General features: G+C 37.8%; 10 protein-coding genes and 8 long non-coding RNA genes across 48 annotated transcripts in view; 8 read left to right on the top strand and 10 right to left on the bottom strand.

The window, feature by feature from the left end:
* Positions 1 to 4,812, bottom strand: part of LOC124341752 (mast/stem cell growth factor receptor-related protein Kit-like) — a 5,431-nt gene extending 619 nt beyond the window's left edge. Inside the window, exons 1-21 of one of the 2 annotated variants that reach the window (XM_046794685.1) lie at positions 4,396 to 4,812; positions 4,013 to 4,216; positions 3,786 to 3,945; positions 3,619 to 3,718; positions 3,480 to 3,556; positions 3,318 to 3,400; positions 3,155 to 3,228; positions 2,902 to 3,087; positions 2,703 to 2,837; positions 2,494 to 2,641; positions 2,187 to 2,408; positions 1,962 to 2,120; positions 1,791 to 1,894; positions 1,478 to 1,726; positions 1,275 to 1,404; positions 976 to 1,203; positions 756 to 906; positions 615 to 670; positions 385 to 527; positions 205 to 324; positions 8 to 137 (exon numbers count right to left, since the gene is read on the bottom strand). In XM_046794685.1, coding sequence (XP_046650641.1) covers positions 8 to 137; positions 205 to 324; positions 385 to 527; positions 615 to 670; positions 756 to 906; positions 976 to 1,203; positions 1,275 to 1,404; positions 1,478 to 1,726; positions 1,791 to 1,894; positions 1,962 to 2,120; positions 2,187 to 2,408; positions 2,494 to 2,641; positions 2,703 to 2,837; positions 2,902 to 3,087; positions 3,155 to 3,228; positions 3,318 to 3,400; positions 3,480 to 3,556; positions 3,619 to 3,718; positions 3,786 to 3,945; positions 4,013 to 4,216; positions 4,396 to 4,480 — 2,944 coding nt within the window. In that variant the 5' untranslated portion in view covers positions 4,481 to 4,812. The remainder of the gene's footprint in view (positions 1 to 7; positions 138 to 204; positions 325 to 384; positions 528 to 614; positions 671 to 755; positions 907 to 975; positions 1,204 to 1,274; positions 1,405 to 1,477; positions 1,727 to 1,790; positions 1,895 to 1,961; positions 2,121 to 2,186; positions 2,409 to 2,493; positions 2,642 to 2,702; positions 2,838 to 2,901; positions 3,088 to 3,154; positions 3,229 to 3,317; positions 3,401 to 3,479; positions 3,557 to 3,618; positions 3,719 to 3,785; positions 3,946 to 4,012; positions 4,217 to 4,395) is intronic. The other variant, XM_046794686.1, reaches the window with a different exon arrangement.
* Positions 4,813 to 9,497: 4,685 nt separating this feature from the next.
* Positions 9,498 to 12,200, top strand: LOC124344341. Of its 3 annotated transcripts, none has more exons than XR_006919702.1 (7): positions 9,498 to 9,557; positions 9,620 to 9,682; positions 9,754 to 9,863; positions 9,928 to 10,693; positions 10,761 to 10,852; positions 10,920 to 11,339; positions 11,606 to 12,200. It is a non-coding gene; the product is annotated as an uncharacterized LOC124344341 (long non-coding RNA). The 3 variants fall into 3 exon arrangements; XR_006919703.1 differs by having other exon boundaries at positions 9,620 to 9,863; positions 10,920 to 11,132; positions 11,257 to 11,339; XR_006919701.1 differs by having other exon boundaries at positions 9,620 to 9,863.
* A 32-nt stretch (positions 12,201 to 12,232) lies between these two features.
* Positions 12,233 to 17,090, bottom strand: LOC124344338. 5 transcript variants are annotated; one of them, XR_006919684.1, is made up of 8 exons: positions 17,076 to 17,090; positions 16,869 to 16,957; positions 15,179 to 15,475; positions 14,569 to 14,641; positions 13,908 to 14,370; positions 12,624 to 12,702; positions 12,441 to 12,552; positions 12,233 to 12,374 (listed from the first exon to the last, which is right to left on the bottom strand). It is a non-coding gene; the product is annotated as an uncharacterized LOC124344338 (long non-coding RNA). The 5 variants fall into 5 exon arrangements; XR_006919683.1 differs by having other exon boundaries at positions 15,179 to 16,957; XR_006919685.1 differs by lacking the exons at positions 15,179 to 15,475; positions 16,869 to 16,957; positions 17,076 to 17,090 and adding an exon at positions 14,711 to 15,168.
* Positions 17,091 to 18,678: 1,588 nt separating this feature from the next.
* On the top strand, positions 18,679 to 20,733 carry LOC124344334. 2 transcript variants are annotated; one of them, XM_046797850.1, is made up of 5 exons: positions 18,679 to 19,515; positions 19,594 to 19,677; positions 19,748 to 19,789; positions 19,894 to 20,049; positions 20,115 to 20,733. In XM_046797850.1, exons 1-5 carry the CDS (start codon positions 18,705 to 18,707, stop codon positions 20,561 to 20,563), a joined length of 1,542 nt encoding a protein of 513 aa, XP_046653806.1. In that variant the 5' UTR covers positions 18,679 to 18,704; the 3' UTR covers positions 20,564 to 20,733. The 2 variants fall into 2 exon arrangements, with proteins under 2 accessions (XP_046653806.1, XP_046653807.1); XM_046797851.1 differs by lacking the exon at positions 19,748 to 19,789.
* A 2,070-nt stretch (positions 20,734 to 22,803) lies between these two features.
* On the bottom strand, positions 22,804 to 28,010 carry LOC124344344. The gene is made up of 4 exons (XR_006919707.1): positions 27,939 to 28,010; positions 26,247 to 26,546; positions 24,894 to 24,954; positions 22,804 to 23,297 (listed from the first exon to the last, which is right to left on the bottom strand). It is a non-coding gene; the product is annotated as an uncharacterized LOC124344344 (long non-coding RNA).
* Positions 28,011 to 29,960: 1,950 nt separating this feature from the next.
* Positions 29,961 to 34,818, bottom strand: LOC124344340. Of its 6 annotated transcripts, none has more exons than XR_006919697.1 (8): positions 34,804 to 34,818; positions 34,597 to 34,685; positions 32,907 to 33,400; positions 32,297 to 32,369; positions 31,636 to 32,098; positions 30,352 to 30,430; positions 30,169 to 30,280; positions 29,961 to 30,102 (listed from the first exon to the last, which is right to left on the bottom strand). It is a non-coding gene; the product is annotated as an uncharacterized LOC124344340 (long non-coding RNA). The 6 variants fall into 6 exon arrangements; XR_006919698.1 differs by having other exon boundaries at positions 32,907 to 33,203; XR_006919696.1 differs by lacking the exons at positions 34,597 to 34,685; positions 34,804 to 34,818 and having other exon boundaries at positions 32,907 to 34,133.
* Positions 34,819 to 35,723: 905 nt separating this feature from the next.
* Positions 35,724 to 38,461, top strand: LOC124342079. Its single transcript, XM_046795051.1, has 6 exons — positions 35,724 to 35,809; positions 35,878 to 37,243; positions 37,322 to 37,405; positions 37,476 to 37,517; positions 37,622 to 37,777; positions 37,843 to 38,461. Exons 2-6 carry the CDS (start codon positions 35,896 to 35,898, stop codon positions 38,289 to 38,291), a joined length of 2,079 nt encoding a protein of 692 aa, XP_046651007.1. The 5' UTR covers positions 35,724 to 35,809; positions 35,878 to 35,895; the 3' UTR covers positions 38,292 to 38,461.
* Positions 38,462 to 40,543: 2,082 nt separating this feature from the next.
* LOC124344345 lies at positions 40,544 to 45,738 on the bottom strand. The gene is made up of 4 exons (XR_006919708.1): positions 45,667 to 45,738; positions 43,975 to 44,274; positions 42,622 to 42,682; positions 40,544 to 41,025 (listed from the first exon to the last, which is right to left on the bottom strand). It is a non-coding gene; the product is annotated as an uncharacterized LOC124344345 (long non-coding RNA).
* Positions 45,739 to 49,566: 3,828 nt separating this feature from the next.
* Positions 49,567 to 52,037, top strand: LOC124342078. The gene is made up of 3 exons (XM_046795050.1): positions 49,567 to 51,103; positions 51,174 to 51,290; positions 51,595 to 52,037. Exons 1-3 carry the CDS (start codon positions 49,567 to 49,569, stop codon positions 52,035 to 52,037), a joined length of 2,097 nt encoding a protein of 698 aa, XP_046651006.1.
* Positions 52,038 to 56,158: 4,121 nt separating this feature from the next.
* Positions 56,159 to 58,629, bottom strand: LOC124342077. The gene is made up of 3 exons (XM_046795049.1): positions 57,093 to 58,629; positions 56,906 to 57,022; positions 56,159 to 56,601 (listed from the first exon to the last, which is right to left on the bottom strand). The coding sequence occupies exons 1-3, from the start codon at positions 58,627 to 58,629 to the stop codon at positions 56,159 to 56,161; spliced, it is 2,097 nt and encodes a 698-aa protein (XP_046651005.1).
* A 3,885-nt stretch (positions 58,630 to 62,514) lies between these two features.
* LOC124344339 lies at positions 62,515 to 78,235 on the top strand. Of its 8 annotated transcripts, XR_006919689.1 has the most exons (13): positions 62,515 to 62,529; positions 63,922 to 64,221; positions 65,514 to 65,574; positions 67,171 to 67,259; positions 68,219 to 68,351; positions 69,307 to 69,391; positions 73,511 to 73,599; positions 74,796 to 75,289; positions 75,827 to 75,899; positions 76,098 to 76,560; positions 77,766 to 77,844; positions 77,916 to 78,027; positions 78,094 to 78,235. It is a non-coding gene; the product is annotated as an uncharacterized LOC124344339 (long non-coding RNA). The 8 variants fall into 8 exon arrangements; XR_006919692.1 differs by lacking the exons at positions 62,515 to 62,529; positions 63,922 to 64,221; positions 65,514 to 65,574; ... (1 more) ...; positions 68,219 to 68,351; positions 69,307 to 69,391 and adding an exon at positions 73,378 to 73,392 and having other exon boundaries at positions 74,993 to 75,289; XR_006919690.1 differs by lacking the exons at positions 62,515 to 62,529; positions 63,922 to 64,221; positions 65,514 to 65,574; ... (1 more) ...; positions 68,219 to 68,351; positions 69,307 to 69,391 and adding an exon at positions 72,389 to 73,045 and having other exon boundaries at positions 73,511 to 75,289.
* On the bottom strand, positions 69,737 to 72,472 carry LOC124344330. Of its 2 annotated transcripts, XM_046797845.1 has the most exons (6): positions 72,387 to 72,472; positions 70,953 to 72,318; positions 70,791 to 70,874; positions 70,679 to 70,720; positions 70,419 to 70,574; positions 69,737 to 70,353 (listed from the first exon to the last, which is right to left on the bottom strand). In XM_046797845.1, the coding sequence occupies exons 2-6, from the start codon at positions 72,298 to 72,300 to the stop codon at positions 69,905 to 69,907; spliced, it is 2,079 nt and encodes a 692-aa protein (XP_046653801.1). In that variant the 5' UTR covers positions 72,301 to 72,318; positions 72,387 to 72,472; the 3' UTR covers positions 69,737 to 69,904. The 2 variants fall into 2 exon arrangements, with proteins under 2 accessions (XP_046653801.1, XP_046653802.1); XM_046797846.1 differs by lacking the exon at positions 70,679 to 70,720.
* A 32-nt stretch (positions 78,236 to 78,267) lies between the features above and the next one.
* On the bottom strand, positions 78,268 to 80,970 carry LOC124344342. Of its 3 annotated transcripts, none has more exons than XR_006919706.1 (7): positions 80,911 to 80,970; positions 80,605 to 80,848; positions 79,775 to 80,540; positions 79,616 to 79,707; positions 79,336 to 79,548; positions 79,129 to 79,211; positions 78,268 to 78,862 (listed from the first exon to the last, which is right to left on the bottom strand). It is a non-coding gene; the product is annotated as an uncharacterized LOC124344342 (long non-coding RNA). The 3 variants fall into 3 exon arrangements; XR_006919705.1 differs by having other exon boundaries at positions 79,129 to 79,548; positions 80,605 to 80,714; positions 80,786 to 80,848; XR_006919704.1 differs by having other exon boundaries at positions 79,129 to 79,548.
* Positions 80,971 to 85,655: 4,685 nt separating this feature from the next.
* Positions 85,656 to 91,086, top strand: LOC124344329 (mast/stem cell growth factor receptor-related protein Kit-like). Of its 2 annotated transcripts, none has more exons than XM_046797843.1 (22): positions 85,656 to 86,072; positions 86,252 to 86,455; positions 86,523 to 86,682; positions 86,750 to 86,849; positions 86,912 to 86,988; positions 87,068 to 87,150; positions 87,240 to 87,313; positions 87,381 to 87,566; positions 87,631 to 87,765; positions 87,827 to 87,974; positions 88,060 to 88,281; positions 88,348 to 88,506; positions 88,574 to 88,677; positions 88,742 to 88,990; positions 89,064 to 89,193; positions 89,265 to 89,492; positions 89,562 to 89,712; positions 89,798 to 89,853; positions 89,941 to 90,083; positions 90,144 to 90,263; positions 90,331 to 90,460; positions 90,538 to 91,086. In XM_046797843.1, the coding sequence occupies exons 1-22, from the start codon at positions 85,988 to 85,990 to the stop codon at positions 90,897 to 90,899; spliced, it is 3,306 nt and encodes a 1,101-aa protein (XP_046653799.1). In that variant the 5' UTR covers positions 85,656 to 85,987; the 3' UTR covers positions 90,900 to 91,086. The 2 variants fall into 2 exon arrangements, with proteins under 2 accessions (XP_046653799.1, XP_046653800.1); XM_046797844.1 differs by having other exon boundaries at positions 85,974 to 86,068.
* Positions 91,087 to 98,680: 7,594 nt separating this feature from the next.
* On the top strand, positions 98,681 to 100,919 carry LOC124344335 (glutathione synthetase-like). Of its 2 annotated transcripts, none has more exons than XM_046797853.1 (11): positions 98,681 to 98,862; positions 98,940 to 99,123; positions 99,192 to 99,267; positions 99,334 to 99,488; positions 99,561 to 99,603; positions 99,673 to 99,746; positions 99,817 to 99,987; positions 100,051 to 100,321; positions 100,383 to 100,487; positions 100,553 to 100,648; positions 100,795 to 100,919. In XM_046797853.1, exons 1-11 carry the CDS (start codon positions 98,766 to 98,768, stop codon positions 100,798 to 100,800), a joined length of 1,278 nt encoding a protein of 425 aa, XP_046653809.1. In that variant the 5' UTR covers positions 98,681 to 98,765; the 3' UTR covers positions 100,801 to 100,919. The 2 variants fall into 2 exon arrangements, with proteins under 2 accessions (XP_046653809.1, XP_046653808.1); XM_046797852.1 differs by having other exon boundaries at positions 100,553 to 100,719; positions 100,795 to 100,916.
* A 181-nt stretch (positions 100,920 to 101,100) lies between these two features.
* On the top strand, positions 101,101 to 101,779 carry LOC124342075 (glutathione-specific gamma-glutamylcyclotransferase 1-like). The gene is made up of 5 exons (XM_046795048.1): positions 101,101 to 101,115; positions 101,293 to 101,331; positions 101,403 to 101,579; positions 101,622 to 101,696; positions 101,762 to 101,779. Exons 1-5 carry the CDS (start codon positions 101,101 to 101,103, stop codon positions 101,777 to 101,779), a joined length of 324 nt encoding a protein of 107 aa, XP_046651004.1.
* A 27,327-nt stretch (positions 101,780 to 129,106) lies between these two features.
* Positions 129,107 to 131,026, bottom strand: LOC124344336. 6 transcript variants are annotated; one of them, XR_006919680.1, is made up of 7 exons: positions 131,008 to 131,026; positions 130,667 to 130,748; positions 130,487 to 130,596; positions 130,157 to 130,396; positions 129,846 to 130,092; positions 129,397 to 129,781; positions 129,107 to 129,337 (listed from the first exon to the last, which is right to left on the bottom strand). It is a non-coding gene; the product is annotated as an uncharacterized LOC124344336 (long non-coding RNA). The 6 variants fall into 6 exon arrangements; XR_006919677.1 differs by having other exon boundaries at positions 129,107 to 129,591; positions 129,656 to 129,781; XR_006919678.1 differs by having other exon boundaries at positions 129,107 to 129,781; positions 130,458 to 130,596.
* Positions 131,027 to 131,887: 861 nt separating this feature from the next.
* Positions 131,888 to 133,609, bottom strand: LOC124342074 (protein fem-1 homolog CG6966-like). The gene is made up of 2 exons (XM_046795047.1): positions 132,805 to 133,609; positions 131,888 to 132,732 (listed from the first exon to the last, which is right to left on the bottom strand). Exons 1-2 carry the CDS (start codon positions 133,607 to 133,609, stop codon positions 131,888 to 131,890), a joined length of 1,650 nt encoding a protein of 549 aa, XP_046651003.1.
* Between the last annotated feature and the right edge of the window lie 5,901 nt (positions 133,610 to 139,510).

The raw sequence follows: 139,510 nt of genomic DNA, 5'->3' as shown, positions 1-139,510 counted from the left end.
TTCCCACCTGGATATGGAACTTTGCCAAGGGAAAAGATTTCCCATAAGAGAATCCCGTAGGACCAGACATCCGATTGGCTGGAAAAAACGTGATCCGTCAGGGATTCGATTGCCATCCATTTAACAGGCAATAATTCCTGTCATTAAACCAATAAATAATTATTACAAAATCTTTTGATTATTTCTGTAAGTTAGTAAGCCTACATCTCCCTGTTTCTTGTAATCGTAATCCTTCATTTGCCTCGCCATTCCGAAATCGGCGACTTTGACGATTCCGCCGTCGGCTAAAAGGATATTGCGGGCCGCCAAATCTCCGTGCAGAACCTGTTGAGGAACAATAATTTTCAAGTTAAAATTTCGCATTTAACAGTCCCACTTTGCCACCTTTTTGCTGGCTAAGAATTCCATCCCTCGAGCGATTTGCAACGACCATGAAATTAAATCGCTCGTTTTAATAATTTGATTGAAAGTTGCATTCGAGTCTTCTCCGCAATTTTGGGTCTGTCTCGGTTCTGGCGTATTTTCAACTATTTTGTGAAAACGTCTCGTTAATTTGTTTTTTAAAAATGCGAAAATGTATTATTAAGGTGAAAAGAATTTTGGGTTAAACTCACGCTGATTTTCCGGAATTGCATTGGTAGCATTGGTTAATTCATTTGCAACTTTTTCACTAATAAATTTAAAAAAAACGAATCAGTCCTTGCTCCCTAACTATCAGTCGTAAACCTTTTTTGGATTCATTGTTTATTTATTACTTTCTAGTGGCTTTGTCCATTTCCGTCGTTTCATTTTCGGATTGCAAATCTCCTGAATCGCTCAACTGGTTCACGAAATTGTCGCGGTGGTTAATCAAATAAGATTTCAAATTGCCGAACTCGCAAAAGTCGATAATGACCAGAATTTCTCCTATTCAAAATTGAAAGAACGAAATTTATAATTTTCTGTTTTGTCTTTTTTCGTGGCATTTGATTTTACTTTTGATGTTGGTTTTGGTGCAGGCCCCCAGTAAATTGACGACATTCAAGTGTTCCCCTAAATAGATCATAATTTTTAATTCTCTTACGAGAGCGTCCAAAGCTTCATTAGAATTGGCCGTCGGTTTGATCATTTTAACGGCCACGGTCGAAGTTTCGTTGGCGTCTTGGATGCCCACGGCCTCGGCTTGAACAACTCGACCGAAACATCCGGATCCGAGTTCTCGACCTTTTGGAAATTGAAAGTTTTTAATTGTTTGCTTTTCTTAGTTTAAGTTAATCTGATGAGGAACAACAAACCGAGTCTGAGCCGTTTCCTCGGAAATTCCCATTTCCTATCGTAGGGAAGGAATTCCGATTGGTATTCCATCGGCATTTCCGGGTCGATTTTACTTGGATCTCCATTCAGCATTTTATGAAATTCCCTTTTCTTTTTTAAAAAAATTGTTTAATTTGAAATTTTAGTAAATTGATCCGCATTTTGTATCAATTTGTTTTCTTACTTTGTCGAGGTAAAATTTAATCCCGATTCCTATTCCTAATACAAGAAATCCAATAACAGTTGCCGATACGATGATGATATTTGTGTTATCAATGAACGAGAGGCTGGCGGTGAAGTTTCTCTGTCTTGCCTCTCCTCTGCTGTTGCTCCATCGACATTCGTACGTTCCCAATTCATTTGCTTTTCCATCTAGTGTCAAAACAGACGCGGTTTTATTCTCGTAGACTGGACCGGTGTATTTCTTTCCATCCTAGATGTTAGACCATTTAAATTGATACTGAGATGATACCATAGAAAATTAAGTAAATATTCACCTTGAGCCATTGAACAGGAACATGAGACAATCGATTGCAAGTCAAATTCTGGACTTCCCCTTTGTTTAGCGCAATTGCATTAGACACTGGGTCGTTGTTTAGTTCTTTAGAATGAAATGTATTCATTACTCTTATGTTTTTAATCGCATCATCATTCGATTTCATTAATACCTTGAACTGTGAATGAAATCTCTTTAACCGTGTCGTTTATTTCGCATTTGAATTTTGTATAGGGCGTATCCATGGTTACGTTTTTCAAGTCGAGGGTGCTGTTATAGACATAGAAATCTTTGCTGATATCGTAAGATCCTTCTGTCTTTATTTGAATGTCTGCATGAATAAAGTAAAATTAAATATTAAAATTTGAATAACATTTTATGGATATTTTGGTGAAACCTTTGTTTGGTTGCTCAGAGATTTGAATCGCAGCTTCTGGAATCAACTTCAAGCTTGTATTGGTGAAAGTTAGTGGGTGATAGTCCCCACTGCTGTTCTGATAGAACCACTTTGGAGGATAAGGACAATCATACCCTTCAATGTAACAATTTAAAATGACGTTGGATCCTTCCACTGGATTCTCAGGTTCTCCCACTTTTTTAATTTTCATTTTGACCTTTTCTAATTTTGTAATGGTAAATTAGTAATCGATCGAAATGCCATATCCGATATTGGAATTGTCGGATGCTGGTCCGCTTTTTATCACCTTGTTTATCTATGTAAGCTGCTTTGAATGCGGAATTAATGGCTCTCAATAATGGGTATTTGACGTTGGAACATTCTGGCAGGAAATCGTCGGTATCTATAGACCAGATCATTAGTCCAGCAAGTCCTTGATCAAACGCGTAGCGAGCCTATTAGTTACAAACATGGAATTGTAATTATTCATTTGACTTCAATCATTTGATGGCGTACCTTCACGGCAACACTTTTCTCGTTGTCATATGAAACCCATTTGTTGCCGTTGTACATGTAAGGGACTTGAGCAACATCGTCCCATTGTTCAACCCACTTATCACCTTCTTGAATTTTAGTGAGCTCTTTGCAGATCTATTCATTTGATGTTAAAATTTAGTTTCTTTAAATATTTAATGAGATTGCCTGGTGTACATACCTCATTGTATCCAAGTAATCCATCTTCAGTAGTGTACGGTCCTTGAAATCCAGATCCATTCGATGCAAAACCGATTTCGTGCAAGTTTCTATCGACAAGATTGAATGTTCTCCCGAAAAATGGAACGCCGATTACCAATTTTTCCGGTGTTGCACCAAGTTTCTGCAGATATTTGACTGTGTCCTCCTACATTTGAATAAGTGGGTTGGAAATTAGCACCTTTTAATGATTAAACTTTGCAATATTTACTTACTACACTGCGACGAAGATTGGGTTCTATCACACTGCTGCTGACTGGCGACCTGAGCGGGGCATTGTGTCCCGTTTCTAAGTAACAAAAAATTATAAAGTTCCTCCTCCACTCCATCGGTACGAAAAATCTACTTCGTTGTAGATGAAAAGGCAAATTAGCTTACGATTATTCCACTGTCCGTTGTAGTCGAATGCCTTGACGTGAATGAAGTGAAGATGTTGGCTAACTGCTGGAACATCGTAACCACTTGATAAGATTCATGAAACATTCAACAACGCTTTAAGTAATGGTTAATTATTTCGCAATTTATTAATAAACTTAATACAGATCGATGACTTCAAGTTTCGCACTTATCCCCGCTGTTAAAAGTAGTCCGCTTTTATCGAATTCTGCTCGCATTTCCTAATTATTAGTAGAACTGTAACTAAAGAAAGTTTATTTATTTTTTCAGATAACAAAAATACTTGAAGTAGGAGTGCGAAATTCTCTTTATCTTGTACGCGGGATCCTTCCCGGCTTCCAGGATACATCCAATCCATATCCAATCCATCAAAACCATGTTTCCTTAATGAGAAGAGGTAATTTTTTTTTTAAATTTTGAAAGAGAAGATGTTGTGACACAGTGACTTACTTGATAAAAGCTAAAACACTTTGAATGAAAGCTTTACGGGTTTCAGGCGTCTGGGCCATGTCGGAATATTTCCCAGATCCTTCATTCCATCCACCAATGGCAATAGAAACTTTGAGTTTTGGCTGCTTTTGCTTGAAGCTCACGACTTTTTTGTACTGTGCTGAATGCCCAAAATAGAAACACATTTTACAAAAATGAAATTCTTTATTGAAAATTGCGCATGTCACCTCTGCCACCAGTTTCTTCTGTATCAAGATAAGTGTCGGGACTATAAATTGAATGGCTGACATTATTCATGACAGCAAATGCGTAGATGATGTGTGTGCACAACATGGGGTCAATATTATTAGCAACAAATTCACCATTAGCAGATCTCCATGCAGACCATCCTGCTACGTAGCAAACGACAACTTTGTTGTGGGAGTTGACATCTGTAAATGGTCAAATATATTAAGTTAGACTATTTTCCAAAAAAGGACAGATATTTTATATAGAAATAGAGAAATGGTGAAGAGGAAAGAGATAGAAAATTTTGTCTGACTGAACTTGTTTTGATTCATTTTGACCATAATTTGAATAAAAATGTCTATACTAACATGGTCTGACTTACTTGCCTCAAGGTCCGAAGTCTCCAAACCTGCAGCGCAGGAGAACGCAAGAATAACGCACAGAAATAATGCTGAGGTTTGAAACATCTTTAATCTTTTCCAAATAATGCCGGTGTAAGACTTGCCTTTGCCTGTTTCAACTTTGAAAATTGCCCCCACCGTTCAAACACAAAACAACAATTTCGCGTTTTAATTCCAACTATTTTCCTAGATAATGTTGCGGAAATGGATCGAAACGGAAGCCATCGTCAAAAATCGTGTTCCAACACTTGCACTTGTCTGTTGCCAACTAAAATCCCCGAAAAGTTCTTCACACAACCAGCAAACTCGCTTTGACTTGAATCGCCCACGGCTAGTGATGCAAAAGAGAGTGGACGGAATTTCCAACGCATTTTTTAGCTTTTTTGATTTTTGAGTTTTTTTTCTCTCCTATTTTCAAGGTGAGCAACTCCTTCCATTTCAAGCTGTTTAAGGCACCACACAGTTTTCACGTTTCCATTAATGGGCGATGTGCGTCTGGCGGGCGAGATCTCTGCTATATATTTTTTTCACGCACAGTGTTGGACTTGTCTAACTCAATCTGAAGCATTTCTTTGATTTGTCTGGCTTCTATTGGGTTTGAAAAAATTTCCTGTTGATTACATTTCATGCAATTAATATGGGCCACTATTATTCTTGGCTTTCATAACGGATGTTTGGCATGCCGCATCCGCTCACAAGACTTTTTTTCTTTCTGTATAAAAATGATAGGAAGGTTAATGAGCAATCAGATTGGCATGGAGGAAAGGAAGTGGTTGAAAACGAGGAAATCAGCAATTTATTTGCCCTAAATACGATCAAATGACATAATAACCATTTGGCTGCATCTACTTTTTTTTTTAAGAGTTTTTTTTGTTACTGAAATTATTTTTCTCATTTCCCTTTCGAATTCCGCACGTCCATCGATGGGGATTGTTCTAATATTTTGATTTGTTTTCATAAATAGTCGCCGTGATATGTTTGACTACGTCTAGCCAGCTTATCCAGCCACTGGTCGTGTTTCCTACTGTGCCGCAAGAAAAAGAAATGATTTCGGGTAATCCTTGTCTAATTTTTAGCTTAAATTGTTCAATATTTTTAAAATTGACGCCAAAACTAACGCAGCGCCGTGTAGTGATCAAGTGATGAACTCGTTAAACGCAGACGACGATAAAAGTCTCAAAAGTGAAAAGTCGATAACCAACCGGAAACGTAAACGTATCGCTCTTTTGCCAATCTGCAATCTCCCTTGACATTTGTAGAAGCCTGTGTCAGGGTATCTGATGTCTTTTAAAGTCATCGTCGAGATTAAGTGCTTTTCGTTCCTAAAATTGGTTACCTTTACTCTAATATCCTAATTGAGTATTTGATACAATCGAGAAATTAAAACCCATGGCTACGTCATCGACTTGAAAGGAAATCAATGTATAATTTACTTGATTTAGATTCGTTATAACGGGAACTATCCATTTGACGTGAAATTCTTGATTGAGATGATTTGTTTGATCTTGGATGCAAGTGAGTGTCAGGGTCGAACCTCCTTCAATCACTTACTCGTCGTTTTCCGCTTCCGGTAATATTTTAATTAAAGCAGATTGAACTGTGATCGGAATTGCCAACAAGATAAATGACATAACCAACAAAAGTCTTGCTGATATGGAATACATTTAACTTGAAAATCAAGTCGCACTTTTCTGTCTGACAAAAACAACACTCGGAATTTGATTTTGCGTTTAATCGTTTTGATCTCAAAAGAAGACTTAACTTGAATCTGAAAATCCAATCGCGGTATTAAATTCCTGGCTGAAAAATCAAACGGAAAACGGATGTCGAGGTTTGGCATTCCACAGGAAACAATTTTTTTTTAAATCAGAAAAGGGGAATTTGATTTATTTAAGTTCGTCGGTCGACTCTAGCACATCTGTTTTTGTTTTTGACTTATTTATACAGAACTCCGGCCGCTTTCTAGCCGCATCTTGACGACGTGTTCGGACATGGAAGGACATGGGAGTGGAGAGGTGGTCGCCGGTGGTCTGGAATCCGTTTTCATCTGCCACCCAATTGACTGTGAGGACGACGCCATCAGGGGTCCAATTCCGAACGTTGATTTAGACTAAACTTAGACTAAACTAAGGCGTTTTTCGGACTAAACTTTGGGATTTCCCTAAACTTAGCGAAAAATCCAATTCCGAACCAAAAATCCTTAGTTTAGTTTTGAACTTACACTAAAAATGTTAGCAAAGTCTTGTCGAATAGTTAGCTTAAGTGCTGACTAAAAAAAGTACCTTTTTAGGTACTTTTTTTAGTCTAGTTCCCCTAGTTAGACTAAAAATTGCGGAGATATTAGGCAGTGGCGCTCTTGTTTGTTTACAAAATGCAGACAGATTTCGATGAAATCTTTATTTCTTTTTGATTTTGGTAAATTAAACAGGGAATTTTAGCATATTAATTTCCATAGTGACTTAATATCTCACTTTACGTATTACATAATCGTTTTTTAGTTTTTACCATATTAATTAATACGTTAATAAGTGTAATATTTACAAAAAAAACTTTATGAAAAAAATAAAAATAATCTCCAAAGTTATGCAATTTAAAATAAAAATAGGCCCTATAAAGCTTAAAATTGATTAAACTGACGCAAGTTATTGTTTTTTTCATTCAGTAAAGACTTTATTATGTGTGAATATGTCTTTAACTTTTATTTTATCAGTTACTTACGCAAGTAACTACTTTGAAAATGATAGTATATATATTTATTATAATGTTATTTAACAGTACTGTTGTTAAAATATCATCTCAAGTAATGTATTTACATGCCATTATATAAATACTATCAATTTATTACATTACTGCATTAATTAAAATGTATCGATCTGATTGAACGAATCGATTGCAAATAGAACTTAAGATTTCTCTTTAGTCCACACGTGGGGTTAGTTGAGTCTACTATTTTAGTCTAGACTTCCTTCAGTAAGCCCCTCTGTGATTGGATCTTTCGGTTCTTTAGACTAGTTTAAAATAAAAATCAAGTTTAGCAAAGTAAGTTAAAGTCTAGGACACATTTGGGTTCGGAATCGGACTTGAAAATAGTTTTGACTTTCGATCGAAACTAGACTAGGCTTGTACTTAACTAAACTTATCTAAAGTCGAAAACTAAACTAACCTAAGTCAACTGTTCGGAATTGGACCCCAGGAGTCGTGAACGGATAAGATCCTTTGGAAATTGTGCCGGTCTTCTCCGAGTTTGGATCCTGGTGTATGGGGATATTGGAAAATGGTGTTATTGTGATTTGAATCAGCAGAAGCTGATTTTTATTATAAATTAATTATTCTTACCTTTCTGTGAAAAAACCTCTACAGTTGCCGGAATCCGCATGATGTGATGGTGCGTGCGGAAGTAGTAGTTGCTTCGGCCCGTGGGAGCCTATGCTCTTTATCGCACTTATGTATCGTTTCCATATGTAATCGCCTCTACAAGTTTGTTAAAGAAATAGGAATATTGATTGCAAGTTTCTGGTTTGAAAATCATTTCAAATTTGTCTCTTCCAGTCCCGTGTGAGCAACAGAATAGAAGTCACGTTAGTTGCTGATTTTTCGAATGCATTTACTCCATAAAAAATAAAATATTAAATTTAAATATTTTTAATGATGTTTATTTGTATAATAAACGGGTTTTGTACATCAAATTTTCTTTGGTTTATAGTTTTATTCCTTGTGATTTAACCTAAGATTCAAGACGAGAAAGAATATTTAGCAACCTCATTTTAAATATTTAGCAACCTCATTTTAAAATAGTAAACAATAAATTTGCAACTTTTCCAAGACCAAGAATTCAAAACGAACCACAATTTCAAAAATAAGATGCTGTTTACTAATTTGTTTAAGCTTTTATCTGCCAGCAGACCGCAGCAGACTAAACAACAAACTGTCAAACCCGTCAAACCGTTACTCTGCCTGCTCTGGATATATACATCTGATTCGTGAGTGTTGTGAAACGGTTGTGAAACGGTTGTGAAACGGTTGTGAAACAGCCTAATTGTAAAGAAAAGAAAGTGTTAAAGACCCATAAAATCAAGTAAAAATTATTCTCTTGGGCAAAGATTTGTCACATGTTAAACAAAACAGAAGTGAACCCAAACACCATCCTCTAGGAGCTTGAAGAGGGTGGACGACATTCAGGCCCAGTCATTCAGGCCCGCTCCATTCAGGCCCAGGGCCTGAATGTCGCAACACATGGGCCTGAAATGTCAAATAAAAAAAAATATTTTATCAACGATGGCACTATCTAGTCTCACTTTTGGCTCCTTTGTTGCACTTACAACCAGTCCATACCCCCCAACGTACTTCACACATTGAAAGTCAAAGGGTTTATTATTTTATTTCATTAAAACGTAGTCCGTGCTGGATAAAGCCACGGTAAAAATTCTTGGCAGCCCAATTTCCCGTGAATGGGACTCCCTGCCATTCCCGACAGGGACAACCTTGGGTCAATTACTTAGCTGGTTTCTTACAAGTACATTACATGCATATTGTGAAGATGGTCATCGCGGTGGACTATACCAAATAACGCAATAAAGTTTAATTTCATCAGTATGGGGAAGCGTTGAATTTTTGAGCCGACTGACGAATTGGTAAGAACTTGCCTTTTTCTTCCTGCTGCTTCCCAGTAGACTACTGGCAAAAAATCGTTTTCTTGCTCAAATGCACGATGATCTTAAACTTCAAAGTAGCAGGAGTAAAAAAAGTCCAACTGTAAAGAATCAAGTGAAAGATGGAACCAACGACGCTTCCCCATTCTACGTTACCCTGCCTGAAAGTATACTTTTTATGTACTGGAGTAATAGTGCCTATAGTATTTGAAAAACATAAAATGTTAAAAATTAAAATGGGATAGGAAACCTAAGGCTACAAGTAGTTAGTGATCATCAGAGTGAGTGAGACGAGTGAGTGAGTGAGACATAGATAGCACACCATCGTTGATAAAATATTTTTTTTTATTTGACATTTCAGGCCCATGTGTTGCGACATTCAGGCCCTGGGCCTGAATGGAGCGGGCCTGAATGACTGGGCCTGAATGTCGTACATCCCTTGAAGACATTGTTTTATAAGATTTTCTAAAAAAAGGATTTGAGAGAAACAATTGGTATTTGCAGAATCTTATTCTACTTGCATTCTTTCCATTAAATTTTATTTCCCCTCTCGTAGTGCTGTGCAGTGCCTGGGAAACCAAGATATAAATTTCGTATCATCTTCAGTCCAGTTGGATAGGTACATTTCAGAATGTTTTTTGTTTAAGAGAGAGATTAGTATCATTATACCATCTCTCTCTGGTTCCAAAGTTGCTTCACATTTGCTGATTTCAGTTTAACACATTGCTGTGTGTTGGCACCGAAATGACACACTTGTATCAGGATACTTTGGAGGACAACTTTGTTTTGGGAATTTTTCTGTAAGTCCTCTTTGTTTCAAATGAAGCCTAGTTTCTTAATCAGAACTTATCTTTATTATTTCAGGGAGGTGACAGCCGAAGACGTGTTCTCAGTTATTGATTCACTATTGTTCCATCCCTAGTGAAAGGCTGCTTGTCAGAGCCACCTGCCAGCCTTGTTTTCTGTTATTAGGATATTTCCCAATATTTTACCAAATGCAGCTAATGAAAAGCAAACTCGCGGATGAGAATCTGCAGGTCTTCTGCAATGTCGACAGTCGTACTCTGAACACGAACTAATCGCAGTCTTCAAGAACAGGAGATTAAGATTCCTCCTGGCAAAGTGGAGCTTCACTCGATCAAGATGCACGAATGAGAATTCAGCTTCTCAGTCGATACATTGAAAATATGTAGCGCTTTTGCCGTTCTTGTCTGGAAATGACTCGCAACGGCGTCGAGTCCATCGATTTCAGCAAATCCGACGCCTTCTGTAGGATCCGATACTGTCTTGGCCGCTGATGAATCCTATCGTCTACGTCTTCGAATCCTACCGTCTACGCCAGTTGACCTCCCACATTCTAGTCATCATCAATCTGACGATCTTGCCATGCCACCAATAATCGTGAAGCAGGAGCATGAGCCGGGAACAGCAACAGGGGTCCAATCCTTGAAAGTGATTTGAAGTTCCAAAGCAGATGTCGAATTGCCGTGAGATTGCGAGCTTATTCGCCCATTCAATACCTCCGATTCACCAATTATTTGTTTTGCCCTTTGCGTCTCATTGTGCTTCAACATGACCGCGATACTCCGACGCAATTTTGTTGCCGGAAGGATTCCACATTCCCCATTCGGTAAATTTCAATTGCAAATATAGAGTTTGTGGGTTTAATTAATTATTTTATTTTTGCTTTCTTACAGGAAATTGAGCCTTAATTAGAATGGCACCACCAATCAATCCGGTCAAACAGATTGATCCACAGCCGGGAACTTCGATTACCTCATTGAAATTGGTGGGAATCCAAATACGTCTAACTATGGGATTTTGAAAAAAAATTAATTTTTTTTTTTCTACTTTAGAATTTACTGATTTGAAATTTAAGGAAATTTAGATTGAATCCAAGTTTAGATCGAATTCTTTCGAATGCTAGCGATGTTCTACTTCACACCGGACTGCCGCATTCTCCACTGGCATAGACTTTAAAACCAATGAGATCCTTTCCGACTAATCACTTGACAAATCCACATCGGAAGCCGCTGCTCCTGTCAATCTTGAAAAGGGATAGTTTACCGGTAAGGATCATTTGTGCTTATGGTAATATGGAGGTGACGTCTTTTGATGGGGCACCTGGAGTCACATTTTCGGCCTCAGCGGCAGACAATGCCATCAGTAGTAGTAGCTACGTATCGTCCGTAGGCCTCTAATGATCTTCACAGCATCCGCCGTTGGAGAGCCAGAAGACTTTGAAAGAGCTCGTTCTTTCGATTCGACGAGTCTAGGTAATTTCTTTTTTATTTGTTGAACTGATTTACATAAGGTAGCTTCTTTGTGTATTGTATTTCGATTTTTCTGCGAATCAGAACTTAATACTTTACGCAAAGGTTGTTGTTCAGGGATAGCAAATTAATTTGCTTCATTTGACTAGTTTCATTCAAATTGCAATTAATTTGCGAAACATTAAAACTCCTTTTTCAGTAGGTTGTTGTTGCCCATAGTACTGCCGCTACACTTTTAACTTACACACTAATCATTTTTACTTTAACAGGACTTGACATCAGAGATTGACGACGAGAGAACACCAAACTGGATGGAAGAAGAATAAGATCCAGGAAGCAAAGAAAATAACTGGACAGACTGCTTCAAAACGCTGAACGGAAGAAGATTGCGAGCAAGACCGACATCAAATAGATTTATTATATTTTAAAAATTTGAAGTGCATATTTGGGCTCCCTTCTTTCCAATGCCCCGTTTCCCCTGTGACTGAATATATTTGCCCTTGTTGTGTCACTCCATCGCTGTGAGGTTGGGAGGGCTCTGCTCGAACGGAGACCATGTGGAAGTCCTGCTCCAGATCCGAGCAGGGATCCGGGGCTAGCCATGCACCTCCTAGTAAGAATATTCGCTCCCGTAAAACTTACCTCGAAACTCTTGGTTAATTTCGGTTTAGTCTTAACCAAGTGCCACCCAGGCAATTACAGAAGTCGGCCCTCTACTCAAAGTAGTGGTCACCCCCCCACTATTTTGATGGGACGCAACTAAAATTGAACTTTGGTCTTGAACCGGACGCTCTTTTTATTGAATTAAAACGACATTTTTGTAAAACAAAGCCATAGTAATAAATTTAACCAGTTTTTTTTTAATTAATTATTTATTAAATATTTCTTCTCATTGAAATGTTTTCATGTGTTTTATTTTTCAACTTAGTTTTTACACAATACATAAATATTTATCAATCACACTTAAAATTTATAAAAGCTTGACATGAAGCAAAATAGAATGGGTGTGTTAATTTGTAGCTTCGGTTTTTCTCCACCCTGAAAAGAAATTTGTAAAATGTAAATTAATTTCAGTTTTCCAAAAAAATTTTTTACATCAATTACCTTGTAAGGAAGACTTTTCCATTTTGTCTTCAAGGTAGATTGGATAAGTCTGCATTGGTTTTTTTTGTTGTTAACGAAACTGCACATCAAAACCTTCTTCACTTTTTTTAGTCTGAAATTGAAAAAAACAAAATGAAGATGTTTGATTTAAGGAATACTGTCACAGTTACAAAATAATCTCACTTGTTTGAGGCAATTTCTTCCTACTTCACGCTCTTCTTTTGCCATCGTTGGTATCCGCTTGTGAATCTTCAGCTAAGTTCTGTCAATTGCAATAAAAACTGTTTAATTTCTTTTACCTTTTCACACAAAAAATTGATTCATTAAAAAATGAGTGTCATAACATACGCCTAGACTCAATCAACGAGAAAAAAATATTTCTAGCCAAAAACTAGTTTTGGGGAAAATCCCAATCACCGCAAGAATTCCATCGAAAGCGAAATGTGTTCGATTAAACGGCCTAGATAATCAAATTGGAAATAACTAAAATGAAATATAAACATTAGCACTTGTAAAAAGAAAATATAACATCCCCTCTTCCTAATGTCGCTCTTAAACTAAGGGAAAACGTGAAAAAAATCTGATCCAACCCACTCAACATCATCCTAAGACTGAACACCAAGCCAACTTGTTCCTCCCCACAGTGACACAATGAAATAAAAGTAAACATTCAACATATGACGGGACCACAAAAATATAAACGCAGCGACTTAGACGGCGTTTCTGGTGTAACGATGCGCTACGATCCTGGCCCCCCCCCCCCCTTCTTTCGACTCCCACTAGATATTTCCATTAAAGTGCAAGAATCACGCAAAAGATAAGGTTAAAATCCACATGACTATCGAGGATCACACAAATAACTCTACACTGAAAATATCGTGAAAAATTGCCTTCCTTTCTTGGTGACGGTCTACCTCCTTGCGACCTCGTAGAATTTGAAAAGGCCAGACATAGTTAACGGTGATGGGAAGCATTGTAATCAATTAGACACCAAAAGTCAAGGGTCGTCCCTGAAAAAATGGAGAAACAAAATCTCTCGGAATTTGGCGTAAATCCAGCAATGATCACACGAGAAAAATTGTAAGAAATCACCATACAAGTTGAAAAGAATTGATAGTCACTGCAAAGCGAAGTAGAAACGTGTGGTGCCTCGGCGAGAACGCCCAGTACTGACGGAATGTTGGTTTCAAAAAGAAGGGAACGGTGAGCAAATGGGCACGGCCGCCATCATGGATTTTTTCATCTCCCTTACCCCATAATAGGAAGAAAGACAAAATAAAAAATAAATTCTTTACAAAAAGTCCTACACCGCACTCGCAAAAAAGAACCAGACAGGAAATTCCCCAAACCTGCAACTTAACGCTGAACCAATTATTCTTTAAAAATCAGTCTAAGAATGGAGCCAAAAATTGCACAGCAGAGCAAGAAATAAAATGGCGTGGCCAAAAATGAAACGAGGCAACTCACGTTTGTGATGCGCTGTGAAACATTTCATTGCTTCGTCTTGCTCAGAACGCTGGACTTTGTAGCTTTGTCTTTTCTTCTAACTTGTGCAGAATGCTGGAACCACGATCGCAGTTCCACGTTCCTTGGATGAGGAATGACTTGGTGAAGGGATAAGCGTCTGAATCTGCTGGGCAGTCAAACTAGAGGCGATGCTTCTACACTTAGATTAGCGATTTGGGATGGGGTTGGTGCCGAATAGGACGTGGCAGCAGCAACTGCATAGGGCGTCGCTGTTGGATTTGCTTGTTGAATCAGTCCATCAGCGACTAGCTTTTCAACTGGAGGCTGATGCTGCTTTCCTGTCGTACCTGGTCGATCATGTTGCTATCTGTTTGGCCTTGTTGATTACAACTTTGGACTGTAAAAGGATTGACCCTTGTCTTCGGTCCTGGCTATCTGGAAGCACAGCACCTGAAAGTGATGACTCAACAGTAATAAAAAATAAGACTTAGTCATTGCATAGATTGAGAAGGAGAACAGTGACACAAACATTGAGGCAATGAATTAAATTTAATTATGAAAACTAAAACATGCAAGGCTGGATGGAACTTTTCCAAATGAGGATAACACGAATTTAAAGCTAAGTTAAAATATATCAAGGTGAGATTAACTCAAGCAATACCAGATTCCACAATGATCATGGTGAATCCCATAGGTTGAATCAAATAGCTCTAGCCAACACGCTTGTTTAAAACCTGAATAAAAAAACCACTCTGTATAATACTATAGACGAGCGAGTACTTTGTTTTTATGTCTTGAAAAACCGTTATTCCACGTAAAACCATTAATGTCAAGGCGAGCTGCCAATGGAACAGAACAGAAAAATGACCAAAACCTTGGTCTCTCTCATCATTGGAAGCGGGCAGAAAAACAGTTAGATTAGAATAATGCTAGTTACGGGATTAAAATTTAAAAGGACGTGAATGAAAGAGGAAAAAAATGAAAATGAATTTCCACCAATACACCACAGATCAGTTATCAGAGAAAAATGTAGTGCAGACGAAACCCTTTGTGGTTGGGGAGAAATAGGGTTAAGCAACTTGTTTTCCTTCACACATTTCTTCTTTAAACGTCACACATTATTTGCTTATTTCTACAGAAAGAAATAGAACTCATTTTCTTTTTTAAATAAGGACGTCACAGTTGGAAGCACAAAGTCCTTTGTGTCGCACTCTATTATACTCGGTTAGAAACTAAAGATTAAGATGAAACATTGAGTTTTAAGCAGTTACCATACATTTCAGTATCCAGTCTCTTTATTTGGATGTAGTTCATTTGCTCTGTTCGCTGGATCAAGCGGATGCCGCTGGTAATTCCGATACTCTGATTTTGCTAACTTTGCTTCCGTCGACCGGACATCACTTGGTTTCTCCAGCCGCGTCGTAACTAGAAAGAAAATTTAAAAATTTAAATGGATGGAGAACGAGATAAAAATAAGAGGTAGTAGCTAGATTCCTTATTTTTCCAAGGGGATCCATGATCGAGGGAAGAGTATTTCTTACATCCCTTAGTTTTGACGGTATCTAGTGCTGCTAGTCGTTTTCATGTCCGCCATCATTCGACAGTGAGCATTCGACAGCCAATCGGCATCCAGAGTAGAGAGTAGAAATTTTTATAAGCCAAATAAAAATGAAACACAAATTGACACTTGCTAAAGCAGGAAGTTTTGACAGTTAACGGCTAGAGGCACGGTGTATGCTGGATGTAGCCTAAATAAGGAATAAAACTAACGGAATGACGTCATTTGCAATTAACTTTCTCATTTTTAGAACATTTAAAAAACAAATCATTATTTCCAATGCAATTGAGCAATGCTTGCATCAGAATAACGACTACGAAAAATTATGTAACGTAATCGTGCAATTACTGAGTCAATAACTTTTTGACGGGAAATAATCGGAGGAGATTCACCATCGTTTCTTTTAACTTTAACTACTCTGCGTATAAATTCATTGCTGAACATCCTTAACATTAGGGGAGTAGAAGTGTCTCTCTATTCCCCTGTGCTGATGCTGATTGATGATTAATAGGTGGTGGGTATCGAGAGACAAAAATTAAAATTATATTAAAGTTAACACTTATATCAAACAAACTGTGGTTAGGTTCAAACAAGTGATTGGAGATGAAGATTAGAGACGAGAAATTAAATCTAGAGGAAAGCCCGTGTCGGTCCGTTTGTAGGTAAGATATCAACCAAATTAAATTGTATTAAAATTGTCGGATTCGATAGATTCTAATGATAAATTCCACTTCAGGATACAGGAATAGAATTCCAGAACGGTCGGCCAAATGATAGGAATTGATAATGGATACCAAACAATGGAAAAACCGGAATTCGTCCTGATTAAATGGATTAAGGGTCCTCACTGTACCTCCAATGGTCTAATATTCTAGGATGGAAACAAAATTACTCTGGCCAAGTCTACGACAACAAAGCCCCGCCCCCGCCCACCTTTTTTCAAATTACTAGGAAAATGGAAATGGAGGATGGAAATTTAAAGTGAAATGAAAATTACGAAATGCCAATGGAGTAACAGCAGAGGAGAGGCGAAAAACAAGAAATTCGTATTCCTGTTTATTCGATGAAACAAACAAACATAATTATGCCCACAACTTAAATCGGATTACTCGCAGTAGTAATGGGAATAAAAATGTATCTGAAATGGCGGAAAGTGAAAAAAAAGTTAATAGAAATCGAGACAAATTCGACCCAGAAGTCCCAATAGTAAATCAAATTAGGACATTCCAGCCCTACGATAAAAAATTAACAAAGAAAAGATTTCGTTTCGATTTGCTGATCTTTGGTGGTATACCCGGAAGACATCAGATATCAGAATGAGCCGTAAACTTAACAACGACAGACCATAATTAGGCGAGGCATCAGACCCGATTGAAACCACAAGAAAATTAAATTTCACATACCCCAAAAATGGATTAAGTCTGGGCTGATTCCATCGTCCGTTCCGTCTCCAAGGTGATTGCGCCCAAATTTGTTGGACAGCCAATGAAACCTAAACAGATTCAAATGATACAATAAGATTAACTTTTTCATGGTCAATAGAAAACTGCCTTCGTATTTTCACTATCAGCAAGTATGCCAACGTCAAGTCAAGTCGCTGCATTAAACACCTTCGTATTTTGCCAAAGAAATTGATGCCAACTAGCAGTTGTCAATGCGCATTAGCCTACAATGCTCAATGCTTTATAATATATGATCTTGCAAACGCAGGTAGTCAACCGTTAGAGGTATGATAGCAGATGGCAAGTAACGGAATAGTAGTCTTTTTCATTTAATTTTCTAATTTTTTAAAACTTTAAAATCACAAATTAGTTATTTCTAATGCATTTAAGCAATACTTGTGTCAAATCAGCGTACAGGATTAAGTCTTACGTCAAGTGTGTAATAAAAGACAGACCTCAAAGCTCAATAAATCCAGCGCTTTAACTAAAATACGAATAATATTAGGAAGACTTACTTCTGCTTGTGTGCCAGCAGTTATCCGCTTTCACGTTTATCAGTTATCGCCGTTTCACGTCAAGATAATTCAAAGATTAGAAGTAGAATCACTCAACTGCTTGTTCCTAGACATGGCCAGAAGCCGACACCCACCAACTTATTAACAAATAAAACTGACTACAGAGTTGTAATTTAAAAATTCCGTCCCTTACCTAGGTATTAGTGTGGGCCGCGTTTATACTTCGGTCAAAAATGAAAAATATAAAGAGGGAGATTTGAAAACCGAACAAACAAATTCAAATCTACCGCTTTTAAAAAATGAAAGATCGTATAATATGTGGCCAACGTGTGGAACTATCGGATTAAAGTTGCGTTGGAGGCGGGTTAATCTGCGTCGGAAAATGTTGAAATCTACCGTTCTCGACTTCCAAAATTAAGTAATTTGAGATGAAACTCGTAAATTTACGATACAATTATCCTGTAAAACTGTCTTCTTTGCTGTAGAGCCGAAAACTATCTCAACTTGTTAAATACATTATCAGCTCCTATTCACTGCGTAGGTTTAACAGACTACATCTATTTAAAGGCGCTGGGAAAAACTGCATCAGTTAGTCAACTTCGGGTGGAAGGCAAATTACAGAACAGGACAATTGAACTTGGACACGAAACAAATCGGCGGTAAAGTAAAACACATTTTACCGTATCTATATTTTTTTAAGTAATTAAAGTCCAACTATAAATGTCAGGAGGTCTACTTCTTGAAAATGAGTCCAAAATCGCTGATTGCGTTGCTTCTACTTTGTGTTGGTGTCAACTGCCAATCAGACGAGTCGTCATCTTCATCCTGGGCCAAACTCCAAATTTCACCCAGCGAATTGTGTTCAATGCCCTACGGTAATTTCAGAGTCAACATTTACGAGCACGCGAATAATAACAAGGCGACGACGACCAATGCAATCAACAAAAAATATTTCTACGCTCCAATCGCTTTACTCAATCACAGAAGCGCACATAGTTTCTTCAACAACGTCACACAAGAGTCCGAGGTCCGTTTCCGCATTGAAATGTGGAACACCAAAGTCGAGAACAAAGTCGTCAGTTATTTGACGAAATATCTAAATATGACCATCGAAGACAATCAAGTACAAGTCATTCCTTTAGAGAAAGTTGCTCTGGTCAGCACGAAATCTTCAACCGTCTTCTCGCTGCCAACCGATTGGCTGTTGTATCAACAGCACCAGTCGGTCAAATTTACTCTGTCATGTTTCGTCAAGAAAGATTGTGACCAAATAGCGGCGGATATGCGCAGCAATCCCCAACAATTCGATCAATTCAAATTGCTTTTCAGTTTGTCTTCGCAGAGTACGCAGACCAGACAGACGGTCATCCGCATCGACAACATCGTCAAAGGACAAATGATGACGCAACTCATGCAGAAATTCAATGAAAGCACCAAAGACGCTCTGCTAACGGCCAGCGACGAGAAGAAACTCTTGACGGAATCGACGACCAACGTCTTGATCGACACGTTCGACGACTCGGACGTCGTTTCCCAAAATTCAGAGTCGCATGTTTACAACATGTTGGAGAGTTTACTCGTCTCATCAAGGACGATCATCAGGGATCAAAGCGATAAAATGTGGGATTCGGTATTTTGGAACGAGGACAACTATCGACCGGACAAAACAACAAAAACTCTGAACGACATTTACAGGAAATTGGACAAGGAAGACCAGAAGAAGTTGATCAACACGTTCCAAAATACAAATTCCTTTGAGTACGGGGCTGGAGGAAGTGTCGTGGGGATTGGCTCGTTCGAAACGAGATTCAAAACTGAAATTTCCCGTCACGGTTCGACAACGAAGGAAGACATCAACAAATTGTTCCAGGAAAGTAAAGATCACGGCCAGTGGGACGGAGAGAAATTTGTTCCAAAACCTTTGAAACTCAGCAGAATCAATTTGTCGAAATTGCGAGACACCCAATCCTTACAGGATCGCAAAGTGAACGTCAAATACTCGACCGCCGTCCTATCGATGCCCATCCATTTCGTACAAAATTCTGACCTGACAGTCACAGACGAGTGGCAAGATTTGAAAGACGAATTGAAAAGTAATTTACTTATATAAAATCAAGTTTCCATTAATTGTGGTTGAATGATTGAAAATTGGTTAATTAATTAATACGCAGAAACACAAGAACGTTTGTCTTACGCTTTAAAATTGTTGGTGAAAAGGCGCATCACCTTTGAAAATTTAGAAAAGAAGCTAAACGGTAACAAAGATAGATGCGTTTAGGAATTTTCGAAAATTTAAATTATACTTAAACTGATATTTCTTTGCAGACACCACCTCAACCGTTTTGAACTTAAACAAGGAGATGAACGGTACACCACATTTGACTCGGTTGACTTCAAAACTATAACAAAACTCGATATCACAGCAAAAGTATTTCGGAAAGTTAAATGAAATTTTTCGTTTATTGAATCAGAGAGAACGAGCGTCATTGCGGATATTGGTCATAGGCCCACGTCCTGTGATGACCTCAGACGAATCGGACACATCAAAAGCGGATTCTATTCCGTCATGAGCCAGAGTAAAATCCAAACTGTTTATTGCTATTTCTCTCGGAAGTCAAACGTGCAAAGTAATAGAAAAATGTTACAGGATTTTTAAAATTACAAATTTCAACAAATCAAATTTTTCATTTAGATTTACAGAATACGATTGGCTATGTCGACGTTAAATCAGGGCCAGTTTACTTCTACGCCCAGAAAACGGCGAGCTACTTTCGTGTCAACACAATTATCCCATTCGAAAATCAACAAATGAATGTGGGCTATGCCATGAGCTACAGTGGAATTTTTACCGCTCCTAAACCTGGCAAATATTTCTTTTCTTTTTCGGCAATTTGTGAGCTAAAGACTAATTGTCGAGTTAACTTACAAATGAAGACTAAAACATCCGACTGGTTTAAAATCGCACAAGGCTATGGTGAATCAGCTTTTCATACTTTAACGCTCCAGTCCATCATACAACTGAATAAAGGCGACCAAATTAGTTCAATGTTGAGGGAAGGGGCAATTAATGAGAGTTCTAATAAAAATAACGGCCCATTTACGCATTTTGTTGGATGGATGATAGAGGAGGATATCTTTTGAATAGATTCAGATTGAATCTTAAAATTGCTAGTTGAATTAACGGATTAAGAAATTTTAGTGAACTATTCACAAAACCTCATGTCACGTATACAAGAGGATAAAAAATTATTTCAAGTGGCTAGTTATACCTGGTATGATATGCTGATTTAGGTCATAAAGTTAATAATAAAATAGATAATCAAAAGTATTGCCTCTTCTTCCTGTACAATCGATCGGCGATAACGCGAAACAAAATATTAAAAATGGTAAAAAATACATCGTTTTATCTATGGTAGCGATAAGCAAAAAGAACAGCAAAAGGCGCATGAATTGATGCGACTAGTTGAAATAGTAAAAACAATCAATGAAAGTATCGCAATCAGGGATACTTAACGTCAATTAAGCCGACAAGCAGTGAGTTGGGACGCAAACTTAAACATTGAACATGTTATAGAACGACTCACGATCGTCAATCATCTTCAACAAAAAAATAAATCTAGCGCTTTTTATAATGAATTTTTTTGGACAACTTACTTCTGTTTTTGACTGTGCTGACGTTATTCACAAATTCGCACATTCGTCTTTCTGGCTGCAGGTAGTCGCCATAGAGTTTTGGTTCCTGTGAAAACAAAAACACGGAAACAATAAATTGATAAGTGAAACCATTATCCGATACACGACGAGAACAATTTATTTCTACAATCGACTCGCCAGTAAATCAGAATTTGATTAGTTTTCGGAAAATTATATTATACATGAAGGAGGCTTGATAGTGAGGAAATAACAGGACTTAATATCCTGACCGAGTACCTGATGTGTCCTCAATTTTTGAAGTTATGTCACGTTCAGGGTTCTTTCAAATGAAAAATGATTGCTGTCAGCTTTCACTGCTTTGCCATGACATGTTTGATGTGAGATGCAGTAACTAACATTCTAGGTTTAGATCGCTTAAGGAAAATGAGGAATCCAAACTTCATCAATATAAACATTTTTGGTTTTCACTTGGATAACACGTAAACTGTAGCCTACCTTATTGACAACTGTACCCTTTTATTGTTTTTTTCTCAAAACTATACTTGCTCAAATGAATTGATTTTATTGTTTGCCTAGCTATCTGTTGACTTGGCATCTTTGACTAAATAACTTGGTAAATAACTAAATAAACTTGAGATCTTACACTGCGTCTTGACAGCAACAAAGAAGCAAGACAAAAAAAAGTCTTAGATTCCATTAAGACAAATGAAAAAAAGGCAACGAAATGAATACCAAGACAAAAGAAATCTACTTTTTCTGTGATCGATGGTTGACGACTATATTTGTTTACTTTCAGTTTACACTCCCAACCACCCCCCCCCCCCCTTTTTTTCTCGATTGTTCTTGGTCGATGGGGCAAAAGTCGGCCATCATGGATTCTATAGGGGGAGGATAGGGAAATGGTTTCGGCAACTTGTGCTTAGGAAGTTTGAGTAGCCAGCGATGGACATCTTACATCTACCTAGGGCTGTGGCCCGGAACATGTAAACCCAGGTCCAACAAGCAAGGTGAATAAAATAAAAAGTGTACGATTGACTTACTCAGTACCGAAAGGATCAAACGGCTGGTAACTGCATGACTATTGTTGGCAGGCAGATGGAAAAGCGCCGTCTTCACTTTCTCATCACAATGAGAGCCTGGAATACTTTGTCAAGTCCATCGTTCGAAACCTTCCTATATGATAATGGAAAAACGTTAAGTCAGTCAGAAATCAAGTTTATTCATTTGATTCAAGTTAAAATGTTACGGCAGCCAATTCTGGGGTATCAAACTTTATCAGGTCTTGCAGCCTACGTAAGTAAAATGAAACAATTGACGAAAATATTGGCAGCGAAATTAACAAAAATTCAAAAAACTTGAAACACAAAACGCAAATTCTTCTAGAATGTTTTACCGTCTACTGACTGACTGATGAGCAGTTACACTTTGATATGCACGCCAATCTTCTGATGTTGGGGTTTGTTGATATTCGTCATCCTCTGTTTATTCAATGAAACGAACCACCATACATACTACAACTTAAATCGGATTACTCGGAAGTAGTAATGGGAATAAAACTTTATCTCGCCGAATTAAGAAACAAATTATACTGATACTCAATATTCTGTCCTTCACTTCGTCATGAGTACAAACTTTTATAGAATAGGTACAATAATTTTTTTTAAGGAAAAGGCGGAAAGTGAAAAATAGTTGATAGAAATCGAAACAAATTCGACCCAGTGTATTTTTCCAGCCCTACGATAAAAAAATTAACAAAGAAAAGATTTCGCTTCGATTTGCTGTGCTGATCTTTGGTGGTATACCCCGGAAGACGACAGAATGGGTCGTTACCTTAACAACGACGGAAAAGGGAAAAAACCGTGGCTATTTTTCATGTTTCTAAGTGTTTGTATTCCCTTATCTAACAACAATATTTATTTTGATCTTGTCGAACGGAAACTGCATTACATAAACGCAGAGCTGAGTTAATTTTGGAATTATGATTTATTTGGTGTGGCATCGCACTTAATTGTCGTTCAAATTGTCAAAGGTCAAAACGAAAGCCACGAAAAATTCAAAAAATCGATGAAGCACAATTTATGCAAAGAAATCTCAACACACAGCAACACGCAAGAAAATGAAACTGCACTTACCCCAAACGTTTAAGTCTTGGCTGATTCCATCGTCCGTCCATTCCGTTCCCACGGTGATTGCGCCAAATTTGTAGATCAGCCAATTAAACCTAAACAGATTCAAGTTATACCTTTAGATTAAGTTTTTCATGGTCAATAAAAACCACCCCTTGTATTCGTCTTTTGTATTGTAACTGTCTACAATATTATGTCAAGTCGCGTAATATGATCTTACAAACGCAGGTAGTCAACCGTTAGAGGTATGATAGCAGATGGCAAGTAACGGAAATAGTCCTTTTCACTTAATTTTCTAATTTTTTATAACTTTAAAATCACAAATTAGTTATTTCTAATGCATTGAAGCAATACTTGCGTCAAATCAGCGAACCGGATAAACTGTTACGTCAAGTGTCTCTCTCCAGTCCCCATTGGCAATGCTGGGTATCGAGAAAAGCATATCAAAATATAAAAAGGAAGGAAGGAAGCCAAAGTGAGAATGAGCAGCAAATCATATGCTTTTGGTAACGAGAGACGAACGTATAAAACCAAACAACACAAAATTCCAAAAACAAAAACATAAAGAAGTCGGTGCAAAAATAAAGAAATGACGCAGAGAACTTACATCTGCTGGTTGTAGCTTGACAGAGACATGTGGGAACAAACAAGCCATTGTACTTGGAGTATCACGAAAGAAGCTTCTGTTGTTTAAATCACTTGTTACAGACCACGCTACCATAGTGCTTTACGATGTCTCGGTTAACTTACTAACTATCAAAAGTTAACTACTATTAAGTAATATGACAAAAGAATGGAAACAAAACACCAATGAGAGAATAAAATTAGCGCTCATGTCGTCAATGAAATCAATCAAAGAACTAAAAACGAAGAGTCCCACGCCCACCCAAAGAGTAACCGACACTGCTTATCTAAGGAAATCGTAAATGGCATTGGAGAGAAATAAAAACACATGAGCAATACTTGAATGAAAGTAACGAACAAGATCAATTTTAACGCAATCTGCAAATATTGAGCTAATATTTCTTTTTACAAAAAAATGATGAGATGCTTCTCACCATCATGATTTTCGACCACTGCTTGCGAGATGTAAGACTTGGTTAAACTAACTGTAATTGGCGAAGCTAACTGACGAGAGGAAAAGTCATTTCTTCCTACTCCTCTTTCACCCTTGTGGTCGAAAGAGAAGAGTATGAAAGAGACGACGATTCCTTAGTTAGTAAGCTTTGCTTTTTAGACTCATTTCTCTGTTGGCAAGCAAAACAATTATTCAAAATAAAGACTAACTTTGATGAAATTTAGGAAAATTAAAGCCCTCATTTACTCGTTTTTTAAAACGCTTCTCTATTTTCTTATTCTAGCAAAAGATTTATTTATTGCGTTGATGGATTTTCCCAGAGACAGATTATTAAAAAAAAAATTTAAGTTTATAATTGTAGAATCATCTGCAATAGTTCAGTTTCACCCCGTTAGCTTTTGACAAACCGACCCCAAACTGAGAGAATTAGTCTTAGAATGAAAAAGGTGATATCGATGAATCGTACGCAATAGCCCCAAGTCAGAAGACGTTCAAATCGACGAGGCACTAGAAAGCTACGAGATGGAGTGAAAAGGTTTAAAGGGAACTGTTTCCTAATTCATTTTTGTAAAGAAAGTCAAGACGCAAGAACTAGTGCTACGAGGAATCTTACCGACAGGCGAGGGAAAATGCCAAGGACAATCGTCTTTGGTAGATGAATATCGCTCGGAATCCTGAATCAAGAGAAAATCGTTTCGTTAGTTTAAATTGTTATCAAACCAAAATCAAAACAAAAAGATGGCAAAAAAAAAATATGTTAACTTAAAAATATACAAATTAAAAAAAATAGTAAATCCCAAATTGGCATAATCCTTTAATTGCAGGAAGTCGACCGCTAGAGGCATGCTGCAACAGATGGAATGTGACGGAAATGCCGTTTAATTTTATTTTCTTATAAAAAAAAATCAAATTAAATTTCTCAAATAAATGAGCGGTACTTGTACCATAATTGAAAAACAGGATATATTATAGGTCATTCGTGCAAATATTGAGTTTATATTTTTTGACGGATTATAATCCGACGAGATTCACAATTGGTGTTGTCTACCACTGATTAGAGTATTAATTCTTGGCTGAACACTACTAGTATGGGAATAGATGCTACAACTATTCCTACCTTCGTTCTTCTTCAAAACAAATAAGATATTCCATAGATTGAAAATTTCTATAAATTACAGGGTGAACGACGGACAGCAGGAAGGAAATGTTATGGTGTTGGGAGTGGCCACCCCCCGTTAACAAAAAGTAAATTTGACGTGAATGAGCTGCAATATCCGATTGGTCTAGACTAATCACTCGACTGGGTGAAATATTAATCTGGCCATTAATCAAATTAAAGATTAGAGTTGTATGGCTTCGTTCATGTAAATGGTCAGGTGCGACATTGTCTTCTTCTGTTAAATTTAGGAAAGGAACCCTACCCCCTTTTTTATTGTTTTTCTTTACAGTTAGAAATATTAAAATAACAAATAATTTTAACTCGTAAAAAATAACGACAGCAAGAAAAATTGGTGGGTTGCTCAAACTGCAGGTGGTGTTACAGCTTTTAAAAAATGAAAAGATGGCAGATAGAAAGTGACATCTTGCAAGGCTTGAATGTTTGCGATTTAACAGAAAACCAAAACATTTAGAGCAAAGCAATTGCAAGCAGATGGGGAAGCAACACACTTTAAAAGGAAAGACAATCTTAGGTCTCCATTTACAAAAAGGATTCTTTGATTTAAATTTGAGACTTCAATAATTACATGCCCCTCTATTGAGCTCTCTATTGAGCGAAACTACAATAGCCCACCGCTTGGGATGTTATCCCCTGTATATGTCTACTCAAGTCGGAGGAAAAAAAACAGTTGGGATCTGTCGTCGAGAAAATATGAAAAAGAAATCGGTTGGCAAATACGACCGCGAATTCAAGTTATCGCAATTAAATTTAGCGGATCAGAAATTAAAAGCAAAAACTAATATTTACCGCTTACGTAAACAACGATGATTTAGAACCGCAACCTTTTTGTGGTCGTTACAACGTCAATACCTCCGTAGAGCCACCGAGTTTCGCGGTTCGTTGTTCACTTTGGCAGTCCGAGTTCATCAAAGGAAGGAGATGACGCGAGAATTCCACGCAACTCTTCTCCCTGTTTTTGGGTTGCGACGATGGAAATTCAAGCTCAGACGACTATATGTCAAAAAAACAACCGGCCTAGCGTATAATAAGACGGAATGCTTGTTGTGATACCAGGTTGAACCATTGGCGGATGTGGTCGAACATTTCCTGTTGATATACGAGACAAGATTTTAGAAAATGATACGATCTGAGATGAGTTGAGAAATGCGAAGATATTGACTACACTGATGGATCACTATGTAACTTATTGTCCGCTGATTTCAACGGTCGCAATGAAATTAAAATGTACATGCAAATGGCCAGCCTGATTTCATCGCCATCGCCGACTACACGGTGATTAGCTCAACGAAATCGCATTGCCAATCAAACTGCAAAAAGAGTTATCAAATTATAGCTTGAATAGCAATCCTTGTTACATCAATAATCTCGAGTTACCAAGTCTGATGAGAAGGGTGGACAAAGTCTCCTGGCTTTCAGCTTGACGACATAACTGCGGTCAGCATAACAATCACTCACGCTTTGTAAAATTAAAAATTCAGCAAGTCATTTCAACATACAGGACAACGCTAAATGGCAAACTATCAAGAAAACCACACGTTAAGTAACACTAAGCTTAAAACTGTACTCTAAACTGCTGGACTAGCGAAAATATGGTGGAATTGAACGGGCTACAGTTAACTGAGCCGAGAATCAGCTGGAAAAGGCTAACGTATAAAAGTTCAAAGTAAAACAACGCCCAAAAGCTACGCAAATTGACGAGAGGAGAATAATCGAATCCAAAAACTTTTCAAGGTTCAAAGATAAAATCACAAAATGACTGCAGAAAATAGCAACCTAGATGCATACACGACGCTTAATCCAGCAATGTTTCAAACTCACTCCATCATTATTCATCCTAGTTCCTGGAAGACTTATCCTTTTTGAAAGGCAATAACAATAAAAACAAAGTTGAAGTTCTGCATCTCACATAATTAATTTTGGTTGATTACTCGGCCTCATCTGAAGTTCATTTTTGTTTCCTTTTAAAAATTCTGTAAATGAATTGCAACCCACGATCAACAAAAGAACCAAGAAACAAGCATTTCTGTTGATGGGACTGTTAAACTTATGGAAAATGATTTGCTGGTGCAACCCATTAAAATTATTACAAAATTTGACATCACAATTATGATCCAACGGGATCCAACAAAACAGATAGCTTCTACCACCCGAACCAGCAATAATCAGAGAGCTGCAATCTACATTGCCTACATTTCACGTTGCTCTGAATAAACATTACTTGACAATAAGTTCAATTACTTTATACAAGTGAAACAGAATAAGAATTGAAATTTGAATGCAATTTACAAAGCCCTGGAATAGAATAAGATCACGTTGACTTGAGGGAAGTCATTCGTATCGAGCATTTGATGCATAGAAAAGCAAACAGTGTGATAATACTAAAATTCTCCGAAAATAGTAAGAAATTTTCATACTACAAAAAATGTGGATTCCTCCATAAACTGAAACAACAGGTAAAAAAAACTCACTCGTTCTTACGGTAAAATTGTCTGTGGTTGAAGTGGAAACTCGAGTCTGCCAAATTCACAAGCAGTCGTAACTGCCATCGTGCTGCCATCCATCTTTAACAGTAGTGTCTGCTAGGTTTACACTGTTACCATGGCAAAGAGAATGGCGCCAAATGAACGGGATCAAAAAATACGTGTTGGATGAAAGTTATAAATTGAAAAACAATTTAAAAATTACATTGGTTGATTACATAGGGTATTGTTTCTAATTCGGGACACTTTTTGGCTATTGCCGTTTCGCATGCTTTAGTATAGGCCGAACACCTTCCTAAGTCGGGACACCGATAAAAAGTATGGGACAAAGAAACCAAATGCGGGACAGTCGCCAGCGCCATCTACCTTTGGTTTTGTAGTAACAATCACTTTTTGACAGTAATGAAAATAGGAATCAAAACACATAATTGGTCTAATGGATAGCATGTTGAGCTACCATACCATCGTGCATCAAGATACGGGTTCGAGTCCCTTCATATCAATTTGTAATATTATACATAGGGATAATAATTATCCAAAAATTTTAACAGTTAGAATCGAAGAATCCCTCTTATTCCACGTTGCACCACTATTGTTAATAGTATTATACATAATTCATAAAAGTTCGTCTTCGGCAGTGTCTCATGGCACGGTGGATTGAGAGACAGATAACAAATTAGATTATCGTTTTTTGTTCATGTTTCAAATCCCAGGAACGGCATTTTGAAAATTATTTAGAAAATTGTCTGAGGGCTGTCCCGAATTTATAACACAGTAAGGATACCCGTAGAATAAATTTGACGGCCACTTCCCTTTATTTTTCATCATCTGTTGAAGAGTTCATAACAGAATAATGTATTCCGATGGCACAGTGGGTTAGTCGCTGGCTGAGAACCACGGTATACTTTTGATTATTGGTTCAAATCCCAGGATAGGTATTTTTGAAATTATTTCAAAAATCGCCTTAGGGCTGTCCCGAATTTATAACACGGTGAAGATACCCGTAAAATTAATTCTGTGGTCATATCTCTTTGGTCTGCATCATCAGGTGAAGAGGTCGATAGTGGAAGACATATTCCGATGGGACAGTGGGTTCAGACTCCGCCTGGGAGCTCGTTTATCTTTATTGGTCTTTGGTTCAAATCCCAGCAGATGCATTTTTGAAATTATTTCGAAAAACGCCTGAGGGCTGTCCCGAATTTATAACACAGTAAGGATACCCGTAAAATTAATTCGACGGCCACTTCCCTTTGGTTTTCATCATCTGTTGAAGAGTTCATAACAGATTGATGTATTCCGATGGCACTGTGGGTTCAGTCGCTAGCTGGAAACCACGTTACACTTTTGATTATTGGTTCAAATCCCAGCAGATGCATTTTTGAAATTATTTCGAAAAACGCCTCAGGGCTGTCCCGAATTTATAACACAGTAAGGATACCCGTAAAATAAATTCGAAAGAATAAATACGGCGTTTTCAAAAATTTACAAAAAATACTAAAAATCAAGCTAAAATCTTTTTCTTTGTGCCAAAAGAAGCAGAATTCTTCACTCTATACAAATATAAAGAATGATTTACAATAAAACCAACTCAGAGAACCCTTCCCTATACCCTAAAGTTTTCCACTTCAAAATTTAGCAAAATTTGGCGCCCTCTGCTGGCGAAAGTGCAAGTTTGTTGTAAAAAGTACAAATTTTGAAGTGGAAAACTTTGAGGTATAGGGAAGGGTTCTCTGAGTTGGTTTTATTGTAAATCATTCTTTATATTTGTATAGAGTTAGTCTTTACCACGGTTTAGTCTTAACCAAGTGCCACCCAGGCAATTACAGAAGTCGGCCCTCTACTCAAAGTAGTGGTCACCCCCCCACTATTTTGATGGGACGCAACTAAAATTGAACTTTGGTCTTGAACCGGACGCTCTTTTTATTGAATTAAAACGACATTTTTGTAAAACAAAGCCATAGTAATAAATTTAACCAGTTTTTTTTTAATTAATTATTTATTAAATATTTCTTCTCATTGAAATGTTTTCATGTGTTTTATTTTTCAACTTAGTTTTTACACAATACATAAATATTTATCAATCACACTTAAAATTTATAAAAGCTTGACATGAAGCAAAATAGAATGGGTGTGTTAATTTGTAGCTTCGGTTTTTCTCCACCCTGAAAAGAAATTTGTAAAATGTAAATTAATTTCAGTTTTCCAAAAAAATTTTTTACATCAATTACCTTGTAAGGAAGACTTTTCCATTTTGTCTTCAAGGTAGATTGGATAAGTCTGCATTGGTTTTTTTTGTTGTTAACGAAACTGCACATCAAAACCTTCTTCACTTTTTTTAGTCTGAAATTGAAAAAAACAAAATGAAGATGTTTGATTTAAGGAATACTGTCACAGTTACAAAATAATCTCACTTGTTTGAGGCAATTTCTTCCTACTTCACGCTCTTCTTTTGCCATCGTTGGTATCCGCTTGTGAATCTTCAGCTAAGTTCTGTCAATTGCAATAAAAACTGTTTAATTTCTTTTACCTTTTCACACAAAAAATTGATTCATTAAAAAATGAGTGTCATAACATACGCCTAGACTCAATCAACGAGAAAAAAATATTTCTAGCCAAAAACTAGTTTTGGGGAAAATCCCAATCACCGCAAGAATTCCATCGAAAGCGAAATGTGTTCGATTAAACGGCCTAGATAATCAAATTGGAAATAACTAAAATGAAATATAAACATTAGCACTTGTAAAAAGAAAATATAACATCCCCTCTTCCTAATGTCGCTCTTAAACTAAGGGAAAACGTGAAAAAAATCTGATCCAACCCACTCAACATCATCCTAAGACTGAACACCAAGCCAACTTGTTCCTCCCCACAGTGACACAATGAAATAAAAGTAAACATTCAACATATGACGGGACCACAAAAATATAAACGCAGCGACTTAGACGGCGTTTCTGGTGTAACGATGCGCTACGATCCTGGCCCCCCCCCCCCCTTCTTTCGACTCCCACTAGATATTTCCATTAAAGTGCAAGAATCACGCAAAAGATAAGGTTAAAATCCACATGACTATCGAGGATCACACAAATAACTCTACACTGAAAATATCGTGAAAAATTGCCTTCCTTTCTTGGTGACGGTCTACCTCCTTGCGACCTCGTAGAATTTGAAAAGGCCAGACATAGTTAACGGTGATGGGAAGCATTGTAATCAATTAGACACCAAAAGTCAAGGGTCGTCCCTGAAAAAATGGAGAAACAAAATCTCTCGGAATTTGGCGTAAATCCAGCAATGATCACACGAGAAAAATTGTAAGAAATCACCATACAAGTTGAAAAGAATTGATAGTCACTGCAAAGCGAAGTAGAAACGTGTGGTGCCTCGGCGAGAACGCCCAGTACTGACGGAATGTTGGTTTCAAAAAGAAGGGAACGGTGAGCAAATGGGCACGGCCGCCATCATGGATTTTTTCATCTCCCTTACCCCATAATAGGAAGAAAGACAAAATAAAAAATAAATTCTTTACAAAAAGTCCTACACCGCACTCGCAAAAAAGAACCAGACAGGAAATTCCCCAAACCTGCAACTTAACGCTGAACCAATTATTCTTTAAAAATCAGTCTAAGAATGGAGCCAAAAATTGCACAGCAGAGCAAGAAATAAAATGGCGTGGCCAAAAATGAAACGAGGCAACTCACGTTTGTGATGCGCTGTGAAACATTTCATTGCTTCGTCTTGCTCAGAACGCTGGACTTTGTAGCTTTGTCTTTTCTTCTAACTTGTGCAGAATGCTGGAACCACGATCGCAGTTCCACGTTCCTTGGATGAGGAATGACTTGGTGAAGGGATAAGCGTCTGAATCTGCTGGGCAGTCAAACTAGAGGCGATGCTTCTACACTTAGATTAGCGATTTGGGATGGGGTTGGTGCCGAATAGGACGTGGCAGCAGCAACTGCATAGGGCGTCGCTGTTGGATTTGCTTGTTGAATCAGTCCATCAGCGACTAGCTTTTCAACTGGAGGCTGATGCTGCTTTCCTGTCGTACCTGGTCGATCATGTTGCTATCTGTTTGGCCTTGTTGATTACAACTTTGGACTGTAAAAGGATTGACCCTTGTCTTCGGTCCTGGCTATCTGGAAGCACAGCACCTGAAAGTGATGACTCAACAGTAATAAAAAATAAGACTTAGTCATTGCATAGATTGAGAAGGAGAACAGTGACACAAACATTGAGGCAATGAATTAAATTTAATTATGAAAACTAAAACATGCAAGGCTGGATGGAACTTTTCCAAATGAGGATAACACGAATTTAAAGCTAAGTTAAAATATATCAAGGTGAGATTAACTCAAGCAATACCAGATTCCACAATGATCATGGTGAATCCCATAGGTTGAATCAAATAGCTCTAGCCAACACGCTTGTTTAAAACCTGAATAAAAAAACCACTCTGTATAATACTATAGACGAGCGAGTACTTTGTTTTTATGTCTTGAAAAACCGTTATTCCACGTAAAACCATTAATGTCAAGGCGAGCTGCCAATGGAACAGAACAGAAAAATGACCAAAACCTTGGTCTCTCTCATCATTGGAAGCGGGCAGAAAAACAGTTAGATTAGAATAATGCTAGTTACGGGATTAAAATTTAAAAGGACGTGAATGAAAGAGGAAAAAAATGAAAATGAATTTCCACCAATACACCACAGATCAGTTATCAGAGAAAAATGTAGTGCAGACGAAACCCTTTGTGGTTGGGGAGAAATAGGGTTAAGCAACTTGTTTTCCTTCACACATTTCTTCTTTAAACGTCACACATTATTTGCTTATTTCTACAGAAAGAAATAGAACTCATTTTCTTTTTTAAATAAGGACGTCACAGTTGGAAGCACAAAGTCCTTTGTGTCGCACTCTATTATACTCGGTTAGAAACTAAAGATTAAGATGAAACATTGAGTTTTAAGCAGTTACCATACATTTCAGTATCCAGTCTCTTTATTTGGATGTAGTTCATTTGCTCTGTTCGCTGGATCAAGCGGATGCCGCTGGTAATTCCGATACTCTGATTTTGCTAACTTTGCTTCCGTCGACCGGACATCACTTGGTTTCTCCAGCCGCGTCGTAACTAGAAAGAAAATTTAAAAATTTAAATGGATGGAGAACGAGATAAAAATAAGAGGTAGTAGCTAGATTCCTTATTTTTCCAAGGGGATCCATGATCGAGGGAAGAGTATTTCTTACATCCCTTAGTTTTGACGGTATCTAGTGCTGCTAGTCGTTTTCATGTCCGCCATCATTCGACAGTGAGCATTCGACAGCCAATCGGCATCCAGAGTAGAGAGTAGAAATTTTTATAAGCCAAATAAAAATGAAACACAAATTGACACTTGCTAAAGCAGGAAGTTTTGACAGTTAACGGCTAGAGGCACGGTGTATGCTGGATGTAGCCTAAATAAGGAATAAAACTAACGGAATGACGTCATTTGCAATTAACTTTCTCATTTTTAGAACATTTAAAAAACAAATCATTATTTCCAATGCAATTGAGCAATGCTTGCATCAGAATAACGACTACGAAAAATTATGTAACGTAATCGTGCAATTACTGAGTCAATAACTTTTTGACGGGAAATAATCGGAGGAGATTCACCATCGTTTCTTTTAACTTTAACTACTCTGCGTATAAATTCATTGCTGAACATCCTTAACATTAGGGGAGTAGAAGTGTCTCTCTATTCCCCTGTGCTGATGCTGATTGATGATTAATAGGTGGTGGGTATCGAGAGACAAAAATTAAAATTATATTAAAGTTAACACTTATATCAAACAAACTGTGGTTAGGTTCAAACAAGTGATTGGAGATGAAGATTAGAGACGAGAAATTAAATCTAGAGGAAAGCCCGTGTCGGTCCGTTTGTAGGTAAGATATCAACCAAATTAAATTGTATTAAAATTGTCGGATTCGATAGATTCTAATGATAAATTCCACTTCAGGATACAGGAATAGAATTCCAGAACGGTCGGCCAAATGATAGGAATTGATAATGGATACCAAACAATGGAAAAACCGGAATTCGTCCTGATTAAATGGATTAAGGGTCCTCACTGTACCTCCAATGGTCTAATATTCTAGGATGGAAACAAAATTACTCTGGCCAAGTCTACGACAACAAAGCCCCGCCCCCGCCCACCTTTTTTCAAATTACTAGGAAAATGGAAATGGAGGATGGAAATTTAAAGTGAAATGAAAATTACGAAATGCCAATGGAGTAACAGCAGAGGAGAGGCGAAAAACAAGAAATTCGTATTCCTGTTTATTCGATGAAACAAACAAACATAATTATGCCCACAACTTAAATCGGATTACTCGCAGTAGTAATGGGAATAAAAATGTATCTGAAATGGCGGAAAGTGAAAAAAAAGTTAATAGAAATCGAGACAAATTCGACCCAGAAGTCCCAATAGTAAATCAAATTAGGACATTCCAGCCCTACGATAAAAAATTAACAAAGAAAAGATTTCGTTTCGATTTGCTGATCTTTGGTGGTATACCCGGAAGACATCAGATATCAGAATGAGCCGTAAACTTAACAACGACAGACCATAATTAGGCGAGGCATCAGACCCGATTGAAACCACAAGAAAATTAAATTTCACATACCCCAAAAATGGATTAAGTCTGGGCTGATTCCATCGTCCGTTCCGTCTCCAAGGTGATTGCGCCCAAATTTGTTGGACAGCCAATGAAACCTAAACAGATTCAAATGATACAATAAGATTAACTTTTTCATGGTCAATAGAAAACTGCCTTCGTATTTTCACTATCAGCAAGTATGCCAACGTCAAGTCAAGTCGCTGCATTAAACACCTTCGTATTTTGCCAAAGAAATTGATGCCAACTAGCAGTTGTCAATGCGCATTAGCCTACAATGCTCAATGCTTTATAATATATGATCTTGCAAACGCAGGTAGTCAACCGTTAGAGGTATGATAGCAGATGGCAAGTAACGGAATAGTAGTCTTTTTCATTTAATTTTCTAATTTTTTAAAACTTTAAAATCACAAATTAGTTATTTCTAATGCATTTAAGCAATACTTGTGTCAAATCAGCGTACAGGATTAAGTCTTACGTCAAGTGTGTAATAAAAGACAGACCTCAAAGCTCAATAAATCCAGCGCTTTAACTAAAATACGAATAATATTAGGAAGACTTACTTCTGCTTGTGTGCCAGCAGTTATCCGCTTTCACGTTTATCAGTTATCGCCGTTTCACGTCAAGATAATTCAAAGATTAGAAGTAGAATCACTCAACTGCTTGTTCCTAGACATGGCCAGAAGCCGACACCCACCAACTTATTAACAAATAAAACTGACTACAGAGTTGTAATTTAAAAATTCCGTCCCTTACCTAGGTATTAGTGTGGGCCGCGTTTATACTTCGGTCAAAAATGAAAAATATAAAGAGGGAGATTTGAAAACCGAACAAACAAATTCAAATCTACCGCTTTTAAAAAATGAAAGATCGTATAATATGTGGCCAACGTGTGGAACTATCGGATTAAAGTTGCGTTGGAGGCGGGTTAATCTGCGTCGGAAAATGTTGAAATCTACCGTTCTCGACTTCCAAAATTAAGTAATTTGAGATGAAACTCGTAAATTTACGATACAATTATCCTGTAAAACTGTCTTCTTTGCTGTAGAGCCGAAAACTATCTCAACTTGTTAAATACATTATCAGCTCCTATTCACTGCGTAGGTTTAACAGACTACATCTATTTAAAGGCGCTGGGAAAAACTGCATCAGTTAGTCAACTTCGGGTGGAAGGCAAATTACAGAACAGGACAATTGAACTTGGACACGAAACAAATCGGCGGTAAAGTAAAACACATTTTACCGTATCTATATTTTTTTAAGTAATTAAAGTCCAACTATAAATGTCAGGAGGTCTACTTCTTGAAAATGAGTCCAAAATCGCTGATTGCGTTGCTTCTACTTTGTGTTGGTGTCAACTGCCAATCAGACGAGTCGTCATCTTCATCCTGGGCCAAACTCCAAATTTCACCCAGCGAATTGTGTTCAATGCCCTACGGTAATTTCAGAGTCAACATTTACGAGCACGCGAATAATAACAAGGCGACGACGACCAATGCAATCAACAAAAAATATTTCTACGCTCCAATCGCTTTACTCAATCACAGAAGCGCACATAGTTTCTTCAACAACGTCACACAAGAGTCCGAGGTCCGTTTCCGCATTGAAATGTGGAACACCAAAGTCGAGAACAAAGTCGTCAGTTATTTGACGAAATATCTAAATATGACCATCGAAGACAATCAAGTACAAGTCATTCCTTTAGAGAAAGTTGCTCTGGTCAGCACGAAATCTTCAACCGTCTTCTCGCTGCCAACCGATTGGCTGTTGTATCAACAGCACCAGTCGGTCAAATTTACTCTGTCATGTTTCGTCAAGAAAGATTGTGACCAAATAGCGGCGGATATGCGCAGCAATCCCCAACAATTCGATCAATTCAAATTGCTTTTCAGTTTGTCTTCGCAGAGTACGCAGACCAGACAGACGGTCATCCGCATCGACAACATCGTCAAAGGACAAATGATGACGCAACTCATGCAGAAATTCAATGAAAGCACCAAAGACGCTCTGCTAACGGCCAGCGACGAGAAGAAACTCTTGACGGAATCGACGACCAACGTCTTGATCGACACGTTCGACGACTCGGACGTCGTTTCCCAAAATTCAGAGTCGCATGTTTACAACATGTTGGAGAGTTTACTCGTCTCATCAAGGACGATCATCAGGGATCAAAGCGATAAAATGTGGGATTCGGTATTTTGGAACGAGGACAACTATCGACCGGACAAAACAACAAAAACTCTGAACGACATTTACAGGAAATTGGACAAGGAAGACCAGAAGAAGTTGATCAACACGTTCCAAAATACAAATTCCTTTGAGTACGGGGCTGGAGGAAGTGTCGTGGGGATTGGCTCGTTCGAAACGAGATTCAAAACTGAAATTTCCCGTCACGGTTCGACAACGAAGGAAGACATCAACAAATTGTTCCAGGAAAGTAAAGATCACGGCCAGTGGGACGGAGAGAAATTTGTTCCAAAACCTTTGAAACTCAGCAGAATCAATTTGTCGAAATTGCGAGACACCCAATCCTTACAGGATCGCAAAGTGAACGTCAAATACTCGACCGCCGTCCTATCGATGCCCATCCATTTCGTACAAAATTCTGACCTGACAGTCACAGACGAGTGGCAAGATTTGAAAGACGAATTGAAAAGTAATTTACTTATATAAAATCAAGTTTCCATTAATTGTGGTTGAATGATTGAAAATTGGTTAATTAATTAATACGCAGAAACACAAGAACGTTTGTCTTACGCTTTAAAATTGTTGGTGAAAAGGCGCATCACCTTTGAAAATTTAGAAAAGAAGCTAAACGGTAACAAAGATAGATGCGTTTAGGAATTTTCGAAAATTTAAATTATACTTAAACTGATATTTCTTTGCAGACACCACCTCAACCGTTTTGAACTTAAACAAGGAGATGAACGGTACACCACATTTGACTCGGTTGACTTCAAAACTATAACAAAACTCGATATCACAGCAAAAGTATTTCGGAAAGTTAAATGAAATTTTTCGTTTATTGAATCAGAGAGAACGAGCGTCATTGCGGATATTGGTCATAGGCCCACGTCCTGTGATGACCTCAGACGAATCGGACACATCAAAAGCGGATTCTATTCCGTCATGAGCCAGAGTAAAATCCAAACTGTTTATTGCTATTTCTCTCGGAAGTCAAACGTGCAAAGTAATAGAAAAATGTTACAGGATTTTTAAAATTACAAATTTCAACAAATCAAATTTTTCATTTAGATTTACAGAATACGATTGGCTATGTCGACGTTAAATCAGGGCCAGTTTACTTCTACGCCCAGAAAACGGCGAGCTACTTTCGTGTCAACACAATTATCCCATTCGAAAATCAACAAATGAATGTGGGCTATGCCATGAGCTACAGTGGAATTTTTACCGCTCCTAAACCTGGCAAATATTTCTTTTCTTTTTCGGCAATTTGTGAGCTAAAGACTAATTGTCGAGTTAACTTACAAATGAAGACTAAAACATCCGACTGGTTTAAAATCGCACAAGGCTATGGTGAATCAGCTTTTCATACTTTAACGCTCCAGTCCATCATACAACTGAATAAAGGCGACCAAATTAGTTCAATGTTGAGGGAAGGGGCAATTAATGAGAGTTCTAATAAAAATAACGGCCCATTTACGCATTTTGTTGGATGGATGATAGAGGAGGATATCTTTTGAATAGATTCAGATTGAATCTTAAAATTGCTAGTTGAATTAACGGATTAAGAAATTTTAGTGAACTATTCACAAAACCTCATGTCACGTATACAAGAGGATAAAAAATTATTTCAAGTGGCTAGTTATACCTGGTATGATATGCTGATTTAGGTCATAAAGTTAATAATAAAATAGATAATCAAAAGTATTGCCTCTTCTTCCTGTACAATCGATCGGCGATAACGCGAAACAAAATATTAAAAATGGTAAAAAATACATCGTTTTATCTATGGTAGCGATAAGCAAAAAGAACAGCAAAAGGCGCATGAATTGATGCGACTAGTTGAAATAGTAAAAACAATCAATGAAAGTATCGCAATCAGGGATACTTAACGTCAATTAAGCCGACAAGCAGTGAGTTGGGACGCAAACTTAAACATTGAACATGTTATAGAACGACTCACGATCGTCAATCATCTTCAACAAAAAAATAAATCTAGCGCTTTTTATAATGAATTTTTTTGGACAACTTACTTCTGTTTTTGACTGTGCTGACGTTATTCACAAATTCGCACATTCGTCTTTCTGGCTGCAGGTAGTCGCCATAGAGTTTTGGTTCCTGTGAAAACAAAAACACGGAAACAATAAATTGATAAGTGAAACCATTATCCGATACACGACGAGAACAATTTATTTCTACAATCGACTCGCCAGTAAATCAGAATTTGATTAGTTTTCGGAAAATTATATTATACATGAAGGAGGCTTGATAGTGAGGAAATAACAGGACTTAATATCCTGACCGAGTACCTGATGTGTCCTCAATTTTTGAAGTTATGTCACGTTCAGGGTTCTTTCAAATGAAAAATGATTGCTGTCAGCTTTCACTGCTTTGCCATGACATGTTTGATGTGAGATGCAGTAACTAACATTCTAGGTTTAGATCGCTTAAGGAAAATGAGGAATCCAAACTTCATCAATATAAACATTTTTGGTTTTCACTTGGATAACACGTAAACTGTAGCCTACCTTATTGACAACTGTACCCTTTTATTGTTTTTTTCTCAAAACTATACTTGCTCAAATGAATTGATTTTATTGTTTGCCTAGCTATCTGTTGACTTGGCATCTTTGACTAAATAACTTGGTAAATAACTAAATAAACTTGAGATCTTACACTGCGTCTTGACAGCAACAAAGAAGCAAGACAAAAAAAAGTCTTAGATTCCATTAAGACAAATGAAAAAAAGGCAACGAAATGAATACCAAGACAAAAGAAATCTACTTTTTCTGTGATCGATGGTTGACGACTATATTTGTTTACTTTCAGTTTACACTCCCAACCACCCCCCCCCCCCCTTTTTTTCTCGATTGTTCTTGGTCGATGGGGCAAAAGTCGGCCATCATGGATTCTATAGGGGGAGGATAGGGAAATGGTTTCGGCAACTTGTGCTTAGGAAGTTTGAGTAGCCAGCGATGGACATCTTACATCTACCTAGGGCTGTGGCCCGGAACATGTAAACCCAGGTCCAACAAGCAAGGTGAATAAAATAAAAAGTGTACGATTGACTTACTCAGTACCGAAAGGATCAAACGGCTGGTAACTGCATGACTATTGTTGGCAGGCAGATGGAAAAGCGCCGTCTTCACTTTCTCATCACAATGAGAGCCTGGAATACTTTGTCAAGTCCATCGTTCGAAACCTTCCTATATGATAATGGAAAAACGTTAAGTCAGTCAGAAATCAAGTTTATTCATTTGATTCAAGTTAAAATGTTACGGCAGCCAATTCTGGGGTATCAAACTTTATCAGGTCTTGCAGCCTACGTAAGTAAAATGAAACAATTGACGAAAATATTGGCAGCGAAATTAACAAAAATTCAAAAAACTTGAAACACAAAACGCAAATTCTTCTAGAATGTTTTACCGTCTACTGACTGACTGATGAGCAGTTACACTTTGATATGCACGCCAATCTTCTGATGTTGGGGTTTGTTGATATTCGTCATCCTCTGTTTATTCAATGAAACGAACCACCATACATACTACAACTTAAATCGGATTACTCGGAAGTAGTAATGGGAATAAAACTTTATCTCGCCGAATTAAGAAACAAATTATACTGATACTCAATATTCTGTCCTTCACTTCGTCATGAGTACAAACTTTTATAGAATAGGTACAATAATTTTTTTTAAGGAAAAGGCGGAAAGTGAAAAATAGTTGATAGAAATCGAAACAAATTCGACCCAGTGTATTTTTCCAGCCCTACGATAAAAAAATTAACAAAGAAAAGATTTCGCTTCGATTTGCTGTGCTGATCTTTGGTGGTATACCCCGGAAGACGACAGAATGGGTCGTTACCTTAACAACGACGGAAAAGGGAAAAAACCGTGGCTATTTTTCATGTTTCTAAGTGTTTGTATTCCCTTATCTAACAACAATATTTATTTTGATCTTGTCGAACGGAAACTGCATTACATAAACGCAGAGCTGAGTTAATTTTGGAATTATGATTTATTTGGTGTGGCATCGCACTTAATTGTCGTTCAAATTGTCAAAGGTCAAAACGAAAGCCACGAAAAATTCAAAAAATCGATGAAGCACAATTTATGCAAAGAAATCTCAACACACAGCAACACGCAAGAAAATGAAACTGCACTTACCCCAAACGTTTAAGTCTTGGCTGATTCCATCGTCCGTCCATTCCGTTCCCACGGTGATTGCGCCAAATTTGTAGATCAGCCAATTAAACCTAAACAGATTCAAGTTATACCTTTAGATTAAGTTTTTCATGGTCAATAAAAACCACCCCTTGTATTCGTCTTTTGTATTGTAACTGTCTACAATATTATGTCAAGTCGCGTAATATGATCTTACAAACGCAGGTAGTCAACCGTTAGAGGTATGATAGCAGATGGCAAGTAACGGAAATAGTCCTTTTCACTTAATTTTCTAATTTTTTATAACTTTAAAATCACAAATTAGTTATTTCTAATGCATTGAAGCAATACTTGCGTCAAATCAGCGAACCGGATAAACTGTTACGTCAAGTGTCTCTCTCCAGTCCCCATTGGCAATGCTGGGTATCGAGAAAAGCATATCAAAATATAAAAAGGAAGGAAGGAAGCCAAAGTGAGAATGAGCAGCAAATCATATGCTTTTGGTAACGAGAGACGAACGTATAAAACCAAACAACACAAAATTCCAAAAACAAAAACATAAAGAAGTCGGTGCAAAAATAAAGAAATGACGCAGAGAACTTACATCTGCTGGTTGTAGCTTGACAGAGACATGTGGGAACAAACAAGCCATTGTACTTGGAGTATCACGAAAGAAGCTTCTGTTGTTTAAATCACTTGTTACAGACCACGCTACCATAGTGCTTTACGATGTCTCGGTTAACTTACTAACTATCAAAAGTTAACTACTATTAAGTAATATGACAAAAGAATGGAAACAAAACACCAATGAGAGAATAAAATTAGCGCTCATGTCGTCAATGAAATCAATCAAAGAACTAAAAACGAAGAGTCCCACGCCCACCCAAAGAGTAACCGACACTGCTTATCTAAGGAAATCGTAAATGGCATTGGAGAGAAATAAAAACACATGAGCAATACTTGAATGAAAGTAACGAACAAGATCAATTTTAACGCAATCTGCAAATATTGAGCTAATATTTCTTTTTACAAAAAAATGATGAGATGCTTCTCACCATCATGATTTTCGACCACTGCTTGCGAGATGTAAGACTTGGTTAAACTAACTGTAATTGGCGAAGCTAACTGACGAGAGGAAAAGTCATTTCTTCCTACTCCTCTTTCACCCTTGTGGTCGAAAGAGAAGAGTATGAAAGAGACGACGATTCCTTAGTTAGTAAGCTTTGCTTTTTAGACTCATTTCTCTGTTGGCAAGCAAAACAATTATTCAAAATAAAGACTAACTTTGATGAAATTTAGGAAAATTAAAGCCCTCATTTACTCGTTTTTTAAAACGCTTCTCTATTTTCTTATTCTAGCAAAAGATTTATTTATTGCGTTGATGGATTTTCCCAGAGACAGATTATTAAAAAAAAAATTTAAGTTTATAATTGTAGAATCATCTGCAATAGTTCAGTTTCACCCCGTTAGCTTTTGACAAACCGACCCCAAACTGAGAGAATTAGTCTTAGAATGAAAAAGGTGATATCGATGAATCGTACGCAATAGCCCCAAGTCAGAAGACGTTCAAATCGACGAGGCACTAGAAAGCTACGAGATGGAGTGAAAAGGTTTAAAGGGAACTGTTTCCTAATTCATTTTTGTAAAGAAAGTCAAGACGCAAGAACTAGTGCTACGAGGAATCTTACCGACAGGCGAGGGAAAATGCCAAGGACAATCGTCTTTGGTAGATGAATATCGCTCGGAATCCTGAATCAAGAGAAAATCGTTTCGTTAGTTTAAATTGTTATCAAACCAAAATCAAAACAAAAAGATGGCAAAAAAAAAATATGTTAACTTAAAAATATACAAATTAAAAAAAATAGTAAATCCCAAATTGGCATAATCCTTTAATTGCAGGAAGTCGACCGCTAGAGGCATGCTGCAACAGATGGAATGTGACGGAAATGCCGTTTAATTTTATTTTCTTATAAAAAAAAATCAAATTAAATTTCTCAAATAAATGAGCGGTACTTGTACCATAATTGAAAAACAGGATATATTATAGGTCATTCGTGCAAATATTGAGTTTATATTTTTTGACGGATTATAATCCGACGAGATTCACAATTGGTGTTGTCTACCACTGATTAGAGTATTAATTCTTGGCTGAACACTACTAGTATGGGAATAGATGCTACAACTATTCCTACCTTCGTTCTTCTTCAAAACAAATAAGATATTCCATAGATTGAAAATTTCTATAAATTACAGGGTGAACGACGGACAGCAGGAAGGAAATGTTATGGTGTTGGGAGTGGCCACCCCCCGTTAACAAAAAGTAAATTTGACGTGAATGAGCTGCAATATCCGATTGGTCTAGACTAATCACTCGACTGGGTGAAATATTAATCTGGCCATTAATCAAATTAAAGATTAGAGTTGTATGGCTTCGTTCATGTAAATGGTCAGGTGCGACATTGTCTTCTTCTGTTAAATTTAGGAAAGGAACCCTACCCCCTTTTTTATTGTTTTTCTTTACAGTTAGAAATATTAAAATAACAAATAATTTTAACTCGTAAAAAATAACGACAGCAAGAAAAATTGGTGGGTTGCTCAAACTGCAGGTGGTGTTACAGCTTTTAAAAAATGAAAAGATGGCAGATAGAAAGTGACATCTTGCAAGGCTTGAATGTTTGCGATTTAACAGAAAACCAAAACATTTAGAGCAAAGCAATTGCAAGCAGATGGGGAAGCAACACACTTTAAAAGGAAAGACAATCTTAGGTCTCCATTTACAAAAAGGATTCTTTGATTTAAATTTGAGACTTCAATAATTACATGCCCCTCTATTGAGCTCTCTATTGAGCGAAACTACAATAGCCCACCGCTTGGGATGTTATCCCCTGTATATGTCTACTCAAGTCGGAGGAAAAAAAACAGTTGGGATCTGTCGTCGAGAAAATATGAAAAAGAAATCGGTTGGCAAATACGACCGCGAATTCAAGTTATCGCAATTAAATTTAGCGGATCAGAAATTAAAAGCAAAAACTAATATTTACCGCTTACGTAAACAACGATGATTTAGAACCGCAACCTTTTTGTGGTCGTTACAACGTCAATACCTCCGTAGAGCCACCGAGTTTCGCGGTTCGTTGTTCACTTTGGCAGTCCGAGTTCATCAAAGGAAGGAGATGACGCGAGAATTCCACGCAACTCTTCTCCCTGTTTTTGGGTTGCGACGATGGAAATTCAAGCTCAGACGACTATATGTCAAAAAAACAACCGGCCTAGCGTATAATAAGACGGAATGCTTGTTGTGATACCAGGTTGAACCATTGGCGGATGTGGTCGAACATTTCCTGTTGATATACGAGACAAGATTTTAGAAAATGATACGATCTGAGATGAGTTGAGAAATGCGAAGATATTGACTACACTGATGGATCACTATGTAACTTATTGTCCGCTGATTTCAACGGTCGCAATGAAATTAAAATGTACATGCAAATGGCCAGCCTGATTTCATCGCCATCGCCGACTACACGGTGATTAGCTCAACGAAATCGCATTGCCAATCAAACTGCAAAAAGAGTTATCAAATTATAGCTTGAATAGCAATCCTTGTTACATCAATAATCTCGAGTTACCAAGTCTGATGAGAAGGGTGGACAAAGTCTCCTGGCTTTCAGCTTGACGACATAACTGCGGTCAGCATAACAATCACTCACGCTTTGTAAAATTAAAAATTCAGCAAGTCATTTCAACATACAGGACAACGCTAAATGGCAAACTATCAAGAAAACCACACGTTAAGTAACACTAAGCTTAAAACTGTACTCTAAACTGCTGGACTAGCGAAAATATGGTGGAATTGAACGGGCTACAGTTAACTGAGCCGAGAATCAGCTGGAAAAGGCTAACGTATAAAAGTTCAAAGTAAAACAACGCCCAAAAGCTACGCAAATTGACGAGAGGAGAATAATCGAATCCAAAAACTTTTCAAGGTTCAAAGATAAAATCACAAAATGACTGCAGAAAATAGCAACCTAGATGCATACACGACGCTTAATCCAGCAATGTTTCAAACTCACTCCATCATTATTCATCCTAGTTCCTGGAAGACTTATCCTTTTTGAAAGGCAATAACAATAAAAACAAAGTTGAAGTTCTGCATCTCACATAATTAATTTTGGTTGATTACTCGGCCTCATCTGAAGTTCATTTTTGTTTCCTTTTAAAAATTCTGTAAATGAATTGCAACCCACGATCAACAAAAGAACCAAGAAACAAGCATTTCTGTTGATGGGACTGTTAAACTTATGGAAAATGATTTGCTGGTGCAACCCATTAAAATTATTACAAAATTTGACATCACAATTATGATCCAACGGGATCCAACAAAACAGATAGCTTCTACCACCCGAACCAGCAATAATCAGAGAGCTGCAATCTACATTGCCTACATTTCACGTTGCTCTGAATAAACATTACTTGACAATAAGTTCAATTACTTTATACAAGTGAAACAGAATAAGAATTGAAATTTGAATGCAATTTACAAAGCCCTGGAATAGAATAAGATCACGTTGACTTGAGGGAAGTCATTCGTATCGAGCATTTGATGCATAGAAAAGCAAACAGTGTGATAATACTAAAATTCTCCGAAAATAGTAAGAAATTTTCATACTACAAAAAATGTGGATTCCTCCATAAACTGAAACAACAGGTAAAAAAAACTCACTCGTTCTTACGGTAAAATTGTCTGTGGTTGAAGTGGAAACTCGAGTCTGCCAAATTCACAAGCAGTCGTAACTGCCATCGTGCTGCCATCCATCTTTAACAGTAGTGTCTGCTAGGTTTACACTGTTACCATGGCAAAGAGAATGGCGCCAAATGAACGGGATCAAAAAATACGTGTTGGATGAAAGTTATAAATTGAAAAACAATTTAAAAATTACATTGGTTGATTACATAGGGTATTGTTTCTAATTCGGGACACTTTTTGGCTATTGCCGTTTCGCATGCTTTAGTATAGGCCGAACACCTTCCTAAGTCGGGACACCGATAAAAAGTATGGGACAAAGAAACCAAATGCGGGACAGTCGCCAGCGCCATCTACCTTTGGTTTTGTAGTAACAATCACTTTTTGACAGTAATGAAAATAGGAATCAAAACACATAATTGGTCTAATGGATAGCATGTTGAGCTACCATACCATCGTGCATCAAGATACGGGTTCGAGTCCCTTCATATCAATTTGTAATATTATACATAGGGATAATAATTATCCAAAAATTTTAACAGTTAGAATCGAAGAATCCCTCTTATTCCACGTTGCACCACTATTGTTAATAGTATTATACATAATTCATAAAAGTTCGTCTTCGGCAGTGTCTCATGGCACGGTGGATTGAGAGACAGATAACAAATTAGATTATCGTTTTTTGTTCATGTTTCAAATCCCAGGAACGGCATTTTGAAAATTATTTAGAAAATTGTCTGAGGGCTGTCCCGAATTTATAACACAGTAAGGATACCCGTAGAATAAATTTGACGGCCACTTCCCTTTATTTTTCATCATCTGTTGAAGAGTTCATAACAGAATAATGTATTCCGATGGCACAGTGGGTTAGTCGCTGGCTGAGAACCACGGTATACTTTTGATTATTGGTTCAAATCCCAGGATAGGTATTTTTGAAATTATTTCAAAAATCGCCTTAGGGCTGTCCCGAATTTATAACACGGTGAAGATACCCGTAAAATTAATTCTGTGGTCATATCTCTTTGGTCTGCATCATCAGGTGAAGAGGTCGATAGTGGAAGACATATTCCGATGGGACAGTGGGTTCAGACTCCGCCTGGGAGCTCGTTTATCTTTATTGGTCTTTGGTTCAAATCCCAGCAGATGCATTTTTGAAATTATTTCGAAAAACGCCTGAGGGCTGTCCCGAATTTATAACACAGTAAGGATACCCGTAAAATTAATTCGACGGCCACTTCCCTTTGGTTTTCATCATCTGTTGAAGAGTTCATAACAGATTGATGTATTCCGATGGCACTGTGGGTTCAGTCGCTAGCTGGAAACCACGTTACACTTTTGATTATTGGTTCAAATCCCAGCAGATGCATTTTTGAAATTATTTCGAAAAACGCCTCAGGGCTGTCCCGAATTTATAACACAGTAAGGATACCCGTAAAATAAATTCGAAAGAATAAATACGGCGTTTTCAAAAATTTACAAAAAATACTAAAAATCAAGCTAAAATCTTTTTCTTTGTGCCAAAAGAAGCAGAATTCTTCACTCTATACAAATATAAAGAATGATTTACAATAAAACCAACTCAGAGAACCCTTCCCTATACCCTAAAGTTTTCCACTTCAAAATTTAGCAAAATTTGGCGCCCTCTGCTGGCGAAAGTGCAAGTTTGTTGTAAAAAGTACAAATTTTGAAGTGGAAAACTTTGAGGTATAGGGAAGGGTTCTCTGAGTTGGTTTTATTGTAAATCATTCTTTATATTTGTATAGAGTGAAGAATTCTGCTTCTTTTGGCACAAAGAAAAAGATTTTAGCTTGATTTTTAGTATTTTTTGTAAATTTTTGAAAACGCCGTATTTAACACGGCGCATATGGGGGGAAAACGGGTGTACCTAATAAACTGAACGATACCGTAGCGCCGTGGGGGTTAATCCTACGACAATTTTGTGTGTGTAAAAAATGTAGATCATCATTAGATCTACTCAGGGCCAAAAGGAAAAAAATCTAGCCCAAGCGGTTCAAGAGTTATTGCATTTTTCTAGGACACGTAGTGCCATAAGAATGCACTGAAAATAGGGGGGTGTACCTAATAGTTTGGTGGGTACTGTAAATGTCCATCCGAACCTACGGGACACCCAATGTCCCAATCCTTTAAGGATCGCAGAAAAGAGACTGTTTATTTGTCTGCCCGCGTTGCCAGATTGAAAATAAAATTGGTGGGAATTTTTTAATGTTCCCAACTTCCCACTTTGGCGGTTCGGCCACCACCAATTTTTCGATTGATAACTTGTACGATTGGCCTTCAGTCATTAGTTTAAATTATAAAGAGAAAGTAAATAAGCCCTCACATTCGACGACCAGCCGAATTTGGATTTTCACCAAAGCACAAAATCTTTCCTACTATTATAATATGAATATTGAGAGTGACACTATTCACTGGGATATTTTGAATACACAATGGACAGACGAATGACGGACAGAATAACGGTGTTTTTTTTTCTAAGATTTTATTAACTGACTGTGTGGTAAACGTTAACTGCTGCACGTTAACTGTATGTTATGCAAAGTGAAGGATTGAATAAATATAGTTTTCAAAAGGAATTGCGAGTCCGATTACTCATTCAAGGCGCGTATTGACTGAAGTTATGAAAATTTGTGACAATTAAACACCGCTTGAATCGCGAATGAAAAATGACTAAGAGTATTAGAGGAAATGCGGTATTGAGAATAAGAAAAGTTGGCGACCAATTTTACTTGCCAAATTTGTACAAAACAGACGAAAATTCAATTGAATTGATGGCGCTATGTTAAACTACAGTGAATGTCGCCTGCCATCCATATGTTGTGTTGGAAGATTGGTCACCACGTACCTAAGATGGAGAGATCTAGGGGAAAACCCAGGGAAAAACCCTTGGAAAAAAAAACCCCTCAGATGTTCCGCGGTCTGGTTTGATTCTTTGTCTGCGGGAAACCAGAAAATTGTGAAATCAACAATATTATAGGCTAAAATGATGAACAGGTTACGGGTCGCAGCTTGCTGCCTTGTTTGTCTCTTAGTCATTTGGTTCAAAAAGTGAAAGGATATGGTAATTAAATGACGGTTCTTCATAACCAAGTATAGAGTTATCGATTTCTAATTTCTCGAAATTCAGCAAAAAGCTGATTCGCATCAGTTGTAGTACACATAAGTTATAACAACCGGTGATTTAATTTTAAAACAATTAACAATCAACCCCCACCCTTTTTTGTAGTTTCTTGGGAATATTTGCTGGATGGATATGAAGATGACAACTATTAAAAAGCAACACTTGTCTTTCACTCAAATTATTGCAACATTATTTACCGAACATAATTGAACTTTTGTCTTTGGGAAACTGAAAGAAAAAAGTTGTCGCGACCGGTTCTTCATGTAAGGAAGTCCAACCAACGCGCGCGCACTTCTCCTTTTAAGGATCGCGGATATCGATCAACAACTTTAGTCGTTGGTCAAATAATTGAACTCACGATATATAAATAAAACTTTCATCGTCAGTCAAGGTAGTCGTTTCGAATCGTTCGAAACCAAACAGTTCAATCAGGAGGCGACGACCCCATCATCAAACACGTCTGAAACTCGGCTGCAAAGTGTAAATGACGGAAGAACAAACATCAAAAAAGTAAAACTAATCTTGTTTTTTGCAAAATCTTAATATTTATGTATAACCTATGTAGATGTAGCCTATATCTTGTATTCACGTGTTATGTCCACACATCCGTTTTCAAAAAAGGAACAATAATCAGTTAAAAATTAAACTTAAATAATTTAAAATTCAACTATTCCGCTGATAACGTTTTTTTTCACGTTTTCCGATGTCAACTATAATGAAAAAATATTTTTACAATACAGGCTGTCTAGAATGACTCCAAATGCATTTTCAATTGCATCTCCGAAATGGAAAGTGACACATTATGCAATACTTGTACTATTTATCGCAGTTATCGCAGTCACTACTGTTCTAATCCTCGCGTTCACAACTGACATTTTCCACCACGGTTCGTCTTCAAAGGAGGAAACGGGAGAAACTCAACAAACCGATAAAGATGATAGCCAGCAGCAGAGGGATGAAGAGAAAATTGAACCCAAACCAGGGAACTCACCAGTCCAGATCGGGCCCTCATCTTCGTCATGGGCTCAACTTCAAATCTCGACTACTGTATTTGATTCAATGCCCTACGGTGGATTCAGAGTCAAAATTTACGAACAAAAGAATAATGAAAACACAACAACGACCAATGCAATCGACAAAAAATATTTCTACATGCCCATCACCATTCTGAACCATCAAAGTGCCGTCTCTTCCATCAACAATTCCACCAAACAGCCCGAGGTCAATTTCCGCATCGAAATGTGGAATAATGAGGTCCAGAGCCAAGTCGTCAATTATTTGAAGGAATCTCTCAGTCAACCAATCAAAGCCAATCAAGTACAAGTCATCCCTTTAGAGAATGTTGCTCTGGTCAGCACGAAATCTTCAACCGTCTTCTCGCTGCCAACCGATTGGCTGTTGTATCAACAGCACCAGTCGGTCAAATTTACTCTGTCATGTTTCGTCAAGAAAGATTGTGACCAAATAGCGGCGGATATGCGCAGCAATCCCCAACAATTCGATCAATTCAAATTGCTTTTCAGTTTGTCTTCGCAGAGTACGCAGACCAGACAGACGGTCATCCGCATCGACAACATCGTCAAAGGACAAATGATGACGCAACTCATGCAGAAATTCAATGAAAGCACCAAAGACGCTCTGCTAACGGCCAGCGACGAGAAGAAACTCTTGACGGAATCGACGACCAACGTCTTGATCGACACGTTCGACGACTCGGACGTCGTTTCCCAAAATTCAGAGTCGCATGTTTACAACATGTTGGAGAGTTTACTCGTCTCATCAAGGACGATCATCAGGGATCAAAGCGATAAAATGTGGGATTCGGTATTTTGGAACGAGGACAACTATCGACCGGACAAAACAACAAAAACTCTGAACGACATTTACAATAAATTGGAGAACCAAGACCAGAAAAAGTTCATCAACTCATTCCAAAATACAGACAAAAATGGTTTTAGCATAGGAGGAGGTATCGAGACGATTGGAACGTTCGAAACAAAATTCGAAAATGAAATTTCTCGTCACGGCTCGACAACGAAAGAAGCCATAAACAAACTTTTGAAGGAAAGCAAAGATAATGCACAGTGGGACGGAGAGAAATTTGTTCCCAAACCTTTGCAGCTCAGCAAAATCAACTTAGCGAACCTACGGGACACCCAATCCTTTAAGGATCGCAGAGTGAGCGTCAAATACTCGACTGCCGTCCTGTCAACTCCTATAAATTTTCAACAAAATTCCAACTTGATATTCACTGACGAATGGCAAAATCTCAAGAATGAATTGAAAGGTAATAATTCCTCGAGTGCGTGCGAAGCAAAATGCAATTAATTTGGAAAAGCAAAATTTTTTTTTGGTAGAGATAAAGAGTAACTCGGAAAATTTGAAAAAAGAACTTAACATCGCTACTAAATATGCGAATGTCACGTTTGCAAAGATCAACAGAGAATCGGAGAATTTGAAAAAGGAACTGAACGGTAATATCTCAAATTCTGTAACTTTTCTTCTCCAAATGTGAAAACGCTTCCTAATGAAATTTCGATTCAATTAAATGTTATAATAGAGAGAACGAGCGCAATAGTAGATATCGGACGAATGCCAACATCCTGTGTGGATCTCCACCAAATGGGAAATAAACTGAGCGGATTTTTTTCCATCATGGAAGAAAATAAAATTCAAACTGTTCACTGCAACTTTAAAAAACAAAACACCGATGGTAGCTAAGACAAACACGTTTGTAAATCTTCCAAATTCAATCGTTACGTTGATTTTGTTTTGCAGATTTCCAGAAAACGATCGGCTACGTCGATGTGAAATCGTCCCCGGTTTACTTCCACGCCAATAGACACGTGAACTTTGATGAAGTCAACGCAGTCATTCCATTTCCTGAGTTAAGACTAAATGTGGGCAATGCCATGAGCACCAACGGAGTTTTTGAAGCTCCCGAACCGGGCATATATTTCTTTTCTTTTTCGGGACTAAGTAATTACAGAAGTTTAGGACGAGTTGATTTACAAATGTTGAATACGAGCGGTTGGTCAAAAATCGGACAAGCCTACGGTGAACCAAATTACGAAACTTTGACCGTCAAGTCCATCATACACCTGAATAAAGGCGACCAAATTAGATTAATGTTGAGAGAAGGAGTAATTCACGAAGGCCAAAACGTAGATGGCCCATTTACACATTTTGTTGGCTGGTTAATAGAGGAAGACATCTTTTAAATAAATTCTAATTTAATCTCTGCATGCAACATATCACAGAAGAAGAGAAAATTAATTTGTTAGCGCTGTGTTCAGTTCCCTTTGATGATGGTGATTGCCTCAAAGTGAATATGTAATATGAATAATACAAGCACTGCCTCAACAGCCAATTAATAAGATTGATCGACCTTTACTTCATTTAAACACTCTAGCAATAACATGATTCAAATTAATAGAAATAAGATGAAGCAATTATCTTACGGAACTGGGGTGTATCCCTTTTCAGGTGTTAATCAGGTAAAACGTGACGGCATATAGAACGCCCATTAAACGTCTAGAATATTAAGACGAATGAAAATGTTTAATAACTTACTTCTGCCAAGAAGTATTTCCGTTACTTTCGCCAAATTCTTGTCCGTCCAGCCGCAATTTTCTTAGGTAGAAAGATAGCAACGTCCATCATTTGCCATTGCTGCAGTTGAACGTCGATCAAACTTTGATTCGTGGCCCGTAACTTCGTTTTTTTTTCTAGTTTTGAAAAATATTTGAGAAAAAAAATAGTTGATTTAACATCATAGCTGTAACTATATGTTGTCTAGCAATGCCAGTCTCATCTTTGCATTATTAGCCATAAACGAGAGCAAATCAGTATTAATAAGGTTTTAGTCAATACACGCTGCGGCGCTGCGAAAGAAGCATGCGATGCCATAACGCGATGAACGGTACTAGGAAAATAAAAGAGACGGGAGAAAAACAATCAAATACCGGCTAAGAGAAATCAAAAAAAGGAAAAAGACACTTCTTTAACCTTCTATCATTCTCACAAGCTTTCTTATTCATGTGTTTTCTTTGACCCCGCAACTTTAGATTTTTTCTCTTCGCGCACACCACAGAAGAATCACCGACACACGACTCAACCACAACCACGCCCGCTACTCATACGATAGATGCAACACATCACGCCCGTCACTAGGTCGGCTTTCGCCTGCGGCTTAGGATCGACTGACTCATGTCCAACCACTGTTCACATGAAACCCTTCTCCGCGTCAGTCCTCCAGGATCCCTCTGGAGTATTTGCTACTACCACCAAGATCTGCACCGACGGCGGCTCCGGGCAGGCTCACGCCCACAACCCTTCTACGCTCACCGTCGCGACCCCCCTACTCGTCGGGGCCTCAGCGCCGTCGCTCTCTTCGAGCTGACACGGACTTTATTCGCTCTGCCGACCGACGGCCCGGTATAGGCACGACGCTATAGCGCCTCCCATTTTAAGGGCTAGTTGCTTCGGCAGGTGAGTTGTTACACACTCCTGAGCGGATTCCGACCTCCATGGCCACCGTCCTGCTGTCTTTAGCAACCAACTCCTTTTCGTGGGATCCGAAATGTGCGTCGTTTAGGCGCCTTAACCGGGCGTTTGGTTCATCCCACAGCGCCAGTTCTGCTTACCAAAAATGGCCCACTGGGCGCTCAGATTCAAATCAATTGCCGCGGCCTCAATCAAGGAAAAAGGCCGGGCTTCTCACCCATTGAAAGTTTGAGAATAGGTTGAGGTCGTTTCGACCCCAAGGCCTCTAATCATTCGCTTTACCGGATGAAACTCCGTTTGTTCTCTTTGCGAGCACCAGCTATCCTGAGGGAAACTTCGGGGGTAACCAGCTACTAGATGGTTCGATTAGTCTTTCGCCCCTATACCCAACTCCGACGATCGATTTGCACGTCAGAATCGCTGCGGACCTCCACCAGGGTTTCCCCTGGCTTCGTCCTGGCCAGGCATAGGTCACCATCTTTCGGGTCCCAACGTGTGCGCTCTGGGTTCGTCCGGCCGACTCGACCAAACCCTTTTAAGGGGGAAAGATCTCGCGAGTATTCGGACGCCCTGGGGATGCGCCCGCTCTGTTCGAGACGGGATCACCCCTCGCGGATGCACCCTCATCGGGGCCGCTTCACTTTCATTGCGCCTCGCGAGTTTAGTTTGATAATTTCTCGACGACTTGCGCACATGTTAGACTCCTTGGTCCGTGTTTCAAGACGGGTCGGGTGGGACCCGACTTCTACTCTCCGCTCTGGGCCTCCACAGGTTGAGCACCGCAACTTTTTCTCTTTTACAAAAAAAAGCTACGACACCTCCCGGGAGGAGACAGGTCACGACCGGGCAGTACTGTTGGGAAACGCCGCGCTCGTCATCGCGGCACCCGCGAAGGTAACCACGAAACTCGCTAACGGACGCCCCGTGTAACAGACACCCAGTCGGTCGCGGAGTCCTACTAGGCCCCCCACTTGCGGACCTTGGCGTGGCTATTGCGATCGCAGAACGACTTATGCAAGAGAGCCGCCAATTCAGGCAGTCTCCACGCAGCGTTAAGGGCATACAACCAAGTGCCGGGAGCGGGGACTTGTTCGACCTTCGAGGGCCCACCCGTTTAACCCCCTGAACGGTTTCACGCACTCTTGAACTCTCTCTTCAAAGTTCTTTTCAACTTTCCCTCGCGGTACTTGTTCGCTATCGGTCTCGTGGCGATATTTAGCCTTAGAAGGAGTTTACCTCCCGCTTAGGGCTGCACGCTCAAGCAACCCGACTCTTGGGAAGGGATCCGATGCACGGTCTCGGCTCGTCTTATCTACGGGCCTGACACCCTCTGTGGGTTGCTCGCCCCGTTCATGGAGACTTGGACGATTGGAGTTTCTTAATGACTGTGGTCAGCAGTAGTCACGTCGTCGAAAGTTTAACTAGTTGATGAAAACTTGTATTTTTTATTTCCCGATTCTAATCTATAGGATTAAATTACAAGGTTGATTAACTTAAAGAACTTGAATTCGCAGCAGTTGGTTTATAGTTTAAAGTTATTTCAAATAAAAGTTGCCGAAACCGATTTCCTATCCTCCCTCTATGAAATTCATGATGGCCGACTTTTGTGCCACCGACCAATCAGAATCGAAGGGAAAAGAAGAGGTTAGGAGTGTAAAGTCTCCTGTGTCGACAAAAACTTCTCTCTCCATTTGATTTCTCCAGTTTTGATGTGGCGTTTTACGGATATTTTATATTTCTCTGCCGTACAGGTAATATAAAGGTTTCAATAATAAGAATTTTGTAATAAATCTTAGTGTCTGTACGTCTTTATCACATAAAGGAAGCGCGTAAGTTGTAACTTGTAAGGGTATTCTCGTTCAGTGTTTGTTATCCAGTTCATTTGTCAAGGATTCAAGAATTTGTTTACACAGGAATATTCAATTGAAAATATTCATCTGAACATCCCATCTCACCTCATGTTAACAAATCAGTAGCACAGCCGATGAGAAGCAGAAACTCTGGTATTTCCTTCATTGGCTTTATTTATAATTATTAATTCAATCTCTGCCCAGCCTTTTTTTGTTGTTTCTTTTAGATATGTCAGTGCTCATCCTTTGGATAACAGGTCCACACACTGGAATATCCAATACTTAAAAGCTGCGTAAATCAAATTTTTAAACAATTTGCTTTTGGTGTTACCTTGTATTGACTAAAACCTTATTAATACTGATTTGCTCTCGTTTATGGCTAATAATGCAAAGATGAGACTGGCATTGCTAGACAACATATAGTTACAGCTATGATGTTAAATCAACTATTTTTTTTCTCAAATATTTTTCAAAACTAGAAAAAAAAACGAAGTTACGGGCCACGAATCAAAGTTTGATCGACGTTCAACTGCAGCAATGGCAAATGATGGACGTTGCTATCTTTCTACCTAAGAAAATTGCGGCTGGACGGACAAGAATTTGGCGAAAGTAACGGAAATACTTCTTGGCAGAAGTAAGTTATTAAACATTTTCATTCGTCTTAATATTCTAGACGTTTAATGGGCGTTCTATATGCCGTCACGTTTTACCTGATTAACACCTGAAAAGGGATACACCCCAGTTCCGTAAGATAATTGCTTCATCTTATTTCTATTAATTTGAATCATGTTATTGCTAGAGTGTTTAAATGAAGTAAAGGTCGATCAATCTTATTAATTGGCTGTTGAGGCAGTGCTTGTATTATTCATATTACATATTCACTTTGAGGCAATCACCATCATCAAAGGGAACTGAACACAGCGCTAACAAATTAATTTTCTCTTCTTCTGTGATATGTTGCATGCAGAGATTAAATTAGAATTTATTTAAAAGATGTCTTCCTCTATTAACCAGCCAACAAAATGTGTAAATGGGCCATCTACGTTTTGGCCTTCGTGAATTACTCCTTCTCTCAACATTAATCTAATTTGGTCGCCTTTATTCAGGTGTATGATGGACTTGACGGTCAAAGTTTCGTAATTTGGTTCACCGTAGGCTTGTCCGATTTTTGACCAACCGCTCGTATTCAACATTTGTAAATCAACTCGTCCTAAACTTCTGTAATTACTTAGTCCCGAAAAAGAAAAGAAATATATGCCCGGTTCGGGAGCTTCAAAAACTCCGTTGGTGCTCATGGCATTGCCCACATTTAGTCTTAACTCAGGAAATGGAATGACTGCGTTGACTTCATCAAAGTTCACGTGTCTATTGGCGTGGAAGTAAACCGGGGACGATTTCACATCGACGTAGCCGATCGTTTTCTGGAAATCTGCAAAACAAAATCAACGTAACGATTGAATTTGGAAGATTTACAAACGTGTTTGTCTTAGCTACCATCGGTGTTTTGTTTTTTAAAGTTGCAGTGAACAGTTTGAATTTTATTTTCTTCCATGATGGAAAAAAATCCGCTCAGTTTATTTCCCATTTGGTGGAGATCCACACAGGATGTTGGCATTCGTCCGATATCTACTATTGCGCTCGTTCTCTCTATTATAACATTTAATTGAATCGAAATTTCATTAGGAAGCGTTTTCACATTTGGAGAAGAAAAGTTACAGAATTTGAGATATTACCGTTCAGTTCCTTTTTCAAATTCTCCGATTCTCTGTTGATCTTTGCAAACGTGACATTCGCATATTTAGTAGCGATGTTAAGTTCTTTTTTCAAATTTTCCGAGTTACTCTTTATCTCTACCAAAAAAAAATTTTGCTTTTCCAAATTAATTGCATTTTGCTTCGCACGCACTCGAGGAATTATTACCTTTCAATTCATTCTTGAGATTTTGCCATTCGTCAGTGAATATCAAGTTGGAATTTTGTTGAAAATTTATAGGAGTTGACAGGACGGCAGTCGAGTATTTGACGCTCACTCTGCGATCCTTAAAGGATTGGGTGTCCCGTAGGTTCGCTAAGTTGATTTTGCTGAGCTGCAAAGGTTTGGGAACAAATTTCTCTCCGTCCCACTGTGCATTATCTTTGCTTTCCTTCAAAAGTTTGTTTATGGCTTCTTTCGTTGTCGAGCCGTGACGAGAAATTTCATTTTCGAATTTTGTTTCGAACGTTCCAATCGTCTCGATACCTCCTCCTATGCTAAAACCATTTTTGTCTGTATTTTGGAATGAGTTGATGAACTTTTTCTGGTCTTGGTTCTCCAATTTATTGTAAATGTCGTTCAGAGTTTTTGTTGTTTTGTCCGGTCGATAGTTGTCCTCGTTCCAAAATACCGAATCCCACATTTTATCGCTTTGATCCCTGATGATCGTCCTTGATGAGACGAGTAAACTCTCCAACATGTTGTAAACATGCGACTCTGAATTTTGGGAAACGACGTCCGAGTCGTCGAACGTGTCGATCAAGACGTTGGTCGTCGATTCCGTCAAGAGTTTCTTCTCGTCGCTGGCCGTTAGCAGAGCGTCTTTGGTGCTTTCATTGAATTTCTGCATGAGTTGCGTCATCATTTGTCCTTTGACGATGTTGTCGATGCGGATGACCGTCTGTCTGGTCTGCGTACTCTGCGAAGACAAACTGAAAAGCAATTTGAATTGATCGAATTGTTGGGGATTGCTGCGCATATCCGCCGCTATTTGGTCACAATCTTTCTTGACGAAACATGACAGAGTAAATTTGACCGACTGGTGCTGTTGATACAACAGCCAATCGGTTGGCAGCGAGAAGACGGTTGAAGATTTCGTGCTGACCAGAGCAACATTCTCTAAAGGGATGACTTGTACTTGATTGGCTTTGATTGGTTGACTGAGAGATTCCTTCAAATAATTGACGACTTGGCTCTGGACCTCATTATTCCACATTTCGATGCGGAAATTGACCTCGGGCTGTTTGGTGGAATTGTTGATGGAAGAGACGGCACTTTGATGGTTCAGAATGGTGATGGGCATGTAGAAATATTTTTTGTCGATTGCATTGGTCGTTGTTGTGTTTTCATTATTCTTTTGTTCGTAAATTTTGACTCTGAATCCACCGTAGGGCATTGAATCAAATACAGTAGTCGAGATTTGAAGTTGAGCCCATGACGAAGATGAGGGCCCGATCTGGACTGGTGAGTTCCCTGGTTTGGGTTCAATTTTCTCTTCATCCCTCTGCTGCTGGCTATCATCTTTATCGGTTTGTTGAGTTTCTCCCGTTTCCTCCTTTGAAGACGAACCGTGGTGGAAAATGTCAGTTGTGAACGCGAGGATTAGAACAGTAGTGACTGCGATAACTGCGATAAATAGTACAAGTATTGCATAATGTGTCACTTTCCATTTCGGAGATGCAATTGAAAATGCATTTGGAGTCATTCTAGACAGCCTGTATTGTAAAAATATTTTTTCATTATAGTTGACATCGGAAAACGTGAAAAAAAACGTTATCAGCGGAATAGTTGAATTTTAAATTATTTAAGTTTAATTTTTAACTGATTATTGTTCCTTTTTTGAAAACGGATGTGTGGACATAACACGTGAATACAAGATATAGGCTACATCTACATAGGTTATACATAAATATTAAGATTTTGCAAAAAACAAGATTAGTTTTACTTTTTTGATGTTTGTTCTTCCGTCATTTACACTTTGCAGCCGAGTTTCAGACGTGTTTGATGATGGGGTCGTCGCCTCCTGATTGAACTGTTTGGTTTCGAACGATTCGAAACGACTACCTTGACTGACGATGAAAGTTTTATTTATATATCGTGAGTTCAATTATTTGACCAACGACTAAAGTTGTTGATCGATATCCGCGATCCTTAAAAGGAGAAGTGCGCGCGCGTTGGTTGGACTTCCTTACATGAAGAACCGGTCGCGACAACTTTTTTCTTTCAGTTTCCCAAAGACAAAAGTTCAATTATGTTCGGTAAATAATGTTGCAATAATTTGAGTGAAAGACAAGTGTTGCTTTTTAATAGTTGTCATCTTCATATCCATCCAGCAAATATTCCCAAGAAACTACAAAAAAGGGTGGGGGTTGATTGTTAATTGTTTTAAAATTAAATCACCGGTTGTTATAACTTATGTGTACTACAACTGATGCGAATCAGCTTTTTGCTGAATTTCGAGAAATTAGAAATCGATAACTCTATACTTGGTTATGAAGAACCGTCATTTAATTACCATATCCTTTCACTTTTTGAACCAAATGACTAAGAGACAAACAAGGCAGCAAGCTGCGACCCGTAACCTGTTCATCATTTTAGCCTATAATATTGTTGATTTCACAATTTTCTGGTTTCCCGCAGACAAAGAATCAAACCAGACCGCGGAACATCTGAGGGGGTTTTTTTTCCAAGGGTTTTTCCCTGGGTTTTCCCCTAGATCTCTCCATCTTAGGTACGTGGTGACCAATCTTCCAACACAACATATGGATGGCAGGCGACATTCACTGTAGTTTAACATAGCGCCATCAATTCAATTGAATTTTCGTCTGTTTTGTACAAATTTGGCAAGTAAAATTGGTCGCCAACTTTTCTTATTCTCAATACCGCATTTCCTCTAATACTCTTAGTCATTTTTCATTCGCGATTCAAGCGGTGTTTAATTGTCACAAATTTTCATAACTTCAGTCAATACGCGCCTTGAATGAGTAATCGGACTCGCAATTCCTTTTGAAAACTATATTTATTCAATCCTTCACTTTGCATAACATACAGTTAACGTGCAGCAGTTAACGTTTACCACACAGTCAGTTAATAAAATCTTAGAAAAAAAAACACCGTTATTCTGTCCGTCATTCGTCTGTCCATTGTGTATTCAAAATATCCCAGTGAATAGTGTCACTCTCAATATTCATATTATAATAGTAGGAAAGATTTTGTGCTTTGGTGAAAATCCAAATTCGGCTGGTCGTCGAATGTGAGGGCTTATTTACTTTCTCTTTATAATTTAAACTAATGACTGAAGGCCAATCGTACAAGTTATCAATCGAAAAATTGGTGGTGGCCGAACCGCCAAAGTGGGAAGTTGGGAACATTAAAAAATTCCCACCAATTTTATTTTCAATCTGGCAACGCGGGCAGACAAATAAACAGTCTCTTTTCTGCGATCCTTAAAGGATTGGGACATTGGGTGTCCCGTAGGTTCGGATGGACATTTACAGTACCCACCAAACTATTAGGTACACCCCCCTATTTTCAGTGCATTCTTATGGCACTACGTGTCCTAGAAAAATGCAATAACTCTTGAACCGCTTGGGCTAGATTTTTTTCCTTTTGGCCCTGAGTAGATCTAATGATGATCTACATTTTTTACACACACAAAATTGTCGTAGGATTAACCCCCACGGCGCTACGGTATCGTTCAGTTTATTAGGTACACCCGTTTTCCCCCCATATGCGCCGTGTTAAATACGGCGTTTTCAAAAATTTACAAAAAATACTAAAAATCAAGCTAAAATCTTTTTCTTTGTGCCAAAAGAAGCAGAATTCTTCACTCTATACAAATATAAAGAATGATTTACAATAAAACCAACTCAGAGAACCCTTCCCTATACCTCAAAGTTTTCCACTTCAAAATTTGTACTTTTTACAACAAACTTGCACTTTCGCCAGCAGAGGGCGCCAAATTTTGCTAAATTTTGAAGTGGAAAACTTTAGGGTATAGGGAAGGGTTCTCTGAGTTGGTTTTATTGTAAATCATTCTTTATATTTGTATAGAGTGAAGAATTCTGCTTCTTTTGGCACAAAGAAAAAGATTTTAGCTTGATTTTTAGTATTTTTTGTAAATTTTTGAAAACGCCGTATTTATTCTTTCGAATTTATTTTACGGGTATCCTTACTGTGTTATAAATTCGGGACAGCCCTGAGGCGTTTTTCGAAATAATTTCAAAAATGCATCTGCTGGGATTTGAACCAATAATCAAAAGTGTAACGTGGTTTCCAGCTAGCGACTGAACCCACAGTGCCATCGGAATACATCAATCTGTTATGAACTCTTCAACAGATGATGAAAACCAAAGGGAAGTGGCCGTCGAATTAATTTTACGGGTATCCTTACTGTGTTATAAATTCGGGACAGCCCTCAGGCGTTTTTCGAAATAATTTCAAAAATGCATCTGCTGGGATTTGAACCAAAGACCAATAAAGATAAACGAGCTCCCAGGCGGAGTCTGAACCCACTGTCCCATCGGAATATGTCTTCCACTATCGACCTCTTCACCTGATGATGCAGACCAAAGAGATATGACCACAGAATTAATTTTACGGGTATCTTCACCGTGTTATAAATTCGGGACAGCCCTAAGGCGATTTTTGAAATAATTTCAAAAATACCTATCCTGGGATTTGAACCAATAATCAAAAGTATACCGTGGTTCTCAGCCAGCGACTAACCCACTGTGCCATCGGAATACATTATTCTGTTATGAACTCTTCAACAGATGATGAAAAATAAAGGGAAGTGGCCGTCAAATTTATTCTACGGGTATCCTTACTGTGTTATAAATTCGGGACAGCCCTCAGACAATTTTCTAAATAATTTTCAAAATGCCGTTCCTGGGATTTGAAACATGAACAAAAAACGATAATCTAATTTGTTATCTGTCTCTCAATCCACCGTGCCATGAGACACTGCCGAAGACGAACTTTTATGAATTATGTATAATACTATTAACAATAGTGGTGCAACGTGGAATAAGAGGGATTCTTCGATTCTAACTGTTAAAATTTTTGGATAATTATTATCCCTATGTATAATATTACAAATTGATATGAAGGGACTCGAACCCGTATCTTGATGCACGATGGTATGGTAGCTCAACATGCTATCCATTAGACCAATTATGTGTTTTGATTCCTATTTTCATTACTGTCAAAAAGTGATTGTTACTACAAAACCAAAGGTAGATGGCGCTGGCGACTGTCCCGCATTTGGTTTCTTTGTCCCATACTTTTTATCGGTGTCCCGACTTAGGAAGGTGTTCGGCCTATACTAAAGCATGCGAAACGGCAATAGCCAAAAAGTGTCCCGAATTAGAAACAATACCCTATGTAATCAACCAATGTAATTTTTAAATTGTTTTTCAATTTATAACTTTCATCCAACACGTATTTTTTGATCCCGTTCATTTGGCGCCATTCTCTTTGCCATGGTAACAGTGTAAACCTAGCAGACACTACTGTTAAAGATGGATGGCAGCACGATGGCAGTTACGACTGCTTGTGAATTTGGCAGACTCGAGTTTCCACTTCAACCACAGACAATTTTACCGTAAGAACGAGTGAGTTTTTTTTACCTGTTGTTTCAGTTTATGGAGGAATCCACATTTTTTGTAGTATGAAAATTTCTTACTATTTTCGGAGAATTTTAGTATTATCACACTGTTTGCTTTTCTATGCATCAAATGCTCGATACGAATGACTTCCCTCAAGTCAACGTGATCTTATTCTATTCCAGGGCTTTGTAAATTGCATTCAAATTTCAATTCTTATTCTGTTTCACTTGTATAAAGTAATTGAACTTATTGTCAAGTAATGTTTATTCAGAGCAACGTGAAATGTAGGCAATGTAGATTGCAGCTCTCTGATTATTGCTGGTTCGGGTGGTAGAAGCTATCTGTTTTGTTGGATCCCGTTGGATCATAATTGTGATGTCAAATTTTGTAATAATTTTAATGGGTTGCACCAGCAAATCATTTTCCATAAGTTTAACAGTCCCATCAACAGAAATGCTTGTTTCTTGGTTCTTTTGTTGATCGTGGGTTGCAATTCATTTACAGAATTTTTAAAAGGAAACAAAAATGAACTTCAGATGAGGCCGAGTAATCAACCAAAATTAATTATGTGAGATGCAGAACTTCAACTTTGTTTTTATTGTTATTGCCTTTCAAAAAGGATAAGTCTTCCAGGAACTAGGATGAATAATGATGGAGTGAGTTTGAAACATTGCTGGATTAAGCGTCGTGTATGCATCTAGGTTGCTATTTTCTGCAGTCATTTTGTGATTTTATCTTTGAACCTTGAAAAGTTTTTGGATTCGATTATTCTCCTCTCGTCAATTTGCGTAGCTTTTGGGCGTTGTTTTACTTTGAACTTTTATACGTTAGCCTTTTCCAGCTGATTCTCGGCTCAGTTAACTGTAGCCCGTTCAATTCCACCATATTTTCGCTAGTCCAGCAGTTTAGAGTACAGTTTTAAGCTTAGTGTTACTTAACGTGTGGTTTTCTTGATAGTTTGCCATTTAGCGTTGTCCTGTATGTTGAAATGACTTGCTGAATTTTTAATTTTACAAAGCGTGAGTGATTGTTATGCTGACCGCAGTTATGTCGTCAAGCTGAAAGCCAGGAGACTTTGTCCACCCTTCTCATCAGACTTGGTAACTCGAGATTATTGATGTAACAAGGATTGCTATTCAAGCTATAATTTGATAACTCTTTTTGCAGTTTGATTGGCAATGCGATTTCGTTGAGCTAATCACCGTGTAGTCGGCGATGGCGATGAAATCAGGCTGGCCATTTGCATGTACATTTTAATTTCATTGCGACCGTTGAAATCAGCGGACAATAAGTTACATAGTGATCCATCAGTGTAGTCAATATCTTCGCATTTCTCAACTCATCTCAGATCGTATCATTTTCTAAAATCTTGTCTCGTATATCAACAGGAAATGTTCGACCACATCCGCCAATGGTTCAACCTGGTATCACAACAAGCATTCCGTCTTATTATACGCTAGGCCGGTTGTTTTTTTGACATATAGTCGTCTGAGCTTGAATTTCCATCGTCGCAACCCAAAAACAGGGAGAAGAGTTGCGTGGAATTCTCGCGTCATCTCCTTCCTTTGATGAACTCGGACTGCCAAAGTGAACAACGAACCGCGAAACTCGGTGGCTCTACGGAGGTATTGACGTTGTAACGACCACAAAAAGGTTGCGGTTCTAAATCATCGTTGTTTACGTAAGCGGTAAATATTAGTTTTTGCTTTTAATTTCTGATCCGCTAAATTTAATTGCGATAACTTGAATTCGCGGTCGTATTTGCCAACCGATTTCTTTTTCATATTTTCTCGACGACAGATCCCAACTGTTTTTTTTCCTCCGACTTGAGTAGACATATACAGGGGATAACATCCCAAGCGGTGGGCTATTGTAGTTTCGCTCAATAGAGAGCTCAATAGAGGGGCATGTAATTATTGAAGTCTCAAATTTAAATCAAAGAATCCTTTTTGTAAATGGAGACCTAAGATTGTCTTTCCTTTTAAAGTGTGTTGCTTCCCCATCTGCTTGCAATTGCTTTGCTCTAAATGTTTTGGTTTTCTGTTAAATCGCAAACATTCAAGCCTTGCAAGATGTCACTTTCTATCTGCCATCTTTTCATTTTTTAAAAGCTGTAACACCACCTGCAGTTTGAGCAACCCACCAATTTTTCTTGCTGTCGTTATTTTTTACGAGTTAAAATTATTTGTTATTTTAATATTTCTAACTGTAAAGAAAAACAATAAAAAAGGGGGTAGGGTTCCTTTCCTAAATTTAACAGAAGAAGACAATGTCGCACCTGACCATTTACATGAACGAAGCCATACAACTCTAATCTTTAATTTGATTAATGGCCAGATTAATATTTCACCCAGTCGAGTGATTAGTCTAGACCAATCGGATATTGCAGCTCATTCACGTCAAATTTACTTTTTGTTAACGGGGGGTGGCCACTCCCAACACCATAACATTTCCTTCCTGCTGTCCGTCGTTCACCCTGTAATTTATAGAAATTTTCAATCTATGGAATATCTTATTTGTTTTGAAGAAGAACGAAGGTAGGAATAGTTGTAGCATCTATTCCCATACTAGTAGTGTTCAGCCAAGAATTAATACTCTAATCAGTGGTAGACAACACCAATTGTGAATCTCGTCGGATTATAATCCGTCAAAAAATATAAACTCAATATTTGCACGAATGACCTATAATATATCCTGTTTTTCAATTATGGTACAAGTACCGCTCATTTATTTGAGAAATTTAATTTGATTTTTTTTTATAAGAAAATAAAATTAAACGGCATTTCCGTCACATTCCATCTGTTGCAGCATGCCTCTAGCGGTCGACTTCCTGCAATTAAAGGATTATGCCAATTTGGGATTTACTATTTTTTTTAATTTGTATATTTTTAAGTTAACATATTTTTTTTTTGCCATCTTTTTGTTTTGATTTTGGTTTGATAACAATTTAAACTAACGAAACGATTTTCTCTTGATTCAGGATTCCGAGCGATATTCATCTACCAAAGACGATTGTCCTTGGCATTTTCCCTCGCCTGTCGGTAAGATTCCTCGTAGCACTAGTTCTTGCGTCTTGACTTTCTTTACAAAAATGAATTAGGAAACAGTTCCCTTTAAACCTTTTCACTCCATCTCGTAGCTTTCTAGTGCCTCGTCGATTTGAACGTCTTCTGACTTGGGGCTATTGCGTACGATTCATCGATATCACCTTTTTCATTCTAAGACTAATTCTCTCAGTTTGGGGTCGGTTTGTCAAAAGCTAACGGGGTGAAACTGAACTATTGCAGATGATTCTACAATTATAAACTTAAATTTTTTTTTTAATAATCTGTCTCTGGGAAAATCCATCAACGCAATAAATAAATCTTTTGCTAGAATAAGAAAATAGAGAAGCGTTTTAAAAAACGAGTAAATGAGGGCTTTAATTTTCCTAAATTTCATCAAAGTTAGTCTTTATTTTGAATAATTGTTTTGCTTGCCAACAGAGAAATGAGTCTAAAAAGCAAAGCTTACTAACTAAGGAATCGTCGTCTCTTTCATACTCTTCTCTTTCGACCACAAGGGTGAAAGAGGAGTAGGAAGAAATGACTTTTCCTCTCGTCAGTTAGCTTCGCCAATTACAGTTAGTTTAACCAAGTCTTACATCTCGCAAGCAGTGGTCGAAAATCATGATGGTGAGAAGCATCTCATCATTTTTTTGTAAAAAGAAATATTAGCTCAATATTTGCAGATTGCGTTAAAATTGATCTTGTTCGTTACTTTCATTCAAGTATTGCTCATGTGTTTTTATTTCTCTCCAATGCCATTTACGATTTCCTTAGATAAGCAGTGTCGGTTACTCTTTGGGTGGGCGTGGGACTCTTCGTTTTTAGTTCTTTGATTGATTTCATTGACGACATGAGCGCTAATTTTATTCTCTCATTGGTGTTTTGTTTCCATTCTTTTGTCATATTACTTAATAGTAGTTAACTTTTGATAGTTAGTAAGTTAACCGAGACATCGTAAAGCACTATGGTAGCGTGGTCTGTAACAAGTGATTTAAACAACAGAAGCTTCTTTCGTGATACTCCAAGTACAATGGCTTGTTTGTTCCCACATGTCTCTGTCAAGCTACAACCAGCAGATGTAAGTTCTCTGCGTCATTTCTTTATTTTTGCACCGACTTCTTTATGTTTTTGTTTTTGGAATTTTGTGTTGTTTGGTTTTATACGTTCGTCTCTCGTTACCAAAAGCATATGATTTGCTGCTCATTCTCACTTTGGCTTCCTTCCTTCCTTTTTATATTTTGATATGCTTTTCTCGATACCCAGCATTGCCAATGGGGACTGGAGAGAGACACTTGACGTAACAGTTTATCCGGTTCGCTGATTTGACGCAAGTATTGCTTCAATGCATTAGAAATAACTAATTTGTGATTTTAAAGTTATAAAAAATTAGAAAATTAAGTGAAAAGGACTATTTCCGTTACTTGCCATCTGCTATCATACCTCTAACGGTTGACTACCTGCGTTTGTAAGATCATATTACGCGACTTGACATAATATTGTAGACAGTTACAATACAAAAGACGAATACAAGGGGTGGTTTTTATTGACCATGAAAAACTTAATCTAAAGGTATAACTTGAATCTGTTTAGGTTTAATTGGCTGATCTACAAATTTGGCGCAATCACCGTGGGAACGGAATGGACGGACGATGGAATCAGCCAAGACTTAAACGTTTGGGGTAAGTGCAGTTTCATTTTCTTGCGTGTTGCTGTGTGTTGAGATTTCTTTGCATAAATTGTGCTTCATCGATTTTTTGAATTTTTCGTGGCTTTCGTTTTGACCTTTGACAATTTGAACGACAATTAAGTGCGATGCCACACCAAATAAATCATAATTCCAAAATTAACTCAGCTCTGCGTTTATGTAATGCAGTTTCCGTTCGACAAGATCAAAATAAATATTGTTGTTAGATAAGGGAATACAAACACTTAGAAACATGAAAAATAGCCACGGTTTTTTCCCTTTTCCGTCGTTGTTAAGGTAACGACCCATTCTGTCGTCTTCCGGGGTATACCACCAAAGATCAGCACAGCAAATCGAAGCGAAATCTTTTCTTTGTTAATTTTTTTATCGTAGGGCTGGAAAAATACACTGGGTCGAATTTGTTTCGATTTCTATCAACTATTTTTCACTTTCCGCCTTTTCCTTAAAAAAAATTATTGTACCTATTCTATAAAAGTTTGTACTCATGACGAAGTGAAGGACAGAATATTGAGTATCAGTATAATTTGTTTCTTAATTCGGCGAGATAAAGTTTTATTCCCATTACTACTTCCGAGTAATCCGATTTAAGTTGTAGTATGTATGGTGGTTCGTTTCATTGAATAAACAGAGGATGACGAATATCAACAAACCCCAACATCAGAAGATTGGCGTGCATATCAAAGTGTAACTGCTCATCAGTCAGTCAGTAGACGGTAAAACATTCTAGAAGAATTTGCGTTTTGTGTTTCAAGTTTTTTGAATTTTTGTTAATTTCGCTGCCAATATTTTCGTCAATTGTTTCATTTTACTTACGTAGGCTGCAAGACCTGATAAAGTTTGATACCCCAGAATTGGCTGCCGTAACATTTTAACTTGAATCAAATGAATAAACTTGATTTCTGACTGACTTAACGTTTTTCCATTATCATATAGGAAGGTTTCGAACGATGGACTTGACAAAGTATTCCAGGCTCTCATTGTGATGAGAAAGTGAAGACGGCGCTTTTCCATCTGCCTGCCAACAATAGTCATGCAGTTACCAGCCGTTTGATCCTTTCGGTACTGAGTAAGTCAATCGTACACTTTTTATTTTATTCACCTTGCTTGTTGGACCTGGGTTTACATGTTCCGGGCCACAGCCCTAGGTAGATGTAAGATGTCCATCGCTGGCTACTCAAACTTCCTAAGCACAAGTTGCCGAAACCATTTCCCTATCCTCCCCCTATAGAATCCATGATGGCCGACTTTTGCCCCATCGACCAAGAACAATCGAGAAAAAAAGGGGGGGGGGGGGTGGTTGGGAGTGTAAACTGAAAGTAAACAAATATAGTCGTCAACCATCGATCACAGAAAAAGTAGATTTCTTTTGTCTTGGTATTCATTTCGTTGCCTTTTTTTCATTTGTCTTAATGGAATCTAAGACTTTTTTTTGTCTTGCTTCTTTGTTGCTGTCAAGACGCAGTGTAAGATCTCAAGTTTATTTAGTTATTTACCAAGTTATTTAGTCAAAGATGCCAAGTCAACAGATAGCTAGGCAAACAATAAAATCAATTCATTTGAGCAAGTATAGTTTTGAGAAAAAAACAATAAAAGGGTACAGTTGTCAATAAGGTAGGCTACAGTTTACGTGTTATCCAAGTGAAAACCAAAAATGTTTATATTGATGAAGTTTGGATTCCTCATTTTCCTTAAGCGATCTAAACCTAGAATGTTAGTTACTGCATCTCACATCAAACATGTCATGGCAAAGCAGTGAAAGCTGACAGCAATCATTTTTCATTTGAAAGAACCCTGAACGTGACATAACTTCAAAAATTGAGGACACATCAGGTACTCGGTCAGGATATTAAGTCCTGTTATTTCCTCACTATCAAGCCTCCTTCATGTATAATATAATTTTCCGAAAACTAATCAAATTCTGATTTACTGGCGAGTCGATTGTAGAAATAAATTGTTCTCGTCGTGTATCGGATAATGGTTTCACTTATCAATTTATTGTTTCCGTGTTTTTGTTTTCACAGGAACCAAAACTCTATGGCGACTACCTGCAGCCAGAAAGACGAATGTGCGAATTTGTGAATAACGTCAGCACAGTCAAAAACAGAAGTAAGTTGTCCAAAAAAATTCATTATAAAAAGCGCTAGATTTATTTTTTTGTTGAAGATGATTGACGATCGTGAGTCGTTCTATAACATGTTCAATGTTTAAGTTTGCGTCCCAACTCACTGCTTGTCGGCTTAATTGACGTTAAGTATCCCTGATTGCGATACTTTCATTGATTGTTTTTACTATTTCAACTAGTCGCATCAATTCATGCGCCTTTTGCTGTTCTTTTTGCTTATCGCTACCATAGATAAAACGATGTATTTTTTACCATTTTTAATATTTTGTTTCGCGTTATCGCCGATCGATTGTACAGGAAGAAGAGGCAATACTTTTGATTATCTATTTTATTATTAACTTTATGACCTAAATCAGCATATCATACCAGGTATAACTAGCCACTTGAAATAATTTTTTATCCTCTTGTATACGTGACATGAGGTTTTGTGAATAGTTCACTAAAATTTCTTAATCCGTTAATTCAACTAGCAATTTTAAGATTCAATCTGAATCTATTCAAAAGATATCCTCCTCTATCATCCATCCAACAAAATGCGTAAATGGGCCGTTATTTTTATTAGAACTCTCATTAATTGCCCCTTCCCTCAACATTGAACTAATTTGGTCGCCTTTATTCAGTTGTATGATGGACTGGAGCGTTAAAGTATGAAAAGCTGATTCACCATAGCCTTGTGCGATTTTAAACCAGTCGGATGTTTTAGTCTTCATTTGTAAGTTAACTCGACAATTAGTCTTTAGCTCACAAATTGCCGAAAAAGAAAAGAAATATTTGCCAGGTTTAGGAGCGGTAAAAATTCCACTGTAGCTCATGGCATAGCCCACATTCATTTGTTGATTTTCGAATGGGATAATTGTGTTGACACGAAAGTAGCTCGCCGTTTTCTGGGCGTAGAAGTAAACTGGCCCTGATTTAACGTCGACATAGCCAATCGTATTCTGTAAATCTAAATGAAAAATTTGATTTGTTGAAATTTGTAATTTTAAAAATCCTGTAACATTTTTCTATTACTTTGCACGTTTGACTTCCGAGAGAAATAGCAATAAACAGTTTGGATTTTACTCTGGCTCATGACGGAATAGAATCCGCTTTTGATGTGTCCGATTCGTCTGAGGTCATCACAGGACGTGGGCCTATGACCAATATCCGCAATGACGCTCGTTCTCTCTGATTCAATAAACGAAAAATTTCATTTAACTTTCCGAAATACTTTTGCTGTGATATCGAGTTTTGTTATAGTTTTGAAGTCAACCGAGTCAAATGTGGTGTACCGTTCATCTCCTTGTTTAAGTTCAAAACGGTTGAGGTGGTGTCTGCAAAGAAATATCAGTTTAAGTATAATTTAAATTTTCGAAAATTCCTAAACGCATCTATCTTTGTTACCGTTTAGCTTCTTTTCTAAATTTTCAAAGGTGATGCGCCTTTTCACCAACAATTTTAAAGCGTAAGACAAACGTTCTTGTGTTTCTGCGTATTAATTAATTAACCAATTTTCAATCATTCAACCACAATTAATGGAAACTTGATTTTATATAAGTAAATTACTTTTCAATTCGTCTTTCAAATCTTGCCACTCGTCTGTGACTGTCAGGTCAGAATTTTGTACGAAATGGATGGGCATCGATAGGACGGCGGTCGAGTATTTGACGTTCACTTTGCGATCCTGTAAGGATTGGGTGTCTCGCAATTTCGACAAATTGATTCTGCTGAGTTTCAAAGGTTTTGGAACAAATTTCTCTCCGTCCCACTGGCCGTGATCTTTACTTTCCTGGAACAATTTGTTGATGTCTTCCTTCGTTGTCGAACCGTGACGGGAAATTTCAGTTTTGAATCTCGTTTCGAACGAGCCAATCCCCACGACACTTCCTCCAGCCCCGTACTCAAAGGAATTTGTATTTTGGAACGTGTTGATCAACTTCTTCTGGTCTTCCTTGTCCAATTTCCTGTAAATGTCGTTCAGAGTTTTTGTTGTTTTGTCCGGTCGATAGTTGTCCTCGTTCCAAAATACCGAATCCCACATTTTATCGCTTTGATCCCTGATGATCGTCCTTGATGAGACGAGTAAACTCTCCAACATGTTGTAAACATGCGACTCTGAATTTTGGGAAACGACGTCCGAGTCGTCGAACGTGTCGATCAAGACGTTGGTCGTCGATTCCGTCAAGAGTTTCTTCTCGTCGCTGGCCGTTAGCAGAGCGTCTTTGGTGCTTTCATTGAATTTCTGCATGAGTTGCGTCATCATTTGTCCTTTGACGATGTTGTCGATGCGGATGACCGTCTGTCTGGTCTGCGTACTCTGCGAAGACAAACTGAAAAGCAATTTGAATTGATCGAATTGTTGGGGATTGCTGCGCATATCCGCCGCTATTTGGTCACAATCTTTCTTGACGAAACATGACAGAGTAAATTTGACCGACTGGTGCTGTTGATACAACAGCCAATCGGTTGGCAGCGAGAAGACGGTTGAAGATTTCGTGCTGACCAGAGCAACTTTCTCTAAAGGAATGACTTGTACTTGATTGTCTTCGATGGTCATATTTAGATATTTCGTCAAATAACTGACGACTTTGTTCTCGACTTTGGTGTTCCACATTTCAATGCGGAAACGGACCTCGGACTCTTGTGTGACGTTGTTGAAGAAACTATGTGCGCTTCTGTGATTGAGTAAAGCGATTGGAGCGTAGAAATATTTTTTGTTGATTGCATTGGTCGTCGTCGCCTTGTTATTATTCGCGTGCTCGTAAATGTTGACTCTGAAATTACCGTAGGGCATTGAACACAATTCGCTGGGTGAAATTTGGAGTTTGGCCCAGGATGAAGATGACGACTCGTCTGATTGGCAGTTGACACCAACACAAAGTAGAAGCAACGCAATCAGCGATTTTGGACTCATTTTCAAGAAGTAGACCTCCTGACATTTATAGTTGGACTTTAATTACTTAAAAAAATATAGATACGGTAAAATGTGTTTTACTTTACCGCCGATTTGTTTCGTGTCCAAGTTCAATTGTCCTGTTCTGTAATTTGCCTTCCACCCGAAGTTGACTAACTGATGCAGTTTTTCCCAGCGCCTTTAAATAGATGTAGTCTGTTAAACCTACGCAGTGAATAGGAGCTGATAATGTATTTAACAAGTTGAGATAGTTTTCGGCTCTACAGCAAAGAAGACAGTTTTACAGGATAATTGTATCGTAAATTTACGAGTTTCATCTCAAATTACTTAATTTTGGAAGTCGAGAACGGTAGATTTCAACATTTTCCGACGCAGATTAACCCGCCTCCAACGCAACTTTAATCCGATAGTTCCACACGTTGGCCACATATTATACGATCTTTCATTTTTTAAAAGCGGTAGATTTGAATTTGTTTGTTCGGTTTTCAAATCTCCCTCTTTATATTTTTCATTTTTGACCGAAGTATAAACGCGGCCCACACTAATACCTAGGTAAGGGACGGAATTTTTAAATTACAACTCTGTAGTCAGTTTTATTTGTTAATAAGTTGGTGGGTGTCGGCTTCTGGCCATGTCTAGGAACAAGCAGTTGAGTGATTCTACTTCTAATCTTTGAATTATCTTGACGTGAAACGGCGATAACTGATAAACGTGAAAGCGGATAACTGCTGGCACACAAGCAGAAGTAAGTCTTCCTAATATTATTCGTATTTTAGTTAAAGCGCTGGATTTATTGAGCTTTGAGGTCTGTCTTTTATTACACACTTGACGTAAGACTTAATCCTGTACGCTGATTTGACACAAGTATTGCTTAAATGCATTAGAAATAACTAATTTGTGATTTTAAAGTTTTAAAAAATTAGAAAATTAAATGAAAAAGACTACTATTCCGTTACTTGCCATCTGCTATCATACCTCTAACGGTTGACTACCTGCGTTTGCAAGATCATATATTATAAAGCATTGAGCATTGTAGGCTAATGCGCATTGACAACTGCTAGTTGGCATCAATTTCTTTGGCAAAATACGAAGGTGTTTAATGCAGCGACTTGACTTGACGTTGGCATACTTGCTGATAGTGAAAATACGAAGGCAGTTTTCTATTGACCATGAAAAAGTTAATCTTATTGTATCATTTGAATCTGTTTAGGTTTCATTGGCTGTCCAACAAATTTGGGCGCAATCACCTTGGAGACGGAACGGACGATGGAATCAGCCCAGACTTAATCCATTTTTGGGGTATGTGAAATTTAATTTTCTTGTGGTTTCAATCGGGTCTGATGCCTCGCCTAATTATGGTCTGTCGTTGTTAAGTTTACGGCTCATTCTGATATCTGATGTCTTCCGGGTATACCACCAAAGATCAGCAAATCGAAACGAAATCTTTTCTTTGTTAATTTTTTATCGTAGGGCTGGAATGTCCTAATTTGATTTACTATTGGGACTTCTGGGTCGAATTTGTCTCGATTTCTATTAACTTTTTTTTCACTTTCCGCCATTTCAGATACATTTTTATTCCCATTACTACTGCGAGTAATCCGATTTAAGTTGTGGGCATAATTATGTTTGTTTGTTTCATCGAATAAACAGGAATACGAATTTCTTGTTTTTCGCCTCTCCTCTGCTGTTACTCCATTGGCATTTCGTAATTTTCATTTCACTTTAAATTTCCATCCTCCATTTCCATTTTCCTAGTAATTTGAAAAAAGGTGGGCGGGGGCGGGGCTTTGTTGTCGTAGACTTGGCCAGAGTAATTTTGTTTCCATCCTAGAATATTAGACCATTGGAGGTACAGTGAGGACCCTTAATCCATTTAATCAGGACGAATTCCGGTTTTTCCATTGTTTGGTATCCATTATCAATTCCTATCATTTGGCCGACCGTTCTGGAATTCTATTCCTGTATCCTGAAGTGGAATTTATCATTAGAATCTATCGAATCCGACAATTTTAATACAATTTAATTTGGTTGATATCTTACCTACAAACGGACCGACACGGGCTTTCCTCTAGATTTAATTTCTCGTCTCTAATCTTCATCTCCAATCACTTGTTTGAACCTAACCACAGTTTGTTTGATATAAGTGTTAACTTTAATATAATTTTAATTTTTGTCTCTCGATACCCACCACCTATTAATCATCAATCAGCATCAGCACAGGGGAATAGAGAGACACTTCTACTCCCCTAATGTTAAGGATGTTCAGCAATGAATTTATACGCAGAGTAGTTAAAGTTAAAAGAAACGATGGTGAATCTCCTCCGATTATTTCCCGTCAAAAAGTTATTGACTCAGTAATTGCACGATTACGTTACATAATTTTTCGTAGTCGTTATTCTGATGCAAGCATTGCTCAATTGCATTGGAAATAATGATTTGTTTTTTAAATGTTCTAAAAATGAGAAAGTTAATTGCAAATGACGTCATTCCGTTAGTTTTATTCCTTATTTAGGCTACATCCAGCATACACCGTGCCTCTAGCCGTTAACTGTCAAAACTTCCTGCTTTAGCAAGTGTCAATTTGTGTTTCATTTTTATTTGGCTTATAAAAATTTCTACTCTCTACTCTGGATGCCGATTGGCTGTCGAATGCTCACTGTCGAATGATGGCGGACATGAAAACGACTAGCAGCACTAGATACCGTCAAAACTAAGGGATGTAAGAAATACTCTTCCCTCGATCATGGATCCCCTTGGAAAAATAAGGAATCTAGCTACTACCTCTTATTTTTATCTCGTTCTCCATCCATTTAAATTTTTAAATTTTCTTTCTAGTTACGACGCGGCTGGAGAAACCAAGTGATGTCCGGTCGACGGAAGCAAAGTTAGCAAAATCAGAGTATCGGAATTACCAGCGGCATCCGCTTGATCCAGCGAACAGAGCAAATGAACTACATCCAAATAAAGAGACTGGATACTGAAATGTATGGTAACTGCTTAAAACTCAATGTTTCATCTTAATCTTTAGTTTCTAACCGAGTATAATAGAGTGCGACACAAAGGACTTTGTGCTTCCAACTGTGACGTCCTTATTTAAAAAAGAAAATGAGTTCTATTTCTTTCTGTAGAAATAAGCAAATAATGTGTGACGTTTAAAGAAGAAATGTGTGAAGGAAAACAAGTTGCTTAACCCTATTTCTCCCCAACCACAAAGGGTTTCGTCTGCACTACATTTTTCTCTGATAACTGATCTGTGGTGTATTGGTGGAAATTCATTTTCATTTTTTTCCTCTTTCATTCACGTCCTTTTAAATTTTAATCCCGTAACTAGCATTATTCTAATCTAACTGTTTTTCTGCCCGCTTCCAATGATGAGAGAGACCAAGGTTTTGGTCATTTTTCTGTTCTGTTCCATTGGCAGCTCGCCTTGACATTAATGGTTTTACGTGGAATAACGGTTTTTCAAGACATAAAAACAAAGTACTCGCTCGTCTATAGTATTATACAGAGTGGTTTTTTTATTCAGGTTTTAAACAAGCGTGTTGGCTAGAGCTATTTGATTCAACCTATGGGATTCACCATGATCATTGTGGAATCTGGTATTGCTTGAGTTAATCTCACCTTGATATATTTTAACTTAGCTTTAAATTCGTGTTATCCTCATTTGGAAAAGTTCCATCCAGCCTTGCATGTTTTAGTTTTCATAATTAAATTTAATTCATTGCCTCAATGTTTGTGTCACTGTTCTCCTTCTCAATCTATGCAATGACTAAGTCTTATTTTTTATTACTGTTGAGTCATCACTTTCAGGTGCTGTGCTTCCAGATAGCCAGGACCGAAGACAAGGGTCAATCCTTTTACAGTCCAAAGTTGTAATCAACAAGGCCAAACAGATAGCAACATGATCGACCAGGTACGACAGGAAAGCAGCATCAGCCTCCAGTTGAAAAGCTAGTCGCTGATGGACTGATTCAACAAGCAAATCCAACAGCGACGCCCTATGCAGTTGCTGCTGCCACGTCCTATTCGGCACCAACCCCATCCCAAATCGCTAATCTAAGTGTAGAAGCATCGCCTCTAGTTTGACTGCCCAGCAGATTCAGACGCTTATCCCTTCACCAAGTCATTCCTCATCCAAGGAACGTGGAACTGCGATCGTGGTTCCAGCATTCTGCACAAGTTAGAAGAAAAGACAAAGCTACAAAGTCCAGCGTTCTGAGCAAGACGAAGCAATGAAATGTTTCACAGCGCATCACAAACGTGAGTTGCCTCGTTTCATTTTTGGCCACGCCATTTTATTTCTTGCTCTGCTGTGCAATTTTTGGCTCCATTCTTAGACTGATTTTTAAAGAATAATTGGTTCAGCGTTAAGTTGCAGGTTTGGGGAATTTCCTGTCTGGTTCTTTTTTGCGAGTGCGGTGTAGGACTTTTTGTAAAGAATTTATTTTTTATTTTGTCTTTCTTCCTATTATGGGGTAAGGGAGATGAAAAAATCCATGATGGCGGCCGTGCCCATTTGCTCACCGTTCCCTTCTTTTTGAAACCAACATTCCGTCAGTACTGGGCGTTCTCGCCGAGGCACCACACGTTTCTACTTCGCTTTGCAGTGACTATCAATTCTTTTCAACTTGTATGGTGATTTCTTACAATTTTTCTCGTGTGATCATTGCTGGATTTACGCCAAATTCCGAGAGATTTTGTTTCTCCATTTTTTCAGGGACGACCCTTGACTTTTGGTGTCTAATTGATTACAATGCTTCCCATCACCGTTAACTATGTCTGGCCTTTTCAAATTCTACGAGGTCGCAAGGAGGTAGACCGTCACCAAGAAAGGAAGGCAATTTTTCACGATATTTTCAGTGTAGAGTTATTTGTGTGATCCTCGATAGTCATGTGGATTTTAACCTTATCTTTTGCGTGATTCTTGCACTTTAATGGAAATATCTAGTGGGAGTCGAAAGAAGGGGGGGGGGGGGCCAGGATCGTAGCGCATCGTTACACCAGAAACGCCGTCTAAGTCGCTGCGTTTATATTTTTGTGGTCCCGTCATATGTTGAATGTTTACTTTTATTTCATTGTGTCACTGTGGGGAGGAACAAGTTGGCTTGGTGTTCAGTCTTAGGATGATGTTGAGTGGGTTGGATCAGATTTTTTTCACGTTTTCCCTTAGTTTAAGAGCGACATTAGGAAGAGGGGATGTTATATTTTCTTTTTACAAGTGCTAATGTTTATATTTCATTTTAGTTATTTCCAATTTGATTATCTAGGCCGTTTAATCGAACACATTTCGCTTTCGATGGAATTCTTGCGGTGATTGGGATTTTCCCCAAAACTAGTTTTTGGCTAGAAATATTTTTTTCTCGTTGATTGAGTCTAGGCGTATGTTATGACACTCATTTTTTAATGAATCAATTTTTTGTGTGAAAAGGTAAAAGAAATTAAACAGTTTTTATTGCAATTGACAGAACTTAGCTGAAGATTCACAAGCGGATACCAACGATGGCAAAAGAAGAGCGTGAAGTAGGAAGAAATTGCCTCAAACAAGTGAGATTATTTTGTAACTGTGACAGTATTCCTTAAATCAAACATCTTCATTTTGTTTTTTTCAATTTCAGACTAAAAAAAGTGAAGAAGGTTTTGATGTGCAGTTTCGTTAACAACAAAAAAAACCAATGCAGACTTATCCAATCTACCTTGAAGACAAAATGGAAAAGTCTTCCTTACAAGGTAATTGATGTAAAAAATTTTTTTGGAAAACTGAAATTAATTTACATTTTACAAATTTCTTTTCAGGGTGGAGAAAAACCGAAGCTACAAATTAACACACCCATTCTATTTTGCTTCATGTCAAGCTTTTATAAATTTTAAGTGTGATTGATAAATATTTATGTATTGTGTAAAAACTAAGTTGAAAAATAAAACACATGAAAACATTTCAATGAGAAGAAATATTTAATAAATAATTAATTAAAAAAAAACTGGTTAAATTTATTACTATGGCTTTGTTTTACAAAAATGTCGTTTTAATTCAATAAAAAGAGCGTCCGGTTCAAGACCAAAGTTCAATTTTAGTTGCGTCCCATCAAAATAGTGGGGGGGTGACCACTACTTTGAGTAGAGGGCCGACTTCTGTAATTGCCTGGGTGGCACTTGGTTAAGACTAAACCGAAATTAACCAAGAGTTTCGAGGTAAGTTTTACGGGAGCGAATATTCTTACTAGGAGGTGCATGGCTAGCCCCGGATCCCTGCTCGGATCTGGAGCAGGACTTCCACATGGTCTCCGTTCGAGCAGAGCCCTCCCAACCTCACAGCGATGGAGTGACACAACAAGGGCAAATATATTCAGTCACAGGGGAAACGGGGCATTGGAAAGAAGGGAGCCCAAATATGCACTTCAAATTTTTAAAATATAATAAATCTATTTGATGTCGGTCTTGCTCGCAATCTTCTTCCGTTCAGCGTTTTGAAGCAGTCTGTCCAGTTATTTTCTTTGCTTCCTGGATCTTATTCTTCTTCCATCCAGTTTGGTGTTCTCTCGTCGTCAATCTCTGATGTCAAGTCCTGTTAAAGTAAAAATGATTAGTGTGTAAGTTAAAAGTGTAGCGGCAGTACTATGGGCAACAACAACCTACTGAAAAAGGAGTTTTAATGTTTCGCAAATTAATTGCAATTTGAATGAAACTAGTCAAATGAAGCAAATTAATTTGCTATCCCTGAACAACAACCTTTGCGTAAAGTATTAAGTTCTGATTCGCAGAAAAATCGAAATACAATACACAAAGAAGCTACCTTATGTAAATCAGTTCAACAAATAAAAAAGAAATTACCTAGACTCGTCGAATCGAAAGAACGAGCTCTTTCAAAGTCTTCTGGCTCTCCAACGGCGGATGCTGTGAAGATCATTAGAGGCCTACGGACGATACGTAGCTACTACTACTGATGGCATTGTCTGCCGCTGAGGCCGAAAATGTGACTCCAGGTGCCCCATCAAAAGACGTCACCTCCATATTACCATAAGCACAAATGATCCTTACCGGTAAACTATCCCTTTTCAAGATTGACAGGAGCAGCGGCTTCCGATGTGGATTTGTCAAGTGATTAGTCGGAAAGGATCTCATTGGTTTTAAAGTCTATGCCAGTGGAGAATGCGGCAGTCCGGTGTGAAGTAGAACATCGCTAGCATTCGAAAGAATTCGATCTAAACTTGGATTCAATCTAAATTTCCTTAAATTTCAAATCAGTAAATTCTAAAGTAGAAAAAAAAAAATTAATTTTTTTTCAAAATCCCATAGTTAGACGTATTTGGATTCCCACCAATTTCAATGAGGTAATCGAAGTTCCCGGCTGTGGATCAATCTGTTTGACCGGATTGATTGGTGGTGCCATTCTAATTAAGGCTCAATTTCCTGTAAGAAAGCAAAAATAAAATAATTAATTAAACCCACAAACTCTATATTTGCAATTGAAATTTACCGAATGGGGAATGTGGAATCCTTCCGGCAACAAAATTGCGTCGGAGTATCGCGGTCATGTTGAAGCACAATGAGACGCAAAGGGCAAAACAAATAATTGGTGAATCGGAGGTATTGAATGGGCGAATAAGCTCGCAATCTCACGGCAATTCGACATCTGCTTTGGAACTTCAAATCACTTTCAAGGATTGGACCCCTGTTGCTGTTCCCGGCTCATGCTCCTGCTTCACGATTATTGGTGGCATGGCAAGATCGTCAGATTGATGATGACTAGAATGTGGGAGGTCAACTGGCGTAGACGGTAGGATTCGAAGACGTAGACGATAGGATTCATCAGCGGCCAAGACAGTATCGGATCCTACAGAAGGCGTCGGATTTGCTGAAATCGATGGACTCGACGCCGTTGCGAGTCATTTCCAGACAAGAACGGCAAAAGCGCTACATATTTTCAATGTATCGACTGAGAAGCTGAATTCTCATTCGTGCATCTTGATCGAGTGAAGCTCCACTTTGCCAGGAGGAATCTTAATCTCCTGTTCTTGAAGACTGCGATTAGTTCGTGTTCAGAGTACGACTGTCGACATTGCAGAAGACCTGCAGATTCTCATCCGCGAGTTTGCTTTTCATTAGCTGCATTTGGTAAAATATTGGGAAATATCCTAATAACAGAAAACAAGGCTGGCAGGTGGCTCTGACAAGCAGCCTTTCACTAGGGATGGAACAATAGTGAATCAATAACTGAGAACACGTCTTCGGCTGTCACCTCCCTGAAATAATAAAGATAAGTTCTGATTAAGAAACTAGGCTTCATTTGAAACAAAGAGGACTTACAGAAAAATTCCCAAAACAAAGTTGTCCTCCAAAGTATCCTGATACAAGTGTGTCATTTCGGTGCCAACACACAGCAATGTGTTAAACTGAAATCAGCAAATGTGAAGCAACTTTGGAACCAGAGAGAGATGGTATAATGATACTAATCTCTCTCTTAAACAAAAAACATTCTGAAATGTACCTATCCAACTGGACTGAAGATGATACGAAATTTATATCTTGGTTTCCCAGGCACTGCACAGCACTACGAGAGGGGAAATAAAATTTAATGGAAAGAATGCAAGTAGAATAAGATTCTGCAAATACCAATTGTTTCTCTCAAATCCTTTTTTTAGAAAATCTTATAAAACAATGTCTTCAAGGGATGTACGACATTCAGGCCCAGTCATTCAGGCCCGCTCCATTCAGGCCCAGGGCCTGAATGTCGCAACACATGGGCCTGAAATGTCAAATAAAAAAAAATATTTTATCAACGATGGTGTGCTATCTATGTCTCACTCACTCACTCGTCTCACTCACTCTGATGATCACTAACTACTTGTAGCCTTAGGTTTCCTATCCCATTTTAATTTTTAACATTTTATGTTTTTCAAATACTATAGGCACTATTACTCCAGTACATAAAAAGTATACTTTCAGGCAGGGTAACGTAGAATGGGGAAGCGTCGTTGGTTCCATCTTTCACTTGATTCTTTACAGTTGGACTTTTTTTACTCCTGCTACTTTGAAGTTTAAGATCATCGTGCATTTGAGCAAGAAAACGATTTTTTGCCAGTAGTCTACTGGGAAGCAGCAGGAAGAAAAAGGCAAGTTCTTACCAATTCGTCAGTCGGCTCAAAAATTCAACGCTTCCCCATACTGATGAAATTAAACTTTATTGCGTTATTTGGTATAGTCCACCGCGATGACCATCTTCACAATATGCATGTAATGTACTTGTAAGAAACCAGCTAAGTAATTGACCCAAGGTTGTCCCTGTCGGGAATGGCAGGGAGTCCCATTCACGGGAAATTGGGCTGCCAAGAATTTTTACCGTGGCTTTATCCAGCACGGACTACGTTTTAATGAAATAAAATAATAAACCCTTTGACTTTCAATGTGTGAAGTACGTTGGGGGGTATGGACTGGTTGTAAGTGCAACAAAGGAGCCAAAAGTGAGACTAGATAGTGCCATCGTTGATAAAATATTTTTTTTTATTTGACATTTCAGGCCCATGTGTTGCGACATTCAGGCCCTGGGCCTGAATGGAGCGGGCCTGAATGACTGGGCCTGAATGTCGTCCACCCTCTTCAAGCTCCTAGAGGATGGTGTTTGGGTTCACTTCTGTTTTGTTTAACATGTGACAAATCTTTGCCCAAGAGAATAATTTTTACTTGATTTTATGGGTCTTTAACACTTTCTTTTCTTTACAATTAGGCTGTTTCACAACCGTTTCACAACCGTTTCACAACCGTTTCACAACACTCACGAATCAGATGTATATATCCAGAGCAGGCAGAGTAACGGTTTGACGGGTTTGACAGTTTGTTGTTTAGTCTGCTGCGGTCTGCTGGCAGATAAAAGCTTAAACAAATTAGTAAACAGCATCTTATTTTTGAAATTGTGGTTCGTTTTGAATTCTTGGTCTTGGAAAAGTTGCAAATTTATTGTTTACTATTTTAAAATGAGGTTGCTAAATATTTAAAATGAGGTTGCTAAATATTCTTTCTCGTCTTGAATCTTAGGTTAAATCACAAGGAATAAAACTATAAACCAAAGAAAATTTGATGTACAAAACCCGTTTATTATACAAATAAACATCATTAAAAATATTTAAATTTAATATTTTATTTTTTATGGAGTAAATGCATTCGAAAAATCAGCAACTAACGTGACTTCTATTCTGTTGCTCACACGGGACTGGAAGAGACAAATTTGAAATGATTTTCAAACCAGAAACTTGCAATCAATATTCCTATTTCTTTAACAAACTTGTAGAGGCGATTACATATGGAAACGATACATAAGTGCGATAAAGAGCATAGGCTCCCACGGGCCGAAGCAACTACTACTTCCGCACGCACCATCACATCATGCGGATTCCGGCAACTGTAGAGGTTTTTTCACAGAAAGGTAAGAATAATTAATTTATAATAAAAATCAGCTTCTGCTGATTCAAATCACAATAACACCATTTTCCAATATCCCCATACACCAGGATCCAAACTCGGAGAAGACCGGCACAATTTCCAAAGGATCTTATCCGTTCACGACTCCTGGGGTCCAATTCCGAACAGTTGACTTAGGTTAGTTTAGTTTTCGACTTTAGATAAGTTTAGTTAAGTACAAGCCTAGTCTAGTTTCGATCGAAAGTCAAAACTATTTTCAAGTCCGATTCCGAACCCAAATGTGTCCTAGACTTTAACTTACTTTGCTAAACTTGATTTTTATTTTTAACTAGTCTAAAGAACCGAAAGATCCAATCACAGAGGGGCTTACTGAAGGAAGTCTAGACTAAAATAGTAGACTCAACTAACCCCACGTGTGGACTAAAGAGAAATCTTAAGTTCTATTTGCAATCGATTCGTTCAATCAGATCGATACATTTTAATTAATGCAGTAATGTAATAAATTGATAGTATTTATATAATGGCATGTAAATACATTACTTGAGATGATATTTTAACAACAGTACTGTTAAATAACATTATAATAAATATATATACTATCATTTTCAAAGTAGTTACTTGCGTAAGTAACTGATAAAATAAAAGTTAAAGACATATTCACACATAATAAAGTCTTTACTGAATGAAAAAAACAATAACTTGCGTCAGTTTAATCAATTTTAAGCTTTATAGGGCCTATTTTTATTTTAAATTGCATAACTTTGGAGATTATTTTTATTTTTTTCATAAAGTTTTTTTTGTAAATATTACACTTATTAACGTATTAATTAATATGGTAAAAACTAAAAAACGATTATGTAATACGTAAAGTGAGATATTAAGTCACTATGGAAATTAATATGCTAAAATTCCCTGTTTAATTTACCAAAATCAAAAAGAAATAAAGATTTCATCGAAATCTGTCTGCATTTTGTAAACAAACAAGAGCGCCACTGCCTAATATCTCCGCAATTTTTAGTCTAACTAGGGGAACTAGACTAAAAAAAGTACCTAAAAAGGTACTTTTTTTAGTCAGCACTTAAGCTAACTATTCGACAAGACTTTGCTAACATTTTTAGTGTAAGTTCAAAACTAAACTAAGGATTTTTGGTTCGGAATTGGATTTTTCGCTAAGTTTAGGGAAATCCCAAAGTTTAGTCCGAAAAACGCCTTAGTTTAGTCTAAGTTTAGTCTAAATCAACGTTCGGAATTGGACCCCTGATGGCGTCGTCCTCACAGTCAATTGGGTGGCAGATGAAAACGGATTCCAGACCACCGGCGACCACCTCTCCACTCCCATGTCCTTCCATGTCCGAACACGTCGTCAAGATGCGGCTAGAAAGCGGCCGGAGTTCTGTATAAATAAGTCAAAAACAAAAACAGATGTGCTAGAGTCGACCGACGAACTTAAATAAATCAAATTCCCCTTTTCTGATTTAAAAAAAAATTGTTTCCTGTGGAATGCCAAACCTCGACATCCGTTTTCCGTTTGATTTTTCAGCCAGGAATTTAATACCGCGATTGGATTTTCAGATTCAAGTTAAGTCTTCTTTTGAGATCAAAACGATTAAACGCAAAATCAAATTCCGAGTGTTGTTTTTGTCAGACAGAAAAGTGCGACTTGATTTTCAAGTTAAATGTATTCCATATCAGCAAGACTTTTGTTGGTTATGTCATTTATCTTGTTGGCAATTCCGATCACAGTTCAATCTGCTTTAATTAAAATATTACCGGAAGCGGAAAACGACGAGTAAGTGATTGAAGGAGGTTCGACCCTGACACTCACTTGCATCCAAGATCAAACAAATCATCTCAATCAAGAATTTCACGTCAAATGGATAGTTCCCGTTATAACGAATCTAAATCAAGTAAATTATACATTGATTTCCTTTCAAGTCGATGACGTAGCCATGGGTTTTAATTTCTCGATTGTATCAAATACTCAATTAGGATATTAGAGTAAAGGTAACCAATTTTAGGAACGAAAAGCACTTAATCTCGACGATGACTTTAAAAGACATCAGATACCCTGACACAGGCTTCTACAAATGTCAAGGGAGATTGCAGATTGGCAAAAGAGCGATACGTTTACGTTTCCGGTTGGTTATCGACTTTTCACTTTTGAGACTTTTATCGTCGTCTGCGTTTAACGAGTTCATCACTTGATCACTACACGGCGCTGCGTTAGTTTTGGCGTCAATTTTAAAAATATTGAACAATTTAAGCTAAAAATTAGACAAGGATTACCCGAAATCATTTCTTTTTCTTGCGGCACAGTAGGAAACACGACCAGTGGCTGGATAAGCTGGCTAGACGTAGTCAAACATATCACGGCGACTATTTATGAAAACAAATCAAAATATTAGAACAATCCCCATCGATGGACGTGCGGAATTCGAAAGGGAAATGAGAAAAATAATTTCAGTAACAAAAAAAACTCTTAAAAAAAAAAGTAGATGCAGCCAAATGGTTATTATGTCATTTGATCGTATTTAGGGCAAATAAATTGCTGATTTCCTCGTTTTCAACCACTTCCTTTCCTCCATGCCAATCTGATTGCTCATTAACCTTCCTATCATTTTTATACAGAAAGAAAAAAAGTCTTGTGAGCGGATGCGGCATGCCAAACATCCGTTATGAAAGCCAAGAATAATAGTGGCCCATATTAATTGCATGAAATGTAATCAACAGGAAATTTTTTCAAACCCAATAGAAGCCAGACAAATCAAAGAAATGCTTCAGATTGAGTTAGACAAGTCCAACACTGTGCGTGAAAAAAATATATAGCAGAGATCTCGCCCGCCAGACGCACATCGCCCATTAATGGAAACGTGAAAACTGTGTGGTGCCTTAAACAGCTTGAAATGGAAGGAGTTGCTCACCTTGAAAATAGGAGAGAAAAAAAACTCAAAAATCAAAAAAGCTAAAAAATGCGTTGGAAATTCCGTCCACTCTCTTTTGCATCACTAGCCGTGGGCGATTCAAGTCAAAGCGAGTTTGCTGGTTGTGTGAAGAACTTTTCGGGGATTTTAGTTGGCAACAGACAAGTGCAAGTGTTGGAACACGATTTTTGACGATGGCTTCCGTTTCGATCCATTTCCGCAACATTATCTAGGAAAATAGTTGGAATTAAAACGCGAAATTGTTGTTTTGTGTTTGAACGGTGGGGGCAATTTTCAAAGTTGAAACAGGCAAAGGCAAGTCTTACACCGGCATTATTTGGAAAAGATTAAAGATGTTTCAAACCTCAGCATTATTTCTGTGCGTTATTCTTGCGTTCTCCTGCGCTGCAGGTTTGGAGACTTCGGACCTTGAGGCAAGTAAGTCAGACCATGTTAGTATAGACATTTTTATTCAAATTATGGTCAAAATGAATCAAAACAAGTTCAGTCAGACAAAATTTTCTATCTCTTTCCTCTTCACCATTTCTCTATTTCTATATAAAATATCTGTCCTTTTTTGGAAAATAGTCTAACTTAATATATTTGACCATTTACAGATGTCAACTCCCACAACAAAGTTGTCGTTTGCTACGTAGCAGGATGGTCTGCATGGAGATCTGCTAATGGTGAATTTGTTGCTAATAATATTGACCCCATGTTGTGCACACACATCATCTACGCATTTGCTGTCATGAATAATGTCAGCCATTCAATTTATAGTCCCGACACTTATCTTGATACAGAAGAAACTGGTGGCAGAGGTGACATGCGCAATTTTCAATAAAGAATTTCATTTTTGTAAAATGTGTTTCTATTTTGGGCATTCAGCACAGTACAAAAAAGTCGTGAGCTTCAAGCAAAAGCAGCCAAAACTCAAAGTTTCTATTGCCATTGGTGGATGGAATGAAGGATCTGGGAAATATTCCGACATGGCCCAGACGCCTGAAACCCGTAAAGCTTTCATTCAAAGTGTTTTAGCTTTTATCAAGTAAGTCACTGTGTCACAACATCTTCTCTTTCAAAATTTAAAAAAAAAATTACCTCTTCTCATTAAGGAAACATGGTTTTGATGGATTGGATATGGATTGGATGTATCCTGGAAGCCGGGAAGGATCCCGCGTACAAGATAAAGAGAATTTCGCACTCCTACTTCAAGTATTTTTGTTATCTGAAAAAATAAATAAACTTTCTTTAGTTACAGTTCTACTAATAATTAGGAAATGCGAGCAGAATTCGATAAAAGCGGACTACTTTTAACAGCGGGGATAAGTGCGAAACTTGAAGTCATCGATCTGTATTAAGTTTATTAATAAATTGCGAAATAATTAACCATTACTTAAAGCGTTGTTGAATGTTTCATGAATCTTATCAAGTGGTTACGATGTTCCAGCAGTTAGCCAACATCTTCACTTCATTCACGTCAAGGCATTCGACTACAACGGACAGTGGAATAATCGTAAGCTAATTTGCCTTTTCATCTACAACGAAGTAGATTTTTCGTACCGATGGAGTGGAGGAGGAACTTTATAATTTTTTGTTACTTAGAAACGGGACACAATGCCCCGCTCAGGTCGCCAGTCAGCAGCAGTGTGATAGAACCCAATCTTCGTCGCAGTGTAGTAAGTAAATATTGCAAAGTTTAATCATTAAAAGGTGCTAATTTCCAACCCACTTATTCAAATGTAGGAGGACACAGTCAAATATCTGCAGAAACTTGGTGCAACACCGGAAAAATTGGTAATCGGCGTTCCATTTTTCGGGAGAACATTCAATCTTGTCGATAGAAACTTGCACGAAATCGGTTTTGCATCGAATGGATCTGGATTTCAAGGACCGTACACTACTGAAGATGGATTACTTGGATACAATGAGGTATGTACACCAGGCAATCTCATTAAATATTTAAAGAAACTAAATTTTAACATCAAATGAATAGATCTGCAAAGAGCTCACTAAAATTCAAGAAGGTGATAAGTGGGTTGAACAATGGGACGATGTTGCTCAAGTCCCTTACATGTACAACGGCAACAAATGGGTTTCATATGACAACGAGAAAAGTGTTGCCGTGAAGGTACGCCATCAAATGATTGAAGTCAAATGAATAATTACAATTCCATGTTTGTAACTAATAGGCTCGCTACGCGTTTGATCAAGGACTTGCTGGACTAATGATCTGGTCTATAGATACCGACGATTTCCTGCCAGAATGTTCCAACGTCAAATACCCATTATTGAGAGCCATTAATTCCGCATTCAAAGCAGCTTACATAGATAAACAAGGTGATAAAAAGCGGACCAGCATCCGACAATTCCAATATCGGATATGGCATTTCGATCGATTACTAATTTACCATTACAAAATTAGAAAAGGTCAAAATGAAAATTAAAAAAGTGGGAGAACCTGAGAATCCAGTGGAAGGATCCAACGTCATTTTAAATTGTTACATTGAAGGGTATGATTGTCCTTATCCTCCAAAGTGGTTCTATCAGAACAGCAGTGGGGACTATCACCCACTAACTTTCACCAATACAAGCTTGAAGTTGATTCCAGAAGCTGCGATTCAAATCTCTGAGCAACCAAACAAAGGTTTCACCAAAATATCCATAAAATGTTATTCAAATTTTAATATTTAATTTTACTTTATTCATGCAGACATTCAAATAAAGACAGAAGGATCTTACGATATCAGCAAAGATTTCTATGTCTATAACAGCACCCTCGACTTGAAAAACGTAACCATGGATACGCCCTATACAAAATTCAAATGCGAAATAAACGACACGGTTAAAGAGATTTCATTCACAGTTCAAGGTATTAATGAAATCGAATGATGATGCGATTAAAAACATAAGAGTAATGAATACATTTCATTCTAAAGAACTAAACAACGACCCAGTGTCTAATGCAATTGCGCTAAACAAAGGGGAAGTCCAGAATTTGACTTGCAATCGATTGTCTCATGTTCCTGTTCAATGGCTCAAGGTGAATATTTACTTAATTTTCTATGGTATCATCTCAGTATCAATTTAAATGGTCTAACATCTAGGATGGAAAGAAATACACCGGTCCAGTCTACGAGAATAAAACCGCGTCTGTTTTGACACTAGATGGAAAAGCAAATGAATTGGGAACGTACGAATGTCGATGGAGCAACAGCAGAGGAGAGGCAAGACAGAGAAACTTCACCGCCAGCCTCTCGTTCATTGATAACACAAATATCATCATCGTATCGGCAACTGTTATTGGATTTCTTGTATTAGGAATAGGAATCGGGATTAAATTTTACCTCGACAAAGTAAGAAAACAAATTGATACAAAATGCGGATCAATTTACTAAAATTTCAAATTAAACAATTTTTTTAAAAAAGAAAAGGGAATTTCATAAAATGCTGAATGGAGATCCAAGTAAAATCGACCCGGAAATGCCGATGGAATACCAATCGGAATTCCTTCCCTACGATAGGAAATGGGAATTTCCGAGGAAACGGCTCAGACTCGGTTTGTTGTTCCTCATCAGATTAACTTAAACTAAGAAAAGCAAACAATTAAAAACTTTCAATTTCCAAAAGGTCGAGAACTCGGATCCGGATGTTTCGGTCGAGTTGTTCAAGCCGAGGCCGTGGGCATCCAAGACGCCAACGAAACTTCGACCGTGGCCGTTAAAATGATCAAACCGACGGCCAATTCTAATGAAGCTTTGGACGCTCTCGTAAGAGAATTAAAAATTATGATCTATTTAGGGGAACACTTGAATGTCGTCAATTTACTGGGGGCCTGCACCAAAACCAACATCAAAAGTAAAATCAAATGCCACGAAAAAAGACAAAACAGAAAATTATAAATTTCGTTCTTTCAATTTTGAATAGGAGAAATTCTGGTCATTATCGACTTTTGCGAGTTCGGCAATTTGAAATCTTATTTGATTAACCACCGCGACAATTTCGTGAACCAGTTGAGCGATTCAGGAGATTTGCAATCCGAAAATGAAACGACGGAAATGGACAAAGCCACTAGAAAGTAATAAATAAACAATGAATCCAAAAAAGGTTTACGACTGATAGTTAGGGAGCAAGGACTGATTCGTTTTTTTTAAATTTATTAGTGAAAAAGTTGCAAATGAATTAACCAATGCTACCAATGCAATTCCGGAAAATCAGCGTGAGTTTAACCCAAAATTCTTTTCACCTTAATAATACATTTTCGCATTTTTAAAAAACAAATTAACGAGACGTTTTCACAAAATAGTTGAAAATACGCCAGAACCGAGACAGACCCAAAATTGCGGAGAAGACTCGAATGCAACTTTCAATCAAATTATTAAAACGAGCGATTTAATTTCATGGTCGTTGCAAATCGCTCGAGGGATGGAATTCTTAGCCAGCAAAAAGGTGGCAAAGTGGGACTGTTAAATGCGAAATTTTAACTTGAAAATTATTGTTCCTCAACAGGTTCTGCACGGAGATTTGGCGGCCCGCAATATCCTTTTAGCCGACGGCGGAATCGTCAAAGTCGCCGATTTCGGAATGGCGAGGCAAATGAAGGATTACGATTACAAGAAACAGGGAGATGTAGGCTTACTAACTTACAGAAATAATCAAAAGATTTTGTAATAATTATTTATTGGTTTAATGACAGGAATTATTGCCTGTTAAATGGATGGCAATCGAATCCCTGACGGATCACGTTTTTTCCAGCCAATCGGATGTCTGGTCCTACGGGATTCTCTTATGGGAAATCTTTTCCCTTGGCAAAGTTCCATATCCAGGTGGGAAATGAATCAAATGAAAATGCATTCAAAATTGACTAGTTTGACTGACAATGCAATTCCACTTCATTTTCAAGGAGTGGAGAACGCCTTTTTACTCTCGAATCAAATTCTAAACGGATATCGAATGGAAAAACCAAAAAACGCCCCAAATTTCATTGGGGAAACGATGACAAAGTGTTGGCAAAAAGATCCAAAGGAAAGGCCAACCTTTTCCCAACTGGCCGACGTAATAGAAAAACAAATCGAGTCCGTTGTCGGCTTCGATTATTTGAATTTATGTGGATCGGATAATGAAAATGGTCTAATCAGAGAAATATTCGATCCTACTCCAACAAATCGTCTGGAAATTGTCAAATTTTTAAACGAGACAAAGCAATCGCAACCAACAGAGGGAATAGAAAACCTTAGTTTCTTCAGTGAATCTGAAGTCAAATAGAGCCATTTGATTTAAACATTGGTTTCTTCTTCTATTGTGCACAAAAAAAAGTAACATGAAAGAATCTTTTTAATTGCAAACCAATCCAACATGAATAAATTGTGTTCAACCTTTCGTGTTCGACAAAAACTGTTTGAAAATGTCCCCCCCCCCCCACCTCATTTTCTTCATCAAAACCCAAACAGACTCGATTTTCTCCGAAACATGTGACTTTTATTCGCTCGGGGGCATAAGCTCAGCAATAAATGGATAACGATTGTGTAAAGCCCTAGTATTTATGCTGTCGTTATGCCTAAAATCAAATCTCAGGATTTGTCGCTATTTGCTGGTTTTGAATTCTACAGGAAAGATCTTATTCACAAACAGGAACGGACGACCCTCTTGGACTATAATGAGACGAGAATAAAATACAAATAAAACGTACCCTTTCGTTTTGGTAGTTGTTCAGGCGACCAGAGATGACTGCGACGATCTGACGTTATCCGAAGGCCAAAAGAGGTATCTGAAAATCTGTCCTGTACGAGAATATTGTTTGACGTTGTAGTGTTGGACAGAGCAATTTTTAAAATAACTTGCCTTTCTGTAAATGAATCAGATCCACCGTAACTTGGGTATCAAGCGGCACAGTATGAAACACGACCAATGGCTGGATCAGCTGGCTAGACGTTTGGTATAGTAAAAAAAATATCACGGGAGACTTTATTTCTGTCAACAAATCAAAATATTACTACCAGAAGGCCAAAAGTGGAATGTTGTTGGTCCTCTTCGACGCAATGTCTAAAATGCAAAAGGACTGCGGAAATCAAGTTGGGAAAACGTTATGGAAGACAAATTAAGAACTGAGTAATGAAATACGAGTTCACCATCTAGTTAACTTACGTCACCGAGACCAGCCACGAGAAAATCCTAGAAGAGGAAACACAAAAAATGTGCTATTATAAAAATTAACAAATATTAGATTCTTGTTGGCTGAAAATCTATTTATGGAGATTTCTGAAACTGAAAGGTTGAATACAGATTGAATATAAACCAGCTCATCATCACTTTTAATCCCAGTCCCAATTTCGTGAACGGAGGGAATCAGTAGAGTCTAAATGAATTTCAAAAAAAAAAAAAAAAATCAGATGTAAACTAATTATTACCTTATATAATGTTTTTATACCTTTGTCACTGTGACGACTGACGAATTCCTGGAGAGTAGAAGGAAGGCGATCTTCATCGAATGGAATTCCATGTCGTCGGATGACTCGAGCAGCGTAGCAAGTAAGGGGGAACACAGTGTTAATTAGAGACTTGTAATAGGGGTGGACAACCAAACCCAATCGTTGGCATTCAATTGCATTTGTTTTCATGATACTGACCACAGTATCGCCGTCATCTGTGGCCATGTCCAGATGACTTCCGGCATCCAACAGAATTTGAAACATGGGCTCATACTCGTCCATACAATATGTTTGCTTATCGGCCAAAATGTGAAGTGGAGATCGACCCTTCTCGTCGATGGCGTTCGGATCGGCTCCAAGTTGAAGGATCTGCTTGAGAGTATCGAGATACAAATGTTTTCCTTGGTAAAATGAATAAAATGTCAGTGCCACGTTAAGAACAGTTGCCGTTCGTTCTGTAAACAATTGCCGAATGTAACTTGAATAATATTCTTCCAACTTCTGTTTTTCTTCGTTGGTCATCTGAGGAGAAATGGAGTTGAAAACTAATAGGAAATTATAAACGAATAACGCGAATCTATGCCCCATAATCTTGATAGAAGAAATCATTGCAGATTCTGGGAACAACTTTAAAATCTTAGCGATGAATTCGGTGGGTACCAGGAGATTTTCATAGGTTAGTTCTTTTCTGGCTGGGCTATCGGGCGGTCCCTTTGACGCTTTGCGAAAGTGGTTTGCCAAGCGACCAAGTGTTTTTATGAAAATCTCGAATGATTGGCGAGAAATCTGTTTTGGGTCGAATCCATTCATTTGTTCCAGGACTAGAAGATAAGAGTTTAACACAATCTTGCTTTCGCGCATCCTCGCGAAGACGAATTCCGTAAAACTGAACAAACATTCTAGATAAAGCCAATGGAGATGTCCGTGATGGGCTTGACTGGAAATTCTTAGAATGACAAGAAGAGCCTGAATTTGCCAACGCTTCATACATTGAATTTGAGCATGATAGACAAATAATGAATGATTTTCAAATTCTTCTTGCAAAAAATCGATTTCTTCCATTGTAATCACTTCAACATCAGATCCAAAAACAACAGATGATGCCTCAGATGGAACACACACAGCAGGTGTCTTGGGGAGAATGAGTTCACCATCTTGTGGGAAGTAACGAAGAGTCATGGATTTTTTCCAGTACACCAGTCCAAACTTTAACATTTTTTTATAACTATGGTAGGATGCAGTTGAGACTAAAACAGCACCTAGTAATTCAAGTGCAATAATCTTGTCCTCTCGAGTGAATGAGGGGGACTTGATGAAAACTTTGGCAATGAACTTTAACCAACGATAACTGTAATTATCTTTTAAAATCCAGTCAATTATTTCTAAAATGGGAAAGTCATGAGAAAGTTGATCAATCACAAACATCAGATGAAACTTGTAAATTTTATAATCACATTTTTGTAACACGGTCACCAACTCACTGATAACAGACACATTTTTCCCTTTCATGGCAATTACCAGAGGTGTTTCACCTTTCTTGTTGTACTGAACTAAACTAGCCAGTAGTTGGTTTTCACTGTAAGCATTTTTAGCCAATTGTAAGATGGAAACGGAGTTCTCTTCAACTGCTTGAAACACGAGGCGAGTACACTTTAGAGTCTCTTCTGACAACTCGGCTGATGCCATTTTTAGTTGCTGACTTGCTGCGTAGAAGAAAAATCAGTTACTCAACTTAGTAGGTATAAGTTTAGGATGAATCAAATCCAAAATAAACCAGACAAGAAAAAATATGGCATAATATGAAACGAATGGCGATTTCTGAAATAACGGCCATTAACGTGGAATGAAAAGAGGACTAAACTATAAACAGCATCCAATTGCATTTTGTTTTGTTTTAGAAACAATCTAAACTAGCGCCATCTACCATAACGTATATGCTGCCGCCGCCGAAGAACTACACAACTACACCGAAGCCGATCCGGAGCCATACATACTACCCCACGGCAGCGCCATCGCCGTACTACACTATTGGCTCCATCTTACCCCCCCAAAAAATGCGCTTAAATCTACTTTGGACAATTGGAAAATGGGGGAAAACAAAACAAGAAAGAAACAAAAAATTCAAAGGAAAGTGTAATAGAACTGCGTGTGCGTCACTAGGCCTACGGCCATAGTGACGCATCACACACCTGACCATTTCCGGGACAACCCCTTTTCCTTTCTGCTACCGCCGCGGCTTTTCGCTCTTTTAGATTGCATCTCAAGACATAAATTACGCGCCCTCCGTGCGTAATTCAAATACTATTTACCCCATTTAAATTCCCTTTAAACCTCAATTAAGTCAGTTGACACAACTGTCAACTGACCTGGGGGTGGGTTTTCTATGGGATACTTTTGCTATCGTTTTCTTTATACTATGTCGCAACCTAACTCTTTTCATATAAAAGGGTGCGATATTCTTCTCTAAACCGCAGATCTTCTTAGTAGTTCAAGTGACCGAGTGTCCCTAAAAACGACCCGGCTCTAGTTGTATTTGGTATTGAAACTATCTTGTATTCGTATTTAAGCTGTGTTGTGTTGTGCCGTAACGCCGATTCCAACTAACTACATCCGAGTAAAGGTATTGTCTTCTCGTTTAGTATTCTTCCCCTTCACTAGTTATCTGTCCTATCAATTGTAGTTTCTGACTATACACAATAAAACGTTACATTGTGAGCAAAACGCATTATTCGAATATTCATTCCCGTAAGAGACAAGATGCACACGCCGTGTAGTCTCTTACATCTGGTGGCAGCGGCGTCCGAATGCACTCACAATGTTAATGAATAAAAGTATCAGTCTTGAAACAGTTGATTTATTTGCGCGTTTGCGTGAGCAACGCAATTCGGAATCAAGCATCATGACAGAGAGCTTGGATCCCCCAGTTAAACAACCAAAGTTATCCTTTTTACGAAAAATTGGAATCTTCAAGCCGCCAGCGACATTGAAAAAGCCTTCTAGATGGGCACGCGCAAAGGCCGCTATTTGTAATAGCTCATCTCTTCTTGCAAAGACTCTTTGTCTTTTTTCGAAAAGAAAAAAGTCTGATTTCGAAAAGAAGATTGATGAATCACCAAAGACGACGGTAAAGGAAAAATTGTCTACTGAGCAACTGCAAGAAAGCAGGATCATCCGGGCGAGAACATCCTCTCAAATTCAAGATATCTCTGACAGCAACGTCCCAGAAGACCTTATCGAAGTTAAGAATCAGGATATCGTTTTGCCAACTTACGGAAACGGAAGCGCAGCGTCCGGAAAGACAAACTTTGGCAACGGAGACATTGCTGGCAATCGCAATACGTCAGAACTACGACAAAACGCCACCAACGCTACACGACTTGTACATCAATGCTCCCCGGTCGCTTTTGCTATCCCTGATAGGAGTTGGACGCCAATAGCTCCAGTCGCAAGTTTAGTTCGTTTTTCCAATCACACTTCTTCACCGCACACCGCAACTCATCTTCTCAGTAGCGTTCTTATACACCCTAACGTCGCTACTGCCGCAAACCACCTTTACGGCGAATCCGAAGTGCTCGTCATCCAACAACCCCGTTCTTCAGTTGTAAACGAAAATATTATCACTTCTGACTTTCGATTGAAAAATATTTTTGAACGTGGCTATCCCAAGAACGCCCAACCTACTAAAGTCGAAGAAACCACGCGTTTTCTGATATTAAGACAAAAATTTCTTGCTGGATTTGACCTTCAGAAGAAGTTTAAAGTTCGTTATAAACAATTTAAAGTCTACGAAGATCTCGTGCGAGAAACTGACAAATATGATCGACGACTAGAAGAAGAAAAAGGAGAATTCCAAAAAAGAAAATTGGCCATAGAGACGCAAAATGAAAAAATCAACGCCATCACGTCGCTGTCACGCTTCAACACAGACCCTCCAGATAAAGCCATCGAACTGATTCCGAACGAAGACTTGACCAATCGTATTATGGAAATTCTACATCATCTGATTGCATGCCAGCAACTGCCTTTCAGTGCCCATCAAATGTTCAACGCAAATGGAGAAAGAGGAAGAATAATGCCATGTTATAACTACGGAGCTCCCGGCCATCAACCATCAAGCTGTTCCAAAAAAGAGCTCATTACATACGGCTTGGCGAAAGGACAAATGGGCATAACTGTGTAGACTTCAACGGGAAACGTGGGTCAGTTGATAGGAAATCCTTGGGTATCGTGAGGTCAGAGTAGATACATTAAAACTGAACAACAACAAGAGTAAAGTATTATTTAGCAAGTTGTATTTTTATTTAATTTCTAGAAACAGAGAATTCCTTATTACGACATGATTAACAAAAGATCTCCTACAAAAAAAGGGAAGCCTGGTTTGAACGTTTTCGGATAGATTTTATTTTTAAGGTTATCTTGACATGAGGAAAGTGTCAGATGGATTTACGGTTATAGTTTAGAGGTTAGATCGAAACGGACGTTGCGGATGAATTTTTGTTATAATAGTCTGGAACAAGAGATGTTGCCGGATAAAATCGATAAAACATAAATATGGAGATTAATGGGATTTGGTCATGTGCGTGAGAGGAATACTAATAAAAGTTTAGTGACATTGAAACGGCGTTATAATAGGAACAGTTGCTTTGAGTCGTCAACTATTGAATTGTTCAAATTCAGGAGCGAAAGTTTTCTAGTGTTAAACGTTGAATAAGTAACAAATTTGAGCTTTTTATGATTCTTAAATTATTTTAATGGAATAACTTTCAAAAATAGTATCAAAAGAAAAATGTATCAGTCCAACCTAAGCCGAGGTCCTATCAGCTAACGACCCATCGACCTGCTAACTGTCTCATCACCAGTTCAATATTTGTTTTCGCCTTTCTCATCGCCTTCCTACGTGGTTTCTTGATTTTCGCACTCCTTTTCGACATTTACTGCAAGCTTCACCGTGCGTCCTTTCGTCACCTGTTCCCGTTCATCGTCGACGCCGTGAAGAAACTTTGGATTCTGCATCAGCCGCGAAACTTCAAGATCTTCTACCATCAATCAACCAATTTAGTAGATTACGGGACGTAATCAAAGGGGCCCCAGAGCAGTCGAGTCATTCAAGCAGTTTACAAGAACTTACTCCACTCACGCCGGTCCAAACCATAATCATGACAGCAGCCGAAAAAACTCACGTAGCGGGACAAATGGGTTGGTGGTAGACGTTCAAACTGGTTTTATTTATTACCAGTTTGGTATTCGTCTTCGCCTTCCTCATCGCCTTTTTACGATATTTTGGAATTTTCGCGCTTCTTTTCGCCATGTGCTGCAAGCCTCGCCCACGCGTCCATACATCCCGCGTCCGACGTCAACGCCGTGAAGAAGTTTTGGATTCTTCTGCAGCTGTGGAACTACGAGATCTTCTCCCTGCAGCAACCAACCGACCCGTTTAGTAGATTACGGGGCGTAATCCAAGGGGCCCCGGAGCCATGTAATAGAACTGCGTGTGCGTCACTAGGCCTACGGCCATAGTGACGCATCACACACCTGACCATTTCCGGGACAACCCCTTTTCCTTTCTGCTACCGCCGCGGCTTTTCGCTCTTTTAGATTGCATCTCAAGACATAAATTACGCGCCCTCCGTGCGTAATTCAAATACTATTTACCCCATTTAAATTCCCTTTAAACCTCAATTAAGTCAGTTGACACAACTGTCAACTGACCTGGGGGTGGGTTTTCTATGGGATACTTTTGCTATCGTTTTCTTTATACTATGTCGCAACCTAACTCTTTTCATATAAAAGGGTGCGATATTCTTCTCTAAACCGCAGATCTTCTTAGTAGTTCAAGTGACCGAGTGTCCCTAAAAACGACCCGGCTCTAGTTGTATTTGGTATTGAAACTATCTTGTATTCGTATTTAAGCTGTGTTGTGTTGTGCCGTAACGCCGATTCCAACTAACTACATCCGAGTAAAGGTATTGTCTTCTCGTTTAGTATTCTTCCCCTTCACTAGTTATCTGTCCTATCAATTGTAGTTTCTGACTATACACAATAAAACGTTACATTGTGAGCAAAACGCATTATTCGAATATTCATTCCCGTAAGAGACAAGATGCACACGCCGTGTAGTCTCTTACAAAAGTGATGGGCGTTCCCAACGTAAACAGAAAACCGAAGGCCGCGCAATTGAACAACCAAATATTCGTCTTACTATTTCAGCATTTTGACGAAATGAAGGAGAAAGCATCATCAGCCATTCATCCTTTGCGATTTGGAACATGGAGAAGCTGTGGTTCATCAAGGATTGTTTGTGTTATTAATCATTTGATGACGGCTGTGCCGTTTTAACGTCGTTGACTTATTCGATAGCCAATCGAATTTCATTGCCATGTAAAATCGGGACACTTGAACGTGAGTGGGCGTTTGTTCACGGCTGATTTTTCAAGATAAGAATGACCCCTGGATTGATTGTTCAAGACTTGTGAAATTTCAATCAAGTTGGGTTTTTTTTTGTTATCATTTCTTGTGAACGTTAACTGTTGCATTGATTGCGCAATTCGCAGATACTGTTATCTGTGCTGGCCTGTCTCCGCAACGACAATGACTCTTCATTTTTCTCAACTTATAAAAGTGATGGCAATTAGAAGAACTTGGAAGTTCCTGTCCTCTCTCATCAACTAATTATTAGTTAAATCTCTATAACTAGAAAAGAAAAATGTCGACAAGATTTGAGCCATGTGTGTCGATTGAATTTGACAGCTGTACTGTGGACGAAATAGCGACGTTAGCCAAAGACTGGGCTTTGCTGCATGGTATTTATAACTTGATTTTCTAAAATTGATTTCTCAATTCTTTGTGTGATTAAAGTTTTGGTTTTTATTTTTTTCAGGTTGTTGTTTGAGATCGCGTCAAAATTTCAGCACCGAATCGGTCGAGTTTGCTCCTTTCCTATTGATTCCATCCGTTTTCCCGAAAAAGGAATTCGATAAAGCCGTCGAGCTCCAAACTCTTTTCAACGAGATGACGCATCGAGTCGCCAACAATCGCCAATTCCTTGAGAGCACCCTGGCAGCGTAAATCCCAATTTCTTGTAATATTTATTATTTATTAATTAATTTATCTATTCAGTTATTCCGTGCAGAGCCAGCACAGTTGATCCGTTCACCGCTCGATTGTTTCAAATCTACAAGACAGTTCAAGAGGAAGGTGTAACTCAGGTGAGTCTATTTGATTTTCATCCATTTTTTAAAAAATTGCTAATGATGGTCTCACTATTTCAACAGACTATCGATTTAGGTTTAATTCGAAATGATTTCATGCTGGGGGCTGATTGTCCAAATTGCATGTCCCCTTGCTGTTTTCAATTGAAACAAGTTGAAATCAACACGGTGGCATCTGGATTCGCCTCCCTGGGACCTTCAGTAAGCTGTCTTCACAGGTCAATATTCAGAGTTGATTGAATTAAATTAAATTGTATAACACAACTTCTGTCTGCTATTTTAATTAATAGGTTTGTGATGCAAGAACTCTCTCATGGTGACAAACTCCAGCAGGTATTATTACAAATGGAATGATTTAATTTGTTATTTAATTTTACGTTTGATTTGTTGGTATTTAAATAGTTGCCGGAGAATAATGCGCTAGAATCGCTCTGTGGTGGCATAGTCAAAGCCTGGGAAATGTATAACCAACCTCTGTAAGTGATGCAGCAATTTAAGATAAATTGACGTTTGAATTATTTCACTTTTATTTTAAATATTATGCAGGGCTGTTATTTTATTTGTCGAGTCGGAAGTGACACACATCGTTTCTGATCAGAGATTGCAAGAGTTTGAAATCCGCCGGCAAAATCCCAACGTCAAGGTAATTCACCGCACTTTGACGCAGCTGGGCAGAGGAGCGGCTGATGCGCTGGACGCTGAAAAGAAACTGATTATGTAAGTTGTTAAACTCGGTTGTTAGATTATTTAATTTGAATTATTTCGAATCATTATTTACAGAGATGGACAAGAAGTTGCAGTGATTTACTTCCGGAGTGGATATGCTCCCGATCAGTACATGTCGGCTGACGGTTGCGAATGGGACGCTCGTCTCATGATGGAGAGATCAAAGGCCATCAAATGTCCGAGCCTATCGTATCATCTGACTGGGACGAAAAAAGTCCAACAAGTCCTGACTAATCCTGGAGTTTTAGAGCGCATATTTGACGACGATCCAGTTAAAGCTGCCAAAATCAGAAATGTCTTTACCGGACTTTACTCTCTCGACCTGGTAAATTATTTACCTTTCTTAATTTTGTAATTTCATCTACTAATCATTTGTAAATACATAGGACGAAGAAGGTGATCGAGCTGCTGAAATGGCCATTCAGAATCCTGAGAGGTACGTCCTCAAACCTCAACGTGAAGGAGGTGGCAACAATGTCTACGGAAAGGAGGTATATTAAACAAAGTGTTGTAACTATCGTTACATTCTCTGATTAATCTCAAATTGTATTTATAGGTGGGACAAGTCTTGGCAAAGATGAAAGGCGATCCTGTAAGAGCCGGTTACATCCTGATGGACGTCATCCAGCCTCCGTTGCTGCGAAATTGGATGGTACGACCAAATAATCCCCCCGTTCTTGTAGACACTTTGAGTGAACTAGGAATATTTGGAGTCGTTATTGGGTATTTAAAGACATAATTACGTAAGTCTATTATCCACAGACAAAACTTATTTGAGAATTTAAAATGCCTAAATAGAAATGATGATGGAATCTTGCACAATTCAGCGAGTGGACATTTGTTGCGCACGAAAATCCACACATGCAATGAAGGAGGAGGTATTTAAATGTCTTTTATTAATTGTATTTAATTAGGACCTAATCATTTCTTTATAGACATCAAAAGACATCAAAAGCAGATGTAGCGTTCCCGAAAAAAAATTTCGAATGGGCCAATCAACTGAGGGGTTACAATCACCTACGAATTAAGAGTGGATTATAGAGTGGAACTATAGACACAATAAAAGCAATTTCTCGATAAAAAGGCGAGCTAGAAGCCAAATGAATGCCCACTCTTAGCGTATCATCACCTAGAATCCTTCTCAGCAACCCAACAAGCTTTCAAAGGGGTAGAAAGTGGCTCGTGTGAATTGATAAATTAGCTAAATTTTTTAAATGAATCAGGAAGAAGAGTTTAGCAAGAACTTGTGATTTTTTTTGTATTTAATTTTTTTTTAAATTTTTTGCTGTTATGTAGCCCGGACGCGTTGTGACTGTCGTCAAGGATGAAGATGAAGTGAGTGATTAAAATTCAACTGCTTTAAAAAATTCTCAAGTATATTTGTTGACATTATTAATATTCATTAGGCCATCACATGGGGAGTGGCTTTTGAAATTGTGGGTGAAACATCGATCAATCATCTGGATGACAGAGAGCGTGCCAAAGGTGATTACGATTCGTTTGAAACGACGTTCTATCCTCGAGACGGCCTTACGTCACCGTTTAAGGTCACTGTCTATCAAGCCAAGGAAGACAATCCAAAAGTATTTACAATTTTTCGCTTATTTATTTATTCCTTTATATAGAATATCTTGTTGATTAACTATCTCTATGTTTTGCAGTGGTTAGGCCCGGCTCCACTTGACGAAATTGCTGCACAGGTAATGTTAAATAACGAATATATTCTGACGATTTGACTATGAATGTTGGTGAATTGCAATTGCAGATAGCCGAGTGCAATTGAAATAATGGGCGTAATAGTGATTATTTACTACAACTGGCGAATTTTTTTTCGGTAATGAATTTGATCATCAGCGGCCAAAATGAATATGTTGTGATATTTTTGGAATTTTGTATAATAGTGAAACACTTCCAGAAGTCAGCGACGAGCATTTATTTACGCTTGAGAAACTAGTTCGTGAGCTGTTGTTGTGCAGCAAAGAGAAATCGATCGAAGATGAACCGGTTACGCAAGTTGTAAATAACAAGTATACCTATATACACTATAATACCATTAGTTGTTGAAATTGTCCAGCCAAAATGACAAATAGGCCACGACCAATGAGAAATATTGAAACGAGTAATTACATTCCAGTGAATAAAATAAATATTCATTCCTTTAAGATTTAAATATACTTTTACGAAAATAAAAAAAAACAAAAAAAAACAGTCTCTATGAAGTTATCAGTGTGTTCAGAGTTGTGTTTGAATATTCGCGGGAACTGGGAGAAATTCGCATGGATTTTGCGAAACTCGCCGTTGCCGAAACCCATTTCTCTCCCTCCATCTCCCCACATTGAATCCATGATGGCCGCCGCCATCCAAGGCTGTCGATCCAAAGCAGTATGCCATAATCAAAAGTGGTCGAGCATGGCGGGAGCTGTTCAGGCATGCTGGTGTGGTTTGCTGGTAGCCTGGTACATTATTGCAATTTTCACATTATTTCTGGATTTTTTGGGTTAAATTGTGTATCTCAAATAGCAATCACCTCGTTGTTTGGAGATTTTGTGTAAGCAGAAAACAGATAGTAAGATGCAGTGACACTTCCTTCTCATTTTTTTCCCGCTAGATTTTGTTATGATCAAGATCAGAGATTGGAATCACTTCAATACTTAAGTTTTGTCTAAAAACAAGTTCTTATTGTTTTAAAGTACTTATTATAGAACACAATGCAAAATTTTGTTGTGGCAAACCAAACGTATAGTTAACTTAAACTAAACTGATTCTTTTGAGCTCTAAATAATCTCCTTTCAATAGAATAGCACAGCTCCCAAAATTGTAAAAATTGTTTTTCTATTAGCCGCTGGCTTATCATGCTCAAATTTATCTGATTTCAATTTTGGGAGACACATCAACATACTGTAGCCATTTCTAGCTTAGTGCAATTTTTGTCGAGGTCATAAATGTTCATTTGGTTTTCAACAGGATGTATGCTGGAACGAGAAATGTGAGAGAAAAAGGATGGAAATATCTTAAGATCCTGGATTTCCTGATTTTCTCGTGATCAAACAGAACAACAACTCTGTGGTGCCAAGGGAGAGAATCGACCCACTCGAGAGAGAAATTCACGTAATTATTTACTCCGTAGGCTTGTCCAAATTTGACCCCACCATTCCATTCTCCAACAACAAATCGACTCGAAAGGGAGTAACACTCTTAGCTAGCCCTGAACAGGTGAAGTGATATTTTCCTGCTCTGGGTGCCGTGAATATTCCCGTCGTAGGATTCATGGCATCTCCCACATTCAGCCTCAGTTGCTCGTAATTGAGACGCGTAGTAAAAGACAGGAAACGTTTTGACATAGACATATTGAATCGGACGATCCGACGTCTTCGCACACATTGATGCTGCATGAAGACTGCTGGAAGAAAACCAAATGTTTCGCCGCTTATACAAACTTTTGAATTTATGGTTTACACTTCCGGCCGCGTGAGGCGCTGCCGTTCAAAGTCTTCGTCTTAAATATTAAAATCTTTCTTAAACGGAACGCAAACGAGAGCATTACGCTCTTAACTGTTGGAAGTAATTAACACTCATCATTTCACTAATCTTGAATGCTTGACTTATCAGTACTCGCTGAGTAGAAAGGGAGAAACGTTTTGTCATATCTCCGGTCCCTTTGAAGCTTTGATTGATGTGTGGAAGAACAAGTGCCAGACTTGGTAAATGATGCTTGTCTAAACACTTTTAAAATAGCAAATTTGCGATTATTATTTGAATTTTATTTCACGAGCACCCTACAACCTCTACAGTATCTATATTGTGTAATTGTGTTAAACAGAACTTTTAAGACGATTTAAAAATTGGTCATTGTAGAAGCATATTTATGTTAAATGCACTAAACGTATTTTTCTTTTCTTTTTAGGTCATTGAGGTTTTGAACCTGCATCTGCATGAACGACAGAACTCCATGAGCTAAAAAAGAAGATCATATAGCCATGCTGGTGAGTCACTGTTTTCAAGCATTTTTATTCCGTCCTGTTTGTTAGTTGCGTCGTAAATGTGTCCGGTGCTTGGCGTTTGATCTTCTATTGGGATAATGTTTGGTTTTCTTCCGATGCCTTGATTTCGCAAGCGGTGCTCGATTTCGTTGTAAAACCAGCTGTTTTGTTTTGAATTGCGCAGTTGTAAACTTGATCTCCGCCTGTTTCTGTGAGTGCTCTGCATACCGCTTCATTATTCAAGAACAAATCGACGATTTCCATGTCCTTTGCAAGTTTTGCAGCCAATTCTAGAGGAGTATTACCATGGATGTCCCTATGGTTAGGATTTGCGCCCTTTTCCATCAGGTGGCGAACCGTCGTCACGTTATTTCCGATGACGGCGTGATAAAGAGCAGTTCTTTCCTTGGCTTTTGTAGCTTGAATGATTAGGTCGATGATCTTTGTTTTGACTGTGTGATGCGCTGCCAAGTGAAGTGGGGAAAGGCCATTTTGGTCGCGAGCGTTCGGATCAATCAATTTGATTTTCAGCAAATGGCGGACGGTTGTCTCGTTGGATTCCATGACTGCGATGTGGAGGGCACTTCTTCCTTGTGCGTCAGTATCGTTTTTCACTTTGCTGTGCTTCAAAAGCAAATCAAAGATTTTCGTATCGTTCGTGAAAGCTGCGGCCGTGTGAAAGATGCTCATGTATTTCCAAGGCATTTCAGAATTTTCGTTTTGCGGAGTCGTCAGATTCAATCCGGGATGTCGTAGAAGAATTTCGACCATTTTTGTTCTAGACAATAGAATGGCCAGTCTGAGTAGAGTAATGCCGTTATCGCCGAGATTATCGTCATTATTGCCCAACAAATTTTCGAGAAGGACATGATCTCCTAAATAAACGATGGCAAATAATGGTTTCCATTTCGGGAACTTGTTAACGAGGTTGATCAATAATTTCGATTTGCTTTTTTCTAGAGGAGGAGAGAAGGTTAATACTGGGTTAAAAGATATTTTCTTTTGTTTTATTGTTGCTTCTTGTTTATTTTCTTTTGTGATTAATTTGCGTGCAAAATCAACGAATGATGGATTGTTGGCATTTTCCATAAATTGAACGAACGGTTGACAACTGGATTTGACGACGTGATACTTTACCGGGATGACATTGTGCGCCCACAGTGTTGTCAACAGATCAGACATGGTGCCCTTTCCTTCGTTTTCTTTTCTGCTTATGATTTGAACGTGTTTTCGATCTTTTCTCTCCAACCTGTTGACGACTGCGAATTTGTTTCGGGATCTCTGCATGACGATGTTCGTAGTGTTTTTCTCCAGCGACCACCAATAATCTCCTTCGGTCTCGCTGATTGTCTTGAAAACGATGAACGTGTGGTAAATGCCGAAGGGATCCAATAACCAGCCCAGGCTACTGTGATAAACTTCAAGATTTTTTATGCGGGATTCCTTTTGAAAATCGCTTAGGTGGGACAGCGTTTTGTAATCTAACGATTCTGACGATCCGTCACTATTTAAATCATCGATCAAATCTGCAGTGTCTTCGTTCAGCAGATATCGAGTAAGAGCGTCTTGAGATATTTTGAAGAAACCATTGAATTTGTTGCTCCTGTTAAAGCATTTCCACCAATCCTCTGGGGATTGTTGAGAAGCATCTGGTATGTAGAGCAAATTTCAGTGAAACGAACGTCATTTTTTGACTTAAGTCATTTTTTGACTTAAGTCATGACTTAAGTCATTTTTTCGCATATTTTGACGTGTTGATGACTTTTGACGTAGCCACTTAAAAATCACTGACTTTGACGTTGACGTTTGACGTTTCGCAACGTAAAAATGACAATTTTCCGTCAAAGTCAATAAAAATTATGACAACACTGATTTTTTTGTTGTCTGCTAATTTTGTGTAACAGCAGATGACAATCTCATCTGTCAGCTACTGTCAGTTTAGTTTTTTTTTCTGAAAATGGCTAATGCGAGTCCAGAATGGTATGAAGTTGGGGTTTTCCAGTTTTTTAAAATGAGCCCTGAAGGGAATTTGACGTTTAAGTGACTTAAGTCATGACTTTTGACGTAAGATTTTTTGGCGCTGACGTTTGACGTTTTGACGTTGACTTTTTACGGGAGATATTCCCGTGACGTATGACTTTGACGTTTTTTTAAAACGTCAATTTTTTTGGCTGACGTTTGGAACACTGGCAAATTTTCTATTTTAGATTTACTTCCAAACACTTGGAGAAAAAATAACAACAATTCAATAAAACTAACAGTTAATTGTTCAGTGGTTAATTTGATACATTTCAGCCAAGAGAAACGAAGAATTTCTAAATCAAATACATTGGAAAAAAGTATAATAAAGTGGAATACATTTCCGAGTTGTAGCAGAAACCAAGTTATGCAATTTAGGCAATGTAACATAATAGATCGCAAATCCATTCCAATACTGAAAATTGTCTTAATGGCTTCTATTTCTGTCGAACGAATTAAAAATCTCCTTGGTTAGTCCATTCTGATTATCTTCGGCAGAAGTCCGCGCATTTTGTCCGCGATTGTCCGTTGATCGATAGTATTTTGAGCACTTACCATACCAAATTGCGCAACCTTTGCCATTTTGAATGATAGTACAAGGAAGAGAGCTTTTTTTTCTTTTGATTCCCTCTCGTCGTAGCCATGATTTTTGCCAATTTTTTTGTCAGTACCTTTTTAAAACATTTCAAGATGAACGTATTTTTAAATTAGCAAAAAAGCCAGCCTCATTTCCAATTGTGTATTGATGTATTCCAAATGTAAAAAACCCAAAATGATATCGCAAAAAATACTAATATTTGCGTTTAATGAATTCGTTGTAAGCTTTTTTTTCGAGGGGTCGGCAGCTCTAAAAAGGATAATTTTTTAGGGTAAAAAAGCGCAACAGAAAAAAAGGGAAAAAAGGGTTAAAATGTAAAAGAAAAGAACAACTTTTCTACAAAGTTAAATCGTGCAAATCGGCTTGAGGGCGATGAAAACAAGTGGCAACCTGGGTTTCTCTCGACATTCTTACCCTTTTGTGCAAATCGTGCAAACAAGGGAAATAATGTAACAAGAAAAGACAAAAATGAGAACAAAAGCCTAAAAAGGGAAAGAAAAAGGAAAAAAGGGCGAGTTCCAAGTTGTTTATGAAGCGAGTGATTACTTTCTTAGTTAAGCCGTTTCTAATTTTGTATGAATTTTACCTCGGTTAATGATCAATTAGTGATTACCCATCATGTCTTTTTAGCTAGTTGGTTTCCTATTGATATGGTCAATCATCTTTGCAAATGAATATTTTTAATATTGTGTTCGCTTTAGCCATAGCCAATTTGGATCGAAAAAACCCAACGAAGCAGCCTTCAAAACAAATTTATGTAACAAGAAATTAAAAACAATTCGTATTAATTGTCTCTTTATAATGGGAAATTTGATTTGCAGGCCCATTGATGTTGCTGCTGTACAGAGTGGATCTCTAACCTGTTTGTTTCGTTCGGCCGCGTCGCTTTTCTTTCTTTCTAAACAAAGTTCACCCTCCATCTCCAAGTTAAGGGCACTGCCACTAGCCATTCCTTTCACGGCGCCTTTTTCCTTCAAGCGACTCACAATTTCTTCGGTAAGTCCATTCTGATTACGTTCGGCGTATTGAAGAGCATTTCGTCCGAAATTGTCCAAGGAGTTGACGTCGACTTGCTCGCCACTCAACAAAACATCGATGATGTCTTCAGTGCGTGAAATCAGTTTTATCTGTGTTTCATTCTGGTGATATTCACTGAGTGAAATTTTTGAAAAACTCTAAGTACAAGTCTTATGTTTGTGTTGTTGCACACCAGTATGAAACGCAGATAAATCTGGTATTTAGCGTCTAAATTCTTTAATTCGGTGAAAAAGAACTTAGAAATATTTTAAAAAGTTATTTCAGTTGTCCAGACTTCCATTAGTCATGGCTTGAACCACAATCACCTTATTGGTTTTAAAATTTAGTTTAACCAGAATTGTTGTATAATTTAGCATCTTTTTGACAAGTGAACTTTAAAAATGAATTTATTTAAAAAAGATCCATGCAAAAAGAATTTGAATTTTTTCAGTTGTTTCTAAGTAAAAGGCCAATGCATCGTGTACTTTTGCTAACCATGTTCTTCATAATAAAACTATATATGCCGTGGCGAAACGTACATAATTTAAGCTGAAGTTCTCTCAACTATGTTGCTATGATCATATCGGATCCATTAACATTACTGCATGTAATAACCAAATGGAACGATTTTGATCGATCATCCAACAATTAATTTTTTGAATGCTCCTGTTATGGCAATCTTAAACAAAATATGAAATATATGCTGGCATCCCTTGCGGTTAGCGAGGTTCCCGTTAGAATATATAATATATATTCACCAGTAAAAAATATATCAATTAACTCAGAAAATCTAAAATGTTGCCTGTATAGAGTGGTTCGAGGTTGCCATCTTGGCATGATATATCTGGACATTTAGTGCAGCCACAACCCAAAAGCATTGGCTTTTGAGGAGAAGAAAGGGGGTATGAAAAGAGGGGGGCCCTCCCCTTTTTCTTCTACCCGGGCCAGTCGCCCCGAGGGAAGAATAGGGGAAGAGAAAAAAGGGGTAGTCCCCCTTTTTTCATTCCATATCTTCTCCTCGAAAGCCAATGTTTTTTGGTTGTGGCTGCACTAAATGTTCAGATATATAATGCCAAGATGGCAACCTCGAACCACTCTATATACAAAACAATATAAAATTGTAATACTAAACAAGGCGCGACATAGGAGCGGTGGGGGCAAGCCCCGCCGCCCCACGTCGCCCCTTGTTTAAAGCTTAAAGCCCCGCCGCAGCTTGGTCGCAAGTTGCTTAAAGCTCTAATGAGTCATAATAAATAAAAAATATTCAATTAACGAAGTTTTTACTAACGAATCTACATATTGATATCCCGTATCATGATATTGAATTACGGCAATCTACTGAAAATCCTTAAACCTTTAAGCTATAGCGAGAAAATCTCCACCGTTCCTGTTCGATCGTATTTTTAATTTAATTTAGTATAGTTCCACGCCATTTAGCGTTCTTAAGATGACTGTTTACAATTATCAACTGTCATCTTGATTTAATTAAATGTCATACAAACCAAACTGTTGTATTGCTTTTAAGTCTACCTCTAATAGCTGATTCACGTGAACGTTTTATTAAGCCTCATAGGCATTTATACTGATGAACTAGCAAGACATTTTGAATAAATTAAAAATTACCCGAAGGGTTTCTAACCACGTTTTTTTTGCTGGTATGGTTTTTTTTCTGGTGTGGATGTGGATGGGTTTAGTTCACGATTGTCCCACTAGATGATTTAGTAAGGCGAAAATAAAAAGGCCATTGGGTGTCCGCCTTCGAGATTTTTCTCCCGTTGGGTTGGGATCGTGGGAAAAATAATGTAGATGGCAAATTGGAAAATTTGGCAAATAAATGAGCGGATAAGTGCAATAATAGCTCATTTACAATAGTTAAATACAAAATCGAAGCCACGCCGCGCTGATGCGCGGCGTACATAAAAAAGTTAGAAAAATAAGTCGTAAAAATCACTGTTTCTGATTTCATTCAAATAATTTTAAAAATAATACTTCAAAATAATTCGAAGCCACCGCCGCGCTTCGCGCGGCGCTATAACGAATGCTGCCTTCCCCCGTTCTCCGTCGGTAAAAATAATATGGAAAAACTCTGCCAAATACCAATTAAAAGCAATAAATAAGAAGGCATTACTTCGTTAAACCGAGCGAGCTAAGTTCAATGGGGCTTCTCCCGGCAAAATATCATAAATAGAAAAAAATTAATTGAACAATTCCTTGCCCATCGGTAAAAAAAAATAAAAAAATGCGAATTCAATAACTTTAAATAAGAAGGTGTGACTTCGTACATTTGAAAATCCGCACTTTGAAAATTTGAATTTGAAAAAAAAGCAAAAAATAAAACAAATGACGCACGCCATCCGCCCTAATAAAATGAAAACATAAAACGAATGCCGCTCACAATACCAGAAATACCAAGTTTCCAAAAAACGAAACACATAATGAACTAACTACTGATTCACGATAAAAACTAGCCTAAGCGCTGTAGTTTTTCACGTAGAATCGATGGGTTTAAAAAAAAAATCAAAAGAAATTAAAAAACTATAGGAAAAAGGGATACCCAACTTTTGGACCAATGAGAAGCCGAGCTGGATTCTCATGGGATACAACAAAAGTTTGGAGCCCCAGTACCGATAAATGCCGTAAAGGCCTTCTAGTTTTACTAAAGTAAATCTCTCAGGGAAAAATAATAGGTTTTCACGTGAAGGATAGGGGTATACTTTTTAAAAGTGAGTTAATTAGCCACTCTTAGTTCGGGATGATGAATAGTACAGAATTACTTTCTTAGCGGCATTAGCGAGTTGATTCAAATTTTAAACAAATAAGGTTGGATTTCAAACCATATGGGAATTATTTTTATGCATCTGCTATGTATGTTTATTGTAATTGTACGCCCTAGTTATATCGAATTGACGATAAATTAAATTGTTTAATTTTTGGATTTAACAGTAAGTAAAGGAGGAATCTCGAATTTGTACTTGATTCTATGGCAAATTATTTTGCTTGTAAGTTTAGTAAGTATTTTTATGTACTCTGAGCAGTACTATTTTAAATTTATTAAAATGATCAACCTCTTTCAAGAGGCAATGGGAGTATTCTTCAGTTAGTTAATGTTGTCTGTAAGTTTATGTTACGTTGTCTTTTTTTCATGTTTCTTGCTTTACAATATTGTGGATAATTTGTCCTTCAACTATTTTAGTTGAATGTGAAACGATGGTGTTGGTGATCTCGGTGATTTCATGCGGAAAGCGACTGTAATTATCACATTATTAGATGTAAATTATTTAACTTACAATTTGATTTGTTCTATGGTATTTCTTTTAGTAGACCATAGTTTTTCCGGTTATATTTTTGGGGAGGAAGTATAGAGTTTAGTAGTAGTATACTTCTTTAAACTATTTCCGCCTACATAATTTTTTTTCATTAAATTCATATTGTTGAGAGATCCATCAGGCAACAAGCAGGATTGTCAACAATTAGTTGCATTCAATTCTAATTTTTAAAATAGGTAGAAACGAAAAAAAATCTTTATTGCCCTTCGGGGACCTTGCTAACGCAGGTAGCTGACAATTTTCATGTAGTAGTTTTATATTTGAGCGCTAGATGGTGTTTATCGGTTTTAGGCGCGCATTCAAACAAGTTTTAGGCGCAAGAGATATTCGAGGCGCGTAGTTCAAATCAAAATAAAATTTTCTTAGGCGCGCAATTCAAAATTGATCAAAGCCATCTATTGATGAAATTTGAACTAATGCTCCCGTATGCCAAAAAAGCTGTACAGAATCCCTACGGGAAATGAATACTGATCAAATAAAACATTTCAGAAAATCCGATGAAATAAATGAACGGTATGAAGAATTAGCGTTAGACTAGTACATCAAATTCAAATATCCTAGGAAATAAATTATACGAAATGGATACTATTGTAAAACACTAGAGTAAAACTACTGAAACACACCATAAAAAATCCCCAAAAAACTAAAGAGTGATATACCAGTGTGAAACCCGCCCCATCACGCAACCAAGTGGGTGTGATACCAGTGTTGCACACCAGTGTCACACTTCACACCGGTGATCCAAACTGGTTTTAAACCAGTTTCGACCCGACAAATCTTCACTAGGGTAATCAGTTAAGCTATTTTTCTTTCAAAAATTTAAAAACTTTGATCTGTAACGGTCTGCTGCGCCTGATGATAATTTGAAGTCCAAGGATCTAAAAAGCATATTGCAATTGAGAATGGACACACCCTAAGCCTGCTACATATAAACTTGCATAAAATTGGTTGTATATAGACAACATTTATTACATGGGTTTGGATTATAATATTTTTTGAAATATGAGTTGGAATGTGGGTTTTCTAACAAAATTGGTGTTTCCCCAATACATTACTGTAAGAACCTATATGTTAAAATGAACAGCAATACATTCATGGGGATGCGGTTTTATATGATTTAATGGGATCTCATATGAGATCATATATACAGCCATCCGTGAAATTTTCTTTAGCAGGCAAATGGCTATATATGTTTTGGTTTTAATTTGACGGAAGGGATAGTCGACGCCCCTTTGCCTATACCTATTTCCTTTTTCTTTCTACTATTCACTTCCTTTACCTTTCTTTCAATTTTTCTACCTTTTTCGAAAGAAAAAAAAAGAAACAAGGAAAACAAAAAGGGCATGGTAGGTACCACAACTGTCAAATTAAAACCAAAACATATATAGCCATTTGCCTGCTAAAGAAACTTTCATGGATGACTGTATGATCATATCATATAAGTAATGATTTATTGAAAATTTTAATATAATCCTATCTCTGGTGACATCTCCCTTTTAATTGCGTATAAGAAACGCAAGAATAAGTTTTTCTAAGAAATATAACAGCTGCATATGGTTTTCTACACGGAGTATCAGCTATACGCGTTAAAACAACGTATGCAGAGGAGGTTAACAAAGTATAATACTCGTATAAATACGCAGATCATACTCTTTACGCGTATGAAAAAGCGTATCATACGAGTACGTAGAGGAAGTTGACTTATTAGGGTTGTGAGTTGCTCAAGAGAAAAGGAAGGGGTTGACCTGGGTTAGAAGATAGGACTAACTTATGAATTAAAAAAAAAATCATAACTCATTCACGCCGGCCAGGCCAACAATGAAAATTTTTATGCTTATAAAGATTAGAGTTTTTAATATAATAAGGTAAAATAAGGTTTGAATTTCAGGCCTCTGCCGTATCCGAAATTTTTACGGAATATGGTCAAGAAGCAACTTTCCTAACAAGCCAGTACCAAGAAGCCACTGTTAGATCATCCAAGAAACCAGTGGCTTCTTGGCACTGGCTACCTGACTAGTGTAATCATGAGTGGTGGCTTATTTGTCATCCTATTCTGGCTTCTCGGTCAGACAGCATCCAAGAAGCCACACTAAATTCTCATTTTACGTTTAGGAATTGTTTAAAATCTACCAGTTAGACATTAGAGAATTTGATGGCACGCCGGTAGACTTCGCGCTAAAATGCTATGAAAAATGTTATTTTTATAAAATGATAGGAAGCACTAGTGTTCTGACTGGCGAATTTTTAGTCAAATTGGTTTGTTGAGCTAACGTTACCAAAAAATATTTCCATTTCCATAAAACTTGTATGTGTAACCTACTGGGATTAGTTTAATTACAAAAAAAAACTTTCCATCCAAAATTTTCATTGTTTAAATAAATTGTTTTCACAGAATGTGTGAAACCAAGTATGTTGACTAAACTGTGGATTATTTCTTTTCATTATTTTAAAATCAATGGGTAACAGCATTTCTTGGAATAATTCAACAAAGACTCAGTGTGGCTTCTTGGATGCTTTTTGACCAAGAAGCCAGAGTCAGATATCCGAGAAGCCACCACCCATTAGTGGACTAGTAAAGAAGCAGCACTAAGAAGCCACTCTGGCTTCATGGTATTGGCTTCTTCAGAAAGTGGCTTCTTGACTATGAACCAATTTACTTGGGAACGTAAAATTGATTTCAAGGAAACTAAATAGAAATAAAATGAATGTCAAATAAATATTGAGAAATCCCAAATTATTCCCCATTTTTTAATCTAATTTGTTTTCCTCTTCCCTGAGCGGAAACGGTCGAAAAACGTGAAAAACGCCATTTTGGGAAAGAATGTCAATACAAAACTGGAAACTTTGAATATGGATTCCAAGCTTCCGGTTCATTACCAAAATCTGAGATTTTCAGGATGCATTTTCAATGCATTGAGAACGGGCTGTAAAAAAAACAGAATTTATTTTTCCCGCTTTCTTGTTTACACCATTCAAACATTGTGCAAATTTGTGCTCGTTAACTAGTTTTCATTGTCTCTCAATGTGACTCAAACGACTAAAGTGCGCTACAATGCCAATAACTTACCAATAGTAAAAATGATTCAAATACAACATTCAAAATAGTAGGAGAGGAACTTGATATTCACCACTGGCAGATCATAAAACAAAAAAAACTAAGCAGCATCTTCACCCCTTTCCGCCTATCCCCCCATAGGTAATGGAACCCGCCCGGGTATTAAGAAGTTTTCATCATACGCAACAGCGCATGTGGTCTATGTTTCTCATGAAATTCTTTACTAGTACCCTGTTAGCACACATCTATCCGTACTATGGGCGTATCCCACCCGTCTCGTCCGAGTTGGACATCCAAGCCGAGGGCGAAAGGATGGGCGTCGTCCATCCTAATGTCGCGCCGTACGACGTCCGCATGTGGACGGGCGATGTCCGTCACCAATCGGACTTTTTTCGGATGTCCATTTTATAAAAAAGGGGGGGGGGCAATTTGTGGGAAAAACATTTTGCTCGCCATACTACTACGCCACTATACGCTACCCATTTAATTTGTACTTTTCTATTAGCTGCTGCACTATGAATACTTCAGCCGCCAGTGGTGCTTTTGTAACATATTTACTTCTAAATAGATAAAACAAGTTTCCTTAGGTAATGCCCTCGGGTTAACTTTGTTTTTAATAATAATAATAATGTAATAATAATAATGCATTGATTTATAGAGCGCCTTTTACAAGCATGATCAAAGGCGCTGTGACTCCATCGGAAGAGTACAGCAAAGTAGACATATCATTTTGCATTGGGATATTCTAGTTTGAACAAATCTGTTTTCAACATTGATCGAAACTGAGATAGGGAATTGGCTGTTCTAATGGGCAAAGGAATACTGTTCCAGATCTTGGGGGCCATCTTTGCAAATGAGCGATCACCATAGTTGACTAGTTTGGTTTTGGGCAGAATCAGGTCAAGAGAAGAGCGAAATTTCCTCCGAGATATCAGCTCTGACAGATACACGGGGGCACAATTATAAATACATCGATAAGTTTCAGTAGCAATCTTAAAAGTTATTCGAGAAGAGACCGAGCCAGTGTAGATTCAAAAGAACATCAGAGATATGATCGTACTTCCTCCGTCTAGAGATCAACCGCGCAGCCATGTTTTGCACTGCTTGCAGTTTATCAAGTCGTTTCGAAGGGAGACCGACAAGAAGGGAGTTCCCATAATCCATTGTAGATGTTACATAAGCATGTACAAGTTGAGCAGCCGCAGAATCAGAAAGAAATTTCCTAATTCGCGAAATACGATGCAAATGATAATATGCCCTGCGACACATTGAATTAATTTGGGGCTCAATAGTCCATCGAGAGTCAAAAATTACACCAAGGTTACGAACATTTTTAGACTGAATAATTGGCACATCACCAACCATCAGTGGATGTTCATGGGGCATATGCTTTCCATGTACGAGGATTGCATCAGTCTTGCTTTCATTGGATTTCATCCGATTCGCTGACATCCATTGCTTTGTCTCACAAATACAGTTTGACAAAGCAGAATATGCAATGCGTTGTTCCATCCCATCAACAGTCGGTTTGAAGTTCTTGTGTTGTTGAGCATCATCAGCAAAGTAGGGGAGACCGGGGCTATGTGGGACATTTTTTTTTCTTTACGCTGCCATTTATATAAAAATAAGAATTATGAAAAAATAAAAGTATAGGGGTGATTCCCTGGCATTTATTTACATTTGGTAATTTTTTTCATTTTTTTCGTAAATACATTTAAGAGTTATGTGATGAAATGCCAACATGAAAAAATGCCGAAAAAACATAAAATTTAGGGTTAAACGGAACAGAGCCAGGGGTAAAATTGAACATCGTTTTTCTCTGCAAAGGCTTAATTATATTCATTAAATCATGCACTGCTGAAAAGGGAATTCATTTCCCTTTCAGAAGTGCTGAATTTTTATTTATTTTATAAAGTAGAAGTGGCGATACTATCAAAAAAGTTTTTTCGATCATTTTTCCTTTTTTTTTGTTGCCAGGGGGCGTTTTTCTGGAAAAAACGTTGATCTGGCAATACCTGTTTTACCCCGTTTTCCATGTCCCGTTTAACCCGAACCCAAACAACATTAATTAAACTAAATTATTAAATACTAAGAAACCCATTACAAAAATAAATATATACCACCTTAAACTAGAATAAAATTGCTATAAAATAGCTATCTGGGTTTTACAAAAATATTGTTTTTTGTATCAATAAAATAAAAAACTAAACGTCTTAAATATTTTTTCAGATTCCCATTTTTCTTATTTCCCATAGAACAAGAAAAATAAATCAGAATTTCAAGAAATAAAGTTTGTATGATAAATAAAACGTAATTTAACATACTCTGTATTTAGTTCACAAATTTTGAACGAATTGTACATGTTTTAATTGCCATGTACATTATAGCCCCGTGTCCCATATAGCCCCGGTCTCCCCTACTGGTCGATGACACCATGATGAACGGCAATATCATGCATTGGGCTGTTGTACAAAGTAAACATTACTGAGCCTAGGACTGACCCTTGCGGTACCCCACAGGTTAAGACAATCGGGGGAGACGTGACACCAAATACTTGAACAGACTGGGAGTGATTAGCAAGATAGGAACTGAACCAATCAAGGGCCGAACCACAAATACCAAAACGAGCTGATAGGCGATCAAGAAGTATGGAATGGTCGATCGTGTCGAACGCTGCACTTTGATCAAGCAGCGCAAGGATCGCAGCATTCCCTCCATCGACGGCCATGAGCAGATCATTCAAGACTCGAAGCAGCGCTGTTTCTGTGGAATGATCTGGACGATATGCAGATTGCACTGGCACCAGAAGATTGTATGGCTGGAGATGAGTCATGATTTGTTTCACACACACTCGCTCAACAAGTTTGGATAAAAATGACAGATTTGACACCGGGCGGTAGTTACAAAGCTTATTTGGGTCAAGATCCGATTTCTTTAACAGCGGGGTGACAAATGCCAACTTCATTTCATCAGGGAAAACACCAGATGATAGCGACAAATTGATGATATTTATGATCGGATGAACAAGGATATCAGAAAATTCCTTCAACAGGAAAGTAGGAATTGGATCACGTAGCGAGGACTTTGATGGACACTTGTCTAGAAGGGATGCAACTTCAATAACCGTCACCTGAGAAAACCTGGAAAACATGTTCACCAGCCTTGGCTCCTCAGGCTTCGCCAGTGGCCCTTCAGCATCCAGACTAGCCCGAATGTCAGAGATCTTATCTGAGAAAAAGCAGCCGAAGTCATTCAGAAGATTCTTCAAGGAGACATGTTGAGGTAGCTTGAGCCCAGTCTTCTTCAGTAGAAAAGAATCAACGATCTTAAACAGAGACTTCTTTCCCGAGCACTCAGCAATCTTGGAGTTAAGGAACGATTCTTTTTCTTCCTTAATCAACATCCTCAGATTATCTCTTGAAATCATAAATTCTTCTTTGTCAAACTTTCTGAGGCTCAATGCCACTTGAGCCTGATTGATCTTTTCCTGAAAAATAAACAAGTCAACATCAATGCCAGTGACAATGATGGAAGGACTGCACTCCATTTCGCAATAGACCAAAACAACGTGAATGTTGTTCGCGCCTTGCTGGAAAATGGAGCCGATCCCACCATACGAGACAAAAATGACAGAAATCAACTCCAATGGGCAGCAGCAGCAGCAACAGAGTCCTTGATTGAAGATACTTGCATTCTCGATTTACTTTTAGCCAATAAAAATATAAAGATCGACGAAATGGACAAATTTGGAATGACTGCCCTCCATTACGCAATAATGAATTCCAACGTGACTACCTTTCGCTGTTTAATTGACAATGGAGCCAACCCAAACGTTACAAATAAAGATGGAAGAACCCCACTTCATGATGCGGCTAGATTAGCAAAAGATATGGAAATCGTCGAGTTACTACTGAATCAGAAAGATTTAAATGTAAACTATTTGGACAATGAAGGGAAAAACCCGCTGCATTACGCAAAGGACAATAAGCACGGCCTTGGGAAAGCAATTGCCAATCGATTGAGAGAAGAAGGCGCCGTGAACGAACCGACCAAACGTGACAAAACTTTTGTAGATAAAATGATCAAAGAGTTAAAAGGTCTTTTAGTAAAACGTAGTGAAATTTGTTCAAATGAAGGCCAAACGGATGGAGCCTTGTGGAAGGATGCAGTCGCGATTGATAAAATAATAGAGAAATCTTTGAGATCGGCTCTAGAGGAGATAATCAGTAATTCAGATGTGATAAAGCTTCGTGTACTTATAGAAACGGGAATAGATATCCGCAAAGCGACATGGGAAGGAGGAATGAATGCACTTCACGCAGCATCGAAACATGCAAAGACGACGGAACACATTGACGTCATTTTAGAAACAGGAAAATTCGACATCAACGGAGGAGACAACGGTGGACAAACACCACTCCATTACGCAATTCAAGGAATCAATCCAACAATAAATGCCCGTCATCTGATTGAAGAAAAAGGAGCCGATCCCAACATTGCAAACGCTAATGGAGTCACTCCACTTTACTTGGTAGTTTTTTATCCTAAGATCGTGAACTTAAGCCTCATTGAACTTGTCCTGAGACACAAACAAGTCGACATCGATGCTAGTATCAAAGATGGATCTACAGCACTTCATTACGCAATAGACCAAAACAACGTGAATGTTGTTCGCGTCTTGCTGGAAAAGGGAGCTCATCCCAACAAACGAAACAATGGAGGCAGAACTCCACTCCGATTTGCAGTAGAAGCAGCGCTGTCGTTCACTGGAGAAACCCAAATTCTCCATTTACTTTTCGCCAATGAAAATGTAAATATCAACGAAAGGGACGAAAGTGGATCGACTCCCCTCCATTATGCATTTATGAAATCCAACGTGACTATCGCTCGCTGTCTAATTGAAAGTGGAGCCAATCCAAACATTGCTGATGTTAATGGATTCACTCCACTTTTTGCGGCGGTTACATTTGCAAAAGATGTAAACATCGTCGAGTTACTATTGAATCATAAAGATGTGGATGTCAACTGTTTAAGCAATAAAGGAGAAAATTCGCTCTATTACGCAAAGAAAAACTTGCACGGCCTTGGTGAACGAATTGCCAATCGATTGAAAGAAAAAGGCGCCGTGGACACCGAAGTCAAAATGTTAAAGAAATATGCGCAAAGCAATGGCACAGGAGAAGCCGAACAAATTGACTCCTCAAACGACAGTCAAATCAAAACTGAGCGAGATGAAGTCGACTGTATTGCCTCAAAGGCTCTACATGACGCTATCATCAAATCGGACGTAGAGAGAGTTGAGATCCTGATAGTAACGGGATTAGATTTTACCAAACCGAAATGGGGAGAAAAGGGAATCAATGCACTTCATTTGGCATCGAAATGTGCAAAAACGACAGAATTAATCGACATCATTTTGGAAAACGGACAATTCCACATCAACGGAGGAGACAAGGATGGACAAACACCTCTACATTACGCAATTCGAGGAGACAATCCAGCAATAAACGCTCGACATTTGATTGAAGAAAAGGGAGCCGATCCCAACATTACAGACAAAAACGGAGTCACTCCACTTCAATTGGCAGCAGCTGAGACAAAGACGATGGACCTCATCGATTTATTCCTGAATAATGAGGTGGTGGATGTGAATCACCGCGACAACCATGGACGTAACGCTCTCGTCCACGCCCTTCTTAACGAACATGGACTACGCGACAGAATTATCGCCCGTTTGAAAGAAAGGGGCGCAAAGGAATTCTAATTATAAATTTTGTCATTTTTTCAAGGAACGAAGCAATACAAAAAGTCTTATTTCATTCGAACAAGTGTAAGAACGCCAACGAAATTTCCAAGACAAAAGAAATGTACTTTTTTCTTTGATCGATGGCTGACGACTTTTTTTTTGTTTACATCAAAAATAAAATAAAATAAATAAAAATTAGTTCCTCGTGTTATTTCTTGTTGGATAATGAAATTTGCCTTCATTGCCATTTCATTAAACTCTGATCCAATTTTTAGTTTTTAGTTATCTCGCTGTCAAAAATTTCCCAAACAAAAAAACATTTTCAAAGACGAATGACTTACTCTACCTCAATAATTACAGATGACAGAAAATAGTCAACACAAGCCAAATAAAATAAAGAATCCCTGGGCCTTAACACAGTTTATGGGGCGTCGATAAATAAGCAAAGTGAATAAAATAAATAAGTGTACGATTGACTTACTCAGTACCGAAAGGATCAAACGGCTGGTAACTGCATGATTGTTGTTGGCAAGCAAATGGAAAAGCGCCATCTTCACTTTCTTTCTCATCACAATGAGAGACTGAAAAAAATTGTCAAGAAACTTTGTTCAAAATCTTCCTGTGTGAAAATGGAAAATCTCTAGTCAGTCAGAAATTAAATCAAAAGTATTCATTTGATTCCAGTTTAAAATTTTACGGCAGCCAATTCATGGATACCATACTTTATCAGATCTTACAGCTGACGTAAGTCAACTGAAACAATGGACGAAACTTTTGGCATCGAAATCAAATTAAATCCCAACGTGTCCATTAGTCGAAAAAAAAAAAATTCAAAACCTAGAAACACTAAACGCAAATTCTTCTCAAAGTTTTGACTGTCTGACTGATAAGCAGTTACACTTTGATATGCACACAACTCTTCTGATGTTGGGGTTTTTTGTTGAGAGTTAGAAATGGTATTTAACACTTGCAACTTAGCAATTAAGTTAAATCCTGATCCAATCCACATCAAACGTAGGCAACGCATCGCACCGTGGCATGAAGTAAACTAAATGACAAAGTACCAAATTGGAAATCGGTCGAGATCCCATTCGAGGTCACACCACGACCACGCCCAGATTATTAAATAAATCGCTAAAGGAGGGGGGGGGGGGAGGTATTTCTTTTAGACAGGTACAGAAATAAAACAAATAAAAAAAAATGAACTAGAAAAAACGACGATTGGAAAGAACAAGCCTTACGTTATTAATTGCACGCTTTAGCATCGTCAATTCAGAAATTCTCTGTCAATGGAATACTTGAAAATAGATAATAAAAGTCAAATGTTGGTGTTTTAGTTGACAAGGTCGAGAAAAGCATCGGAATTTTTTTTCTGTCCTCCAACATTCGACAGAGTTTACGGCCAATTAGTATCCAACAGAGTGGACAGATCCCGGTTGGCGTACAATTTTCTTAAAAAGAAATAAGGTGAATTTGGTAAATCAAACTGAAATGAAATCCAAATTTGCATATCGTTTCGGGTACCGTAGCTGACAAGTCAACCGCTAGAGGCACGACAAATGCTGTAGTGGATAACTTAGGAACGGAATGAAAATAACGTCAATTTCACTTAATTTTTTCAACTTCTAATTCTTCAAACAACACACAAATTATTACTAATAAATGAGCAATACTAAAATGAATAAAAAGAACCAGATAAATGTTTATGTATCGTGAAAGTATTGAGTTAAGGTTTGTTTTTGTTTTAAAATAATGTTCTGATTCGAGATTCGCCATTGATGTTTTCGACCTTTGCTCGGAACATATAAGACTTAGCTATACTTTTGTTAAATGCAGACGCTTTATGAGCTGCCGGGGAACAGTAACTCTTTCTGTCCCTCCATGTTATACATGCCGACCTAAGAGTAATGTGACGAATAAAAAAAAATAAATAAAAAAAAAGAAATAAAAAAAAAAGAAATAATAAAAAAAAGAAATTAAATAAAAAAGAAATAAAATAAAAAAGAAATTTAAAAAATAAAATAAAAAATAAAAATAAATAAATAAAAAATAATTAATAATAATGCAAAAGAAAATAATAATTTTTAAGAAAGGTAAAAATTTTTTGCATCGACGCATAGAATCAAGCAACCCAAATTTATCTATCAAACCTACACAAAACTCAAATGGGGTAACATGAAAAAAAGTCCTAGTATCTAAATCCTACGTAAACAGACCACGAAATAGAGAAACGGTATACCGATGAGAAAATAGAATCCGAGTTTGATGAAGTCGACATCCGTTCTTTTTCGGAGGTGATCATCCACAAACAAGTTTGGTCCAGCTGAAGTGATCCCGAACAACCTAGCGGGACAGCAATAAACATTTGCACGCAATGAAAGTCAAATTCAGTTGTCACGCGGACGATATAACGTTCCAAAACATGTTTACAATACAAAAGCAAATGAATAGAAATGAAGATGGCTTACTTTGACACGGATATTCTCGTCTCTTTCAGTGGCTCTCCTTTTCTTGTCAGAATTCAGGGTGCAAACCAGCGGAATTTCTCCTCCACTACCATTACGCCTAGAGGCATCACTAAATGCTGTATAGGAGGACTAAGGAATTCAATGGATATCTCATTTTAATTTTCTTTTCTTTTAAAGCAATTAAATAACAAATTAATTATTTCTAATAAATGAATAATACTTGAAAAAATAAAAGAAACAGGATCAACTTTAACGTAATCGTTCAAATGAGTTTATATTTCTATTTAAAGAAAATGATCGGATGAATTTCACCATCGTGGTTTTCGACCACTGCTTTGGGCACATAAGACATGGCTGAACATATTGTAATCAGAAGGAGCATTTCGGAATTCGCGTCTCTCAGAATTGCATTCGCACCTTGATATAAACGAATATATGTGTAGAGGAGTAGAGAGAGGCTTTATACTACTCCCCTATGCAGATATTTTGCATCCAAGACAATCGGCAGGTTAAACGATCTGTGAAGACATTGTAAAAACTATTTCCGTCTAGACAAATCTCTCGACTGGACAAAAAATTAATCTAGCGATCATTCAAATTGAAAATTAGGCTACTCTTATCTTCTTCGGTGACATTTTGGAAAAAACATTTTCACTTATGAGCTCTTTATTTGAAATGATTCTAAAAAAATTAAAAGATTTTATTGGGTGCGTTGAGGAATTTCTATTGGATTATTTCTAACAGATTAATTTTAAATTGTGGGATCTGACAAAGTTAAGTTTCAACCCGTTAGACGCGTACGTCCAAAGTGAATTTACCCGAAACTAAGAGAATTTGTGATGAAAAAGTTTGTGAGAAAAAGTTTCTATCGACGCTCTGAATGCAGAATCCAGGTGAAGGAATCGCCTTGGATGTTGGGTCGATGAATCTCAATAACCCATACTTCACATAACACAACAAAATTGAATATTTCAAATGGAAATTGATAACAGACGCTTTTATCATCGATTAATTTTGGCCCGGAATAATGAAATAAGATCAAGGACAGAATTACTCTGAAAAATGTAAGCTGCAGAAGACACAGAAACAAAATTGCTCTTCAATAACACAAAAAAACGATGCCTTGATCGATATGTGAAGATTGCAAAGCTGTTTTGAAAACCAGGAAATAGATAAGCAGCTGGTAGTTAAAATAATACCATATGAGATAATCACAGACTTCGGTCGAATATTCCACCTGCTGGCATCAACGACGCCGGTGATGGAGGAAATCAAATGAAGAAAAGGGGAAGTACCAAAATCGGAGTCCGAGTAACCGACAATGGGTCGATAACAAAATCATCAATCGCATTCAAGAGAAATTAAAACACATGAGCAATACTTGAATTGACAATGATGAGCAAGATAAATTTTAACACAATTTAGAAATTATGAGTTAAAACTTCTTTTGAAATAAAATGATCAGATGAGTACACCATCGTGATTTTCGACTAATACTAGAGGGATTTTAGAATTGGCTAGACAAAATGTAATTGGCGAAGCTAACTGACGAGAGGAAAAGTCATTTCTTCCTACTCCTCTTTCACCCTTGTGGTCGAAAGAGAAGAGTATGAAAGAGACGACGATTCCTTAGTTAGTAAGCTTCGCTTTTGAAATACTTCTCTATCTTATTCAAACTGCGATGAGGGATTTTCTAAAGAACAGTAAAAAAAAAACACGCAGGAAAAGTTGAGTTTCAATGCGTTAGCTGTGTGTAAATTGACCCAATATTGAGAGAAATATTTCGACTGAGTATGACAAAAGGATGTATCGACGTATTGACTGATGCAATCCAATCAAGTTTTAGTCTCATAGGATGTACAAGAGTCAGAATTCAAATGGACGACTCACCAGAAATCTACGAAACGGAGCGTTAAGGGCATAGGGAACTATTTCCTAATCCAATTTTTGATAAGAAATTTAAGACGATACGTAGGCGAATGGACTAATCTCACAAGAAATCCTACTGGCAGACGAGGGGGAAAAGCTAAGGAAACCAATGTACAAAGAGAAAATGATTCAGTATGTCTACATTGTTACCGGACGAAAGTCAAAACGGCAAAAAAAAATTAATGCAAATTCTTAACAAACCACATGAAAATGAAACACAAATCGCCATAAACAATATTACCTTGCTAACTCAGGAAGACAACCGCCAGAATTATTGTGTATGCCTGCTGCAACAGGTGGAAAGTAAAGGGAATGTCTTTATCATCTAATAAAAAAAAACAATCAAATTAATTTTTTTTCCAGTACATGAACAATACTTGAATCGGAATTTCAAACCAGGATTTAATACAAGTTAATAGTGCAAATAAACAATTAATATTTTTTTTTACAGAAAATCATCTGACGAGATTCACCATTGGTGTTCCCGACCACTGATTAGAGTATTTAATACTTTGCTAAACACAACTAGTATGGGAATGGAAGCGTATCACCATTCCTATCTTCACTCTTCTTCAAAACAAATTAGATCTTCTATTGATTAAAGATTTCTATGAATTATAGGGTTATAGCTTCTGGAGTAAAAGGGGTCAACAGGAAGGAAATGTCGTGGTGTTGGGAGCGGCCACACCCCGTTAACAAATGAGCTGAACTGCAATACCCGATTGGTCTGGAATAATCACTCTACCAGGTAAAATATATAGCGATATTGTAAATGGACAAGTGCTAACTAGTCTTCTTCTGTGAAATTTAGGAAAGGAACCCAACTTCTTTTTGATTGTTTCTCTTGAAAGTTCGAAATATTTAAATAATAAATAATTTCAATTTTTTAAAGATTTAACGATCGCAAGTAAAACTGACGGTGGAAGATTACTGAAACATAATTTTGAGACAAGTAAAGCAGCTCCAATTTTTATTGCAACAGTCAATAACGCTGATATCGAAACTCAACTACAACCTGGTACTGAACCCACGACCCAGTCGCTATCACCTAATACATCGACACCGCTGTTTCAAAGAGAAGGATAATCCTGAAACACTCGGATGTAATGAAAGGAAGTGTTGTGTCAATATTCTAAAATTAAACAATAAACATTCTGCGGTTATGAATGAACTCATCGCATAACCGTTGGCATAACTAAAGATAGGAAAGGGACTTACATCTTCTGGATTTTAAGTGACCCAGTCCAGTGACGTGAGGGGGCAGTAATTTTAATCAAGACTAAAAGCGCAGAGAAATTTAACTGAATCACACACCCCAATCAAAAGTAGTCGGTTGACACAGCCTTCCCCCCTCCCATTACATAACAGTTAAAAAAAAACCATCGCAAAATATCTTCTAATAGATGTACTCAACATCTTGCGATTCACTAACCGGTGCCAAAGAAACTGTTATTTGCAATTATGATATTTGAAATACCACCATCTAGACATAAGCAGGATACTAAAATTTGAAGAATAAATTAACCAGACCTATTTAAAAACGATGAAAATAATCAACTTCAATATGTTGGCTTATTATTTCGCGGAGCTAAGACATTCTTATCCGTGCGGATGAAACAGTTAATAAATACGAGCACCTACTATGAACACATTGAAATGAAGACCACTCGATGAATTGAGGTCTATAGCAATCCTACCAGGATTTTACGAGTGCCAGTTCATTATAGGAATTTTCCTTCACCTGTAAAAAAAAATTTATAAATTAATTATTCACCAACATGAAGAGCACACACACACACAGGTAGTCTTCCATTCACAAATTAAATACATTAAACCATAAACTCTGGCACGCTGATGTCAACAATCGTTACTATCATCTACAAAACAAGTTTAGTCCAGCTAAAGTGAAATCGGAACAACCCTGCGGGGCAGCAATAAACAAAAGGAAGTGCACTTAATGAAAATCAAATGCACGTCCTTTGTGCCGACATCAAGTTGCCAAACAAACATAGAATAGAAATGAAGCATTTGGAATTCGCGTATCTCTTGGTTTCATTTGCCCCTTGATATAAACAAATATAGGTGTAGAGCAGTAGAGAGTGGCTTTATACTACTCCCATATGGAGATATTTAGCATCCGAGACAATCGGCAGGTTAAACGATCTGTGAAGACATTGCAAAAACTGCAGTTTCCGTCTAGACTAATCAATCGACATCACAAAAAATTAATCTAGCGATTATTCAAATTGAAAATTAACCTTTTCTTCTTCGATGGCATTTTCATGAAACGAACTTTCTCATGTGCTTAATTTTTTAAATGTTTCTTAAAAAATTTAATGCGTTAAGGGATTTTCCCAAAGGATTGTTTTTAACAGATTAAGTTTTAAATTGTAGGATCTGACAGAGTTTAGTTTCACCCCGTAAGCCGCATGTGTCCCGAGTGAACCGACCCGAAACCAAGAGAATTTGTGTTGAATAGAAAAAGAAGTTTCCAACGACGCACTGAATGACGCAATCCCATAGGTTTTTTTAGCCCGAAATGATGTTCATCTGCAAAACGTACCGACTAAGAAGCCGATATAAAATATCAAAAAATCAGCAAGACAAATCTACAAGATATGTGATGAAAAGGTATAAGAAATATTTACTGATCCATTTTTTAAATGTGAAAACCTTACGAAGATGAATAGCTTGACGCAGACAGGCAAGGGGATAAAGCTAAGGACAACCGACTTGGGTGTCGGGATGACGATTTGCAATCCTTCTACTTTACTTCAGATAAAACAAAATAGAATATTTTATATGGAGATTAATAAAAGACGCTTTTTTCGTCAGTTAGTTTTGCCTCAGAATAAGGAAATAAGATCGAGGAAGAACTGAAAAATGTAAGCTGCAAAAGACAAAGAAACAAAATAGCTCAGCTATACTTAATCCTGCCCACGAAAGCAACACCAAAAACGATGCCTTGATCGATATACGAAGATTGCAAAGCTGTTTTGAAAACCAGGAAATGGATAAGCAGATAGTAATTGTAATAATACCAAATGAAACTCAGACTTCAGTTGAATTTTCTTCCAGTTAGCATCAATGACGGGGGCAAGAAGGGAAATGTTATTGTGACAACTTGACATTCAGTCTACAAATCAAAGAAAAATTATTATGTGCAGAAGGTTCTAAATAACTGAGATTCATTACGCTAACATTTTTGGAAATTCTTACTTCAACCTGAAAAAGAACCTGTAATTTCATACAGTCGCACACAACTACACCTGATTTAAGTTTCATCTAAATTTTAAAAAATTATTTCTTTAAAACTAATGACTTCTTTCATATTGATAGCATTGACTAAAAAGCACTGGGACGTGGGGGGCATCCCCCAGCAGCTGATGAATTCTGTGTGAACAATCGTTAAATAGGCATGGTATAGAAATGACAAGGAAATGAAATAACCAACAAATAATTGGTGACATACTCACAAGACTAGACGAACAGAACATGTGCACATGCTTGTTGTAATTTGGAAAGGACATCCTAAGGGAAGCAAAAAACACATGAATTAGTGAATCTCCATAAACTTTTTTTGTAGTATTCAAGACCAAGAGCCCATGAGACAGAAACTACATGAATTATTTAAACATTATTGTCCATGCCACCATTCGATTCTTTTTAAACATCAAAGCCGAAAAAATCTCAGTTAGTGACTGACTACACGATACAGTTACTTTGACTAACCGACCAAGGTAGATTGGCGGGATCGGCGGCCATTACAGAATAAAGTTTCAATGTTGCCACATTGTAATTTAAAATCGATTATTTTTCATATGAATTTTTCATTCGAAAAAAAAAAGGAAAATCAGAAATAATTCATTTAATTCTTAGTTTTTCAAATATAATCCTCAATGAAATAATTTTCCTGTTGGAAAAATCTGAACTGAATGTATTCCCTTCCCCGGCTTTAGTACACACAACTAAAGATTGCCAAATAGGCAAATAGGTATATTTATGGAATCCTGAGAGAGAGTAAACTAGTAAAATTTAAATTTATAGGTCTTTACAAATGTTAAGTCAAATAATATGGCGTAAGCGTAACTGAACCTCAACTGGCTCTAAGAGGGAGTGGGGAGATGTTATTGTTAATAAGGCCATCACAGTTAGACGCACAAAGCTCGGTGTGCACTCTTTTTTACTCGGTTATAAAATTAAAGATTAAGATCAAGCCCCTCTGTGGCACCTTCGAGATTTTAAAAGTCTCCTTTCGTTTTTTTTCTTGATTAGGAAATTTAAAAATTTAGTTTTCGTATTGTTTTCTCTGTTCGTCATCTTATACTCTGACTGTTGCACCTCTTATGTGGAATAAAATCTCCGTCTTTTGTCTTTCAAATTAGGGTGGGTCAAAAATTTTTTCTGATACGACTATACTATATGACGCTAGTTGTTCGTGTGCCCGTGGTCTCGCAAAATTGAACTGAAACTTGACCCGTTTCAAAACCGTGGTAAACCGTTTTTCGGGAAAAGTTTTCTTGAGACTGGGTAATTACCCAAAAATAACGCAGCCAATATTTATATTCAATCCCATGCCAATAGTATCGATAGCAACCAGAACTTTACAGGGGAGATCGGGATTATTTAACCTCTTGGCTTGCGCTAATTTAGTTCTATGTGGTAGCGATGTTTGTTGAAACAAATCAAAGTCTTCCGGTCTATAATCTTGTCTAAGGTTCCAAGAGATGCATTTTCGATAATTAGCTTCGTAAAACCATTATATATCACCGCGTCTCGAGTTCTTCGCTTGCACGAGAATTTCCTATACTACATCATTTGCGGCGGCTTTACTACAAACATGCACCTCTTCAGCAACTACACCCGATAATGCTCTTGTTCATGCTCAACCACGACTAGGGTCCTTTGATATCTGAATTTCATCAATAACAGCAGCCTACGAAAATTCAAGTTTTCATCAACAATATCATAATCAGGCGGGGGAAATAAATAATTTAATTATATTTGCAAATAATACATATTTCTTATGGAGTGTTCACTGAGATCATTTCAACAGTGCAGGATACATGGGAAGAAGGGGATTTATAAATATCATTGGCAAAATTTCTGTCTTCCCCAGTTACTAAATCACATGGACAACCACGCTGATTGCATTTGCAATACACTTCAGATGTAAAAAATTTTAAGGGACCATAATAAGCTCCTGATTTTGAATTAAAAAATTTAGGGACTACAATACACTCCTGATTTGAATTACAAAACCTTTCAAGAACATGATAAGTTTTCCCACTATTTATTGTTGGGCCAGAATGAAATATAGTTTTGCATGTCAAGGCTCTTGCTTTAGAGTACCTAAAAATATCAAAAAAACCAAAATGAAAAGTTCCTGTTATGATGTCACTTAGGGTGTTATGTAAATCGACTGGCAACTTGTCATCTTCAAGACAAAATTTTCGCCTAAAAAAAACAAAATGAAATAACTCTATAAAACAATCATGTCAAATAAAGTATGGTAACGAACTATCTAAATGATAAGCTCCTGCTATGATATCACTTAAGGTGACATGTAAATCAACGGGCAACTTTTGTCATCTTCAAGACAAAACTCCACTTTCTGAAACTGAAATGTGTCTGTGATGAATGTAATCTGCAAATAATTTTGTGGTTTAGTTTTGATCACAAAGAAAGATTACTGAATAAGGACTACATACTGTCAATTCCATTTCCCACAGCTGCAGCTTTAATTTCTCTACGTTGATAAAATTTTGGCATAGCACCATTACATCATCAAGGCCTTTTAAATGAGGGAAACCCAGAAGGGAAACCTTTTTTTTATGCCGAATAAAGTATGGTGTGTTAGGATATCAGTAAAGGTGACATGTCAATCGACTGGCAACTTGTCATCTTCATGCGGGCCTAACTGTTCTGAAACTGTAGTATGTCTATTGTAAAGTTAATCTGCAAATAAATTTTTTGTTTAGTTTTCATCACCCAGAACGATTGCTGAATAACAAATACATACTGTCAATTCCATTTTCCAAAGCTGCAGCTTTAATTTATCTTTGTTGATAAAATTTCGCTAACCATAACATCAAGGCCTTTAAATGAGGGAAAGCTAGAAGGGAAAGTTTTTTTTGCATGCCGAATAAAGTATGGTGTGCTAGGATATCATTATGGGTGACATGTAAATCAACTGGCAACTTGTCGTCATCTTCAAGACATAATTTTCTGAAAGGGAGCAATGTCTGATGATAAATGTAATCTGCAAATAATTTGTTGATTTAGTTTTCATCACACAGAAAGATTAGTGACATAATGAACACCTATTGTCAATTCCATTTTTTATGTTTACCAGTTCATTCAGCACCCACATATTGAACTATCTGCCAATCTGGCATTTGATGGGTAAAGGAATCATCAGTTGTGACACTGGAGGCATGGTTTTTTTTTCTTATTAGAATCCTGCAATAGTTAAAATTAGAAAGATAACCACAGTGTTTCACAAGATGAAATGAATCACAAACATTCTTACATTAGATCGATGAATTCCAATGAATACCCAGCCGCTCCAGTAGCCAGTACCCACACGCCACACCGATAAAAGTTATCGTCGTCTGCTAGTCAACAAACAATCAACTCAAAGTCAATCTGGGTTTCTCTTTCTTGGTCAAATATCTCGCGAACCACAAATAACGTAATGCAAATTTAGTCTTTTCGGTTAAACGGAAAGTTCTTCTTTTGTTTAGCGGTGGTTGCATCCTCTAATTTTAGAAGACATTTTTTTCCTCTATTTTAGAAGTTTCCCCTTTTTTTCCCCTTTTTGCTCCCATTCTCTCGTTATTTTCGTTATTACTTAAAAAATTTAGTCATGACCTATGTAAAAAGTCATTCTACATCGAATAAGATTAGTCGCGTCGCGATCAGAGCAGCACGAACGCGTCACAGTCCCGAAAACCCCTTCCACCAATCACGAATCGCCCCAATTCCCCAGGGACCTCTCACAGTTAATGGTATTTGGAGCGCTGTCGGAACTTTTGTTTCTTCAAATCTCTCACCCTTAAAAGGCGGTAAGCCTTCGGCTTTTTAAAATAAGAATTTAAAAAATCTCTCAGGGATAAAACGTTGAATGAACTGTGAGCGTACCTTTCAGTTTCCAGTTTGTAAATTTTGAAGTAGTTCTTTTTCTCAGTTCGCTGGACGAATCGGATGCCAATATTCTGATGACACTGATTTTCCTAACTTTGAGTCCGTTGACCGCAATTCCGCAATTCACTTGGTTGCTCCAGTGTCCAGTCGCGTCGTAACTAAAAATTCAAATAAAAATAATGAGGAGAGGTCTGTTTCATAATCACCATCGTTCGGGTGGAGAGGAGCATGTCGACGAAGAATTCTTCATAAACCAAATAAAATGAAACACAAAAATTTGCATAATCCTTCATGCACCTTGATCATTAACTGGTGAAACTTCGACGAGGAACTTACAGGATAAGAAAAATAAAAAAAAACATTAAATCTTTGTTGGCTGAAAACCTTTTTATTGAGATTTACAGCCAAGAAATACAGCTAACTAATTGAAAAACTTCTGCATACTGAGCTTTTGTAAAAAAAAAATAACATTTTCTAGATTCACTTCTCATCATTGCCGAGATTTTGGAGGCGAAGATGAGCGTCAATCGCCAAAGTCTAAATACACAAAAAAAATTTTATTAGTAGGCATATCAACAAAGGTATTTGTTTTGGACATTGTCTACCTTTAGCGAGCGCTGTGAAGTGCGACCAATCTCTGGAGAGGAGGAGGTAGACGATCCTCATCGAATCGAATTCCATGGCGCCCGATGACTCGAGCACAATAGCAAGTAAGGGGAAACACGGTACTAATTTGTGACTCGTAATATGGATGGACGAAAAATTCCCTCCGTTTGCATTCTTTCACTTTTTTCTTTAAGATACTGAGTACAGTATCGCCGTCATCCCTGGACATGTCGAGATGACATCCTGCATCCACCAGAGCCCGGAAAACAGGCATGTACTTGTCAAAGTAAAGAAAATTTATTCCAGCCAAAATGTGAAGCGCCGTCCCACCATTTTCGTCGATGGCGTTTGGATCACCACCAAGTTTAAGGGTCAGCTTGATGGTATCGAGAGGAATGTCATTGTACCAAGGGCCATTCATAGCCACGTGAAGAACAGTGGTCGTCCGTTCTGGAAACAGGTTTCGGATGTAATTTGAATAATATTCCTCCAAGATCTGATTCTCTTGATTAGTCAACTGAGAGGAAATTGAATCCAGGACAGACAGGAAGCAATAAACAATTTTCGCGAAACTATTCCCCTCAATCTCGATAGAAGAAATAATTGCTGGTTCTGGGAAAAACTTGGAAATTGTGGCGATGAATTTGTTGGCTGCCAGGAGATTGGCATAAATGAATTCTTCTCTTGCTGGGCTATCGAGCGGTTCTTCTAGCATTCTGACAAGGTATTTTGATTGGAACCCAAGTATTGTGATGAACAAGTCATATGTTTGGGGAGAAAGCGGAGAAAGCATTTCTGGCTCGAATTCATTCATTTGCTCCATGATGAGCATACAAGTGTTGAGCACTATCTCGTGGTTCAATGGTTCAAAATTTGTTTGAATATAAAATCAAATCAAATCAAGAAACTTGCACAGACTTTCGAAATGAAGCCTATAGAGATGTCCGAGATTGGCTTGACGGGAAATTCGTCGAATGACGAGAAAAGCCTGAATTGTCATTCGCGGAATACACGGAAGACGCATAAAAAGGCCATATGGCAAATCAGCATTACCGCCATTACGCAAAAATTCTTCCTGCAATAGATCCAGTTCGTCCATTGTCATTACTTCAACAGCAGATCCATAAACTTGAGAAGACGCTGCAGATGGCACACACAAATCAGTTGTTTTGGGGAGAAGAGGTCCACCACCATCTGGGAAGTATCGAAGGGTCATGGCTTTTTTCCAGCACTTTAGTCCAAATATTATCACTTTAGGAAAACGGTCATCCAAATCAGATAAAACTGTGGTTATAAAAGCAGCACCAATCAATTCAAGAGCAATGGTCTTGTCCTGTCGTGTCAATGAGGTGGAATTAATGAAAACTTTGGTGATGAACTTTAACCAACCATAGCTGCATGAACTAACAACAAGATAATCAATCACTTCCACAATGGGAATGTGGTAAGAAAGTTGATCAAATATTAGCAAAACCATTGGCTCACACTCTTCGTTTTTGTAGAAATTTTTTCTTGATATCCACGTCACCAACTCTTTGATAACAGAAAGATTTTTTCCTTTCATGGCAATGACCAGAGGAGTTTCACCTTCCTCATTGCATTGGGCTAAACTTGTCCATAGTTGAGTATGGCGGTAAGTACGTTCAGCGAATTGTATCTTGGAAACCGAGTTCTCTTTGACGGCTTGGAACACGAGACTATTACACTCGGCCGATAATGCCATTTAAGACGATTTACAGTTACTTTATAAGAGTCTAAAGCGGAATGAAATTTATTCTCTCTTTACCTCAACTTTGAGGAAATTTTAATCTCGGGGAACGCGAATCAAGAAGGACAAGCAGAAGCAGTCGACATGCAGTGTCTTACCTCTTACGGTTACGCTTATCGGACGTCAATTGTTTCATAACGCGAGAAAGACCAACTTGATTAGTAAACAGCATCCCACTCAAAAGTGTTTCCAAACAGAAACGGACAAAGCCGACATAAAACCGTGAAATCTATTGCCATGCCGGTCCGACAGGGCAATAGCCATAGAGAGCTATTGCCCTGTCAGTGCTAAAACCCCCATCTGGCGACGGCTATTGGTAGCCTTTCTGAATCAAGAACAAACTTTTTCGGTTTAACAAGCGATCCACGAATCAAGTAGACCAAAATCCCGGAGCGGCTTTCCAGATCTAAATCCGGAAAAGGCCTTAAAAATATAAAAAAAATATAGTCATGTTCGTCTCTGCACGCCGGATTTACCTGCGTTTGCAGAAAGACGAAATTCCCGCCCGTTTACGAGATATTAAGCGTTAAAGTGTGGGTTTTTTTAATTTTGTCAGAAATGGGGGGTGCTTTTACATCGCTTTTCGGAAAAGCGGGGGAGCTAGAGTAAAAACTAATTTTATAGAAAGGTTAATTGCTATGTCAACCACCAAAATCCAAAAGGAATTTTCTTTCCGGATTTTATTGGTTGAGTTATGACTAATTTCCTGAGAGGCTCATTTTTCCCTTTTCCCTCTCTGTCTGGCAGCCATTTTTATTGTACTCTCCTCCGCGCCCCTTGCGGAAGCCAGCTTGGTTCCACTAAATATGAAGGCCGATATGACTTCTATGGGTCTAAAATGAAGGCCAACAGATAAAACCTTCTGCTTGCTTCCGCGAGGAGCGCGGCGGAGAGTACAAAAAAATGGCTGCCAGACAGAGAGGGAAAAGGGAAAAATGAGCCTCTCAGTAAATTTGCCATATCTCAACCAATAAAATCCGGAAAGAAAATTCCTTTTGGATTTTGTTAGTTGAGATAGCAATAAACCTTTTTATACAATTAGTTTTTGCTATAGCTCCTTCGCTTTTCAGAAAATCGATGTAAAAGCACCCCCCATTTCTGACAAAATTCAAAAAACCCACACTTTAACGCTTAATATCTCGTAAACGGGCGGGAATTTCGTCTTTCTGCAAACGCAGGTAAATCCGGCGTGCAGAGACGAACATGACTATATTTTTTTTATATTTTTAAGGCCTTTTCCGGATTTAGATCTGGAAAGCCGCTCCGGGATTTTGGTCTACTTGATTCGTGGATCGCTTGTTAAATAAGATGCATAGGGTAAAATTACAAACAAATTTTATGACAAAAGCTTTTTTTTACGAAAAACACATGTCATGACATGATGTCAGCTACCTGCGTTATTAGCAAGGTATCCGAAGGGATGTTTATGATTTTTTTTTCATAAAAATCAATCAAATAGAATAGCATATGAGAAAGATGAACTATCAAAGTAAAAAAAAAATGGTAGCGTTTCTGAATCCATATAATACTATGTAGAATTAACGACTATGTAAGTTGTAATTTAATATGGAACGTTATTGTAAAGTTACATCAGAAAATTTTTCATTTCATTTTCTTATGACTATAAACCTCAATTTGGAATTAGTTAACACGAAAATAATTCTCGTTTTTTATTTTACCATGTTTGGATCCAACAAAACTAGTGTTAAATTAAAATAAGCTATGGTATATTAATTATGGATATTTTATAAAATTTCGTATGCATTATGGATAGTTTTTAAAACTCGTTTATAGTAAAACATATTTTTGAAAAACGCAACGCATTTGCCATTTGTTGGGTTTTTACATGGTTTTATTTACAACAACAAAGTGAGTCACCCAGCTCAGTCTCCCCCCTTGACCTTGTTTGGCTGAAGGTTGAGCCGGAGTTCTCAGAAATCAGAATGGGGTGCGCGAGGGGTTGTTTACGACCTTGAATAAACATCAACCAGCAACGTGACTCACCATATCCACCTTTTCTGCTATGATTGATTCCCACGTAACGTGTGAATAAAACAAGAAAAACATGGGCTACAAAAGATTTCAACAACTAAACCGACGGGACTCCCGTTCTTCCGTCTCCCGTTTTAGGCAGAACTGTCTGCGCATGGTTCACCCTCTTACGTCTGAGAGAATTAACGGAAATTCATTAGACTATCAAAACCAAAATCATGAACACAGGAAATATTGCTATCCTGCTACATTAAAAAAATAAAACTGGTTCACGCCCGTTGCACTGAATCGTTCCACTTTTTGAATTTGCTTTTCCACCGTGTCGATTATTTTTTAAACACTTCAATCACCGCTTAATGATAAAGAAATGTCGTTAAGTTATATTTTTTAACCAAGACGGAAAAAAAGCCCACTGAATTTTAAGGATTGATCTTATACCGTGACATCGCGTGACAAATGTTGAAATCTGCCTTTCTATTCTGCGCCAATTAAATTTTTTAGTTTGTATATAGTTTTAATTATGGAATTTTTATTATAGAGTCCTGCCGTCCTACATGGCGTCTAATTTTACCCATGAGTCGTGGCTGTGTACTATCTCTCTCGATCTCTCTCTCTATTCGATTTGAATACGATTAATGAGCCACCAAAAATATTTTCATCTTATGAAAAACAAGAGAAAAAACAAGATTACTTGTTTTCACTGAACGAGATGAAAAAAACGCTTACTATTATTGTGGTTATCTAACCTGAGAATTCATTAACAATCATAGATAAAAGAGTCATCATATCCATCATATTTGTTGCACATATGTAACACATACATGATAACACTCACTTAATTCGTGAGTCGTGACCGATACAATTTAAGAAGGTGCAAAATAGGCCTTGACTAAAGAAAAAATGTACATACGCAAAGCAAAATGCAATAGCCGTCGCTAGATGGGGTTATTAACACTGACAGGGCAATAGCCCTCTATGGCTATTGCCCTGTCGGACCGGCATGGCAATAGGTCCGACCACATAAAACAGAATCAAAATCTTTTCTTTTTTAAATTTGTCTTTGAAAATCAAACATGGATTTGTTAATCTAGAAAAAGACACATTTGATTTGCAGGTTCTCCTTGTTGGGAAAATGCTGAGGTAAAATAAATGGTCTTTAAGTTTAAACTTGAATTCCCTTCGCCAGCTGTCGTTTATAAACAAAATTATGCACAGAGACAGAGACTAGGAATTACCAGAGCAAATCACTTGGGATAAAATTCAAGTTCTGTTGAACCCCAACAAACTACATGCAAACAATGCTAAATATATTCGGGTGTTCACACCTGAGTTGTGTCTGTGTGTGTACGTTTCACGCACCAGTCTGGTCGTCTATCACGTCTATCACGCAATAAGAAATAGAATCTGATGAGAAGTATAAATATTATATGTAATCAGAGTTAAAGAATTTTATGATAATACAGAAACCATTAACACTCGCTATTCCGTTAAATGCAATTTAGTACAAAAAGTCCATTTTGCCAGTCATCAGGATGACTGGTTTCGCTAAACATTTTTCGCCGGTTTTGCCTCGGGTTTTGCTGACTTCTTAAATTTAGATGGGAGATGGCGCTAGCAGGTGGCCAGATGGATAATTTTTTAAACGACATTTTTGTGAAATGTTTTTGAAAAGAAATTAAATATTAATAATCAAATGAAAAACAAAGATAGTTATTTGTATTTTATTTCGTTTGTCTTTGAAAATCAATAAAAAAAAATCTGATGCTGTTTAGTAATCAAGTCTCGAGACAAAGGCGTTCCGCGTACAAACGTTAAACAATTAAATCGCTCGTTTTTATTGTTTGATTCGAAGTTGCGTCTAATTCTTCTCCGATTTGAAACATTTCGTTCTCGGGTATCATATCACCTGATGCGTCCAACTGGTCGATGAATTTGTCCCGGGGTTTAGTCAAATGAGATTTTAAATTGCCGAATTCACAGAAATCGATGATGACCAAAAGTTCTTCTACGAACAAAAGGAAGAAAAAATATGTTTTTCTTTTTATGTTTAATGGCGTTCTAATTTACCTCTGACGTTACAAAGTTATTTATGCAGAAATGCAGGATGTGCTTTACGTCATCATTTCGTGGGATGAATCTTTTCGTGAAGAAGAATCACGTCAAAAATGGGGAATTTCTTATACACCTATAACGGTCGGTTACAGACGGGATCAGCCATAGTATCACATTAGTTGTGTCATGGCTCCTTTTCGTTTACCGTTAGGGACGAACTTGTACGTTCCTCAAGGTAAAATTTTTACTTAAAATTACTTAAAAACTTTCGATTTTCATTGAATTTTGCATCTCTGTCTTTTAGAATGTCTGGAATTGCGTCAAATTTCTGATGTCCTTAACTTTAAACCCAAAATTGGAAGTCTAGACATCTTTTTCGAACGCTTCGATGGTCGTAGATTCATTCCGAACGCCCAGCACAAAGTACATTTCCCAGAGGACGACGCGTTTGCTTCTGCTATGATTGAACAATCCTAAGGTATATTTCGTCATCTTTCATTCGAGATCTTTTTTTTAATTGGAATTACTTTTAGATTAGCGAAACACAATGCGGGTGTCAAATTGTTTTGAATGAAAATGACTTATGGCATGGAGAAGAACATTGGTACAAATTGTTTCGGAGTTTAGACGTTTTAAGTTACATTTTTGCGTAAACGTGAAATTTTCCCGAGTGTCAATAGATAAATTAAAATTTTTAATACTTGATTTGTTTTTCTTCGGATTAATTTTTTGAACTCTCTGTCTTTTACAAACGTTTAGAAGTTTCTAGCTTTTCCACGAAACAATCTCATGTCAACACAATGTATCCATAATCTCTTCATCTTTATTGTACGTCCCTGGATCTAAAGGCCTTAGTCAAGGAAATAAATTAATACTTATTTATATATTGGTAAAAGCTAAGACTCAATCAAAGAAGTTTTCCTTTCTTTCGTTTATGAGCAGGTCTCATCCGACATTTGACTGATTTGTGATGTAGAAAATGTTTGGTGAGGTATCTAATAACTCGTAATTGTTATGTTGACACATGTGGAAAGAAAGAAAACAAAGCACAAGAATAAATAAGAAACTCAAACCGCTTTGTGAACATTTTTCTAGTTCAACCGTTTCGATGGATCATCAGCCGACCAGGTTTCGTCACCATCGGAGGACTCGGTGAAGACGTTTACTCCGCCCCGGTAACATTTCAGATCTGATTAACGGTCCATCGAATTCGAAATCGGATGGACGTTTCTTTGCAAGGATTTTGATTCGGGATAGTTCAATTAGAATAGGCGATAACGTAGGAGAGAAACACATTCCGCGATAATCTGAAATGCCATTTGACGTTGCGTCTGTAAGAATCAGAGTGTTAAGGTTTACAAGTCTGCCTATTACATAAGTAACAGTTTTTGCCTGATAGAATTTGTCAGCATTCCTACATCACTGCATATTTTTTTCATCGAGAATGGCGGTGGGAATTAAAGTTTAAACTTTATGCCTTTAATGGCCATTTTCTACTCCAAGTCAAATGTGTCTGATTATCTAGGTTAAAAAATGTGTAACAGATCTTTGATTTTCTCTGGAAGGTATAAAACGATCTGTTTTGCCTATCGGTTTTTTTTGTTTCCGATTGAAAATCAATTTGAATGGGATGCTGTTTACTAATTAAAAGTTGTCTTTCCCGCGTAATGAACAACAGACGCCATAGGCAATACCGCCCAGAGCTGCCACTTTTGGCTATTTATAGCCAAATTGGCTATTTTTTGGGTGTCGGGCTATGGGCTATGCTATGGCTATTTCAACGATTTTAAGGGAAATTTCAAATTTAATTTA

Source organism: Daphnia pulicaria, chromosome 6 (assembly GCF_021234035.1).
Source record: "Daphnia pulicaria isolate SC F1-1A chromosome 6, SC_F0-13Bv2, whole genome shotgun sequence".
NCBI lineage: Eukaryota > Metazoa > Arthropoda > Branchiopoda > Diplostraca > Daphniidae > Daphnia > Daphnia pulicaria.
Note: the sequence above shows the minus strand (reverse complement) of the source record. Positions and strands in the feature narration are given on the sequence as shown.

Excerpts from the sequence above, each read along its gene's own strand:
- LOC124344329 (XM_046797843.1), top strand. The coding sequence starts at position 85,988 with ATGTTTCAAACCTCAGCATTATTTCTGTGCGTTATTCTTGCGTTCTCC. Across the intron at positions 86,850-86,911 it reads ATTTCGCACTCCTACTTCAA|GAAATGCGAGCAGAATTCGA; the intron begins GTATTTTTGTTA and ends ACTAATAATTAG. Across the intron at positions 88,991-89,063 it reads TTAAATTTTACCTCGACAAA|AAAAGGGAATTTCATAAAAT; the intron begins GTAAGAAAACAA and ends TTTTTAAAAAAG.
- LOC124344335 (XM_046797852.1), top strand. The coding sequence starts at position 98,766 with ATGTCGACAAGATTTGAGCCATGTGTGTCGATTGAATTTGACAGCTGT. Across the intron at positions 99,747-99,816 it reads GAAATGTATAACCAACCTCT|GGCTGTTATTTTATTTGTCG; the intron begins GTAAGTGATGCA and ends AATATTATGCAG. Across the intron at positions 99,988-100,050 it reads GCTGAAAAGAAACTGATTAT|AGATGGACAAGAAGTTGCAG; the intron begins GTAAGTTGTTAA and ends CATTATTTACAG.
- LOC124342075 (XM_046795048.1), top strand. Across the intron at positions 101,332-101,402 it reads TCGTCAAGGATGAAGATGAA|GCCATCACATGGGGAGTGGC; the intron begins GTGAGTGATTAA and ends AATATTCATTAG. Across the intron at positions 101,580-101,621 it reads CCAAGGAAGACAATCCAAAA|AATATCTTGTTGATTAACTA; the intron begins GTATTTACAATT and ends TCCTTTATATAG.
- LOC124342079 (XM_046795051.1), top strand. The coding sequence starts at position 35,896 with ATGAGTCCAAAATCGCTGATTGCGTTGCTTCTACTTTGTGTTGGTGTC. Across the intron at positions 37,244-37,321 it reads TTTGAAAGACGAATTGAAAA|AAACACAAGAACGTTTGTCT; the intron begins GTAATTTACTTA and ends ATTAATACGCAG. Across the intron at positions 37,406-37,475 it reads TTTAGAAAAGAAGCTAAACG|ACACCACCTCAACCGTTTTG; the intron begins GTAACAAAGATA and ends ATTTCTTTGCAG.
- LOC124342078 (XM_046795050.1), top strand. The coding sequence starts at position 49,567 with ATGACTCCAAATGCATTTTCAATTGCATCTCCGAAATGGAAAGTGACA. Across the intron at positions 51,104-51,173 it reads TCTCAAGAATGAATTGAAAG|AGATAAAGAGTAACTCGGAA; the intron begins GTAATAATTCCT and ends TTTTTTTGGTAG. Across the intron at positions 51,291-51,594 it reads TTTGAAAAAGGAACTGAACG|ATTTCCAGAAAACGATCGGC; the intron begins GTAATATCTCAA and ends TTTGTTTTGCAG.
- LOC124344330 (XM_046797845.1), bottom strand. The coding sequence starts at position 72,300 with ATGAGTCCAAAATCGCTGATTGCGTTGCTTCTACTTTGTGTTGGTGTC. Across the intron at positions 70,575-70,678 it reads CTTAAACAAGGAGATGAACG|AGAGAACGAGCGTCATTGCG; the intron begins GTACACCACATT and ends TTATTGAATCAG. Across the intron at positions 70,354-70,418 it reads TCGGAAGTCAAACGTGCAAA|ATTTACAGAATACGATTGGC; the intron begins GTAATAGAAAAA and ends TTTTTCATTTAG.
- LOC124342074 (XM_046795047.1), bottom strand. The coding sequence starts at position 133,609 with ATGGCATTATCGGCCGAGTGTAATAGTCTCGTGTTCCAAGCCGTCAAA. Across the intron at positions 132,733-132,804 it reads CTATAGGCTTCATTTCGAAA|TGCTCAACACTTGTATGCTC; the intron begins GTCTGTGCAAGT and ends ACCACGAGATAG.
- LOC124344334 (XM_046797850.1), top strand. The coding sequence starts at position 18,705 with ATGCGCAGCAATCCCCAACAATTCGATCAATTCAAATTGCTTTTCAGT. Across the intron at positions 19,516-19,593 it reads TTTGAAAGACGAATTGAAAA|AAACACAAGAACGTTTGTCT; the intron begins GTAATTTACTTA and ends ATTAATACGCAG. Across the intron at positions 20,050-20,114 it reads TCGGAAGTCAAACGTGCAAA|ATTTACAGAATACGATTGGC; the intron begins GTAATAGAAAAA and ends TTTTTCATTTAG.
- LOC124342077 (XM_046795049.1), bottom strand. The coding sequence starts at position 58,629 with ATGACTCCAAATGCATTTTCAATTGCATCTCCGAAATGGAAAGTGACA. Across the intron at positions 57,023-57,092 it reads TCTCAAGAATGAATTGAAAG|AGATAAAGAGTAACTCGGAA; the intron begins GTAATAATTCCT and ends TTTTTTTGGTAG. Across the intron at positions 56,602-56,905 it reads TTTGAAAAAGGAACTGAACG|ATTTCCAGAAAACGATCGGC; the intron begins GTAATATCTCAA and ends TTTGTTTTGCAG.